Below are 144,179 nucleotides of genomic sequence, written 5' to 3'. Positions count from 1 at the left end.
GGGACGGCCCTCGACACGCCGACCTCTCAGTTATTCCAACCAAAGAGAAAAAATGTTTGTTGGCAGAAGGGATCAGAGTCCCTGTGATGTGTCATCCTTGCTCAGAAGCTACATACAAAGATCGCTGGTGGCATCTGACAGCCCATTCCTAACTCGTGCTGGTGCAACCAGTTGGAAGTTGGCTGGAGGTCTCCTTGGGAGAAGAGGGTCTTTTTCCTCTTAACCCAAGTAATGTCCCAGCCTGCCCTATGGGGCTACTTGGATCTCCAGTAGCTGTTTAGCTGGCAAGAAGTCCAAGCGGCCTGGTGTAGGGCTGCCTGGCCTGGGAAGTGGGTTAAGAGATGGTGGAGGAGGCCTCCGCTGATCCTGCCCCCTTCTGGGCCTGTCCCACCCCTGATCTGTCCTCTCCCTGCTCGGCATCCTACTTGCCTGCGCTAGTGGCCAAGGGCTCCAAATGCAGGGCTCCACCAGCACTGCTTACTCGCATGGTGTCATGAGACCTGCTTTACAGCATGTTCGGGACACCGTTTACTGCCTCAGGGAGCACTGCGCCACCCGCACTGCACCAAATTCCTGTTTGGATTGTGCTCTGAATTGGGTTCTGAACTGTGAATTGGGCAAGTTTGAATTTTGCCATCACCATGAGCCTGCTTGGTGGCCTTGGGCAAGCCAGTGCCTCTCAGTCTTCTCCATCTGCAAAATGGGGATAATATTTACCACCTAGAGTTGTTGTACGGATTTTGGGTATTCAAAAAACACTCTTTCCTGGGAGTAAGAACCATTGAATGCAATGGGTTTACTTCTGAGTAGACAGGCTTAGGCTTGCACTCAAGACCAATTGTTTGGCATGTTTATTCATAAGTCCTATTGTAATCAATGAAGCTTACTCCCAGGTAAGTGTGGATAGGATTGCAGGTTGAGTTCATTATCTACGGTATTGAGGCCATAACATGGCTTTCCTCTTAAAGCTTAAACATGTGGACCCAGACCTATGTGCCAAGGGCCGAATTACGTGAAATATGAGATGTGCAGTGAATTACTCTTAAGATGCTAAATGAATGGGATAACCACAAAAGATAATGGACATCCGCAATGATTATGACATATAACTGAAGTAATCCCATGTTTGCTCTGGTTACCTTTCACTCCATCGACAATAGGATATGCTGCCTATGCTCTTTCTGCCTCCCTTGTGTCAATATCTACATTGTAAGGTCCTTGGGGCAGAGGTTTTCTGCTCTTTATTACCATTTTAAAAAATCCTATCCCTCCATTCTCTTTGGGGGGGGGGGCTCAAGGCAGCTGAGGATATCAATGAAAACCACAATTTTTTAAAAAGTATAATATCAGTGCAGTTGCAGCATGTTTCAAGCTTGCAACGGGATGTGCAATTCCCCAGGAGCAAGTCCCATTGACTATAGTGGGACTTACTTCTGAGTAGACAGGTATAGGCTTGCTCTGTGAATTTGTTTTCTAAAGGAAAAGAGGAGCCTTGCAGTGCTGTGTGACAGGGAACCTCCTTCGGGCTCCCCACTGATGAAAAAGGTCCAAGGGTTTCATTTTGGAATGGATTAAATGGGAACCACGTTGGTTTCATTTGGTCCAGTGCCCCCCCAGGTGTTGCGAAATGAAAAGCATGCCTCTGATATGCAAGCACACATGCACAAATGCAGCAAAGATGAGGAAATTCTTGTTGGGGGGCACAGGTTACCTTTTGAACACAGGTGTACTTGCAGAGGTGAAAAGTGAGCAAGGGGGGAAATCTGGTTCTTTGGTGGGGATGAAGATAGAACTCTTGCTCCAGGGAGATGGTGCTGCTTTTCCTACAGTGAGCTTTTCCAATCTGGTGGTTTTGTTTGGTGTCCTTGCCTCAGACATGCCTGCTAACATGACGATGCTTCTCTTCCCCCACCCCGCATAAGCAGCAAGGCCTTGGGAGAACAATGCAGCTAGCAAGAACAGGCTAGGGAGCACAATGCATTTGCACAAGGCCGGCACAAACAATTGCAGATTAGTTTCTGGAACAATCCAGAACAATTAGTGTTCCCGGAACAATCCCAGTTCTGGTGGGAGGCCTTTGACCAGCACTGTCCTAACAAGGAGAGCTGTCACTGTTGTTAATTGGTCCTCGTTTCTGTGCTTTTGACAGCTCTCTCTCTCTCTCTCTCTCTCTCTCTCTCTCTCTCTCTCTCTCTCTCTCTGTCACACACACACACACACACACACACACACACACACACACACACACACACACACACACACACCTCTTTCAGTGATATAGTGCAAAATTTTGAGATACAGGATCTCTTTCTGATGTCCTGCAGTCCTTCCCCACCAAATAATAGTCCCCCCACTAACAGCCAACTTTGAATTACTGTATTTCCAGCCTGAAACCCAGGAGCGCTGCTGCCAGCCAGTGCTTGACAATGCTGAACAATATAGCCTAAGGGTCCAACATGGTATGGCAGGATCATATGTTCATTATGTACCTGAAACTCCCAAGCCAGAAAACCAAAGGCAGTTAACCTTCGCTTAAATGTAGCTGAAGCTCAAGACTTTGGCCTTGTCCCCCCAACTGTACAGGACATCTGGGTCATAACATACGCAGAAGTGGGCCCCAAGGAAGTCCAAGGGTGAAGTAAACAGTAAACAATCTAATCATTGCAGAACAAGCTTTGAGTAAAGCCCCCCATAGGACAAGCCCAATGTTGCAACTGTCCCTCTCACCCCCTCCCCTATTGAAACTGGTCTATAAAGATGTAACTGATTCTAAGGATCTTGGCTCACTTGCCCAGTGGGCTGAGCCTGTGTGGACATATAAGAAAGCTTTCGGAAGTCCTCTGATTCTCCTATGTGTGTTGCTCTCCTGTCCCTTCGGAAACAATTACGAGCAAGCAAAGGTCACTGGCCAAGGCCCTGTTTTCAAAGCAGGTCCCTCACCCTGGAAGCATCTCCAGCCAGGTCTGGGAATGCACCTTGTCTGAAACCCTGACAGTGCTGAGTTTTAGAGACCATTGGCCAGACTCAGTCAAAAGCTGCCATGCGCTTCTGACTTGCTGCACTCTTTATGACGCCATAATGTCTCATAAGAAGAGCCCTGCTGGATCAGGTCAGAGGCCCATCTAGTCCAGCTTCCTGTTATCTCTCAGTGGCACACCAGAAGCCTCAGGTACCCAGAGACAGAATGGGGTCTTTGTCCTTAGTGCCCTCCCTTTAAGTCCTCCCACCAACCTGCTTCCATCAACATAACCTCACCCCAGTCCTGTCCTCTGGGTCATGCCAAGAGAGTGATGGAATGTTGGGCACTGTCTCTTTGAGACACATTGCTCTTAAATAGCCATGGAAATGAAGTGGTGGGTTGGCGCATCTCCGCTCGGAGTTACCTTGGCAGCAGCAATCAGAATTGTCCTCTCCTTCTCCTCCTTTTGCCGGACAAAGGAAAGCTGTTGTGTTTGCCACTTCTGAAGCTCTCACGCATTCCGAGCAGTAATCAATTAACACTAAATTAGGTTCATTTGTCAAATTCAAATAAAGCTTCCCCCCAACCCTTCCTTTCTCTCTCTCCCCTCCAACGCCTCCCTCTCCACAGCCTTGCTCTCTCTAGGACATCTTCCCTTGGCTGCCGCTCTTTTGTCAGACCTCTTTGGAAGCAATTTCATGTCTCACAGTAGAGAGCCCTTGTTTTGGTGCTGGAACATTTATTCTGGGGGAGAGCGAGAATCCTGCCCGGCCTCTGTGGCTTAAATGTCACATTTGCTAAGCAGCAGGGCTGTAATTCGAAGAGGCGAGACATTTGTTTTTCTTCCATGCACAAAAGGAATTGGAGGCTCCACTGTGCAGGTCTGGCTGTGTGGACCTAGCTGGGCGGACTCAACATTGGGTTACAAACAGGATTTGGCAGCAGGACGGCTCAAATTCTGTGCCAAGGAAAGCTGGATTCTGTGAGGAGCATAAGTTATGCAAATAGAGCACCTTTGGTCAACAGAAAAGCACAACAGGCCATCAATCAGATTTTAGTCAAGCCATTGGGGTTCCATTCCTTTTAGGTACCTCAGTACCTTTTGGATCAGTTCTCTTTGATTCAGGTTCTGGATCAGACCTGACCTTTAAAAAGTTGTTCAAGAACACAGGCCTACAAAACTGAGGGTCAGAAAAGTTTTTCCCAAACTTTATGGTGGTTTGGTATGAATTTGGGATGCCGACTCCAAAAATGGCATCCGTTTTGCCCTAGCTTGTCTAGTTTTGGAGATACAGTATAGCCTCATTAGTGAATGGTTCAAGCAGCTTCCTCATGAGGAAGCTGCTTGAACCACTCACTAAAGAGGTGCAGCCTACAGAAACAAAACAGTCCAGCAAGGCTACAATCCTCTGCACACTTTCCTGGGAGTAAGCCCCATTGACTAGAATAGGACTGAGTAGAAACGCATAGGACTGGACTCTTAAAAGCTCAGCATCCCACCTGTGAAAGAAGCAGGGACAGCTGGCAACAGGGAGGGCTGAGGGAGGAGGGGAGGGGATTGATAACAGCTGCCTTCATTTCCTTCCATCCGGAAGTGTCAGGCTGAAGCATATTTGCGTAACTCTATGGAATTTAGCACAACGCGTTTTTTGTTAATCGCGCCAAGTCACGGAACGGAACTAATGCGGATAAATAGGCTCCACCTTTATTTAAAAAATGAACACACACACACAACAATAAACTTCTCACCACTCAGAGAAGTGGGACACAAGTGTGTGACATTCATCTTATACCTGATTCTTTTTTGCTTGCGGTGCACCCTGTACAAAGGAATCCAGCAACAGCTATTTCACTGGAGAAAGAAAATGTTTAGTATTTATTTGTTTTAAAGACCTGCTTATTACTGAAGGCTGAAAAGACATATAACCGGATTACAAAAATAAAGAAAGGAAGAATAACTCCAAACCAGGAAATAACATATCCATCACAGCCCTGCCAACAGAATGTTTGGTTATTATTTTTTAAATATTTATTAATTTTTTGCAGCAGCAGTAGCACATGCCTGATCTTGTCTGATCCTGGAAGCTAAGCAGGGTCAGGCCTGGTTAGTACTTGGATGGGAGACTGCCTGGGAATACTGGGTGCTGTAGGCTTATACCAGAGTCTTTCAAGACTGAAGGTTGCCAACCAACCAACCACCCACTAATTTGTTGGGTGAGCTGGACTGTTCTATATTAAAATAAAGTGAATAGGGGTGACACCAACCCTAGTGATGCCACTGCATTGAGGTTGTGTGTATACTGTAATTTATTTTGTATGGTCTGGTATGGGAGGAAGTCCATGAGCTCTGGCACTGAGGGATACAAACCCTAGTGAAACCTCTGATCCAGGGAATCCACGTTTAATTTGTCTTGAAGCAGGAAGTTTGAAGTTGGAAAGACCTCCTGGCCATTTCTGCCCCCTCGATCCATGTGCAGCCCAAGTTGATAGAAGAGGAGCTTCAGGTGGAAAGGGGAGGGGTGAAAAGGGTGATGGAGAAAGAGATATGGGGAGGTGATGAGCTCAAAAGAGTCTGTCTGCTCAGAGATGAAAGCTGGGCTGTGTGGGGAGGGGGACCTTTGCAGCCTCTGGAAGCTGAGCCTTGGGGGGGCTGCTTCTTTGAAGGGATTTGTGATTGATTAAACTAATAGCTTGCTAATGGTCCTCTTCTGATGGCTGAAGCAAGAGGATGGGTGAGGGAAAGATGGGGACCCTTCCAAGGAAGAACTTCACATCCTGACCATGAAGTGGAGAGGGGGGAAGGTTCTTCCATTGTGCTTAACTGATATGAAGAAATAGTGCCTGCTATCAGTATGATAGTTTTGGTTCCTAGAGTATCTTCAGTGTATGTGGAACCTCCATGGACAGGCAGCGTAGCTCTGAATATTGGATGTTGTGGACAAACAGTGCAGGAAAGGCTGGTCACCTTCATGCTTCATTTGCAAAGTGCTTGACTGACTGTGAACATTTTTCTTCCCCAAGGACTTAAAAATAAAAAAAAACAGCTGACAAGCCCAGCATTTCCTCCTTCTGCTGGGGACAAAAGCTTCCCCCTCCAGAATGGAATAAGATTCTATAGTTGTTTATATTGTTTTAAGATGCTTCCCATTTAATAATCCTTCCAGTAGCACAGATCAGCCCTTTTACCCCCCCCCCTCCCATTGCAGTTGGAAGATTAAGGGCACAATCCTAACCATGTCTACTCAGAAGTAAATCCCATAATGTTCAATAGGACTCCCAGGAAAGTGTGCATAGGATTATAGCCTTACAGTGCAATCCTATCCATGTTTACCCAGAAGTAAGGACCATGATGCTCAGTTGGGCTTACTCCCAGGCAAGTGCGCATAGGATTGGAGTCTTAGGGAATGGCTGGCTGGCCACCCAGTGATCTCATAGTCAAAAATAGGATGCTGCTGCCACCTGAGTCAGGCTCTTGGTCTACATAGCTCAGCAGTGTCAGGCACCAACTGGCAGCAGCTCTCCAGGCTACAAGCAGGCATCATTTCACAGTCCCACTTGAGCGATGCCGGGGATTAAACCCTGGGACCTTCTGCACACAAAGCAGGCCTGAAGACAATCTGTGCCAGCTAGAGAAGGGGATGGCAAGCTTTCTTGGGCAAGATGCAGAGACATTTGGGGCTCATCTTCTCCTGTTCCCGGAGACCTGTGAAACAGGAGAGCTGATTCCACCTGACTCTTAGCTCAATGGCTGCATAGAAGCTTGTCCTTGTCCTCTCATTCCTGTTGAGCACTTTGTCTGAGCAAAAAAATACAGCTCTGTTCCATTTTTGCTCCCGAGTTCTGTTTGCCGGCTACCTGCCCCTTTCTGCGCTCCAGCTGGAGATTCTGTTACTTATCTTCAAATGTATTCATTCTCTCGCTCCTGCTTATCGCTCACCTCTGGTTTCTCTATATTCTCCTCCCGGATCTTTGAGGTCTCTGGCTTCTTCTCCGCTGCTTGTTAAACCTCACTTCGTTTCCTCTGCTTGAAATCTTGATGCATTTCGTCCTTATCTAGAAACGCTTTTCTGACTGATATTCATTCGCTTGATTTTCCCTCCCCCCAAAAAAAAAGACTCCTAAAGACTCATTTATTTCAGTTGGCCTTTGTTGAATTGATTTTGGACTCCTTGACCAGATTTCCAGTTTATCGTTTCTTTATCTCCCATGAACTGAATGTCTAAATTAGATGGGAAGCCCAACAAGGCAGGGTCCATCTCGTGTTTGTGTTTGAGGCACAACCTAAGGATTTTCAGGCCTGCACAAAATAAAAACTTTTAAAACAATTTTCTTTCTTGATTGGAAAGATTTTACATCACACCTTTCCACCAAAGGTGGAATTAATTATAGTGAATTACAGAGGTAAAATAACTCACGAACAGAAACCACCAGACAAACACAACTGGAGACAAAAGGGACTGTAGCTCTGGGTTCAAGTTCTGGCTTTTCCTGTGGGGCTTTCCACAGGAATGAGCAAGAAGACATCTTGACTGCCATCTCTCTCTCTCTCTCTCTCTCTCTCTCTCTCTCACACACACACACACACACACACACACACACCTTCAAGGCAGCTTGAGATGCCAAATGCCACTCCCCTTTACCCAGCACCAGCTGCACCAGCCCATCAGTCTTTCTCTGTGTCCTTTCCTGCAACTTTTATACTATCCTTTTTCAAAAAGCAGGTTGACAAGAATGGTGCCTGTTTTGATGGGTATGCCCTTCCCAGGCAGAGTTGTGGGTCCAACACAAAGGTGTGTCTGTCCCCCTCCCCCTGGGGCAGTGGAATCTCCTAACAGATCCAAGGAGAGACAGGAGTCTGGGCGTGCACAGGTTTGGACAGGAGGTCAGCACTTTGGAGAGCTCCAAGGAGCAATCCGGAAAATGAGGCTGGCTGAAGAGCTCAGACCTTGTTCCAATGAGAGGTCATATACAGCCTCACCCGGAGGTCATATGCTGGCTGCAGCTAACTCCATCTGCTTCCCGCAGGGAAGGCATAAATGATCTCAAGAGCTTTTATTTGGTTCTGCAGGTAATGGCTCCAACATTGCAGAGATTCAGCTCCATTTTGGGTCCACAAGGGGGTCTTTGGAGTCAGAGAAGATGGACAGAGCCAAGTCTTCAGTTCATGGAGGGGTTTAGGTGGAATAGGGTTTCTGGGGCAGGTTGCAAGTGGATCCCTTTTCCACAGCCAGCCTGTCTTGTTCTCAGAGCCATCCCCGTTTCAATCAAATATTTTGGAATCACTGTTTATTTGCACAGAGTTACGTTCTTTATGCCTCAGCAAGTAATGCACAAGGCAGGCCACCAGCACCCTTCCTGAGTGCCACCCATCCCTGCCCAAGAAGTCTTTCCTCTTCCTGCTCAAGTCTTTTTTTTTCCCCACTCCCTGCCATCTTACAGATGAAAGGCAAAGCCATCCAAAGGAAAGGCAAGCTGCTGTCTTTGAAGCGCTCTCTCTAGAGGCTTCCCCCAGAGCAGCCTATCAAAGAACTCTGGGCACGCTTCATGCCACAGTTGTCTGGAATTGTGTTCCAGACAAGCCAGAGGATGGGAACAGAGTCAAACGGCCGGTTCCTGCAGGAAAACCTGTTCCGCCAGTCTCTTTCCCTCTTCCCAGTGCATGGCTTTGGGAGAGGAGAAGTTGCATGGCAAGGGATGGGCACACAAATAAAGAAACCCAGATTTCTTTGGCTCATTTGAAGAATTTGCAGCCTGCCATCTTTCCCCAGCCTCCAGGCCCCGGACAATCAATATTTTAAACAATCGTGGAAATGCGTGCAGCAGAATGAGATCCAGACAAAATGAAGCAGATTAAAAAGAAGAATCAACCTGATAACACAGCCTAAAAACTTGAAAATATGTAACCCATTTTAAAAGGGGAGAGAGACACCCATTTTAAAAGGGGAGAGAGATAACACAAAAGCAATCAAATTATTCATCGCATTTCTTGCCCTCCTTCCTCCAAGGAGCTCAGGGCAGTGAACCAAACTTTCCCACTCATTTCACCTTCACAGTAAGCTTCTGAGATGCGCTGGGCTGAGAGAGAGGGACAGGGACTGATTAGAGGTCACCCAGAGCCAACCACTGAGGACTCTACATGCCCCACACATCCCAGAGAGCTATGCTCAGCTCTTGAGCATCTGAAGGCAGGGAAAGGCTATTGCTGTGCAGTTCTCATGGCTTTGGCAGCCATCAGACCAAGTCAGAAATCAGGGCAGAGGAATCAAAACAGAGTTGAGCCCTGAGAAGGAAGCCCAGAGCCCAGGATCAGCCCTGGAGTCAACCAGGAGTCACAGACTGCAGAGTCAGGCATCAAAATCTATGTTGCCCAAGCAAGGCCCCAGCCCAGACAGGGGCTTTATAGTCCTTTATAGTTCCTTCATGTTCCAGAAGGTTCTAGATCTTGGGGTGGGGGGTGGGACCTGTGAGCCTTTCCTATTCCTGGGATAATGTTCCAGGCTGGTGTTATTTTTTCTAGCGGATCACTACAAGGTAGTGACGGGGTGGGTACAAAGTACTAAGTTTTGCAGGGATCCTCCATGTAAGTGGCCCCTTCCCCTTTGGAGCCAGGCGTATGCCTTCATTTTGCTCCCACTACCTGGAATGGCTCTGAAGGCGAGAGGCATGCTGCGGTGAGGATCCCTGCAAAACTTAGTGCTTTGCACCCCCTCTAGCTATGCCACTGCTACAAGGAGGTTTTCTGGGCTAGTGATCTTTTTGCAGTGTCTTGACACAGGTTCAAACTCCTGTTGCAGGCTGGAGTCCAGACATACAGTCACAGCCCCAACTGGAGAGACCAGGGACGGCAGCATAGCCTATGTGATGCCGTTGAGCTGCGACCCCATTCCCAAGACTATCACAGGATGTGAGATCATGTATGCCCCCCAAATTGCCCTCTAGGTGGAAAATGAAGTGCAAAAAGATGGCCTGGACCTTCTTATGTGGTTGTGAATAGCAGCTAGGAGAGGTGACATCATGCTGTGGAAAGCCCCTCCCCCTATGGATCATCAGCCCGGATGGGTCTGAGAAATAGCCCTCATGTCCAAATTGACTTATGATCATCATTACACAAGGAAAAGACTCTGCAAAAAGCTGGATCCTGTTTATTAGTTATTGGCACAACAAGCCTTGAGACAATTTTTGTCAATAGTCTTTGTTTTCCTGCCTGTAGATCTCATTTTGGAATCCCATTTTTCACCCAGGCAGGCATTGTCACTGGTACCCACATCTTTGTGACCCTCCAAAGAGATTACTACAATGCGCTTTAGCAGGGGCTGCCCATAAAGGACCCCCCAAAAAACTTCATTTGCTTTTTAGCAGGGCTGCAGTTCTATATGCAGGGAATATGTCTAACTGACCTCAAAGGGGGCCTACCTCTTTGTAGATATGTGTAGGATTGAGCTGTAGATATGTATAGGATTGAGCATTGTCTCCTGGACAGCTGTGTTCCAGTCAAACACATCCTGGCACTGAACAGTTGTGTCCCTTTTTTGTATGTGCCCTAGATATTTGTATCACAATAAACGTGTATTTTATATTAGATGTGCTTTTTTTAAGGGTTAGCATATATAACAAAGGGTTTATTGTCCAGTTCTAGTTTGCTTGTTGCCCAGTTATAGTGGGATGCAAATGACCAGGACTCAAAAAAATAAACAGACACGGATGTCCAGGGACATCAATAATCAAGATGCATTTGACCAGGACACAATTGGCCAGGATGCAAATTACTACTAGCTCAGGATCCATCTCCTTGTGCCCAGAAGGACACTTGCACAGTGTTGAATCTGAATTCCAGGGGCAACCTTCAACAAAGCTTCCCTTTGCCTCTCGCACCTCCAGATCCTCTCCCTAGTGGAGAATGGCCAGCAAAAGGGCCAACCTCCCACCCTACCTGGCAGCTTGACACCCATAATTCACTGCATCCCGATTAGGTGGCCAGACCACGCTGTAAAAGCAAGAGATGGGAAAGTATTGATTGGCCATGGCTGATCCTGCGCCAAGTCCTCCCACTGCAAATCTGCCTCCTCCTCTGCGGCATCTTCTCCCAAGGATGGGCATCCCACTCAGGCCTGAAGAAGCCAGAGCTCCATAGCTATGAAAACAGGCCCTGCTGAGGCTGGCTCGCCTCACAAGGAGGAGGCTGCCAAGACGTTGCAGCACTTGTGCTTCAGAGCACAAACATATGCATGGCCATTGGGCCATCTGGCTCAGCATTGTCAAGCACTGACTGGCAGCATCTAGCCAAGTGTTGTTGGGCACTGACTGGCAGCATCTAGGCAGGATTTCAGGCAGTGGTCTTTCTCATCTATGATAGTAATCCTATGCATACTTACACGAAAGTAAGTCCCATTGAACACAACCCTGTTCCTATTGCTCCAATCACAACAATATAGTGGTGGTCCCCCTGCTTTTTCCTCCAACGCCCCCCCACCCCACCATGACTGAGTGGCCATGCTGGAAGAAACAGTGGGTCACCTTCTGTTCCACTTCTCCATGGTTCTCCTCAGAGGCATCACTAGGGTTTATGTCACCCAGTGCAAGAGCTCATTGCAACACCCCATGATGAACCTCCTCCTGTACTAAACCATACAGAATAAATTGCAATATCATGCACACAACCTAAATGCACTTTATTTTAATATAAAACTGCAGAGGACACCCAACAAATCAGTAACCATCAAAAAGCCAGTGGCCAACTTGATGACACACATACAACTGAATAAAAGTTCTATTATACATGGAAATGACTGCAGAACTCATACTAACTCCTGATTGGTTCCCTGCTGTGTCATCATCACACCTCATTGGCTCTTGGAACAATCAGTCTCATTGGTCAGTTTTGAGCAGAGGAAATCCACTTTTTGTTACATCAGGCAGTTGTGTTTTCCTTTTCTGGTTATTTGGTTATAGCTTTTGAAATAATAGAGATATTTCAACACTTTTTCCATTGCATTCTGCTTTAAATCATCCCTTGAATGTTATATGAATGATACAATTATTCAAAAATATCAAGTTTTGTACCATTTTGGCCATTAGTGGTGTCATCCCCTCCCCAACGGTGTCACCCAGTTCATATGCACCTCGCACCCCCTAGTGACACCACTGGTTCTCCTTTCAGCAGAGCAAGTGAGAAGAGGATCGAGGACCAGCAGTGTGAAACTGGGGTGCAGAAATGGCAAGGCCTGGACCAGCTGCCCCGATTCACCATAGCCTAGAGATGGCTCTCAATATGGGGACAATAATACTTCCTTCCCTTGTAAGGTACAAGATACCTCCTCAAGGCAATGCAAGTGCTCTTTTCTCAGTAAGTGTTAGACAAATGCTGAAATATTTCTTATTAGGACAGACGTTGGGAATGGAAGGAGGGGAAAGGCTTTCATTTCCAATCTGCTTTATTGCCCAGCTCCATTCCCATCCTTTTTCCCCCTCGTACATAAACCTGCTCTTTCTAAATAAATCTCCTTTGATTTAGCACAACCGGTCTTGAAGAATTGCTGGCGAAGGGGGCATTAGGACCAGACTGAGCTGGTTAGGTTCCGGGGAGATTGATTTGGATATGCCGCTCTCTCAGCAGAGAATGGGAGCCCCGTGAGATTGTGGGGGGGCTGTTATTGCCAAGTGGATGGAAGTCTTGGTGCTGTGTGTGCCCACATAGAACCACCAGGTCCCATTCTTCAAAAGGAGTGCTGGGGGGCATGGATAACATGTGGTGCAGTTCTGTCATCCCCCTGCTGTGGAGGCCCACCCAGGGAATGTTTATCGCTGACAGCCACCCAGACTGGGATGGAGGGAAAATTAAAAACCGTTTCCATCAAAACCACCTGCAGGGTGTGATCAGTCCTCCCCCCCCCCCCACTGGGCTTCCCTAACTGGGCTTCCTGCCAGCAATCCCTCCCCCCCACCCCACAACGTCCCTGGCACCAGTTTCTAAGCAACAATATTTGAGATACAGCTATGAACACGTGGTGATTATTTTATTATATGTTTCTCTCTGCACATCACCAAGAGATCCCCAACGAGAAATTTGCCAAGTTAAAAGCTAAGGAAAGAAATACACCAGGGGGTGGGGGAAGGAGAGTCTTATAGGTCTGGGGGCCTACGTATCACGACTAGCCAGAAACAGAGTAGAGAACACAGACTTTACTTGTCATAAGGATCCAAGAAGAGCCCTGCTGGATCAGGCCAAAGGCCCATCTAGTACAACTTCCTGTATCTCATAGTTCTCCACCAGATGCCTCCGGAATCACACAAGACCACAAGATACCTGCATCCAGTTGCCACTCCCTTGCAGCCTACTTCTAAAATCAGGAGGTTGCACTTACTCATCATGGCTTGTAACTTGTGATGGACTTTTCCTCCATCAATCTGTCCAACCCCCTTTTAGGTGCTATCACCATATCCTAGAGTAAGGAGTTCCACAGATTAATCACATATGTCTCAGGCCTTTAAAGGCAGAAGAAGAGAAGGGGGTCAGTGGTCATCTGGCACAGGGATCCAGCACACCCCTCAGTAGTCCAATCTGACAGATAGAGAGTATGCCATGAGCTACCCCAAGGATAATCAAATCATAGAATATTAAAGTCTGGAGGAGTCTTGGTGGTCATTGTCGCAAACTTAGGGGGGTTTGGGGTGCTCAGAGTTCTTGGTTCTTGAACCCTAAAGCCCTCAAAGCCCCCTTGTCCAGTAGTACTGCCACCACCCTGTATGTGCCAGTGCCTCAGTCCAGGGACACTGAAACCCTCTAAGGCTTAATTCTATCCCTTGCAGGCACTGAGCACTTTCTCCAATTAAAGCTTCAGACCTCAAGTTACTAGACCTCAATGAGCACTTGGTAGCTTGCTGAATTCTTGGTAGCTTCAAGGATTCTGAACCTTGGTCCCCAATAGACAATGAAACAACTTGGTAAAAGAGATTTTAGTTTATTAAGTACATAAGGTTACATAAGGCAGCAAATGCTAGAGGTAAGAACATAAGAACAGCCCCACTGGATCAGGCCATAGGCCCATCTAGTCCAGCTTCCTGTATCTCACAGTGGCCCACCAAATGCCCCAGGGAGCACACCAGATAACAAAAGACCTCATCCTGGTGCCCTCCCCTGCATCTGGCATTCTGACATAACCCATTTCTAAAATCAGGAGGTTGCGCATACACATCATGGCTTGTACCCCATAATGGATTTTTCCTCCAGAAACTCGTCCAATCCCCTTTTAAAGGCATCTAGGCTAGACGCCAGCACCACATCCTGTGGCAAGGAGTTCCACAGACCGACCACACGCTGAGTAAAGAAATATTTTCTTTTGTCTGTCCTAACCCGCCCAACACTCAATTTTAGTGGATGTCCCCTGGTTCTGGTATTATGTGAGAGTGTAAAGAGCATCTCCCTATCCACTCTGTCTATTCCCTGCATAATTTTGTATGTCTCAATCATGTCCCCCCTCAAGCGTCTCTTTTCTAGGCTGAAGAGGCCCAAACGCTGTAGCCTTTCCACATAAGGAAGGTGCCCCAGCCTTCCTTATGTGGAATCATCTTAGTCGCTCTTATGTGGAATCATCTTAGTCGCTCTCTTTTACACCTTTTCCATTTCCACTATGTCTTTTTTGAGATGCGGCAACCAGAACTGGACACAATACTCCAGGTGTGGCCTTACCATAGATTTGTACAACGGCATTATAATACTAGCTGTTTTGTTCTCAATACCCTTCCTAATGATCCCAAGCATAGAATTGGCCTTCTTCACTGCCGCCGCACATTGGGTCGACACTTTCATCGACCTGTCCACCACCACCCCAAGATCTCTCTCCTGATCTGTCACAGACAGCTCAGAACCCATCAGCCTATATCTAAAGTTTTGATTTTTTGCCCCAATGTGCATGACTTTACACTTACTGACATTGAAGCGCATCTGCCATTTTGCTGCCCATTCTGCCAGTCTGGAGAGATCCTTCTGGAGCTCCTCACAATCACTTCTGGTCTTTACCACTCGGAAAAGTTTGGTGTCGTCTGCAAACTTAGCCACTTCACTGCTCAACCCTGTCTCCAGGTCATTTATGAAGAGGTTGAAAAGCACCGGTCCCAGGACAGATCCTTGGGGCACACCGCTTTTCACCTCTCTCCATTATGAAAATTGCCCATTGACACCACTCTCTGCTTCCTGGCCTCCAACTAGTTCTCAATCCACGAGAGGACCTGTCCTCTAATTCCCTGACTGTGGAGTTTTTTCAGTAGTCTTTGGTAAGGGACCGTGTCAAACACCTTCTGAAAGTCCAGATATATAATGTCCACGGGTTCTCCCGCATCCACATGCCTGTTGACCTTTTCAAAGAATTCTATAAGGTTTGTGAGGCAAGACTTACCCTTACAGAAGCCATGCTGACTTTCCCTCAGCAAGGCCTGTTCGTCTATGTGTTTTGAGATCCTATCTTTGATGAGGCATTCCACCATCTTACCCAGTATGGATGTTAGGCTGACCGGCCTATAGTTTCCCGGGTCCCCCCTCTTTCCCTTTTTAAAAATAGTCGTGACATTTGCTATCCTCCAATCTTCTGGCACCGTGGCCGTTTTTGAGGGACAAGTTGCATACCTTAGTCAAGAGATCTGCAACTTCATTCTTCAATTCCTTAATAACCCTTGGGTGGATGCCATCAGGGCCCGGTGACTTATTGATCTTTAATTTATCAATGAGGTCTGAAACATCTTCTCTTTTAACCTCTATCTGACTTAACTCAAATAAACATCTAGGAAACATCAGCAATAAAATAATAAAGCTAGCTGGCTATCTCTATTAATCCCTAACTCTTACCTGGGTCAGCTTCTCCTGTAGATCTTTTAGCTTCAGGCTACCTGTGAGACCAGATACCCATGGTGGACAATGGAGCTCACCGCGTGCAAGATGTTGCACCCCAAAAACTCTGCCCAAGAAGTATGGGACACACCCCTTGGGGCACTCATTATTATACTTCTTATGCTAATAGTACTGAGGTGACTTCATACTTATTTAGACTGTCCAATCAGAAACTTTTGAGGACAGAACCTTCTCTGTCTGGTTGTGAGTCTGGTTGCCAGCCCTCCTAGTTCTTACCCCTCCCAACTGGAGATCCATAGCTGCATTCCATTCCGGTGCCCCTCAGCCTACTGAGGTGTTAAACATTCCAATGGGTTGTAATTCTTGTTGTCTGTCCTTTCTGGCCAGCAAAGGAGAGACAACAATCTTTTTGTTTGTTTACTCACATTCTTGCAGCTGGGAACTGTGAGCCACTACTCCGTTACTGACTTAGTTTGGTTCAGGCTTCACATGCTAACCAAGACCTAACATGTACATATCCATGACAGTCATCTAGTCCAATTCCCTACTACAGCATCCCTGACAGGGGGCCGTCCAACCTCTGCTTGAAAACCTTCAAGGGAAAGCTCACAACTGCATAAGATGGACTGTTCCAGTGCAGGACAGATCAAACCCCTGGGCACTTCTTCATGTCTAACTATAGATTCAACCCATTGGTTTCTAGACCTCCCCACCCCAATCAAGTCCTCCCCTTCTTCTGCCTGACAGCCCTTCAGATACTTGAAGGTGGCTCTCCTATCTCCCCTTAGTCTGCTTTTCTCCAGGTGAAACCTTTCTTCCTAGGACTAGGTTTCCTGAGCCACAGAAGGTGGACATGTCCCTGGAAGCTTCCAAAAAGGATACTGAAGGCACACTTATAGCATCCACAGCCAGAATCCAAATCAGAGGAAAACTTCACTGTGGGATCCAGCATGAACCTGGATGAGGGCAAACAGGGCATGCAGAAGAGACTGTATCCCAGACAATAAGCCCACCCAGGAATCGGAGGATGCAGAGTGCACAGACTGGACTCACCCCCCCAAAAACAGGACTCATTTAAAGTCATCTTGTTTTAAGTTGTTTTGCACCCTTTCTAAAATAAAATAAAAATCCCTGGACCCCACAGGACAGCTGGTGTCCTTTTCCTGTGAAACTGAGAAAATAAACAATGGCAAAGAGCAACGATGAATTCAGCCACACTTTCAAAAGCATTTATATTTTATTAATCACAGCTGCATTTGAAAAACAGCAGTACATGTATGTACAAGATGTATTTATTCAGCCTATAGCTGGTCTGCATGCTTATTTATTATACCGAGTCATTTCATGAGCTGGTTGGTCTTGTTCTGCAACTTGGGAGACGGGAATCCTGGTGTAAGCGATGAAAGTGTCAGTTTGAGATCCAGCTTGTTCCGGCATTTCAATTTTGATGCAACAGGTGCAGGAACTCAGAGGGAAATGACTTTGTGTGCATATGGATTGAAGAACCCCTTGCAAGAACTTCCAGGGCTCCATCACCCACAGACAGGGTCTCTCACAGACAGCACAGACTTTGCTGACCTTCCTGGACAGCTCCTTCTGTGATGCCTGGAAAACTGGAAATGGGATCCTACTTGCCAAAACCAGGATTCTGATCCTTAAATTTCAGCTGCCCGTTAGTAAGAGGACAGACCTCGGGTAGGCAGACAGAGATGAGCACCCTCCACAAATCCACTGCCTGAGGCGATGGCTTCAGTTGGCCTCATGGGTGGGCTGGCCCTGGGATACCAACTGTAGGGGCTGGGAAGCAGCCTAGAACAAACCCCACAATCCCTGAGATCATTTCTACAGATTTCAAGTGGTGGTGACATAACAATTCTTTTGGGGCCCACCCAAGCGAGGGGCCCCATGGGGAGGGCATCAACCCACCTGAAAACCTGAAGACAGCCTTCCTCCAAAGACGCAGTGAGGGCTTCTGTCTGCCCCGCAATCTTGCTGAGCCTCCTACACAACTCTCATTTGTTGAAAGAATGCCACTTATGTCCACTGAGTGAACAGTCAGCTCCCTGCCCCGATGGGCTTACAATCTAGATAACTGACACAATGGAGGAGAAGGGGAACAAAGGTAGAGTTGGTGTGGTTTTATATGTGATTATTTCCATTACTAGTTTGGGCAAAAGCAGGGATGGCTTTATCCCATTTTTCTATCAGTTGAATATTGGAGATTACTGGCCTCTGAAGCTCGGTTGTTTCCCTCCACTGCTGAGGGTGCCTGACTAGCTTATTCCTTCTAAGCCTGATTTCACGGCCTACTTTCCCTGAAGGACTGATCTTTGCTCTCGCATCTCACATGTGTTGCTGCCTGTAGCCACAGGGAACAGGAGAGGAGGAGAAAGGGTGTGGAGCACCCACTCGATCCCTCCCTCTAGGAAGACTAATTATCCCTCTAATCACCCTCTTGTACTTCCAATCTGCAGTTAAAGGGTGGATTACCTGCGGACAACGTGGGGGACTTTTAATCCGCCTTAGCGACTGTTTTCAAGGAACCAGGGGTGGGACGTTCGTTATCCTGGATTAGCCAGGCCTAGAAAGGCAATTCCAAATTCCTCAGCAGTAGAGTGTCCTGGTGAATTGAAATATAGGTTAATGTGGGAATTGCCAATGTAACAACTGTTACCTTGCACATCCCTGATCTTGTCTGATTTAAGCAGGATCTGAAGCTAAGCAGGATCAGGCCTGGTTAGTACTTGGATGGGAGACCAGCTGGGAATACCTGGTGCTGTAGGCTTGTACCATAGTCTTTCGAGACTGAAGGTTGCCAACCATCAAGTGAAATGCGACAAGGAGAGAAGCCTTCCCCCCCATCTTTTTAGCTGATTAATCATCTGCCATTTAAATGGTGGATGACTGTAATTAATTGATTAAATGTAAATAAATGTGTATTTTGCCAAAACCTCAATAGATATGCTTATAGGGGGTGGGATATTGAAGGCCATGGAAGAAAATTTGCATGGAGTATGCAAATGCGGCATAAATAGATAACTTCTGTGACTGGGGACACCACTAATTTTTGTCACTTGAAAAGCCATTGTGGAAGAACTGCAAATGGGGTGTCTGCAGGCTGAACTCTGGACCTTGAAGTCAGTGCCTCAACTCCTTTTGAAAGTCTTGATGTGAAAACTTGTTGTTGCATTCAATTTCACAGCTGCCACTTTGCTCCACCCTCTCTTTTTCCAGTCTTTCCAGGCCAATGAGAAGTGGGGCCCTGGAAACCCCCCAAGACTGACCCAGAACCCAGAATCAGCATCAAATTTCAGAAGCCTTCTGAAAGCAACCAGGAAAGGTTTCAACATGGTCTCCAGGAATTTCAACATTGCATCATGTTGGTAAACAGAAATCTCTGAGACATGCACCTATCAGGCCAGAGGCAAAGACTAAAGTCTGAATGGAAGAGAAGGAGGGAGAGGCAATGGAAGTGGCCCTCCACAACTTAAGTCTTAGGCCTACCAAGTCTTGTTCTGAAAACATGAGAGCTGCCAATCCTAATGCTGCTGTAAGGGCTAAACTTCCTCCTGGTCCATGCTGCAGGTTGATCTAAATTTTGGATCCAAATTTGATCCAAATTTCCCCCCCCCCCGCTTCTTTGCGCATGTTCTTAAAAGTTTGTGTAGTGCAACAATTTTCAAACTTTTGCATCTTATGGTACACTGACAAGGCACTAACATTGTCAAGGCACACCACCATTTTTTGACAACTATAAGGCAGCACCAATAAGGCTGCTGATGGGGGGGCTCAAACCCTGAATGGCCCCTACTAATAAATGTCCCTCCTCAAACTCCTGCAGCACACCTGTAGACCATTCACGGCACAACAGTGTGACACAGCGCAGTGGTTGAAAATCGCTGGTGTAATGTATAGTTTAACCCGAAGATGAAAGGGCACCTTCCCTACAAGGAAAGGCTAAATCAGGGGTATCAAACCCACTTCATGCAATGGGCCGAATAGGATTCACGATGCCTTTGAGGGTTGGAAGTGATGTCATTAAGCAGGAAGTCATGTCATTAAGCAGGTCATGACCAGAAATAAGCAGTTTTTTCTCACTTAACTCATTAGCTGCAAATGACAGAAAATAAAATATGCAAATCTCAATCATATTTTCAAGATATGGAAGAGCCCACTCTTTTGACACCTCAGAACAGCTCAGCAACTGAGAGCAATTGATGGTGGTGTTGGGAGAGCCCAAGGGCCAGACAAAGAACTTCTGCACTGCATCCAGCCATCAAGCCTTATGTTTGACACCCTTGGGCTAAATCATGTGGAGAAAAGCAAGTAGATCAATGTTTGCTGGGGGTAGCGCAGTGTAGCAGTTACTGTGTTGTTCTTGCACCAGGAAGACCCTAGTTCAAATCCATACTCAGCCATGAAGACTATTAGGTCAGCCACCAACTGACCTCACAGGGTTGTTGTGAAGATAAAAGGAAGGACTTATTAAGCTGAATTCCTTGGAGGGAAATATGAATAATAATGAATAAAGATAGTAGCAATTTATAGGCTTATGAAAACTTGCAGGATTTGTGATGGCAAAAGATGGTGAGACTGGCAACAAGCCTGGAAGTAGACAATAAAACGAATTAGGGAAAGTCACAGAGGCCAGGTCAGCCAATAGTATAGATGGCATCTCCTTGTCCAGGGCAGTCTACCTGTGCACACCAGTTGCTTGGGACAAACAGGGCGATTGACATCAGGGCTTGCTTGTGAGAGCTTCCTGCTGACAACGAGACTAACCATAGAATACTAACCTAGATGGGCCTTTAAGATAGTTGGATTCCTCTTATTTTGCATTCCCATGTTTCTGCCCTGTCCTTCCTCCAAGGAGGTGTAGATGGGCTCCTCCCCTTCCTGTGTGGTGAGGACACCACAGCCCTGTGAAGTAGGTTGGGTGGAGAGAACAAGATTGGGCAGCCCAGGGATACCAAGTCAGCTTGACGGCTAATCATATATTTGAGCTAAGATGGATGCTATCCTTGATGTCCAGCACTCTAATCCAGGGCTGTCAAACAGAGGCCCTTGGGCCGGATGCGGCTGCTGGAAGCAGTTTATCAAACCTGTTATAATTGAGCTCTCTCATATCTTGAAATTATGAACAAGATTTGAAGATTTTGTCTTCTGTCATTTGCAGTCGATGATTTGATATGTGAAAACACAGTCCTTATTTCTGGTCATCATCTGCTTAATGATGTCACTTCCAGTCCTCAGCAGTCACCATGAATGCTATTTAGCCCACTATATTAAATGAGTTTGACACCCCCTGCTCTAACCCCTACACCACACTTCCTCTCCTTGCATTCCTAGACATTCATATTGTGTTAGATGTGCAGGTGTGCCTGCAGGCTGGTTGGCCACCTTGGGAAACAGAATCCTGGACTGATGGACTCTCGATCCAATGATTACTCAGGCCAATGTTACTCAATGTTTGAACAGATTTGGCAGAACCAAATGGCATCAGTTCTGCCCAATTGTCTCTAGTGACATAGAGACATAGCCATATTGGGTACGCATAGCCAATTTATATGCTAGTTCAAGCAGCTTCCTTGGGAGGAAGCCATGGTGTCGGTTTCCTTACAAGGAAGCTGCTTGAATCTGTATATCAGGTGGCTACACCGTACCCCCCAAACGAGAGCCAATTGGGCAAAACCGATGCCATTTTGGCATTCAGCACCCTAAATATACCCAAGAATACTAAGCGTGCTGCCCCTGGAACTGGAGGGTCTCTTTTACAATTCAATATCCATTTTGCTGGGCCCTGATTCCCTGCTACCCTCCCTCCAGCTGAACCCTGCCTTTGTTCTCTGGAGCCCCCTGCAGGCCTTCTGACCTTGGGGATAAATCTCTCCTTTACCCAGGGCTCTGCACAAATTCCATAAAAGTGGGGTTTTGAGGGGGAACAAGAAAAGGGCCAGCTGTGTGGTCTGCTTGAAAAAGTGGGCTTAGCTGAAGTCTTGCCTTTGACCTCTCTCTTTGGGGTCCCAAAATCCCCCCCTGAAATCATCCTCCAGAGAACCCCACCCAGTTGTGCTTGACAATTTGCCCCCCCCCCCCTGCGCTGTGATCCACTCCTGTTATGACTCACAGTTTTAGCTAGATCTGCTCCTTGTAGATTTGGCTTCTTCTGCACAAAAGTTCCAGGCCAGCCTCTGCTCTGGAGTTAATGCATTCACATATTTCTTGTCGCCTGGGGTGTGCCCCAAGGAAAGCCTTGTCGTAGCCTTTGGTTTGGGGACTGAGAATGTACTGGAGTGTGTGTGCCTCTGTGTGTGTGTTCTGGAAGATCTCCTGCTATTTTCTGTTTGTGTTCCCCTCGCTTTCCACCTCTCCCACAGCTCCCAGATGCTCCAGGGCTGAATCACGGGGGTTTGTTGCAGTCAGATCAGCCTTCAACCGACTGCTGGGCTGAAGGGCTGCAGCGTCTTCTCCCTCCCTCCTTCATTCCCCCTCCTTCTGCTGCCTGTGTGTATTGGTGTGAATTTTGAGGTGCGGTTACAACCATGGCAGCTGAAATGCAGATGGGGGGGAGAAATAATCTCTTTTTCTTCAGGCCTAGAAAAGGAGGCAAAGAGAAGCAGAAGGAAAAAAACAGCCAAACTTGGTCAGGTGGGTGATCAGGTGAGAAATTAGGGTTTGCAAACTGCCCCCCTCCAATTTGGGGACGAGGCAAACCAGCTTTTTGCTCCCCATGAAATTCTTCCAGTGATTTGCTCAAAGAAGGAAAAGGGGGGGGAGAATGACGACACACATGGTAGCAGTTGATGCATAGTGTAGAGAAAGGCAAAACAGAGACTTAAAAAAAAATTTAATCTTCCTTCTTCCTGATGCTGGATCTGTTTGGACTCTCCCACGAAATGGATGGACAAATGAAACAAAGGCCTCCGTTTTCCAATGCACAAATAACCTACGGAACCCACTGCTGCAAGATGCTGGCTTCAGGTGGCTTTCAAAAAGGATCGGACAGTTTTTCTGCAGGCTGGGTCAGGCAGTGGCTATTGGCCCTGAGGGCCAAATAGAACCTCCACAGGCAGGGCCTGTCTACCCCTGAACACTTGCCACTTGGGACAAGCCACAGGAAAGAGTTGTTGCCATTGCGCCCTACTCATTGTGAATTCCTGGAAACATTTGGCTGAGCAGTGACGAAACAGGGTAACTGAGTCGGTAGGACTTCTTGGTCTGATCCAGTAGGCCTTTATGCACAGAAGGAAGATGTAGGTCTGTTTGTAGATGCAGTTGCTGAATGGAGCCTCCATGTTCAGGAGCAGACTTTCTCTGCATACCAGCTGCTTGGGTGCCAACAAGGGGAAAAGAAGGAAGCTGCTGCTTCCAGGTCTTGTGGAGGTATCTGATGGAGAAGACCACTGTAGACAGATCTGTCCACAGCATTTGTGACAGGGAGCATCTGGAAGGCTAGGCTGGGGGTTCTTGTGGGGCCAGCCCCGGATCCTAGCCCGGATCCCTGACCATGCCCGGACTAGAGTGTCAGACTCCGGCTAAGGGTCCCAAGTTCAAGTCCTTGATGACCCATGAAGCTTACTGGGATATCTTGGTTGCTTGCCCTCAGCCTAATTTACCTGCAGTGTTGGCGTGAGGTTCAAAAAGGAGGAGCCACATATAGTTTTCAGAGTGGGATGGTGAGAGAGAAAAAATCTGATCTGTAGGCCAAAGGTCTCTGGAGAGCGGCCACAGCTACATGGTACAGCCTCTGCAGAAGGTCCCTTGGTTCAGTCTTCTGGACTCTCCATGCTGCCTCCCAAATTCCAGATGTCCCATCAAATCCCTGGCAGGGGAGGATCAAATGCTGCTAAAAAGCATGGATATGCACCTGGACCACACATTGTTCCCCAAGCTGCCAGGGCGCAACTCCCGGCCTCCTGTGAATCCTCAGGGGTATGTGCTGAGGCTCCGCAAAGGGGCTGCCCCCCTCAGAGGTCAGCAGGCTGGTGGCAGATGCAATGGCAGAGGGAGAGAACCCCAAGCCCATCTCTGATGCACAAGGAGGACACGTGGATCTTTCTCACAGGATGGGGAGCTCTCCACACTGGGGCAGTGCTGCTCCTTTAACCATGGGGCAAAGCCAGATTAAGCAAGTGGTGGTGGTGGGGGGAATAGCTCAGGAAGGGGAGGGCCCAGAGGAAGGACAGAAGGCACTTAGGGTTGATAATAAGGTAGTCCTTGGACAGGCTCAATAGTTGCTCTTTCTAGTTGCAGACTAGGCCAAGCTCAAGCCAGAAGACTGATGAAAGAGGGTGAGGCAGCCCTCACCACTGAACTCTGAGGCCTGCTTTGGTCCCAGTTGCTCACCTACTCACCCCTTTCTCCAACCCCCTGGGGCCAATGGGGACCCATCTCCCTCTTGTGATGACCCTGTCTGGAGGCAGAGGGAATAGGAGCCCACAACTTGCTCTCTTGGAAAGGGCTGGGAAAGACCCCCTCCACGAAATCTTGCGCAGCTATTGTTTTTCTAAACCACACCGAGCTGGAGAAGGACCTGGCTTCTCTTGAAAGAAGCCCCCCTCCCTTCCCACGGTGGCCCAAGCAGCTGGTATACTAGAGTAGACCACGCCTGGAACTGGAGGCTCTCTTCCACCAGGAATTCCATTTTGCTGGGCACGAGTTTCCTGCTGACCCAGCAGCGGAACGCGGCTTCGTTCTCTGATGCCCCTGCAGGTTTTCTGACGGGGGGGGCAAATCTCCCCTTTGACCCAGGGCTCTGCACACACACCCCTTCTCCCTTCGATTGGCACTCTGGTCACATCCACACACCTTTCTGGAGAACACCTGGCGCTGCCCCCTCCGAAGAATAAATATTTACCGGCCGGATCCCCCTTCTGCCCCCGCCCCCGGTGCTGATCCAAGCCAGGGAGACCAGGCACCGGCTACAGCATCCACTCCCTCGGGGACCAGCGCCGTCTGGATGGCACCAAGCCGCCTCTGGAAGGGGGGTGCTTGCTGGGGGTCCCCAGCTGGACTTGTGCAGAGCCGAGTGAGGGGCCGGGGAGGCCCTGCGGGGCACTGCCTCGCCCCTCCCTCCTCCGCCCAACTCCGTTGCAACCAGCCCTGCAGGGTTGGCAGGCGGGCAGCCGGGGGGGCGAGGGCTGGCGGGCCCCCTCCCCCTCGCCTGCCGCTCTCCCCTCCTCCGCCAGGCGAATGGTCTCTCCCCGGTGCTCTATTTAATCCCGGCTACTGCAGCATCTCCAGCTCCGCTCGCGCATCTCCGGCCGGCCGCCCCGCGCTGCCTGCCACTGCGGCGCCGAAGCCCGTTCGCCGCGACTCCTCTGCCGCCCTGGTGCCCAGTGGGGAGGGGGGAGGACCGAGCCTGCGAGCCGGGAGGAAGACCGCCCTCCCCCCCTTCCAGAGGCAGCCGAGGACCCCGCGCCCTGCCGAGATGCTCCCCCGGGCGGGCTCTGCCTGGCTGCTGCTGGCCTCCCTCCTGGTCGCCTCCAGCCGAGGAAACGTGGCCCACGACAGTGAGTCTGAGGAGATGCGCATCGCGGGGGGCGCAGTGGGGGCCAGGACACCTGGGGCTGGGAGGCGGGCGGGGCCGGGGAAAGGGGGTCCAGGTGGAAGCAGCTGGGGGGTTCGGGGACTGCTTTCAGGGTGGGCTGCCCGGCGGGGGTCCCTGGAAGTGCCCTGCTGGGGCTCCGCGATGGTGCGCCGGAGCGAGGAGGGGGACGCGCTTCGAGGACTGGGGAAGGAATCCCCCCGAGCGAGACTGGGGGGCGCGTCGCCAAGCCCCAAACCCCTGAGCTGCTGCTGGCAGGAGCATCTCCCCCCCCCCCCGCTGTTCCAGTAAGAGGAAAGCCGGTGGATGGGCTGGGAGGGGAAGGGGCACCTGTCCCTGGGAAATCCCCCCGCAGGCGGGGGTCCCTGCCGGCTTCCTTGGCTCTGGGCAAGGGGCTTGTTGTGTTCGTGTGTCTTGGGCGGGGTGGCGGGGCTGGCAGGCTGCGGGGCTGCTGCCAGGCTTAATGTATGCAAACACTCCCACCTTGGGAGACGGGAGGGGAGGGGGCGGCTGGCGGAGGGGGAGGCCTGGTGGGTACTTTTCCTCGCTGGCAAGATCAACAAGCTGGCTGGCTGGCTGGGCAGGGACGCTGCAGCAGCAACACAGACGCAAGCCTGGCACGGAAGGGGCAGAGGGCGGTGGCCCCGGTGCGGGCTCCGCTTGGCAAAGGCAGTCCTGCCGCTCGGGGGCACGTTTCCAGCTTTGTTTGGGTGGCAGAGAGGATTCTGTGCTGGTCCGAGGGGGGAGAGCCTCCCCCCACCTGGCTGCAGTGCCATTCTTGGGGGTGTCGTGGTAGCAGGTGGCGCAAAGGAGGGAGGGGGAAGGAGCCGGCTGGGGAGTGGCGAGCAAAGAATAAATAGGAGCGCATGTTTTCTGACCCCCCCCCCCCGCATGGGGTGCTCACCCGCCTGTGCCTGGGCGCAAGGGGCTGCCTGCTTCTGAGAGCCCAGCCTGCTGCCTGCCAAGGGCCCTGGTGGCTTCTATTGTCCTTTGGTGCTGTGGTCGCTGGCGGGCTGGGTTGCTGCGCCACCCGAATGCCCTACTTCATCCTCCTCCTCCTCCTCCTGGAACAAAGGGACTCTCCCTAGATGTGCAGGCCCCGGTGATGTTCTCTGGTTCTTGTGTGTATTGGGGGGGGGGGGAGTATTGGCATTGGCCCAGCCAAGAAGAGGAGGACTGGAAGATGGAGAGGGCTGGAAGAGGAAGGGAGAGCCTAACTGAGGAAGGGGCTGCACTGCTGTGCCCCGCAGACAGGTGTTTTGCCAGCACCTTCTAGGCAGTGTGGGCTGGCGGGGAAGGCACGAGAGGCAGAAGGGTATGAGATAGAGGCTGCTGCTGGTGATGATGGACCTTGGAAGAGGCTGCCAGCTGGAAACCCTCCCCCCAAACTGGGAGGAGAGAAGTGGGCTCTGTCCATAACGTCAGATGTGTTGCACGGAGGGTGTATGGCTAAGTAGGTCAGAGGGGGAGGGTTGTGCTGTGAGTACATTCTTAATAGCTCCCTGCTGGATTGGGCTGGGCTGGGGGTCGCTTGCTGGAGGCTGGAGCATCTGGCCGACTCCATAGGAGGAATGCAGAAGAGAGCAGCTGTGCCTGCCTTTGGGTGATGGCAGGCGGCCTGCTGGGTGCCAAATTTGTCCTTCCTTTCCTGGCGGGGTGAGGCCATATCAAAGTCCCTGCTGCGCGCGGTGCCAAAAACACTTTTTAGTGGGGTGACTGGCAGTGGGGGCTTCAGCTTCCAGTCCATCTTCTTCAAGATAGGGGCCAAGATGTTCTTGCCAGATGGCCTCAAAAGGGGAGAGTCTTTCTCCCCCCCCATAAACTCATTGGCCAGAGGGAAGTGGGTATCTCCACCTGTCATGGGTGACAGGTGCGGCCCACGGCAAGCCTCTATCCAGCCCACAGCCAGCCTCTTGTCCCCTGAAAGCCTCTGGCCCACTCTGGCCCACATGACCAGAGCTGTGCTCTGGTTGTGTCTGGAGGGTGTTCTGAGAGCCAGAGAATTTGAATGAATGAACCCATCCATTCATTTATTCACTCATCTAAGTACCATCTCTAGTTTATTTATTTAAATTTTATATTTAAATTTTCTTTCCGGTCCTCAACACCACACTAGATATTTGATGCGGCCCTCTGGCCAAAAATTTGGAGACCCCTGTCTTAGACCATGAGCAGAGAGGGATTGGTGGAAATGAATTATTGGAACAAGGCAATGGTCCACCCAAGTGCCACCCAGTTAAGGAAACTGTACTTTTTGTTGCATAAGAGTTGCATTTTTGTTTTCAGGGTTTTTGGCCATAACTTTTGATAGAATGGAGTTATTTCACTCTGGTTTGTTTCATTGCATTCTGCTGTAAATTATGCACTGAAAGGTATAGAATGATGGTATTATTCCTAACAACCACGATTTTAGTGAGTCTGCTCCTTAGTGGTATCACCTCCTAAGGGTGGCACTTGGTGGCACTTGGGTGGACCATTGCCTTGTTCCAATAATTCATTTCCACCAACTCAGAATGGACCAATGAGACCGATTGTTCAAAGAGCCAATGAGATGCTATTATGACACAGCATGGACCCAATAAGGTCACATCCTGGGGGTCACACCAGGATGTGAATCCAGTGTTTGTGGGAGGCATGAGCACTACCTAACTTCAGAGCCCAGGTCAACCAGGCAGGTAGACCTGGATTTCTTGTTGATATTTGGTTTCTGTGGTCAGGGTTTGCTGGGTGGGTATACCTGGACTCCCATCTGGACTTGGTCTACCTGGACTTCCATTCCAATGGCACTTTGGAGCCCTCTTCTAGGCAGGTAGACCTGCCCTGTCTGGACTTGGAGCCTTGCTAGGTTGACCTGGGCTCCCATTTCATCTGGTGTCTGATTTTGCTCCCCATCCTGGTGGGCACCCTTATCTGCTGACAAATTAATTTTGTCATATGAGGTTGACAAAAATGTACGGGCCTCAGGTGTCAGATGACCTGGCTACGCCACTGGAACAAGGCCTAGATTTTGGTTTCCTAAACATAATATAATTATCCGTTTGAGCATGTTGAATGTTCTATAGGCTTGACACAATAGCATTTTGTAGAGTGTGATTTTGGAGGGGGCTGAGTGGGTATCAAGAACATATTGCTGGGGGGGATATGACAAGTCCTTGTGAAACAGAATCATGAGGACCAGTTGGCAGGTGGGCTTCAGGTTTTAATGATGTCATCTTAAATTAACTGTTTGAAGCCCCCAAGTGCCTGTCAGTCATCTCTGTGCCTTTCTATTCGTTGTTCAAAGTACTGGAAGATACAGGCAGGTGTATCTCTTACCTGTTTGGTGCATACTGCCAGTCCTTGAAAGATACTACATTTTCTTTCCAAGCAGGCTCTTGCACCTCTAACAATAGAATTTAAGCAGGCAGTACTTTCCCTGCAGTGGAACAACAGCAGTGCTTAACCTGTTGATTTTTTTTTCTACCTGTGGATTTTATACCCATTATAAAGTCTGGGAAAACTGAGGCCAAAAGACTGTGGCCTGTCACCTAGCAGTCATGGTGACTTCACAGGACTTGTCCAATGAATCTGTAACTGCGCCTTCACTTGAACCCACTACCAGGTCCAACAACCTAAGAACATAAAAAAAGCCTGGATGGATCAGGCCAATGGCCTTCTCATTCAGTATTCACTTTCTTCCAGTGACCCACCAGCTGCCCCTTGGTCAACTTCCCAAAAGACTACTTATAACAAAGGTTGTGTTCACGATCACACTTGCCCAACCCAGCATTGTGAGAATCTCAATTTTTGTATTTTTATTTTATGTTTTTAAAGTCAGTTTCTAATTCTTAAGACTTGCCTTGAAACTATATAAGCAGTGAGTAATGAAAGAAGCAAGTGGTGGGAGTTGAACAACTTTTCCAAGAATCAGGGTGCAAGCTCCAGTACCCCTCTCTCTTTACCAGACCTTTCAAAGTGTGATGTGGTGGTGTGTTTTTTTCAATCAGATCATTGAAAATAGGCTTTGTTTGTGAGCTGCTGATACAAGAAAAAAGGTGTGTGGGGTTTTTTTTGATACAGTATTTTGATTGTTTTTCCCCCCTCCTGATGCAATCTGACTTGCACATATTGTAACAGGGGAAGGAGGGGAGATGTCATTCTGATAGATAAATAAATGCAAAATGTATTCAAAGCAAGACAATCTTGGCAATTTGGCTGGGATTTGCATTGATAGTATTTTCTAAGTGTGTATAATTTTGCCTCTGACTTGATTGTCTTTGTTCCTTTGTCGTCAATTGGTGTTTCTCCAATATTTGGGTGCAAGGAAGAGGAGGTAGTGGGGAGAGCAGGTTAAATTCCTCCTGGAGAATTTGAGGCCTAAAGCCCTAAGGGCACAATCCTAACCGGCAGTTTACATGTGCCGACGCGCAGAGGCAGGCAGAAGCCTCTGCTGCAGCTCCCACGCTGCCGCACTTGCACCAACACAAGAGGCAAAGTTAGTTGTGGGGGCGGGGAGGGGGCATTTCTGGGTGGGGGAGAGCGGGCGATGGGCGGCCCCAGGGGCGGGCGCGTGGGGAGCCAGGGGCGGGGCTGGGACCGGGTGGGGCTGGGCGGTTATGCCGGATCCCAACCCCCGTCGCCAGAGAGAACGGAGCGGCTTCCAGCTGCTCCACTCTCCTCAGACTTGCGCCACCTCCAGAGGTGGCTCAGGTCCGAAGAGTCCCATTGGGGCACACAGCCCTTACCCGGTCCCTTGCCCGTGGCTGAGCCACTGCACTCAATGAACCTGCACTGGATGCAGCGAAAGCCTCCTGGCTTGCCTGCTCCAGCACAGATTTGGATTGCGCCCTAAATCTACTACATGCTCATTGGCATGGGGTATCACCCCTTAGCCAATTCTCCTGAGCAAGCCTCACTGAAATGACTGGGGATGCTCATATCAAGAGCGGTGTCTGCTCATTTCCATAATAGTAATTATTTTTGGAGTATTCTTCCCTGTCTTTCTCAGCTAATATAAAGGTCTGTGTGCATATCTAAGTACTAAATAGCAAGAAGTCTGGTCTATGCCCTCCAAGGATTCCCTGTCTAAAGGAGACTATAGACCAGTGGTTCTCACACATTTAGCACTGGGACACACTTTATTAGAATGAGAATCTGTCAGGACCCACTGAAAGTGATGTCATGACAGAAAGCAGGAACATTTTTAACAATCCAAGGCTCAATCTTACCCACACTTACCCAGGAGTAAGTCCCATTGACTATCATTGTTAAAAGAATATACATAGTGCCTTGTTAAAAGTACAGGTCTGTCACACTTCCCCAAATGCAGTCACATACCATGGTAGCATCAAGTCTAAGATATTAAAAATAAAATATTGGAATAAATGGGGACCCGCCTGAAATGGACTTGTGACCCACCTAGTGGGTCCCGACCCACAGTTTGAGAAACACGGCTATAGAGTATCCTTTAGACAGGGAATCCTTGGGGGGGCACAGACCAGACTTCTTGCTATTTTGTACTTAGCTATGCACATATACTATTAGCTGTTACATAATACATACATAATACATACTTGCATATGTATTAGCTGTTTGAAGAACACAGATGTAGTGCTTTCTAAGCTATGGGTAAAGCCTTTGCTCTTGATATTCTCCTGCAAGCTGATTGAGTATTATTATCCCCATACTGCAGATGGGGAAGACTGAGGCCAAGTGAGGCTGGCCTAAGGCTACCTCATGCTTTCGTGGCAGGAGGTTAAATTTGAACCAGGAAAGGCTTGATTGGCAACTCAGTCTCTTGGCTGTTAACAGTCCTCAAACAGTCATTCACTTTCCTCTCTGTAGAGTGTCAGCTGTGTGGATGGCACTGTATTGATGAAACCAAGTATTTCTTTGGCACTTTTGCTGGTTTATGCCATAAGAACATCAGAAGAGCCCTGCTGGATCAGGCCAAAGGCCCATCTAGTCCAGCTTCCTGGATCTCACAGTGGCCCTTCAGATGCCTCGGAAAGTACACAATGAGACATCCATATTCTGGTGCCACTCCCTTGCATCCTGTGGCAAGGAGTTCCACAGATTGATTACATGCTGGGTAAATACTGTTAAATATTTTCTTTTGTCTGTTTTAACTCTCCCAACACTATATCCATCCCATGCATAATTTTATAGGTCTCAATCATGTTTCCCGCCTCAGGTGCCTTTTTTTCTAGACTGAAGTGCCCCAAACACTGTAGCCTTTCCTAATAAGGGAGTTGCTCCAACCCAGTCATTATTTTAGTCCTTCTTCACCTTGTCCAGTTCCACTTTAACCGTTTGGAGATGTGGTGACCAGAAATGTTTGTAGGATCTGTCTACTTAATGGCCCCCCAGGTGTGCTTCAGGGTTTGCGTCTCCTGTTGTATATCCCTGCTCTTTCCAACATCCAAGCAGACCACTGGTCTCCAGGCCAGAAGGAAAGTTCCCATTGCTCCAGTGCAAACATTCCTCTCTCCCCCCTCCCTGCCCCGCTCCCCACAACAGTTCCATTGCACTTCTGTGCCGTGGAATGTTCCAGAAGTTAGCCCGCCTGGGCACATCTCCAAAAGCTTCTTTTCAAAACAAAGCAAAATGAAAAAAAAGACCAAAGCGGTTCTGAAGAGCTCTTGTCCCTTCTGTGCACAGAGAGAGCGAGGTCATGTTTGGAGAGGTCTCTCTATTGAGCCGGGGATATAAGGAGCCAAACGGGTGCAGAAGATGACAGCCAAGTGGGCTCTCTTCCAGGATAGGTTCAGGGATTGAGGGCAATTGCACAGGTGATGAGTCCAAGGTCAGTTGGGCTCCAGACTCTCTGCATGTGAGGCTTTCCACTCCCCATAGTGGCACCTGTATTTTAGGATGTTTTAGAAGCCATCAGTATGCCTCCTCTTTTGTATACCAATGTGATATTGCCCTTAGTGTAGAGGTGGCCAAAATCCAGACTTGGGGTCTGGATTAATTCTGCAAGAGGTTCCAATCTGGCCACCTCTCTGCTCTCCATCCATTGCCTAATACTATTGACATATCTGGGGAGTGGTCAAGAGGGGCAAATTCCCCTCTTTGAGAGGGGATGCCACACCTGGTATGACACAGCCATCCATGCTGCTTCACATCCATGCTTCATCCACACCCCCAGTGCTGCTGCATTCCTTTGCTGCCTTCCAGAGACCTTCTGAGGGGTTGGGAGGCTGCCCTGAATTCCTTGGAGGAAAGGTGGGGGAAACCGGCCCTCCTCAGAACAGCAGTGTCCTTCCCAGTGGCTTCGGCTGGTGTCCTTTTGCATCTTTTAGATTATGAGCCCTCTTGGGACAGGGAGCCATCAGTTATTTGATCTTCTCTGTAAACAGCTTTGTGAACTTTTAATTGAAAAGCGGTATGTAAATACTGTTAATACTAATACTAATAATAAATTCATCACCTAGTTTGCTTGTTAATTGGCCACCACCTTTGTCTCATTTTCTTTCCTTCTCCCTGGGCATCTGATCCCAGCCTATCAGGGATCACGCAGCAATCATGATGATGTCATCAATTCACATAGTCAATCAGACTTGGCAATGTGGTGATATAACAAAGTCAACAGAGTGAGGGTCAAGCTCCCTAGATAGGTGTTCCGATCGCTCCATGCGTGAAACGATTTTGCCCCATTTCACAATAATTCAGAATATTTTCAGAATAAGTTTTGCCAAAAAGTGAGTGGGGCATCTATCACAGCTTCTGAATGTTTTTTTTCCCCCACATGAAAAGCACCCTCCTTGTTTGGTTCTTGGCCCAGTTGTCATGTGACAAGTCTGGAAAGGATGTGATTGGACTTCATGATGGAAGGAATATTTTACAAACCCCCCCTTTAACTTTGTAGGGCTTGTTATCAGTCTAAAAATCTCTGCATATTTCTCTTCCAGTCTCTATCGCTCCATTTGTCTCTCTCGTCCTCTTTCTCTCTCAATCCATCTGCCTTTCCCTTTAAGTCAGTACAGAGAGTGCCTCAATTAAGGCAACCTATCAAAGTTCCTGGAGAAGCAGCAGAAGGTGGTAGAAAGAGCACAGAGGAAGAAGCAATTAAAAAAAAAATACTCTTTCCCCATAAAAGCCAACACACTTAATGATTAGTCCCAGAAAAATCTAGGTCCCCTCCAGAATATTCAACTTCTATTAAAGGGGGGAGGGAATCTGTCTTTTTTCACTTATCAAGATTTAAAAATGGAGAAAAGGTGGTGAATAAACCGACAACAATGAAAAGCAGGCCTAATGTGTTTAATTCATTAAACTTATGTTTAATTCATGAATTTATATCCCCATCCCCATTTTACTCCACAACTGTGGATGGTAAAGGTGGCTTATGGAGATAAAAGAACATAAATGCTTATAAAGGGTGCAAGTCGTCCCTGCACTGAGTCCTGAGTTACAGGCAACTGTGTCTGTGTTTACCCCACCTGATACTACTTCCCAATTGACTTTCTTGTGGGCCCTGTCTGTGTCTTTCGTGTTCCCTGAGACCCGTCAACATTTCTGCTTAGGAGCTTTAGCCACGCTCAGTCCCTGGGGGCTGGGGATAAGAATAGGCCCTCAGTTTGGCTGTACTTGTCGTAAGAGGCGACTAAACAGCCACCGGGTAGATGGGACTCGATAGCCTGGGAAGGCAGCTCATCTGAGAGAACGAAAACTCTGATCCCAAACCTCCACTGCCTTGTGGCTACATCCAGTTATGGAAAAGGCTTCAGGAGTCAACCTCGAGGCAAAATCCGGAGCCGGAGTCCCTGAGGCAGTTCATGGCTGAACACAGTCACGTTCTGGCAACTCCTGCGACGCCGCTGGAACCAACTGTATTGGCTTCTGCCTTTCCATTGGACCATTTCAGTGACATGGAGAGGGACATAAACAGCCTATCCTCCATACCTACTTTACCCAGGCTTCGCACACTGGAGAGGACACTGTTCCAGAACCACCATTCAGAGCTCGATATCAGAGTCTTCCGAGACTAAAGGATGCCAAAGCAAAAAAAAAGTCCCTGCCCCAGGTCAGCAGATCTGCAAGAGATTGCCTATGCTGGCCCCGTCTTCCAGAGACTTGCCTGTGCAGTGGTCTAGTTCAGTGGTTCCCAAACCTTTTAGCATCAGGACCCACTTTTTAGAATGACAGTCTGTTGGGACCCAACAGAAGTGATGTCATTAACCCGGAAGTGATGTCATAGCCAGAAGTGACATCATCAAGCAGAAACATTTTTGACAACCCCCCATACTTAATTGATTAGATTTTGTTGTAAGTAAATTAAAAGTTTATAATAAATATAAGCTTAAAAATTTAAAAGAAACAAGAACCTTCCTAACCCTCCCTCCCACAGTTGCCCATCTGTGTTTTAAAAATTCCCTAAATATCCCAAAGGCTTAAATCCTATCCACACTCACCATTGTCCCATTGACTCTCATTGTTAAAAGCACAGATCTGTCACATTTCCCCAAACACAGTCACATACCATGGGAGGTTAAAATGGCTCAGGGCAGCTTCCCTGGCATGACAGACAAGCTCTGTAGTTCTGTTGGCATCCACCACAAGCTCTCGCAGACTTCGTATCTGAGCCAGGACACGGTAGCAAGCTCCAGGTGATGGCTTCCAGGTTCCAGGAGCAAACACAAATAATGAACCACTAACGTAGAGCCTGTTTACCTCCTGACTGCTCATTCCGGTGATGTGAAGGCTTCAAATGCAGGCAAAACATGCCAGGGAATGTGCCCAGTCCACAAAGAACTGCCCTTTGAACCCAGGAGGCAAAAATTCTCAAGGTGAACAGGCAGGAGATGAAATGCAGATTGGATGTCATGCTTGCCCATCTCTGTGCCATCTGTACAACGCTGCCAAAAAGTGTACACTGGATAGAGCACAAGTGCATGGGATGGCGCTGTTGGTGGACTGTCCCTCGCGTTGGGTGGTAGATCCATTCAGACTCTCCAGGTGAATTCTTGGAAGTGACACCAGAGAGGGAGACCTGCAGAAAGGGACAGTCCTCAAAAGGACCCGCCCACCCCTGGAACTCAGGGACCCTAGCATGGAATCGGCCTTGGACAACCCCTTTGCACAAATATTTATCTGCCAGCTGCATTAAGCACTCCCATCAGAACTGCTTTTATGCTCCCCCCAATGAAAAGTGTTGTTCCATCCTCCTGAGCTGGGGGGTAGCAAAAAACCCTTAAACCCCACTGGGGTGGTGCAGGAAGGGGTGTGAATCACACAGTTGCTCGTGGGAACCATGATTCCTCCAGCACTCTGAGGCCAATTTCATTTGATGGGCTTGGATCTCTGTCCTTTCTCCCCTCCTTCAGTACCACAGTCCCAACTCTTGTCATGGTTGGATTTATGGGTCTCAGGCCCCCCAGCTTTCACCCATATTCCCTGTCTCGTTCCCCCCTCCCACTTCCCCATTGCTTTTCCTGGCTTATAAGTGCCTCTTTGAACACTCTTTGATCCACTTTGAACAGAATCTGGACCCTACATGGTGTTAGTCAGGGCTCAGTGTTTAAATGGGGGCTAGTATCTACCCCACAGTGTGATTGTGGGTTCTCCCACCAAACCATATACCACATAGCATCTGGCTGCAAACAGGGAGTATACTGGCCCTTGGTCTGGCTTTTTCAGCTCTGTCCTTGAAGGGCTGGACAATCTGGACATTGACATTTGATCTAGTCTAATTGACATGTGTCCATGTATTATATGCCATATGATTGATTGATTGATTGATTGATTGATTGATTGATTGATTGATTACATGCCTCTGGCTTGGACAAAAGAGAGACCATGTTTCCCCCCTCCTCGGAGGACATTGGTGATCACTGGTGGGCAGTTATCACTTGGGTGTAGGGCACTGCCTCCCCCCCACCATGACTGGTGTTTGGAAACAGGATGCTGGGTTAAGATGGAGCATTTGATAAAAGCAACAAAGCAGTCTTATCACGTCTTTTGAATCCATTCAGAAGCAAACCCCTTCTTGCCTTGCCTGGATGTCAGGCCAATGAGCGCAGAGATATAACCAATTTTTATTCTGCCTTTCTTATTCCAAAATGGCTCAGGGCAGCTTCCCTGGTATGACAGGCTCTGTAGTTCTGTTGGCATCCACCACAAGCTCTCGCAGACTTCAAAGAAAAGTTCATAAGAGCATAAGAGCAGCCCCACTGGATCAGGCCATAGGCCCATCCAGTCCAGCTTCCTGTATCTCACAGCGGCCCACCAAATGCCCCAGGGAGCACACCAGATAACAAGAGACTTCATCCTGGTGCCCTCCCTTGCATCTGACATAGCCAATTCGGGAGTGACAGTCCCTTCCACACCGGGAGCAAGTGCAGTCTGTCCCTGGTCTGTCTCCCTGGCTATGGGCCGTCCTTCTTTGCCTCAGTCTGTTGGCCAAGTGTCTCTTCAAACTGGGAAAGGCCATGCTGTACAGCCTGCATCCAAGCGGGCCGCTCAGAGGCCAGGGTTTCCCACCTGTTGAGGTCCACTCCTAAGGCCTTCAGAGCCCTCTTGCAGATGTCCTTGTATCACAGCTGTGGTCTACCTGTAGGGCGCTTTCCTTGCACGAGTTCACCATAGAGGAGATCCTTTGGGATCCGGCCATCATCCATTCTCACAACATGACCGAGCCAACGTAGGTATCTCTGTTTCAGCAGTACATACATGCTAGGGATTCCAGCTCGTTCCAGGCATCGTTGTTTGGAACTTTGTCCTGCCAGGTGATGCCGAGGATGCATCAGAGGCAGCGCATGTGGAAAGCGTTCAGTTTCCTCTCCTGTTGTGAGCGAAGAGTCCATGACTCGCTGCAGTACAGAAGTGTACTCAGGACACACTAAAAGCACACACTGAAAGCATAAAAAGAGGCTGCTGGTTCAGATCCCAGGTCTGTCTAGTCCGGAACCCTGTTCCACACAGTGGCCCAAGCGGATGCTCCTGGGAAGCCCACAGACTAACTTTCTTTTGCCATTGCTCCTGTGTAATTGACATTCTGAGCTAGACTGCCTCTGAACCTGGAGGCTTCACATATGCCTCATGACTAGTACCCGGTCCTCATGACTTCATCCAACTGCCGTCTCTTAAAGGCATTATGCTAGTGGACATTGCCACATCCTTGCGGCAGTGAATTCCCTGGATTAATTAGTTCCCTGGATTAATCACTCCCTAGCAGTGAGTTCGCTGGCAGTGAGTTCCCCTCCTCACCCATCCTGGGTCTCCTACTTATCTGTTTTGTTGGATGATCTTTGGTTCTAGTGTTGTGAGAGAGGGAGGAACACTTCTCTCAATCTGTTTCCTTCACACAAATGATATATCATTTAGGAGATACAATGAGTTAAGTAGGAGACCCAGGATGGATGAGGAGGGGAACTCATCCAGGGAACCCACTGCCAGGGAGTGATTGAAGGTGACTCCTACCATTATGATATTGGCTGGTGTATTCTGACTTTTAATGGAATATTTTTAAAGTTCTCTTATTGTTGTTGATTTTTAAAGCAGATTTTAATGTTTATATTGCTTTTAGTGTTGCTCCCTTTGGAGATAAATTTGTAAGTATACAGTGGGTCCTCCTAAATTGTGGGTTCGGAACCCACGGATTTGACCCAACATGGGTATGAAACCCACGTTGGGAGGTCCCACAGAGGTTCTCCTGGATGTGACTGAAGGTTGCATCTGGGAGGTCTTCTGTGCTTGTCAAAAGGCTGAGGCAGGCATTCTGAGGTGCAAGGAAGTTTCATGCAACCTCCCCACACCTCCGAACACAGGTCAGACTGTGGATTTCATTATTCCCTAATACTCCCCAGCATGGACACTGGAATCAGGCCTCCCCATTGTACCCATAAGCTCAGCCCATTTCCTAATTGCTGTCCTGAGCCTTGGTGGCTAACACTCAATGCTAGATCTCCCCACGTTTGTGAGCCATAGAATCCCCTCTTAACCCTATCCAAGCCAGCAGGCCATTCCCACACTTTGGGACAGCCAAAGCCGTACATGAATTATGCCACTGTGTAACGTAGCGCAATCCTTTTAGCCACTTCTCCCCGCCAGAGTTTCCCGTGTCGAGGCCTGAGCGCTGCCCTCTGAACACAGCTTGGATTTGTACATCTTGTAGTGGCCAAATTGCTCGTAAATTCCAGTGCGCCAGGCTCAATAGTCAGAATAGCTGAACATGGAGGGGGGGTTGGGCAAATGCCGGGCTGCTCCATTATCCACTTAACCCTCCAGACAGGGAGGTGTCTTCCAGTGACACACAACAACGTCAGGCGTCATATCTCACAATAAGCCAACCTCTAATGAAACTCTGCAAAAGCAAATATCATCAGGATCAAGGAATCTTCTGTGGCAGCCCTCTGTTTTTCAATGCCAAGCTAGCAAAATTGCCACCCGGCCACAATCATCACGCTCGGGGATTGCCAGATGAACCGTCCATAGGCTGGTTCTGCTATTATGTGAGGGCCTGGGGTTGGTGCAGTTTCTCAGGGCTGTGGGGCAGTCTGAGGACTGGACTCCCTTCCAAGCTACTGGGAGGATGAGTACAAATGACAGATTTTGTCTCTGCTTTTGCTGGTGATGCAATCCCAGAGCAACATAGGAATCTGTGTGTGTGTGTGTGTGTGTGTGTGTGTGTGTGTGTGTGTGTGTGTGTGTAAGTATGCATAGCACTGTTTTACACAGAATGCAGGAACATTCTGCCCCAAGGGGCTTACAGTCTGAATCAGAGGTGCCCAAACTCTGGCCCAGGGGCCATTTGCAGCCTTCAGGGACCCCCAATCTGGCCCACAGGGAGCTCCCAGTCTCCAATGAGTCTTTGGCCCACTGGACACTTGGTGGAGCCCATGCTGACCCATGCTTTCAGCATGAGGGCAACTGTTCGACTTCTCACAGGAAGGCTCCCTCCACTGCTTGCTGTTTCATGTCAGAATCAGCAGCGACCTCACTGTTGGTAGGATGTGAAACTGACAAACTGATAGCTATGTACAAGATGTACAAACTGAGAAGGAAAATGTATGGAGCCCTATGGAAAGTGAAACGGGGCTGCACGTGTGCATTTACTCATGAGTAGGCAAACATGCCTCTGACCACTTTGAAGGGCAGGCTTCACCAGAATGGTCCCAATCCGATGAACGCAGGCCCCAGAAAAGCACTTAAGAAGGAAATCCCCATCCCTTTAAGCCAGGGGTGTCCAAAGTTTTTGGCAGGAGGGCCACATCATCTCTCTGACTCTGTATCGGGGGCCGGGGGGGGGAGAATTAATTTACATTTAAAATTTGAATAAATTTACATACGTTTACATAAATGAATATATTACAGATGAACTTATATGAATGAATGAAGGTCTTGCAATAGCTCAAGGCTTACAAAAGGCCTTGCACAAAGCAAGGCTGGCCTTTCCTTTGCTGCCGCTACTGCATCACAGATGTGAAACAAGCAGTGAAGGGAACCCTCATCCACAGCTCACGCGAGAGGTCAAACAGTCACACTCTCGCTGAGAGCAGTTGTGTCGGGCCAGTGTGGGCTCCAACAAATCTCCGGAGGGCCAGAGGCTCATTGGAGACTGGGGGCTCCCTGAAGGCCACATTGTGGCCCCAGGGCCGGGGTTTAGGCACCCCTGCTTTAAGCCATTGGTTTTCAAACTAGGGTGTCGCAATACCCCAGCCTGAAGGCCCTGGCCTCTGCCCCCTTAAGGGCAGGGGCAGTGAGGAGGCAGTGAGGCACCCCAGGACAGTCCCCTGGCAGTCCCCACACCCCAGGGCAGCTGCTGCTGGGACTACTGAGTGCATGTCCCAGAATCGCATCGCTGTCTCCCTCCCATCCCCACCAAGACTTACTGTGGTTCAAACTCTCCCTGAGATTTTGAAACCACTGCCTTTAAGCTGACAATTGAGGCCTATGGAAAGCAAAACTGAGGCACGCGTGCACCTTTATTTGTGAGTAGGTGACTGTGCCTCAGTATCTATCACAGGCCAGTCGAAGTGGAATGCAAGACCACCAGAATGGTCCTGATCTGATGAACATGGAGCTCAACAAACATTCCAGAAGGGCTCCCCCACCATAGTACAAAGGATAAAAACTGGGTTTGAGTGGTAAGGTGGAACTGTTTTTTGTTTTTTAATTATTAGTCTCCTAAAGCTAGGTGAATCCCAATGTATCGTTTTAAAAAGTGGGTCCCAGTGCTAAAAAGTTTGGGAACCACTGGGCTACTACTGGGAACCACTAGTGAAACAAGGAAGACAGCAGAGGAGGGAATGGGAAATGGGATCTCGGCTAAGCAGAATCTATGATTATTTAACTAACCAGGTTTAACATATATTAAGCCCTGCTGCTTAAGAGGAAAATTGCTGATTTCTGGCCAACAGGTGTCTCCAGAAAGCTGGCGAGCAGAACAGGAAAAAACCAGCCTTCCACTGCTGCTGGTTACTCGGGTGTGCTGCTCTGGCATATGGCATATTGAGGAGCTATCCGGGGATTTGACTACCCCCTCTTGAAAGCTCTTTGAGCTCAAAAACTGTTACTGCATCTTGTGGCGGAGGGTTCCATAGCTTAGTGAAGTTTTGTGTGCAGAAGTCTTGTCTTCCATCGTGTGCTTCTGTGCTCTTGCTAGATCTGCAGTGCGATCCTAGACGTGTTTACTCAGAAGTAAGTCCCACTATGTTCAACAGGGCTTGCTCTCAGAAAATAGGGCGGAGTCCTTGCTTCCACCATGAATGTGTTTTAGTCCCTTTATAAAGTAGTCTGAGGCCTGGTTAACACCTACAGTATAAACTTTTGTCTGTAGCATGACAAGGACCTCTTTGACTTTCATGTGCTCATTTTGGGTCAACCACCTGTATGTCAACCAGTTGCAGCTGTTGTGTGCAGAATGGCCTTCCGTCCTCCTCCCAGGGCCTAGGATGGGGGGGCAAAGGGGGTAATTTGTACCCGGGCCCAGGGTCAGAAAGGGGGCCCAGGAGCCACAGGAGAGTGTCCAGAAAGTTCCTGGGATCTGACATTTTCTTATCTCACCTGAACCCACTGCCAGCTCATGATGCTGGGGCACAACCACGTGCATGAGTGTTAACTGCTGCCACAAGCCTTACACACCAGGCCCAGTAAAGCATCCATGACCCTCCTTAACACAGTGTTAATCTGCGAGGAACCTGGCCTGCTACAGTAGCTCTTTGGCTTGTGGATCCCATAAACATGAAGGTGTGTATAGAAGAAGCTCAGAGACCCGGCTGTGGGGCTACAGCTGCTGCAGAAGTTCATTTTGTTTCATTCTAGTGTGAGCCTAAATACGATGATGCTAATTTTCTGCAATTGATTTTCTATATTTCAAAGATTTTAGAGAGCAGTGTGTTTGCTTTTCCATATTACTTTATCTAGCTGCACATGCCACATGTCAGGTAGACCTGGGCCTAATAGACCTGGGCTTCAAAGACTATTGTGGCTGTCAGCACCCTCCCCCGCCCTATTTTGCCCCCCTTTCTGCTGCCCCTATTGTGCCCCCTTTGGGAAGGGGCCCAGAAGAAACTTTGTACCCCCTGATAAAATTCCTCTCATCGGCCCTGCCTCCTCCTAAAGGGAAACCATTTCAATAACTCCTTTTAAAGGCAACTTAGAATTCATTACTATCCTGCAGACGAAGGGCAACAGATAAATAAAGAGCTTTGAGTTCCCAGGTGACCGGCTTGCTGGTTAACGCATTTTTCAGGTGCCAATGGTATTAAACTGTCAGCTCTGCAAACTGGAATGGGCAGAGGAGATGAGGGGAGTGGATGGGCAGTGCCCTGCCTGCCCTTAGCACTGGCGAGACTGTGAGGAAGAGCTGGGCGCCATATGGCTGCATACCTGTGGGGTTTGTGCTTCCTGAACATCTTTGTGTTCAGGATTTTCACAGCCCTGATACTTGTGCTTTAAGGATTTGGGGGTAGGGGGAAGATCACTTGCACTGATCACTCTGAATGTTGTTTTGGCCTCACAACAACGCTGGGATGTAGTTCAGTGTAGAGAGTGTTGTCCGATCTTGTAAGGGAGAATCGCATTCAGAGCTTGATTTCAGCACACTTAGCCAAATGCTCAAGGGCCGCTGGACAGGTCATTTGCAGGGCAATCCTCACTGAAGCCTCGCCTGACCACTTGAAGTATGGCAGAGGGTGTTCATCCCTATTCAAAGCAGCTGGTGGCTGTTTGTGGGTGTATGTGCAATGCAAACTTGATTGGGGCCACTGATTTCTCCAAGGATACCAGGGGAGCTTCGAGCAGAGTCAATATTTAACCCCAGGTTTCCTGCAGGCAAATGCACCAAGGTAGCCACTACAACACAGCAACTGAGATGTGTTTCTTTTCTGCGGTGCTTGGAACCTTGGAACTTAGATGTTCTTCAAAGATGTTCTTCTGCCATCAGAAAATTTTGCTATTCTGGCTGGCTCCTGATTTCTGTGAGTGACCTCTTTGTTTTTCTCCTGGTTTAATTCTTCTGTATTATTGTGCTCTGTTTTTACAGTTTTTCTTTACATTGGCTTTTCTTAGTATGAGACTATTGGATTGGTATTTTCTGTTAAGCCAGTGGTTCTCAAACCTTTTAGCTCTGGGACCCACTTTTTAGAATGACAATCTGTCGGGACCCACCAGAAGTGATATCATTAACCTGGACGTGATGTCATGGTCAAAGTGATATCATCAAGCAGGAATTTTTTTAACACCCTCCATATGACAAAATCAAATCAAATTAATTAACAGTGCAATCCTAACTTGCGCTGGAACAGACAGGCCAACGTGCCTATGCTGTATCCAGCGCAAGGTTCAGGTGCTTGGTGACTCAGCCTGGTTCCAGAGGAATCACTTCCCCTTACCCCAGGGAGAACCACTGTAAGCCCCAATGGGGCTACTCAGATCTGTGCCACCTCCAGAGGTAGTGCAAATCTGAGCAGCCCAGAACTGACCCAGGCTGCCCGAGAATGGGGTCAGGATCTGGCATAACATCAGGATCCTGACCCTGCCTCCCGCTCCCTGCCCGTCCTCCCCCTGCCCTGGAACGCCTCCCTTCCACCTCCTCACTGCCTCCTCCTCGCCCTCCCCAGACCCTGCACTTGGGCAGTGAAAACTCACCTTTCCCAGGTCCCGCAACAACACGGGGAGGCCAGAACAAGTCCCTAACTACCTCCAGAGTAGCACAAAAGTGTTTTTCAGCACTTTCACAACACTCCTGAGCTGGTGCAGGGGACTTGTGCCAGCCTAACGTGATGTTAGAATTGAGCCCTAAGTAAATTAAAAGTTTACCATGTTTAAAAATTTATTTAAAATAAAGAACCCGTCTAAGCAGTTGCTGATCTGTTTAAAAAAATTTTCCAAACATCACAAAGGTTGCAGTTCTCACCACACTTACCTAGGAGTAAGTCCCATTGACTATCATTGTTAAAAGCATAAACACAGTAGCCTGTTCAAAGTACAGATCTGTCACATTTCTCCAAGTGCAGCTGCAGACCATGGTAGCTTCAAGTCTAATCTATAAAAAATAAAATACACATTGAAATGAATGGGGACCCACCTGAAATTGGTTTGTGACCCACCTAGTGGGTCCCCACCCACACAATGTGTTAAGCATTTTAAGCACCTTTTCTTGGGGGAGGGAAGACTAATGATTTTTTAAACTAGAGTTTAAAATCCTTCCCACTCTGCACATCTACTTGGAGAAATCTGTGCTGCTCAGCCTGCAGCCTTTTGGGTTATGAGCCACTTCCCTTCACCATGAGCTCTAGCAGCTTAAAAAAAAAGAAGAGAAAGATGAACATGTTATACACCAGACGACCATTTCTCCATATTTTCTTGGACCCAACCCAGCCTCAAAAAGAACTCTCAGAAAGGAGCATGAAAAACATGCACGTCTCTCATGATCTTGGCTCAGTAGATTATGTACAATTTCTTTCTCTCTCTCTCTTTTTTTTTCTCCTCAGTAGTCGCAAATCTGTATCTGGCTGGCTGGCAGCCACCGTGGGGTGCCTTGACATGCCGTTAGCTGCTCTTATGAGACTTTGGAGAGGGCTGGTTCTCCATCAACAGCACAGCAGTGTGGTAGATCTCTGGAAGAAGGATGGATAAATGTTTCTAAGCACTTCTTGCTGGAATGAGAGGCCTCTGGGGTGCTGATGTGTGGGAGTTGAAATTGTGCATTCTCTTTGCTTGGGCATGTCACGGGGCAAGTACAGTTGTCACTCCTCCAGGATTTGACCCAGACTTCCCAAGCAGCATTGATCCTCCAGGTGACTATAGAAAGTAATCTGGGAGACTTTCAGCAGGGCTATTTCAGGGATTCCCAGCGTGACACTGTGTTGGGAAAGCACATTTCTTGGAATGTCTTCAGCCTTGTCTTCCTTGGCGTCCTTAGTTGGAAGTTGTTCCTCCCTCAGTCCAGAAATTAGGGCAAGTTGAAGGTTGGCCCATCCATGAGGCCAAGTGAGGCAGTTGCCTCAGGCAGCAGAGACGCTCTCCCGCCTCCACTGATCCTCCTCCTCCCACTCCTTGGGTTGGAAAGAGGACAAAGCAGAAGTCTGGGGGGAAGGAGAGTGGGGAGGAGGGGCTGGTACATCAACCAGGTAAGGGTGGCAGCATTTGGCATGCTGTCTCAGGCACTAAGAGGCCTTGTGCCAGCCCTGGACAAGGCATCCTCTTGCTAACAGTTAAGAAAATGGGAGATGCGCCTGACAGCTGGTGAATCTCTTTCTGCCTCTGCCGGTTCCCTGCCTCTGTAACTTGAAACTTGCTAATTCTTCCCAAGGCAAAGGAGATGCATTTCAGGTGTTGCGTTCAGCTGAAAGTCAATTGACGGTTGTCAAATGGATTATTTCTTTGGTTTCTTTGGTTGGTCCTGCCCAAAGCTTCCCATATATTGTCTTTTTTTTAATTTAAAAAAATGGTTGATGTAATTAGCAAAAGAAGACATTCACAATCTACCAAAAGAAATCAAATGACAACTATTGGCCCAAAACTCAACTGATATCTATAACCCAAAGTGCTTATACACATGACCAATATGACCCAATAATGGCAACATTAATCATCACCTCCCTAGACCCTTTGGACTTGTGGGTAATTTCAATGGCATCGTCACACTCTGGATTCCAAAATGGGAACTTTCAGGAAGGGGTGTTTGGTCTGGCACTGCCACCCCATTGCACTTGCTTCTTATGGGAGGGTTTGATAGGCTGCCCCCACTCATCTGTTGACCATTTGTATTTTTTCTGCATTTAAATAATTGGGGAGAGGCTGTGCCTAGTGGTTAGTGGAAGACCCTCCATTTAATTCCTGACAGCACCTCCAGGTAGGAAAGCACAAGATGTCAATCAGGAAAAGCACTGCTTCCTAAATCGTCTTGGTCATTTGCACCCCAAGCCAGCTCTTTTGAGAACAGCTATACTGCAGCCTGTGTGTATACTGTGTGTCCAAGACCTCCTGAGGCAGTGTGCCCGGCCTTACCAGATGATGTGCCAGCCTCTGCTCCTCTCACCACAGACAAGTGGAAAGGGACAGAGGTGGGTGCCCTCTGCCAGTATGCTACCTGAGACAACTGCCTCAGTGGGCTTCATAGATGGGCTGGGCCTGGTGGACCACTCTCTCTCTCTTTTGGAGAGAGGCACATGCCCAAATTCAGTAGAAACAAGATGGGTTGTAAAAGAGGGAAGGGCAGACTGTGCCCCCCCCAAACACATGATCTCTACTGCAGTGGGGTGAGAAATGTTGCAGTTCCTCACTAGAAAAGCAAGGACTGGCTGGACAACCTTGATGCCCATTCTGGATTTTTCCGTAGGGGGTGCAACTGACATCCTTTCCCTGTCCATTCTAGTTTTAATCTGCAGTTCCATGACTGGCTTGTGGAATGCCCTCTGGCTGTCCGAAAACCCAGTCCAGGTTCTGTGAGGTCAACAGCACCAAGTGCCAATGTCATCAGTCCCTGCAGTGAAAGACAGTCATTCTGTGGGCAGGACATTATTTGCATGCAGGAGGTCCTGGGTTTGCTCCCTCCAGACAGCGCAGGAAATTTGTGATCATCAGGAAGGTTCAGAAGTGGAATAGTTTGCTGGGTGGTGGACTGTTCCTCACTGGAGATCTTCCAGCAGAGGTTCGACAGGCTCCTGCTGGAGATGCTTTGGGAGGATTTCCCGCTACAGGCAGGGGGTGGACTAGATGGCCTTGTGGATCCCTTCCAACTCACTGATTCTGTGAAACTGCCAAACCAGGAAAGCTGAAGTACTTCTACCAGGCAGTGCAGATCAGGGATGCTTCTCCGAAGCAGAGTAGTATGTCCAGAATGAGCAGAGCTCTGGGGAGAGAAAGACCGCATGGAGAGGTACTTCAGATGGGCCAGGGGCTGTAGGTGATTGTGTCCCATGTCCCTTTGCCCTGTGTTGAGCTCACAATGGCATGCAAGCCATCCATGTTCAAGGACAATGGGCAGAAAGGGAGCAGAGAGACTCTTTGCTAAATAGCAGACTGAAAGGTGCTTGAAAGTAACCAGTCAGCTGTCTGCCAAATCTCATTAACGTCACTGCAATTTAAGAAAGAAAACAATTTCTTCTGTTCTCATTCTTGGGATGTGTCTGTCTTCCACAAGGGGCCGCACACTGCTATGACAGGAGAAATCGGATACCACAGAGGCAGAGTAGCCTTGGTTGGGGCGGTTGGTGGCAGGGATCGTATTTGCTGGGTTCTAAAATGAGATTTCTAATAGGTGCCTCATCTGATAACCCTCATGGTCTTATCGGTGGACAGAGCATGTAGCCATTTTCCTGATTGGCACAGCGGAGCCCCCGTCTCCCACCTGTAGTCTTAAAAATGGGTGCTGAGAAACAAAATGGGTTGATTTTAATATACACATGGTTGGCAACCTTCAGTCTCAAAAGACTATGGTATAAGCCTACAGCACCCAGTATTCCCAGGTGGTCTTCCATCCAAGAACTAACCAGGCCTGACGCTGCTTAGCTTCCAGGATCAGACAAGATTAGGTACGTGCAGGGCAACAGTTGCTGCTGGTTTTAATAGATCTCAGAGGAACAGAGCCCTACTGCATCAGGCTGAAGGCCCATCTAGTCCAACCTCTTGTATCTCACAGCAGCCCACCAGATACCTCAGGGAGCACACAAGACAAGAGACCTGCATCCTGGTGCCCTCCCCTGCATCTGGCATTCTGAGGTAGCCTGCTTCTAAAATCAGGAGGTTGCACATACACATCATGGCTTGTAACCTGTAATTAATTTTTCCTCCAGAAATTTCTTCAATCCCCTTTTCATGGCATCCAGTCCAGGCACCATCACCACTTCCAGTGACAATGAGTTCCACAGATTAATCACATGCTGCGTAAAGAAATATTCAGTTTTGTCTGTCCTAAAAGTGTTGGGAGAACCCAACACTCAATTTTAGTGGATGATTCCTGGTTCTGGTATTGTGCAAGAGTGAAAAGTCCATCCCTCTCTCCACTCTATCCATCCTGTGCATAATTTTGTAATTTATTTCATTAAATCTTTTCAAATCTCCCCTTGCCTTGCATCTGCATATTGCTGGTGCTTTTCTAGCATGGTCTGCAGCACAACAGGAGGCCCTCGTCTTTTACTCCGGAATGATGAAGGGAGGAAAAATCTGGCTTCCCATTGACTGTTAGCCCGGAAAATACAGCACACAGGACAAGGTCCTGGCTTGGCACCAGAGACAGAGCTTGGCCAGCAGGCATGGTGGGTGCTGATGCCAGAATCCTGGTGCTAATGGATTGGGACCCATCTTTGAACTCAGATGGCACTGTGCAAATAAATTTTTAAAAAGCATTTGTATGTAGTATTTTCTGAGTACTCAAAGCACTTCATGCCTTGACGGAATCCTCGCACCAACCCTGGAAGGTCAGCAAGTAGTATAGTGCCCATATTGCAGATTAGGAAAACTGAGGCTGAGGAGGGACTTTGTCTAAGGCCACTCACTGTGTGAGAGGTAAGATCTGAACCAGAAAAGGCTTGATTCAGAGCTCTTTTAGCTGCTATGCCACACCAGCACAAACATGAGTGTAAAGGAACACCTTGGGGTTGAAGGCAGTCACACATCCCCTCCTTCTCCAACACCGCTTGTTTCGAGTGAAGGAGCAATTTGCCTGGCTTCGCGGGGGTGGGGGTGGAGAGATGGGATGCGACTTGGTCCCTTCACTTAGAGTAATGGCAATCCGCGGAGATCTTTTCCCACAGTTTCTCTGGAGTCAACAGTTTCCCAGCAGAACTCGTTTGCGAGAGGGAATGAGTTTCATAACCATGGGACCCACACGCTCTTGCCATTCATTGCTCTTGCTGACGTTGACAATCTGCAGATGGATAGGTGGCTGGATGTGACAGCTGCTTTTATTTCCAGCGCAGAGGGAAAAAAATTCCCCTCCACGGTTGGGCGATTGTAGCAAAAGGCCTTTTCCAATCTTTTTTGGTAGGGTGAGTTGAGCGATGCTTGTAGCTGATCTTGGAGGCCTTGTTCACAGGGCTGGTCCAAGATTCTGTGCCTGAGCTACAGTGGGTGTGAGCCCTTGGCTAGCACCCCACCCTTTGCCAACCCCTCTGCCAACTCTGCCAGTGGCTGCAACATTGGGTCAGCTGGCATTTTATAAAATGTATGTTGCCGGCCCAAGACCACCAGTCAGAGACTAGAGAGAGATAAGAGGGTGTTTTCCCCCAGTGTATGATGGAGGCATTTTGATATTCTTCAGTTAAACTGGGCAGGTTCTTGAAAGCACCACCCACACCTGTGACACTGACTTGGCCAGAGATGATAGCAGGATAATGGAGCCGGTGTGATGTAGCCAGTTGGTGCCAACTCAGAATGAGTTAATTATTATGGAATCCCCTATTAAGTGAGCTCATGGCTGCTATGAGATTCAAACCAAGTTCATAGCTCATAATATCACCTCTTATAATTCAACAGTTCGTGCAGGAAGAGGGAGGAGGCTTTTAGCATTTGCTACAACATGTTTATATGGTATAACAGTTAAAATGGTAGAGGAGAACCATTGCCTTCCTTTTGGGTGTGCCTTCCAAAACAATCTACCCACTGTTGGAAAACAGGAGAGTGGGCTAGCTGGGCCTTTGATTGGATCCAGGGGGACTTCTTATATTCTCACCTATGGCTGGTAAATGGATCAAAACCCTCAACAGCACAACTCTGTCCATACAAGACAGCATTAAGGGCTAGCTAGAAAATGCGATGGGTGCAGCAAGAATGACGGAGGAGACACGTCAGCAGAGGGAGCGGGGCCTGGAACAAATTGCAAATTGCATTTTGATTCCAGAAAATGATGGGACAGGCGGGATTAGATTAATTAACTAATCCTGACAGACGCACAGAGGGAAGCCAAGACCCTGAGGCTTTTTTCGGGAGGGCTGGGGATGATGACAAAATGACTGGATCCATCCCTGGTTGCATGATAAGGAGGAGCAAATGCTTCCAAAATTGTGTGTGTGGGTTTGTGGTAGGTGTGTGTCTTTTAGTCAATAGGGGCTGTGAGGGCTGCAGAGAGCCTGCCGCGGGTTTTCTAGTCCTGGCTCAATTTCAGCCGCGCGAAATGGATGAGGGTGCTACGTCTGGTTTGCAGTAATGGGAGTCACAATCTAGCACTTATCTGGGGGAGTGTCAGCAGAATCAGATTAAGATGATGCATGACATGCAGGCAGCTCTTCCTCACCGCAGCGGCCCTGATGCTGTTACATCTTTGGCACTGGCCGGTGGACGCTTTTGAGGTTCCCCTTAATGCTTCCCCTGGCTCAGCACCCCCTGCCATCTAACTGCGCAATCCTATGCATGGCTGCTCAAGAGGCAAGTCCCCACTGCGCTTGGTGGGACTGGTTCCCAGATCAGTGTGTGCTGGACTGTAGCTGAAACCTGATTTATGAATCCTGGACCACGATGGCTGCCATTTTAGACTGTCTCCTTATGCTAGAAATATCCCTGATGCCGACGACTAATCATTTTATCATTATCATTTCAATATTATTATTATTTATATTACTAAAAGTGTTTATAAAATGGAACATTTGTCCAGTGCTTTTTGAGTGCGCAGTGGAGGGGAAGTGCTTTGCCCTAGTTCTGGAAAGGGAGGGATGCCCTTTATCCCCCATACTGCAAATGGAGAAGATTCTGCTGTGTGCCTGGAGGCTTCAAGGGGTGCAAAGCTGGAGGGTACTTCATATGCTGCAGCCTGGGCACGGATCCTGGCTGGAGCGTCTTGCCACAAGCGCTGCTGGCTTCCAGATGGGCTGCTTGCTGCTTCTTCCCTCCCTCCCTCCTTCCACTGCCACTGCTGGCTTCCCTTGGATTCACTTGCAGCCACTGCTGTGTCTTGTTCTGCTAATTGGTGTAAAAGGAGTGTAAACACGGCAGGGACTTGGAGCCAGCAGGCGGCTCTGCCAAGCCTCTGGCACAAGGTGCTGCTGATGAGGAGAAACACAGAGCCCTTCTCATCCCTCTCCACCACATGCAGGCACCAGTGCCCAAATCTGGGTCTTTGCAGGCAGGGTGGGGGGATCCTGTACAAAAGCTGCCCACAGATCAGGTTGCACATCTAGCACAGTACCGTCAACCTGGACTGGAAGCTGCTCTCCAGGGTTGTAGGTTTTCCCCATCACCTGCCATGTGATTATTTTTGTTGGAGAACATGGGAGCCTGGGACCTTTTAAATATTTCTTCATCCAGTATGTTAATCAGTCTGTGGAACTCCTTGCCACAGGGCAGGATGTGGTGATGGCACCTGGTTTAGATGCCTTTCAAAGCGGATTGGACAATTTGATGGAGGAAAAATCCATCACAGGTTACAAGCCATGATGGCTACATGCAACCTCCTGGTTTTCAGAAGTAGGCCACCTCTGAATGCTAGGTGCAAGGCAGTGGCAACACAGTGCAGGTATCTTGTTGTGTGCTCCTTGAGGCATCTGATGGTCCATAATAGGAGGTGGACTAGAGAGGCCTTTGACCTGATCCAGCAGGGCCCATGTTCTTATATGCAAGACAGGCACTTGTTCAGTGAGCTACAGATGCCATTGGAAGATGCTGCCTCTTCCACTGCACTGGCTGGCAGCATCTCCTTCCACAGTTTCAGACAATCCATCCCAGCCCTCCAAGGTTCAGTCTTGGGAGCTTCTGCAATGAAAACAACTGCTATGCTATGGAAGAACCTGTGAAATGGGCTTGTGCTGAGCCAGACCACTGGTTCATCTAGCTTAGAATCTGTCCGCACAGACTGGCAGCAGCTCTTTAAGGTCTTTCACATCAGTCTTACTTGAGATCTGTGGCATCACTAGAGGGGGCGCATGCCATACAGAGTGATACACTAGCAGAGGCAACATCACAATTGGCCAAAATTCTGGTATTTTTGGATAACCCCATCCATCCCATACATCATTTGATGTATCCGTGCAGAATCCAATGAAACAAATCATATTGAAATATGCGTGTTCTATCAAAAGTTATGGCTAAATAACCAGAAAAGGAAAACACAACTGCCTTATGTAACAAAGTGCCTTATATCACTGCCTTATGATTTGCCTTACTCAGCACTGACCAATGAGAAGCCAATGAATTCTAACCTGCCCAAAAGAGATTGAGGGAGGAGGGCGTGTCTGGAGGACAGACAAAAGAAAATATTTCTTTACTCAGCGTGTGGTCAGTCTGTGGAACTCCTTGCCACAGGATGTGGTGATGGCGTCTAGCCTAGACGCCTTTAAAAGGGGATTGGACAAGTTTCTGGAGCAAAAATCCATTACGGGGTACAAGCCATGATGTGTATGCGCAACCTCCTGATTTTAGAAATGGGTTATGTCAGAATGCCAGATGCAAGACCACCAGGATGAGGTCTCTTGTTATCTGGTGTGCTCCCTGGGGCATTTGGTGGGCCGCTGTGAGATACAGGAAGCTGGACTAGATGGGCCCATCTATCCAGTGGGGCTGTTCTTATGTTCTTATGTTCTTATGAATTGTTATTATGACACAGCAGGGAACCGATAAGGTGTTAGTATGAATCAGCACTCTTGCCCATGTATTAGAACTCTTATTCAGTTGTGTGAGTGTCATCAAGTTGGCCACTAGTTTTCTGTTGGTTTCTGATTTATTGGGTGACCTCAACTGTAATAAATAAAGTGAATGGGGATGACACCAACCCTAGTGAAGCCACTGCATTTAGGCTGTGTGCAGGATATTGCAATTTATTCTGTATGTTCTGGTATGGGAAGGGGTCCATCACGGGGGTGATATAATGAGCTCTCACACTGGGTGATACAAACCCTTGTGACTGAGATGCTGGAGATGTCAGGGGACTTTGAGATCTGGGTCTTTGTGCCTGCAAAATGTGTGCCCTGCAACAGAGCTACAGCCCCTCCCATTCCTGGGCCAGGCCATCTCTCCACCTGTCTCAGCAATGACAAACACTGACTGGCAACAACTCCCCAGGGTTTCAGGCTAGGTCTCTCCCAGGCTTTCTTGGAAATGCTGCCACCCAAGAATGTCGGCATGCAGAATTGAGTGGCCTCCCAGTGACTGGCATGCAATGGTAGACTGCCTCTGAACATGAGGCTTCACTTAGCCCTTGTGACCAACAGCCAGCTCTTGACAAACCTGGTGTTTGTGCTCCTTGTGTTTGTCTTACCCCTTGCAGTCATCTTAGCCAGTGACCATCGCTTTTGGTTGCTATTCCAAAAACGAGTCTGTATAATATATAATTGTATATAATTTATATATTTTATATATATTATTATATATAATAATATATCTATGGTAGCATCAGTCTCCAACAAAATCACTAAGTAAGGAGCACAGTTCTGGGAATGATGCCGGGCCTCTCTCCTGCAGCTCCGCCTAGCACCTACAATCTTTCTGTTCTGTTAATTGCCTATCGATTGCTAATTACTCACCATTTTCTAATCATTTAGTTCTTGTTAGGCGTGGCAGGAGCCCTGACAGCTTGAGCAGCCTCCTGGAACATGTTCCCTCCTGTGTGGCAGTCCAGATTGCTGGAAATGCCTGTGGGGGGCTGTGTGCCTTGGCTGCGATTCACCCAGGGGACTGTCCACAAGACTGTGCCTTGCAGACATTTGGCTGTTAAACACTTGCCTGCCTTGTGATGCAGGGGATGTCTTCCTCTCTGAGAGACACTGTCATTTAATACATACATAATACTCAATATATTTATATATATTTAATTGCATTTTTTCAAACCTTCTGCCTTGGGATCAGAAATGTCCTGCTTCTTTCAAAATGGTGAAGCCCAGGACCTACTCTACCTGCGTTGGCGTTGGCTCGGTCATGTCGTGAGAATGGGCGATGGCCGGATCCCAAAGGATCTCCTCTATGGAGAACTCGTGCAAGGAAAGCGCCCTACAGGTAGACCACAGCTGCGATACAAGGACATCTGCAAGAGGGATCTGAAGGCCTTAGGAGTGGACCTCAACAAGTGGGAAACCCTGGCCTCTGAGCGGCCCGCTTGGAGGCAGGCTGTGCAGCATGGCCTCTCCCAGTTTGAAGAGACACTTGGCCAACAGACTGAGGCAAAGAGGCAAAGAAGGAAGGCCCATAGCCAGGGAGACAGGCCAGGGTCAGACTGCACTTGCTCCTGGTGTGGAAGGGATTGTCACTCCCGAATCGGCCTTTTCAGCCACACTAGATGCTGTTCCAGAACCACCTTTCAGAGCGCGATACCATAGTCTTTCGAGACTGAAGGTTGCCAACAACTCTACCTAAAATATTTCTATATGTAGTTGTCATCCATAAGCCATTTAGGTGGACTTGAAGGGCATGCTGGATTGGAAGGGGCAAAGTTGGGTGATAAGACAGGGAAGAGATGGAGATGGGACAAAGGAGAGACAGAGGAGGAAGAAGGCAGGGCTGGATTTGGGAGCTGCAGGGCTCCAGGTTTCATAGCCAGAATCTTAGAGAGATAAATAAAATTTATTATAGACTTTAGGGTAGAAGGAAAAGTAATCAAAATGTGTGCTTAACAAGTGCATGTGAGTTAATGGACCAAATGGATCTAAGCACATTTTAATATAAAATGGCATGCATCTTTAAAAAAATAAATTCAAAATATATGCAGTAGAGGCATGCCCTGGTATCTGCGGGGAGTTCCTTTTCAGAACCCTCTACGATTAACAGCTAATGCCTCCCCCACCCACCAGAGGGTTCTCTGAGCCCAGCAGAGGCCATGGACAGAACTTCAGAGCTTCCTCAGGACTCCTAAAGCCATATAAGGCCAGCCCTGCAAGCAGGGACACAGCAGAGCTACAAAGATTGAGCAAGGTAGGGATGGTGGAGGCACGAGAGAAGGTGGAGAGAAGGGAAGGAGTGAAGGAGAGGAGTGAGAGCAGGAACTGCTCCAACTGCTCCTGCCCTCTGCAAGTGAACAAGACTTGGACCTCCCCAACAAGGAGGGCCCACAAATACAATCTCCCCACACTGCTGTCTTGATGATCTGCTCATGGGCTTCCCAGAGGCACCTGCCTCAGGTGAGGATCCTAAACTAGGGGGACTATCTGGCTGATTCATCAGGGCTGTTTCCATCTCAGAAATATGCCTGAAATGAGGCACCCACAAATCTGCTGGTTGGCAAACCAGGGCTGGGTGCCACCAGTCCTCTGGCGAGCAAAGTGTCCAACTGATTTCTCTGTAGCGGTCTCGTTTCCTCTGCCATTGTTGGGAAGGAAAGGAACAGTAGTCCTTTCTGGGCACTGAGGAAGGCTCTTGCTGTTTCCTCCCATCAGGGCCGGCTCATCTGTGAGGCTGTGTGAGATGGCTGCATCAGGCAGCAGATGGGGTACGCCCGTCTCTCTTTGTCCATCCACCTCCACCCACTCTCTGGGCTGGAAAAGGAGGGGGGCGGTGTGGAAAGAGAAGCATGGGGACCATGCAGAGAGGAGGGAGCCTGGCTAGTGTAGGGGAGACAAACCCATTTCACACCGTGGGCCATTTAGCACTCACAGTTACAGTCCTGGCCCCTGTGGCACCCTGGGACACAGGTCCTCAATCACAGTGCCCCACTGCCTGGATACTTACCAAGCTGCACAGAGCCTCATGCAGCATTTGGGACCACACCAAAAGCCTTCTGAGGCTTCCAACATGGACTTAAACAGTACTTCTGGTTTCCTAGAAGTACTGCTTAAGTCTGTGTTGGAAGCCTCAGTGCAGTCCCGAATGCTGCGTGGGACTTCGTGCAGCTAGGTAAGTATTCGGGCGGAGGGGCAGTGTGATTGTGGACCTGCGTCCCAGGGTGCCACAGCAGCCAGGTCTGTAACTGTGAATATTATGTGGGCACTTGGGACATTTGACCCCCTGGCCTCCCCAAAGCTGGCTACTGAGGATTCATGTTGCCCGCTGAGTGTGAAAGTGATGTCATTAAGCAGGAAGTGATGTCATTAAGTAGCTCAGTAGCAAGAGTTTCTGCATGCCTTATCTGGCCCCAGGACCTGGCCCAGGTATGTTTGATACAGCCCACCACTTTCCTCCATGTTTCCTCTTTTGTTCTATCTCCCTCTGCCTGTTCCAGTTCAGGGAATAAGAGGAGCAGAGGCTGTCACATCACCAAGTAAGAATGGGCCACATCTGGCAGGCTCCAGGAAATCTTATAGAATCATAGAGTTGGGAGGGCTCCACAAGGTAATCTAGTCCAACCTGTCTAGTCTAGTCTAGGAAATCCTCCTAGACTCTAGGACCTAGAGCAGCTCCAGCAGGTACCTGTCAAGTCTCCATCTGAAGATCTCCAGAGAGAGAGAATCTGCCCAGAAATCTGTTCCACTGCAAACTGCCCCGACTGTCACAAATTTCCCCCCAATGTCCAACCAGAATCTCATCTCTTGCAAATGCATCCATTAGATCTCGTTTGACTCTCAGGCAGCTGAGAGTAAATTTGCTCAGGACAACTGAAGTTATCTTTGTTGGTCCTGTTTACGGGGGGGGGGGTGAGAAGGAGAAAAGACAACCACAAAAAATGGCTGGCTACCAACAGTCCAATCCTATGCCTGTCTGCTCAGAAGTAAATCCCATTGGAGTCAGTGGGGTAAGTGGGGATAGAATTGGGCTGCAAATCCAGCCAACATTTGTGGATGTCTGGAAACAACACGTGGAAACAACACGTCTCATACACATTCAGCCTCCTTTGCACAATGTTCCCTTCCCTTTTCCCCTCCTTCCTGGCAGCATCTGATATTCCTTCCCCAAGTCCGAATAAAGGGGATGCCAGAAAAAAAAGAAAGCAAACACTGGACGGCAGTGAGCACTGTGAATATCGCTGAACCACAAAATGGCTGAGACTGCAGTGTTCTGGACTGAGCAGCCCAGCCTGGCTTGGCTCAGTTTCCCTGCCTCGGTCATCACACACAGCACACTTGGCAATGGACTCGTTCACGATCTGACAGTGGATTGCCAAGCCCATAATTTTAAGGCGCTACCCCAGTGGTTCCCAAACGTTTTAACATTAGAACCCACTTTTTAAAAATGACACACTTAACGGGGCCCACCCAGGTTTACGAGACTTTAAGAAAAGATGTAGAGAAAAATAATTTTATGTATTTATTTTTTTGCAAATAAATAAAGAAATGTATAAAATATTATTTGTAATATTTTGTTTATTTACTTGCAAAAAACTTGATCCATTTTTTCATCATGAAGCAGTCCTAATGAACTTTAATGAATGCTCCCCTTTCTTTCCTTTCTTTCTTTCCTGGGGGCTGGGGATAAGAATAGGCCCTCAGTTTGGCTGTACTTGTCGTAAGAGGCGACTAAACAGCCACCGGGTAGATGGGACTCGATAGCCTGGGAAGGCAGCTCATCTGAGAGAAGGAAAACTCTGATCCCAAACCTCCACTGCCTTGTGGCTACATCCAGCTATGGAAGAGGCTTCAGGAGTCAACCTCGAGGCAAAATCCCTGAGGCAGTTCATGATGGAACAGTCACGTTCTGGCAACTCCTGCGACGCCGCTGGAACCAACCGTATTGGCTTCTGCCTTTCCATTGGACCATTTCAGTAATGTGGAAAGGGGGGATTTGCTGCATGGGAAACAGTCTATCCTCCATATCTACTTTACCCAGGCTTTGCGCACTGGAGAGGACACTCTGTTCCAGAACACGATACCAGTAGATACTCAGAGCTCGTGCTCTGATAGAGTATCGTTACCATAGTCTTCAGAGACTGAAGGATGAATTCAGTTCAGGAGCTGAATTGTTTGCAGGGTAATTAGCAGCTATCTGATTTTTGAATAGACTCAGGACTTGAGGTAATTAATTATCTGATCTTGCCAGCACCTGTGTTTACATTGGAGGCTCTGACCAGCCCTTCGTGACCCACCAAAAATAGGACAAGACCCACAGCTTGGGAACCACTGCACTACACTGAAGATCTCAGAAGTTGTCTGCTTAAGAGAGAGGACTGTGGCCAGCTTTCCTCACCTTTTCCTGCCACCTTTTGAGGTGGGACTTCTAAGGATTGAATTCAACAAATGGCACGATCCTTGCAGCCAGTGGAACCTTCTGGAACACGTGATATACCGACCCTGACTGAGAAATGTCTCCCCTTGCAAATTCTCAGACGTCCCTTCTTGGAAGGAGGGCTGACATTTGCTTCCTGATCTCATTTTCTGCAAAAAGTCTAAAAGAAATCTCTTGCTTCTGTTATCCCTTCCCCTCTTCAAGATGCCTGCTAATGCTCACATAGTAGATAAAGGAGGATTTCTTTGAGGATCATTTACACAGGATAAGGGTGATAGAGATCTTGAAAAATCCTTCCTGGGCCTGATAATTTGATACAAAGATTTATATAGTGCTTTCTGAGCATGGAAGGCACTTCTCATATATTATCTTGAAGCTGTCCTGACCACAGCTCTACAAATTACAGGAGGTTTTTAAACTCCATTTCACAGATGGGGAAGATGGAGGCCCAGAGGGAGTGGCTTAGGGGTCTTGCCCTGTGGGAATTCATAGCAGAGGTGAGATTTGAACCAGTGAAGTCCTGATTCATGGTCATGCTTTATACCTGTTAAGTGTTTTGGTTAGGAATGAATACATGTGTTTAATTCCCCCCCCCCAGCTTTTGGTTCAAATGTGCCCATCTATGTGCCAAGATTTGTTTAATTTGGGCAGTGCTCTTCTCCAGCTGCTTTAGAGCCAAGCAGGTGGGATCATCGTGCTATGATGTGGCTGGAAAAAGTACCTGTCAGCTCTGCTTGGATAAGCAGCCAGTGAATCAAAGTGGAGCGTGTGTGTGTTGTGTGTGTGTGTGCAAAGAAGATTTTGTGATCCTGTGGCAAAACGCATGTGTGACCGCTCAGTGCAGGTCCCCGGGTGCCTGATGTTACGTAACCTGCTTGCATCCGGGTGCCGTGGGCCTGCTAAACTGCTGCGTGGCATTAAAATGAATGTGACACTGAATAAGGCTCACCAGCACTGTGTGGGAGGCAGCTCCTGTTGGGGGTGTCTGTTTGCAAAAGGTGAGAAGTGCTTCGTTCTCACCACACTTGGCATCCTCCCTGGAGGAACTGCACCTTGGAAAGGCAGAGGAGCTGCCACTGGGCTCTGAGGATGGAGTTTGTTTGCATGTGTAGCTGGATATATGCTGTAAAGGGGGGGGATATTGAATGAATATGGCATGGCATCATCTGGCAGGACAAAGTTCCAAACAACACAGTCCTGGAATGTGCTGGAATCCCTAGCATGTATGCACTGCTGAAACAGAGACGCCTGCGTTGGCTCGGTCATGTCCTGAGAATGGATGATGGCCGAATCCCAAAGGATCTCCTCTATGGAGAACTCGTGCAAGGAAAGCACCCTACAGGTAGACCACAGCTGCGATACAAGGACATCTGCAAGAGGGATCTGAAGGCCTTAGGAGTGGACCTCAACAAGTGGGAAACCCTGGCCTCTGAGCGGCCCGCTTGGAGGCAGGCTGTGCAGCATGGCCTTTCCCAGTTTGAAGAGACACTTGGCCAACAGTCTGAGGCAAAGAAGGAAGGCCCATAGCCAGGGAGACAGACCAGGGACAGACTGTACTTGCTCCCGGTGTGGAAGGGATTGTCACTCCCGAATTGGCCTTTTCAGCCACACTAGACGCTGTTCCAGAACCACCTTTCGGAGCGCGATACCATAGTCTTTCAAGACTGAAGGTTGCCAACAAGTGGCTTCCAACGGACCTTGGCTTTTATGCTTGTACAAAAAGCATGCTTCTTAGGAGGCTGCGCCTGAGGGCATTAGGGTTCTATGAAATAAGAGTCACCTACTCCACCATTCCATCCCCAGAAGTGGCCAACTAGATGTCTTCTGCAATCTGTAGGGAAAGCAAATCGGTGTTCCAGTGGTCTCTTCTAGCCCCAAACTGGCAGCAGCCTAGCGTAAGGGTGCTTGGAAACCCCCTTGAGACACATTCATTTGAAATATCTGTGCCATGCCTACACACGCATACCAATGGCTCAGAAAAGTTTAGTAAACAGCAGGGTGAATCAACCCTCGAACTCAATGACAACTTTCCCAGTTCTCATTTGACAGTCATCTCGTCCACTGTGCCCAATAAGCACTTCACCAGTAAAACGTAGCACTTGACAGGAGGGGAGCATCTTCTCCACTGGGCCAAAGATCTGCATAGATCTACAAGCCAGAGGCGTCACTAGGGTTTGTGGCATCCAGTATGAGAGCGAACCATGTTGCTCCTCCCGTACTGGACCATACAGAACAAATTACAATATCATACATACAGCCTAAATGCAGTGGCATCACTAGGGTTGATGTCACCCCCAATGTCTTTACATATTTTAATATAGGACAGTACAGTTCACCCAACAAATCACTTACAGACAAAAAACCAGTGGCCAGCTTGAGATAACTGTTGGCCTCCCTGATCTCTTCAGGGGCCTGGGGAATCCTAGGCTCAGGCACCCTTTTCCGTGAGTCATAAATCGCTTTTTGGGAGATGGCGTAAATGCATCGACTCAGAGCAGCGCAGGTCCCTTCACTCCAACTGGTTCCTTCATAAATATTCAAAGAGCAAAGGGAACACTGTGAACACTGCACAAGGTTTAATTAAAAAAATATTGATTCTCTCCCCCCCCCCCCTTTTTCATTTTGGAATATGTGAATTTGCATGTGTGCATTAATTTGTCTATTCAGTGGCTGCCACCACTGTTTCAGCAGATACTGTTTCAGCCATGCAGGAGGATGGATGACTGGAGTGGAACACTGGATAGCAGCAGCACCTCAAGGGGATTAGCAGTCTCCATTGAGGCAGCACCTTCTCCGGAAGAGAAGGGACAAGTAGACCTGCATGTTACTTTCTTGCTGGCATTTTTTCATGAAGGATTGGTGAGGTTTGAGATTCCTGTTAGTTTTGGCTCAGAGATGGAGATAGCTGGTTGTGTGGCATGTCCGAGATGTGGACAAAGAGCTCTTTTCCCCTCCCTGTCCCATCACGCCTTGTGGACACACGATTGTGGACACACGATTGAGACTTATGAAATAATGCCTGGTGTTTGTGAGTGGGGGGGGGGAGAGATGTTCATGTCCCAAGACTAGAAGCAATCTGGGTCATCCAATGAAATTGTTTCATCATTAGTCTAGAACTCTCTGCCACAAGGGGGGGTAGCAATTGGTTTTAAAAGAGGACTGGATACATTCACTAAGGGCAAGTCGGTGGCTACTAGTCATGGTGACACAGTGAGATAGTCCTTGCTTTTGAGTGCAGAAGGCTCCAGGTTTCAAAGCCTTGGCATTGGCAAGCAATGCTGAGGGGAAAAAGTCATGCCTGAAACCTTGGCGAGCCACTTCCAGTCGGTGCCAGCAGAACTGAGCTGGATGGTTTAACATGCGCTGCACAACAGAATTGTTCCAGTGATGCCACGTTGACAAGGTAACTAACGCTGGCTGGGTGGCATTAGGCATGGTCTCTGCACAGCCAGATCCTTTTCAGCCAATAACCAAGATCTTGCTGGCACTTCCTATGTTGTCTTTCTTGTCTGCTGCACCTGTGAATCTCCTTATGCACCAATTCCCCTGCTGCCTGGTCAACTGAACCGCGGGACTTCCCCTGGGCCTGTGCGCATGAGAGTCTTACAGAACAGGGACAACAGTGAGCAACAGACTGAAATAATCCAGTGAGCAGCTGCGGAGTTTTGCAGCTGCCCTCGCCAAGACTTCTGGTGCAGATTTATCTTACCGCATTCTCCCTTTGCCAGTTGCAGTGGGGCTGGATTGGGTCAGGTCAGGAATGAAGGCTGTATGTATTCTGTGCTAAGGTGAAAGGGTGGTAGCTCACTGCCGTGGCCCTTAGGTCAGGAAGGGTGTGGAAAAGACCTCTCTGGGAATTCTTAAAGCAGTGATTCTCAAACTGTGGGTTGGGACCCACTAGGTGAGTCATGAGTCAATTTCAGGTGGGTAAATATACCCAGAATATATTCATTTCAATGGGTAAATATAACCAGAATATACCAAGAATACTTAGACTGGATGGTATCCTGCTATGTGACTGCATTTGAGGACATGTTACAAATCTGTACTTTTAGCAGGCTACTATGTAATGATAGTCAATGGGGCTTACTCCCGGGTAAGTGTGGATAGGATTGCAGCCTTTGGGATGTTGGGGGGAATGTTTTTTAAACAGATCAGCAACTGCTTAGGACAGCGGTTTTCAAACTCTCAGGGAGAGTTTGAACCGCAGTAAGTCTTGGTGGAGGTGGGGGGAGGCAGCAATGTGATCCCCAGGATCATGTCACTCAGGGGGGCTGCAGGGATGCACTCACCAGTCCCTGCAGCAGCCTTCCTGGGTTGCGGGGAGCCCTGCGCTAGCATCTGCAGGGCTCCCTATGTCTTCAAAAGTGAAAGCAGAGAGATGGCAAAAAACGGAAGTGGAGTGCGATCGCTCTGCTTTCACTTTTAGAAGGCCGGGGAGCCCTGCAGACATTCATGCAGGGCTCCCTGCACCCCAGGAAGGCTGCTGCAGGGACTGGCTGCCTCCTCCCTGCCTCCTCGCTGCCCCTGCCCCTTAAGGAGGCAGAGGCCAGGGCCTTCAAGTTGGGGCATCGCAAAGCCCTTTATTTTAGAGGTGGGGGTGTAGCTCAACAGATAAGCCCCCTGCTGTGCCATCCAGCCTTCTAGCAAACATTAAACTGATACTTAATTTTCTATATTTTCTGTTACTAAATAAAAGCTTAGATACCAAAATCCCAATGAATAACCACATAGGTTGAGCTCACTCTTTACAATGACTGTGTAGGCTGGGACGACCTCAGCCCACATTGCACTCCATCCCTGACAGTGAAAGCAAAACGTCCACTGAAGATGGTGGGATTCTTCAGCCATTTTTTTGTTGAAGCAGAAACATCACAACAGTGGCATAGCTATATGGGCTGCAAAGCACTAAGTTTTGCAGGGAGCCTCACCATGGCATGAAAGTGGCTCCTCTCCTTTGTTGCCTCCATTTTGCTGTCATGGAGAGCAATGGCTCCAAAGGAGGGGTAAGGGGACAAAGGAGGGGTAAGTTGCACACCATAGTGAGGCTACCTCACTATGACAAAGACAAAGGCAGAGTAACAAATAACAAGACAAAGGCAGAGTAGGAGAAGAAATTGGGAAAGGTAGCATGATGGGATGTGATAGACGGTTTGGCACAATGAGAGGATGCGGGGACAAAGGAGCAAATAAGCAGCCCATCCTGGGGCATTCCGTGTACAAATGCTTTTATGCGAATGCCCGAAGTCTACGAGCAAAGGTGGGAGAACTGGAATGTCTGGTGACAAGGGAAAATATTGACATAGTGGGCATAACGGAAACCTGGTGGAATGCGGAGAATCAGTGGGATACCGCAATCCCGGGCTATAAACTCTACAGGAGGGACAGGCAGGGGCGTGTTGGAGGTGGGGTGGCCCTTTATGTTAAGGAAGGGATAGAATCCAGCAAAGTAGAGATTGAAGGTGGGTCCGACTCCACCGTAGAATCTCTGTGGATTAAATTACCAGGCTTGTGTAGCGATGTAATACTGGGGGCGTGCTATCGTCCTCCAGAGCAGAAATCGGATGGGGACCTTGAAATGAGGAAACAGATCAGGGAGGTGACAAGGAGGGACAGGGTTGTAATCATCGGGGACTTCAATTATCCTCATATTGACTGGGTCAATTTGTGTTCTGGTCACGATAAGGAAACCGGATTTCTTGACGTGCTAAATGACTGTGGCTTAGAGCAGCTAGTCGGTGGAGTCACCACCAGGTGACTCTGGATTTAATATTGTGCGGTACGCAGGACCTGGTTAGAGATGTAAATGTTACTGAGCCATTGGGGAACAGTGATCATGCTGCGATCCGTTTTGACATGCACATTGGGGAAAGAATACCAGGCAAATCTCTAACAAAAACCCTTGACTTCCGACGGGCGGACTTCCCTCAAATGAGGAGGCTGGTTAGAAGGAGGTTGAAAGGAAGGGTAAAAAGAGTCCAATCTCTCCAGAGTGCATGGAGGCTGCTTAAAACAACAGTAATAGAGGCCCAGCAGAGGTGTATACCGCAAAGAAAGAAGGGTTCCACTAAATCCAGGAGGGTGCCCGCATGGCTAATGAGCCAAGTTAGAGAGGCTGTGAAGGGCAAGGAAGCTTCCTTCCGTAAATGGAAGTCTTGCCCTAATGAGGAGAATAAAAAGGAACATAAACTTTGGCAAAAGAAATGTAAGAAGATGATATGGGAGGCCAAGCGAGACTATGAGGAACGCATGGCCAGCAACATTAAGGGGAATGATAAAAGCTTCTTCAAATATGTTAGAAGCAGGAAACCTGCCAGAGAAGCGGTTGGCCCTCTGGATGGTGAGGGAGGGAAAGGGGAGATAAAAGGAGACTTAGAGATGGCAGAGAAATTCTTTGCATTTTGTCTTTCTTTGCATCTGTCTTCATGGCAGAAGACCTTGGGCAGATACCGCTGCCCGAACGGCCCCTCCTAACCGAGGAGTTAAGTCAGATAGAGGTTAAAAGAGAAGATGTTTCAGACCTCATTGATAAATTAAAGATCAATAAGTCACCGGGCCCTGATGGCATCCACCCAAGAGTTATTAAGGAATTGAAGAATGAAGTTGCAGATCTCTTGACTAAGGTATGCAACTTGTCCCTCAAAACGGCCACGGTGCCAGAAGATTGGAGGATAGCAAATGTCACGCCTATCTTTAAAAAGGGAAAGAGGGGGGACCCGGGAAACTATAGGCCGGTCAGCCTAACATCCATACCGGGTAAGATGGTGGAATGCCTCATCAAAGATAGGATCTCAAAACACATAGATGAACAGTCCTTGCTGAGGGAGAGTCAGCATGGCTTCTGTAAGGGTAAGTCTTGCCTCACAAACCTTATAGAATTCTTTGAAAAGGTCAACAGGCATGTGGATGCAGGAGAACCCGTGGACTTGATATATCTGGACTTTCAGAAGCGTTTGACACGGTCCCTCACCAAAGGCTACTGAAAAATCTCCACAGTCAGGGAATTAGAGGACAGTTCCTCTCATGGATTGAGAACTGGTTGGAGGCCAGGAAGCAGAGAGTGGGTGTCAATGGGCAATTTTCACAATGGAGAGAGGTGAAAAGCGGTGTGCCCCAAGGATCTGTCCTGGGACCGGTGCTTTTCAACCTCTTCATAAATGACCTGGAGACAGGGTTGAGCAGTGAAGTGGCTAAGTTTGCAGACGACACCAAACTTTTCCGAGTGGTGAAGACCAGAAGTGATTGTGAGGAGCTCCAGAAAGATCTCTCCAGACTGGCAGAATGGGCAGCAAAATTGCAGATGCGCTTCAATGTCAGTAAGTGTAAAGTCATGCACATTGGGGCAAAAAATCAAAACTTTAGATATAGGCTGATGGGTTCTGAGCTGTCTGTGACAGATCAGGAGAGAGATCTTGGGGTGGTGGTGGACAGGTCGATGAAAGTGTCGACCCAATGTGCGGCGGCAGTGAAGAAGGCCAATTCTATGCTTGGGATCATTAGGAAGGGTATTGAGAACAAAACAGTTAGTATTATAATGCCGTTGTACAAATCGATGGTAAGGCCTGGAGTATTGTGTCCAGTTCTGGTCGCCGCATCTCAAAAAAGACATAGTGGAAATGGAAAAAGTGCAAAAGAGAGCAACTAAGATGATTACGGGGCTGGGGCACCTTCCTTATGAGGAAAGGCTACGGCGTTTGGGCCTCTTCAGCCTAGAAAAGAGACGCCTGAGGGGGGACATGATTGAGACATACAAAATTATGCAGGGGATGGACAGAGTGGATAGGGAGATGCTCTTTACACTCTCACATAATACCAGAACCAGGGGACATCCACTAAAATTGAGTGTTGGGCGGGTTAGGACAGACAAAAGAAAATATTTCTTTACTCAGCGCGTGGTTGGTCTGTGGAACTCCTTGCCACAGGATGTGGTGCTGGCTTCTAGCCTAGACGCCTTTAAAAGGGGATTGGACGAGTTTCTGGAGGAAAAATCCATTATGGGGTACAAGCCATGATGTGTATGCGCAACCTCCTGATTTTAGGAATGGGTTATGTCAGAATGCCAGATGTAGGGGAGGGCACCAGGATGAGGTCTCTTGTTATCTGGTGTGCTCCCTGGGGCATTTGGTGGGCCGCTGTGAGATACAAGAAACTGGATGGGCCTATGGCCTGATCCAGTGGGGCTGTTCTTATGTTCTTATGTGTATGCGCAACCTCCTGATTTTAGAAATGGGTTATGTCAGAATGCCAGATGCAAGGGAGGGCACCAGGATGAGGTCTCTTGTTATCTGGTGTGCTCCCTGGGGCATTTGGTGGGCCGCTGTGAGATACAAGAAACTGGATGGGCCTATGGCCTGATCCAGTGGGGCTGTTCTTATGTTCTTATGTACCTGCAAAACTTGGGGCTTTGCTCCCACTTTAGTGACGCCATCACATTGAAATTCTGTTACATTTCCTTCACCTCCTCAATCTTAGGCCACCGCTAAGCTCCATCGCCGTGTGAGGTCTCCGGTGGTGATGGGGAAGACATGACAGCAACACTGTTCAAAAATAATAGATGTTGGTTGTGCCTGGAGACGTTCCTGTGACAGGAATCAAATGTGTCAGAAAAGAGGCATCACAACGAGAATAAAAAGCGTGGGCTTCCTCACTGGCTCTTTTTCTCAAAATTTGAAGCTGGTGCTCCAAGGGCTGCTGTGACTCTGTCAAAAAGAGGGCTGGTGTCATATAGGGGCCAAATAGAGGCTTTTCGCTGTCCGCATCTGGCTCCCAGGTTGGGGTTTGGAGACCCCTGCTTTAGAGCAGTATTTCCCAAACAGTGGGTTGGGACCCACTAGTGGGTCATGACCTGATTTTTGGTGGGCCATGAAATTGATCCACACATGTGCATGTACTCATAGGTAAGCAAATGTGCCTTGTGTAGATTTCAGTGGTAGTTCAAAGGTCAGGTGAAGGGCAACAGAAGGCCACCAGAATGGTTCAACAAATGTCCCAGAAGGTGCCCCCAAGAGTAAGAAGGATAAAACCAGAGACATGAGCTGGTAAGGTGATTTTTTTTTTAGTCTAGTAAAGTTAGGTGGGTCCTGATAGTGCAGCATTTCTCAAACTGCAGGTCGGGAACCACTAGGTGGGTTGCGAGCCAATTTCATGTGGGTCACGTAGCACCCAGCTCAGCAGCCTTTGAAAATACAGAGCTGGAAATACAAGATGCAGAGCTGCTGGGCAGGGTGGGAGAGAGGCCAGGTGCTTTGCCCTGAATAGGTGGGAAGATGGGATGCTGGAAAGCAGGGAGGGCTGTGTGGTTGCAGAAGGATCCAGGCTGCCTTCTGCTTTGACTTCCAAGCTGGAATGTTTGAATTCCAGGCTATGCAAAAGACCAGCACAAGCATACTGTGTAATGGGACCTTTGACTGATCACAGCTTAGATTTGAAGCTTAAACTGATGATGTCATTTACAGCCATGACATCACTTCCAGGTTAATAACATCACTTATGGTGGGTCCCAACAGATTGTCATTCTAAAAAGTGGGTCCCAATGCTAGAAATCACTGTGATAAGTTTTAAAAAGTGGGTCCCGGTACTACAAGGTTTGGGAACCACTTTAGAGAATTGTTGAAGAAAATGATATACAACTATGAACCCATTTTTGCCTGGCCCACATTTGATCCCTGTTGCAAGTATGCAACATTGGGCAGAAGTGGTTTTAAGTACTGCACTCACATTCTTTCCCAAAGACATGGAAAAGACATGCTCCAGACATGGACCTCTCAACTCACGGGTACTTTTGCAAACTGAAGTGGGATGCATTCAGGTTTTTGCCCTGACACAATCTGCAAACCCAACATGGGCCAGGTACTGTGCACAGCCTGCCGTTCATCTGTGACTTTCCCCTGGTCTAGGCCTTTTTCTTCAGGGGAATTCCCCAGTTTGCTCTGAATTTTTGTTTGAGTTGACATTTGGTGGCCTTCATGGGCTTTGTGGGTCCAGAGTGGATCTGTTCATGGTGCTGAACCAGCCATAGGTGCTCCTTGCTGGAACACCTCCTTCCCCAACTCTCATCTTCCATCTTTATATTTTCCTGCCCTCTCCTTCGCTCTGCTGTTGATCGTGAAATGGCATGTCATGTTTGCCAGAGGTGCTGTTAGAGGCCGCTCATTGGAAAGCTAATGGAGCCGTTTTTCACCTTCCCATCCTTTCACTTTTGTTTCTCGGCGTTGACAGCTCTGAGCTGTCACCTCTGTCGGTCGATGACCTTCTTCCTCTGTTGGACACCTGATGGTGAAGAACATAAGATGTGCCGTGTTGGGTCAGACCAATGGTCCGTCTTAGCTTTGCATTCCATCTTTCAGTGAGGGCCTGCCAGGTGCCCTGGGGAAATATCCCAGTGAGAAATGATGGCATGCCTGCAACAAGGGAATGAGATCAGTGGTATATAAGGAAAGAGATCATTATATTAGCAGAGAAGGAGCCAGGTCAGGGGTATCAGTGCATAAGCCCTGCGGAGGCTGCAGAATCGTAGAGTTGGAAGGTACCCACAAGGTCATCTAGTCCAACCCCCTGCCTGTAGCAGGAAATCCTCCCAAAACATCTCCAGTAGGTACCTCTACTTGAAGATCTCCACCTCCCTTGCAATCTGTTCCACTGCCAAACCACTCTGACCATCAGGAATTTCTTCCTGGTGTCCAACCTCTACAGGGTGGAGCCAGAGAGCCAAGGTGGTGTAGTGGTTTGGGTGGTGGACTTAGACCTGGAAGATCCAGGTTCAAAACCCCCTTGGCCATGAAGCTTCCTGGGTGACCTTGGGCCAGTCACTTTCTCTCAGCCTCACCTACCTCACAGGGTTGTTATGAGAACAAAAAGGAGAGTAACAGCTATGTACACTGCCCTGTGCTCTTTGGAGGAAGGGCAGTATAAAAATGTGAAAAATAAACAAACAACCCTTGCCTCACTTTGTGTGGGATCTTGTGCGCAGGTCATTTCCTGGGAAGTGGGGAGCTTCCTTTCCTGTCCTGAGCTTGAGCTGTCCTTTCCTGTCCTGAGAGTCTGCCTGGTGGACTCTGCACTTACCCAGTTGACAGACTTCCCGAATAGGTAAGGACTACCCCAAAGGTACCCAGGCCCCATAAACCATGGAGTTGGTTAGGAGTACTTTAACAACTCCTTACAAAAATAATTCACTTTCCAAAACTCTGGGGCCAAAATGAAATTGAAGGCCGTTTTTCAACTGATTAGACTGCTAATTAAGGGCCCAATCCTATCCAATTTTCCAGCACTAGTGCAGCTGCAATACAACAATTGTTCCCATACCATAAGGGGGCCTCTGTGACCACAAGATGCAATGCATGACCCATTGGCACAGCTACACTGGCACTGGAAAATTGGATAGGATTGGGCCCTAATTGATTGATTGAGCATGTTTGTGGCAGCTTTTACTCAAAATTGCAGTGGTGGGGGGAGTGCAGGTTTCACAAAACTGCTTCTGTTCCTCTTTTCACTGCCTATGACTGTTTCTTCATGGTCCATGTTGTGGCAGCAGCCACATTCCTGGGAGCTGTGGTTGCTGGTAGATGTCATTCTTCCTCCTTTTGTAAAAGCTCCTGAGTGGGGGTAGGAAACTTGACCCTTGCTCTGAATTGGCTTCATAGTAAAGAAATTACATCTTGCTTCCTGTTTTCATGATGCAGTCTTGGGGGGGGAGAATAAAAATTATGTTTCACAGTTGTTTCCACTGTTCAGTTTTCCCTGTTCTTGCCCCCAATGTCACAGAAAGACCTTTTCAACTTCACAGCCTGTGAACAGGATGATGAAGTTGAGGGAGGATTTTGGTTCAGTTCAGTTCTAGTCCCCCAGTTCTGGGGCAGGAGGTCTGGTCTAGAGGGTAGAGCCTTCGTTAGCCCGAAATAACATCAGAAGGTCACCAGTTTGAGGACACTGGCAGCTCCCTGAATGGCTGAGAATGGCAAGAATGACAAGCCCAGCTGCTCTTGGTGTGAGCAAGAAGCGTCTTGGCTGCCCTCCATGTGAGGAGCTGCTTGTCAGCCTGCATGGGAGAACTGGAGGCCAGAAGTGGGACCAAACCAGGAAGATCCATTCTGAAATGTTGTTGGTTCTTGAAAGAGATAACCTTTATGATTGTAAAAATGCCCTTGAGGGCAATGAGCACGTTTCCTACTGTTTCCTACACACACCTGATATTCAGAGGTAGACTGCTTTTTAATATGGAGGTTCCATGACTAATAGTCATAAGAACATAAGCCCCACTGGTTCAGGCCAAAGGCCCATCTATAGTCCAGCTTTCCTGCATTTCACCAGGTGAAACTGGTGTTTCATCAGGTGTCTCTGGGAGCACACAAGGCAACAAAAGACCTGCATCCTGGTGTCCTCCCCTGCATCCGGCATTCTGAGGTAGCCTACTTCTAAAACTCATAGGTTTTACTTCTCATAACCTCTACTTACTCATAGCCTACTTCTAAAACTCATACCCATCATAGCTTGTAACCTGTGATGGACCTTTCCTCCAGAAATCTGTCCAATCCCCTTTGAAAGGCATCTAGGCCAGACACCATCACCACATCCTGTGGCAAGGAGTTCCACAGACCAATAGTCATTGATAGAATCATATGCATGCTTTAAAAAAAACCAAAACCTGATTTTGTTTTCATAAGCTGCCATCCTTCACACAGTGTCAAAAGCAGTGTATAGTTGAGATGGGGTGGGGAAAGCAGTGCAGTGCTGGGGGCTTCTCTTACAGCAGGACCAATGATGTCGCCCACAAAAGAGCTCAGGGTCCACCTTTGAACCTTTTCAAGGAACCTGTGCTGAGATGAAACATCCAGTTCAATAGGAGGCAAACTGAGAAATTTGCCTAGGGGCTTAAGCAGCGGTCTGCACTGTCCCTAATGCAGATGAATGATGTGGACAGGTGGATAGGTAGGAGAAGAGGCAGGTAGGGGACATGAGAAGCCTGGACCAGGAAGGGAAACAGAGGCTTGTTTACTTCATTTCATTAGATGAGGAGTACTAGGAGACGTATCTGGTGGGAGTGCGAATTACTTCTAGGTAGAGTAAGATAGGTTCCAAGTGAGATAGAAGAGTAAGACTTCTAAGTGAGTAAGATAGGTTTACAGCCTAAGAGTGCAATCCTAACCCACTTTCCAGCACCAACATAAGAGCAATGCAGCTCTTCCCTTACTTTGAGGAGGCCTCCATGAGTGTCGCCCAACTGCAGGACGCCAGTGCTATGCCAGTGCTGGAATGTTGGTTAGGATTTGGGCCTAAGTCTTACTGAACACAATGGACTTACTTCTGAGTAAAATAAATAACTGTTTCCAAACACCTCTACTTGTGAGGTAGGACTGCAGGCCAACTTACCTTTCATATTTATCTGAGATTTCTTTTTCCCAATCTTCCCAGTGTTGTTTTAAGTACTATAGCCTGCTCTCTGACTTTGGGGTGAAATAATTTCATTGAAAGAGGTCACTCGCTACATTTCACAGCAGAGAGGAGTAGAAGGGAACACTACAGTCTCCTGTGGACATTTAAAGCTGATAATTTTAAAATTCTACTGTCTTAGTGGGATGTATCATGAGGAAGGGTCAAAATGAATCATTAGGCTACCGGCCTTAAGTTCTGTCCCAAGAGATGCTGGACACTAAGCAAGCAACCCAGTCAGCTTGCTCAGATGGTCTTCCCACAATTGAGCACACACAGGGAAGTCTGTGCTTTGGCAAAAGTCTGTGTTCTTCGTTCCCTGTCACTTACAGGCCGTGAACTGACAGCTCTGCCTGCTGAATATTATGTAGAGATTCTCATTTTCATCTCTCACATCGAAGAAGGAACTGCTTTGCCTAATGATGTCAGACAAGCTGTCGTTGGTGGGGCACCTGGGCACACAGTCTGCAAGTGACTGGAGACGGACAAGCTGTTCGGAGAATACGTGCTGGTTGGCGGCTGTCACTCAGTTGCATGTGGAACAACTAGTGTGGTGAGGTGGTACAGCGCTGGCATGGACCACAAAGACTCTGCTCAGCTGTGTAGCTGATCTTAGGGCCAGTTGCATGCTCTTACCTCACAGGGCTGTTGTGCGAATAAAAGGAGAGGGAAGAAGCCATGTAAGCTGCCTTGAAGGAGGGATAGGCTAGAAATTGAGCACTAGTAAATGAACAGTGTAGAACAGTGCTCTCCAACCAGTGGGTTGCAACCCCACTGGGGTTGTGAAACCTCATGGGGGGGGGGTTACAGCATTCTTTCAAAGCCTGTACAAAAGAGGGCTTGGGTCCAATCCAGTCATGGCACTACCTCATCAAAACCGAATTCTTGGTACGATCCTGCACAGCCTCTTCCAGCTGTCTTGCCCAGCAGCTTCTACGGCCAGCCTTGCTCAAGCTGCTACCTCACAGGGTTGTTGTGAAGACTCAAGAGGTGGGGGAAACAAAGTGGATTTGATTTTTGGGAAGGGGTGGTATTGGGAAGGGGTCCCCAGTCTCATTATTTATTGGGGTCATGGCCACCAAAATTTTGAAGACCTCTGGTGTAGAAGATCCTGGGGTCAACTCCTGTTGTTTCCATTTGCTGTTGCAAAATGTCGTAGACTGTGTGCAAATGGTGCACACAAATTTTGTGACAACCCCTTGGGTGACTTCTGCAAGAGCGATGAACTGGAGGAGACAGAGGTGGGACTCGTGGACTTCACCAGGGGCCTGCAGATTTCCTTCCATAATTCAAGCACCGGCTAACAGAACTGAGCAAGATCCAACTATTGGGATATTTGTATGTATGACACTGAGGGGATGATAGTCCATTGCTTGGTGGAAGAGGACACCTTTTGCATGCTGAAGGACCAGCTCAATCTCTGCTATGACAATTGTAGCCAGGGAGAGAGTCTTTAGACTTCAGACTGCTGTGAAATGTCAGACCATGGGGGTTATGAGTCAGCACAACCAGGACGGAACGTTGTCTTCAGTGGATGAGTCAGCCAAGGTGCCTACAAAGACTGGAGGCCAAGATACTGTCATCATCAAAGCCTGTCCCAGCCCCAGCATCAGAGGAAAGCAGCTGCAGATTCTCTTCAATAATGCGCTCTTCAAGCAGATTGTTCCCCAGATTCTTCAGCGGTCGTCCCCCCCCCCCCCCGCCTAGGACACAGAGAGCTCCTGAGCTGCTTTTCACACCAGGACTCAATCCCCTGAGAAATGGCTGTGACTTTTAATAACCACTTTTAAGCCTGCAGCATTGACATTACAACACAGGGAGCCGCCACCTGCTGAGTCAGGCTCTTGGTCTATATCACTCAGTGTTGTCAAGCACTGACTGGCAGCCATTCTCCATTAATCTTTCCCTGTCCTACGCTGAAGTTGCTGCCAGGGATGGGCACTTAGGTTGGATGCGCTGAGCCAGCTTGCTACCTCTCAGCTCTAGCATGTTTCTCACTCTGCCTCTCAGTCAGCGAAGCACCGTCACAAATGGTTGAAACCTTTCTTGCTACAGAAGGTGATGGATGATGCCTCCCCACTCCTTTGGCTGCCCCACTCCAGGCCCACAGTCCATTCTGGCAAGGGCTGCCTGACAGCAGGTGCCACCAGCCTGTAACTGCCAACAGTTGCTGGCATGGGGATTGTGGCCGTTTCTATGTGGTTTTATTCTGAATGCACTTCTCTAAAGCTCCCAAAGAGCCATGCCAAAGAGGACACCAAAAAAGAGCTGAAAAGTCACATCACTGTCTGTTTTATGTATCTGATGCCTCGTGGGAAATTTGTTCTGCCCTTATATCCATCTCCTCCAAAATGCTGATGTAATTAGGAGAATTTCTTTAATTTTTTTTTTTAATCTATAAATTGTAAGCTGCCTTGGGCATCGGCTTCAGCAGAGGAAAGGCAGGGTAGAAATGTTTTAAATAAATAATTCTAGAACATGATCATTTGCCATTAACCACAGCATCTGTTCTGTCCCACCTATGCATTGATACAAATGGGTCTTGATGCAATCGTACATATTATTGCATTAGTGTGCTCTTTGTGTCTCATCTTGTGCATTGGTGAAACACCACTCTAAAACAGTGATTTTCAACCTTTCTTGTCTCATGGCACACTAAGGTACTAAAACTATCGGCACAGCATCAGTTTTTGGACAATTGACAAGGCACACCTTGCTGTTGGTGGGGGGCTCATATCCCCAATGATTAATAAATGACCCTTCACCAAGCTCCCACGGCACACCTGGGAACCATTCACAGCACACCAGTTTGCCACAGCACAGTGGTTGAAAATGGCTGCTCTAAAAGAATCTTGATACAATCCTGGATGTGCTCACATCCAGATTGCTTTTGTGAAATGTTTTATCAAAGTGCATGTGCAGTACATATCTGTATAGTGTGTGTGTGTGTGTGTGTGAGTGAGTGAGTGAGTGAGTGAGTGAGAGAGAGAGAGAGAGAGAGAGAGAGAGGAGGGTACCACAATGCAGGTCTCCTGTTGTCTTGTGTCTGAGGTATCTGGTGGACTAGATGGACCTTTTGTTACAAAAAAGGGCTGTTCTGTTTAGGGGAATTAGTACATTAGCCCTTTGGAAACTCTTAGGATCTCAGGCTGGATAACAAGACAGTGTAAAGCAAAGAACTCCCTTGTTTAGCTTAAAGAGGAGACTGGGAGAAAGGTAACTTTCAATCAAAGGATTATATTTTTATTGCAAAAACACACAAAGGTAAACATAATACACATGGAGAATTGATAAGTATAGATTTCTAGTACTTGTGTCTAGTGTACCTAGCTTGTGGTGGCTGCATGTGCTATGTATTTGGGTGCATCCGAAAAGGAATCAGAAATGGTTAGGTTGTAGGGAAGTATTTTAGGGGTTCCTTAATCTGCTAAACCCAGTTTGCTAACTAAAGATGGGGGAAGAAGGGAGGAATAGATAGGGAAAAAGGGAGGGAGTTTTAGACGCAAGATATATTTACCTGTCCTGGGAGCAGTTGGATGGGAAAAAGTCCTAGGAAGGACCACTCCCGTGGGAAGGCAGCCAGAGAGAGAGCATGTGCTCGGAGCCTTCTCTTAAGGGGTTGTGTCCGACCTAGAATGACCCGGATGTGTCATAGATGCGCATGCTCAGTATACACACAGGTACACGTGGAGTATGTAAAACAAAGGGTAGAAGGGTCCAGAAATCAGCTATCAGCAAAGCCTGACTCTGGGGGAGGGGGGAGTAGCTTGCTTCCTGTTGCTACTGGATTTTGGAGTCTGGAGGTAGCTTAATGGCTGTGATTTAGTTAACAATAGGTGATAGACTTTGCTGCCAAAGTCCTCCTCCTTTAAGGTGTTTGCATATTCAGTGATTGACTTAAACAATAAAGACATTTCCAGTGTCTCTAGAGAAAATGAGTCTTCCCAGACTGAAGGTGGCCAACAACATGAGAAATGAGTGAGCTTATGATTTGACTCCTTTTGTGGCCTGTAAGAGAAGTTTTAGGCCTGCATTTTAGTCCAAAATACATAACCAGATATAAAAACACAACTTGGAAGGGAAAAGGGGATTTTCACGAAACACTCTGGCCTGACCCTGCAGGGCTCTTCTTATGAGTAAACCAAAAGAACTGAACACTCTTACCAGTATCGCATGCAGGGTGCTCAGGACAACATTTGTAAATTAAAAAAAAAAGAACAGAAGATTCCAATGCACTTTCCCATTTTGAATATAAGCAAGTGGCTGGCTCCCTTGGCCTGATCCAACAGGGTCCTACTTAAGTTCTTAGGCTTCCATCCCATTTGCTCCTTTCTCATTTCTTCTCTCTGTTTCCTCACTGGCTACATTCCTCTGGCGTGAGGCTTGCCTGGTTATTAAGACGAGAGGTCTGTGATCAGATTGCTTGCAGTTCTTCAAAAACTAGAATATCAGCTACAGGTGCATATTAGAGATTTGTTAGCATTGCAAGTATGTCTAAGTAACTCTTGAGGCAAGTAACTCTTGGGCAGAAAGAGATTTTCACTGGTAATATCGTGTGTGTGGAGGGAAGGGTCAGTCCTGTCCCATCCCCATTTCTTTCTGCAGGCACTTCAGGTGGAATTTTTTGTCCTTGTTGGTGAGTAGGAACATAGGATATTGCCTTATATTGAGTCTATAAGCCCTTGGTCTATATAGTTAGCCTTGTCAAACACTGACTAGCAGCAGCTCTCCAGGGTTTCAGGCAAGGGGTCTTTCACAACCCTACCTGGAGATGCAGCCAGGGATTGAACCAGGCACCTTCTACATGCTGAGCAGGGGCTTGTCCACTAAACTATGCCTTTGTCCCTCTCAAACAGCTTTCTATAGATTCTTAAACAATCTATCTCATTATTGTCAGGCGCAGGCTGGCAGCAACTTTCCATGGTTTCAGAGGAAGGTCTTTTCCCAGACCTTGCTGGAGATGCTGCTAGGGGCATATAATCCATTGGTGGACTTTGCCACCACAAGTCATAACTTGTGTTGGCACTGGCTTAGATGGGTTTAGAAGGCATTAGACAAGTCCATGGAGGACAGTGGTCTGTCAATGGCTACATGTCAATGGCTAATGCTGGGTTTGCACTACCTTCAGGATATTGATTGCAGGAGAGCAACAGTGAGGGAGGGGGACACCTCATGCTTGTGGGCTTCTCAGAGGCTTCTAAACTTTTCGGGGGCATGTGGTACAGTGGCACTGTGTGGAGGAGTGCGAAGTGCACCAGGTGACACCACTATTGGTCAAAATTGTGAAAACATACGTTTTCTTGAATAACACCATCATGTTATATATCATTCAATGGGTAATTTCATACAGAATGCAATAAAAAAAACCACATTGAAATATCTGTATTCTATCAAATGTTATAGCCAAATAACCAAAAAAGGGAAACACAACTGCCTTATGGAACAAAAAATGGGTTTCTGGAACTCAAAACTGACCAATGAGACTGATTGTTCTAAGAGCCAATGAGGTGTTATTATGACACAGCATTTATCAGAGCCAATACTAGACCTCTTATTCAGTTGTTTGAGTATCATCAAGTTTGCCACTGGCTTTTTGTTGATTATGGATTTGTTGGATGACCTGGATGATGATATATTAAAAAAAATAAAGTGAGTGGAGGTGACACCAACACTGTTGATGCCACCACATTGAGGCTGTGCCTATGATATTGTTATTTATTCTGTATGATCTGATTCAGGACGAGGTCCATCATGGGGCTGAAACAGTGAAGCAAACCATAGTGATGCCTCTGTGATGGGTAACAGGATGCTGGATTTGCATCCATATGTGCCAAGCGAATTTCCCCCCATCTTGCTGCAACATTGGGGGAATGCATTTTGCAGGGGGTGAAACTTATTGTGAAGCAGTTCAAGCTTCCACCAGCAGAACCTGTGGCACTGCAGAGGTTTTCTTGTCAGTCTCTTCCAGTCCTCCCTGCCCCATTCCCATTGCCTCTTTCATCAGGGCTGGAGCCTGGCTATACAGGAGAAGCACTGCAGCCCCCCCCCCGGTGGCCGTGACCCCATTCTGTCAAGGGCCAGTGGGTTACAGGTGGGGCGCTCTTTTAATTAAATCTAGCTGGCAGTGTGGAGAAGGCAGTGGCAAGGCTCCCATCTGTAAGTTAAAACTGTCAGCCTTGTGAGTTGCACAAGGAATTTAGGTCATGCCTGAGGGTGGCAAGCAGTTGGGCACACTCCAGCAGCCCAGGATCCATCCTAGGAGAGCGCATGGACACCTTTCCCTGATTGGCAAGGAAGCCTCACAAGCTTCCTACTCTGGAGAGAGCAGCTGAAATACATCTGCTTCCTCAAAGTCTCTTAAGACTCCTTCTCTGCCCATGTTGACTGGAGAACTGGATATTTCTCCAGTCACTTCAATATTTTGTTTGTGTTTTTGGTAGAAATGTGGAGAGGAGCCAGTTTGGCAAAGGACTCCATCAGAAATGGATGAATTCTTCTGATTTTTCAGGGAGCTAGTCCATATTTAGCATGATCCCTGATTGGCTAGGATAACCCCTGTGACAGGTATAGGAACCTTTGTTCTCACTCCAATGGACTTTGTTTCCCCTCTGTAACATTGGCACAATTTGACGGGTTCCATGGCATTTTGTTTGCAGGTATTGCTGAAATTCTCCCAGATCAGGTCTGAAAATGAATTTAGGGAGTTCTAAATCACCCCATAAATAATAGTCCCCTGCTTTTTTTCCAGTAATCTTTAACATGAGGCACATACTGACTCTTGGGCACTGGGAAACATACCCTGCATGACAAAATTTGAACAATTTTGTAATTATCTGAATATTTCAGTGTTTCTTGATTTCAGAATTTTGGTATAAGGAATTCAAAAATGCCACTCTTTTTGGCACAGCATCAATAGTTTAGCCACAATTTCCACGATGCAGTTGTATAATATATCACAATGCATTAGGCAATAGGATGTATAAAATACACAAAATTTAAAATAACTAAAAAAGTTTTGATAGTACAAAAAATTAGAATTCAGCACCTCTGAATTGTATAAGAAACATTAAAAATTCAACATAAACAATGTTTGTGTTACACAGTATAATGACCTACACATAGGCCCCTAGGCAAATTTCTCAATGTGCTTCCTACTGAGCCTGATGCTTCTTCTTCTCTAAGGTGCTTTGGAAAAAAAGTTCCAAAGGCAGCACCTGCTGGTGACATTTTGCTCCTGCAAAATCAAAAAATATTTTCTTTTGTCTGAGTGTTGGGAGAGTTATAACAGACAAAAGAAAATATTTCTTTACCCAGCGAGCAATTAGTCTGTGGAACTCCTTGCCACAGGAGGTGGGTAACAGCATCTCGCCTAGATATCTTTAAGAGGGGGTTGAACAAATTTCTGGAGGAAAAGTCCATTATGGGTTACAACTCATGACACGTATGTGCAAGCTCCTGATTTTAGAAGTAAGCTAACTCACAATGCCAGATGCAGGGGAGAACACCAGGACACAGGTTGTGTCTGTTGTCTTGTGTGCTCCCTGAAGCATTTGGTGGGCCACTATGAGATACAGGAAGAGAGCGACTAAGATGATTACTGGGCTGGGGCACCTTCCTTATGAGGAAAGGCTACGGCGTTTGGGCCTCTTCAGCCTAGAAAAGAGGCGCCTGAGGGGGGACATGATTGAGACATACAAAATTATGCAGGGGATGGACAGAGTGGATGGAGAGATGCTCTTTACACTCTCACATAACACCAGAACCAGGGGACATCCACTACAATTGAGTGTTGGGAGAGTTAGAACAGACAAAAGAAAATATTTTGTTACTCAGCGTGTGGTTGGTCTGTGGAACTCCTTGCCACAGGATGTGGTGATGGCGTCTGGCCTGGATGCCTGTAAAAGGGGATTGGACAAGTTTCTGGAGGAAAAATCCATTACAGGTTACAAGCCATGATGCAACCTCCTGATTTTAGAAATGTGCAACCTCCTGATTTTAGAAACCTCCTGATTTTAGAAATGGGCTATGTCAGAATGCCAGATGGAGGGCACCAGAATGATTTCTCTTGATATCTGGTGTGCTCCCTGGGGCATTTGGTGGGCCACTGTGAGATACAGGAAGCTGGACTAGATGGGCCTTTGGCCTGATCCAGTGGGGCTTTTTCTTATGTTCTTATGACCTTTGACCTGATCTGCAGGGCTCTTCTTATGTTAGGAGTTATCTACACCCCTACTAGTGCTATTTAGTAATTCTCAGGTGCTCCAACACAGCAAGACAACAGTGGCCTGCTACTGGCATGGCTATCCCTTAATTGCTACCCCATGAATGACAAGCCCTCACTACCTTGGAGGTTGGTCAAGCACAGGTGTGGCCATAAGGATCTAGCACATGTCTCACCTGTGGAGTCATCCCTGCCAGCTTAACAGAGGAAGAAGCCAACCCAGTAGCAGTTTCCCCTCCTGGGCCAGCTTGGAAGATCATTTTTGTTGTGCAAGGAGTTAACTTTCCATCCATGTTCTGTTCCTGATTCAGACCCACCCAGCAGCTGATCTTTATTTTTTTTTAAGGCAATGCAAGCTACAAGCCTAGCAGAACCTGATGTGGGGATCACGTCATACTTCCACCTCCTGCAATGGCCTCAACCACTCAAATTGAGTGTAGAGAGAATTATTCCTCTACCCAGTGTGTAATTAGTCTGTGGAACTCCTTGCCACAGGGTGTGGTGATGGCATCTGGCCTGGATGCCTTGAAAAGGGGATTGGACAGATTTCTAGAAGAAAGGTCCATCGCAAGTTGCAAGCCACGATGGGTCTGTGCAACCTCCTGGTTTTCAGAAGTAGGCCATCTTTGAATGGCAGGTATAAAGGGAGGGCACCAGGATGCAGGTCTCCTGTTGTCTTGTGTGCTCCCTGAGGCATCTGGTGGGCCCTGTGAGATACAGGAAGCTGGACAAGATGGGCCTTTGGCAAATTCAATAGAACTTGGTCATGCTTTCCCTCCTGCTCAGCCTCTGTGCTGAGCTTTTGGGCTGGGGCAGCCTTCCCCCTGCTCTGCCTCACCCCTGCATCTCCTACTGCTGTGTGAATGAATTATCTGGGCGTCCTTTGTCTGGTTTTCCCAAACAGTCAAACCCTTTTGGAACAGCTGCCTCCCAGGGACTGTGAAAGAGCCCTGTGACTCAGCCAAGTTGGAGGTAACAGGCTGGATAATATCAGGGGAGGAGAGACCTTGGTCAGGAAGTGATGATCTCATGAGGATTAGCTTTGAAGCTTTTAAGGGAGGCTAAGAGCCCTTGGGGTGCTGTGCTTGTGAATGCCTGCTCTTGGAACTGTCAGAAAAGCTCCGCAGCGGGAGACCAAGATTGGGGCTGCCTACCCTAGAGCAGGAGGGTCTAGAGCAGTCTTTTTCTTTGTGGGAAACACTTTGCCCCAGTAATGACAATAGGCATCAAAGCAGGTTCAAAAGAGGTCACTATTTTGCTGAGCCACACATCAAAATCTGCAGCAGGTTCCAGCTCTCAAATTCAGCCTGATTTGCTCCTGAGTCAGTGTGTATAGGATTGAGGCTGACCATGAGACTCAGTAAAGGAAGAGAACCAGCTTATGGTGCCACCACTGGAGAAGGTTCTGCCTTTGTACCCACCAATCAAATTGCTGTTAAGGGCCAGAAAGTAGTTCACATAGGAGAGGGAGGGGGACTTTACGGTAACTGGCACTGATCCATTGTCTTTAGCATGCATTTTAACTGATTTTGCTTCTCTGTGTGGGGAAGAAGAGAAAGCATTTTGCTCTCATGTGTGTGGGTGAGGAAGGGAGACAAAGTAACATGGTCAAGCATGCCTTAGGCAGCATGCAGTGTGCTTCCAGCTCTGCCTTTTCACATTCTTTTTCTCCCCATTATGTCTCCACCACCTCGCAAGCTGAGGTGGCCATTCCAGTATTGCATGTCTATTAAATATTTCTTCACCCAGCATATAATTAACCTGTGGAACTCCTTGCCACAGGATGTTTTGGTGGCACCTCTTCTTAAATGCCTTTAAAAGGGGAGTGGACAAATGTATGGAAGGAAAAGTCCATCTCAGGTTCCAAGTCATGATTACAGTATGCAGCATTTGGGTTTTACTGGTAGCCTATCTCTGAATGCCAGGGAACAGCAACACGATGCAGATATCTTTTTGGCTTCAGTGCTCCTGAAGACATCTGGTGGGCCACTGTGAGATACAGGAAGCTGGACTAGATGGGCACTGGGCCTGATCCAGCAGGACTCTTTATTTTTTTTTAATTCTGCTTTGAACAAGGCATTTTGGGAAAAGAAGAACGAACAGCCACAATTTCAACAGAGCTTCAAGGGCTCAGTTTTGAAGCTGGGCGTACTGGCTGGTGACATGTGGCCTCCAGGTTCAAAAGCTGTATGCCTCTGAAGACCAGTTCGAGGGCGTAATGGCAGGGGAGATGTATCCCTCCCTTCTTGCTGTGCTTCCCGTGGCCTCTACTGCTGTGAAATGTGATGCTGGACTAGATGAGCCTTTGGCCTGATCCAGCAGGGCTGATGTCAGTTAATAAATGGAGCCTCCTTGCACAGGGGCAGTCTAGCTCAGAGTTCCAGCTGCCAAGGGCGTATAATGAGAGAGGGATATTGCCTTCATTCTCCTGCTTGTGGACTTCTTTGGGTGGTACTGCAAGAACACAGGACGCTGGACTTAGATGGGCATTTGGACCAATTCAGCATGGCTTTTGTTAACATGCTCTCATTATGTTGGCATGAAGCCCTTGGAACCCTCAGCGCATTATGTTGATGTTCTTGTTGATGACAAAAACTGCACCAGCCACAACCACCAAAATTTTGACCTAGGACATTCCTCCATGAAGCTGAGAAGAACCTTCTTTGCCCTTTGCATGCCTGATGTATGTTGCTTCCCTCCCATTCTCTCTGGGAAGCAACTCCTGTTCCCCCACCCCCCAATGACGCATGCCCGCCCTGGAGGGGAATCTCATATGCAAACATCACTCTGCAGATCTTTACACAAGCCGCCCACCAGGGATCACACACAGCAGCTCATCTCCAGTTCCTTGAATAACAATGCTGTGTAGCCCTGGATCTCCCCCTGAGGGGCAGCAGGAGAACTCTTTCAGCATCACCTATTGCCCACTGTTCCAAAGGAATGCCTTTTCTTCTTTTGTACTCATTTATTCATTCAGTAATAAATAGAGGGATGTTCTTTTTCCTCTTGCACAACACCAGAACCAGGGGACAGCCACTCAAATTGAGGACAGACAAAAGGAAATATTTGTTTACCCAGTGTGTGATTAATCTGTGGAACTCCTTATCACAGAATGTGGCCATGACACCTGGCCTTGACAAAGGGAACTGGACAGATTTCTAGAGGAAAGGTCTGTCACAGGTGACTAGCCATGATGGGTGTGTGCAACCTCCTGGTTTTAGAAGCAGGCTACCTCAGAAGGCCAGGTACAAGGGAAGGCACCAGGATGCAGGTATCTTGTTGTCCTGAGTGCTTCCTGAGGCAGCTGGTGGACCATGGTGAGATGCAGGAAGTTGGGCTAGATGGGCCTTTGGTTACATCTCATGTGCTTGCTTACATCACTTCCTATTTTGCCAGATTCCCAGTCCAAGCTCTGCCTGGAGAATCTATGCCCACTTTTAGCTAATTAGCTCCCCTTTTTAACCCAACAATGACTCTAGTTCTGCCTTGCAGTCCTGCTGGACCCCGCCACTGGGGTAGCTTGTCTGTTCAATCTGCAGAGGTCCTCTCTCCTGCCAGCAGCCTCCCGCATTGGCCCCTTGGTCCACCACAGGTCTTAGGCTCGGCAGTCAAACACCAATCTTAGTGTCTCCAGCGGTTTCTGCTCCAGCAGTCTCCAAAGTCCATTCATACATCAGTCGTTCCATTAATCCCGTCTCCCCCTTGCTCAAGCTTTCCTTGTTCTGCTACTCACACCAACTCTCTCTTCATCAGGTGCTTTTATGCCTGAGGACCCTATTGCCTTCAAGTGGCTGCAGCTTGCAGCACACCCCCTGCTGAAAGCCCAGCCTTACCCTTAAAGGGACACCAAATCCTACCTCCTCCCCAGATTTTCGGTGATTCCAATACACTCCCACAGGATGTACCCTAGCATTTTGGAGCACATGAAACTGCTGCTTACCAAGTCAACCCCTTGGCTGATCTGCCTCAGTATTTTTGGACTGGCATTTTTGCCGGTTGACCGGCAGCAGTGGTAGGTGGGATCCGCAGGGTTGAGATGGCAGATTTTCCTAACGCTATTTGAAGATGCCTAGGATTGAATCCGGGATATTTTACATGCAAAACAAGTTCTCTACAACTGATCCCTGCTCTTATATTTCAGTGTAGACTTCTGTAGACTGAGGACCCAGTCCTATCCAACTTTCCAGCGCCGATGCAGCCACAATGCAGCTCTGAGGTAAGAGAAGTTATCTTACCCTGAGGAGGCCTCCTTGACTGCCCCACCACTGCAGGATGCAGCACACACCACATTGGAATGGCTGCATTGGCACTGGAAAGTTAGATCGGACTGGGCCCTGAGTCTGGCTGAGTGTTGTCAAGCACTGACTGGCAGCAGCTCCTCAATGTTTCAGAGAAGGGGTGCTTTCCACCCCACCTGCTGGCAGGGATTGAACCTGCACATCCAAAGTACCTCACATGTATTATTTTGATCCTTACAATACCTCTGTAAGATAATTATCTCCATTGTGCATATAGGGAAGACTGAGGCTGGAAGGCCATTTAGCAAGTTCATCTCAGAGAACAGATTGGCACCCAGCATGTCCTGATTTGGAACTCAATCACTTAGTCCAGTGGTTTCCAACCTGTGAACGCAGTGTTCTTGGGGAGCTGTGAAAACCAACTGGAGAGCTGTGGAATCCTCGCAATAAAACCTATGCAATGTATAGGGTTGCAGCCCTAATGGGGAGCCACAGCCAATGAACCAGCAGGTCAAGGGAGACACCATGCAAAAAAGTTTGGGAACTACTGCCTGTCCCATTTTCCTGCACTGACATAAGGGCACTGCTACTAAAGTAAAGGAACAAACATTGCCTTACCTTGCTGGAAAGTTGGTTAGGGTTGTGCCCTTAGGCTCTCTCAGTGCAGTATCTGATCATATCTGGCTGACCACCTGATATAATCTGGATTTGAAGTTTATAGTAACTGTTATCCTGCATGTGCCTGATCTCATCTGATCTCAGAAGCTAAGCAGGATCAGGCCTGGTTAGTACTTGGATGGGAGACCAGCTGGGAATACCTGGTGCTGTAGGTTTATGCCATAGTCTTTCCAGACTGAAGGTTGCCAACCAACCATTTTCTTCCCCCCACCCCAATTCTTTTTTCCCCTGACTCCAGCCCTGCAAAAATACCCCACCCCAACCACATTCTCCCACACTGGGACCCATAATAAGCTGAGGAGCATAAAAGGAGTGGGATCTTGGGATGTTAAAATGTCAACTTTTTGTTTTGTTGTTGATGCCTGCTTACAAACCCAAAAACAGAAGATGAAAGGGATGCGGCAAAGCACCAGCTCACTCAGGTTCTGAGCAGCGCATTCTCCTGATTGGGCCTGTCAGATGCCCAATGCTTATAATTAGTTCAAATTGGCTGGGATATGGGAGCCATCATATCCGCTGCAAACTGGCTGCAGGGCTATCAAAAACTGGGGGAGGGACAGTAAACAGCAGTCTATGTGGGAGTGCTTTCGTGTTCGCAGGAGTGGAAGATGTCTTGTAAAGACTGTGGGGATTGGCGGCAAAGCTCTCTTTTAATGTTGTGCTTTTTTCCCTAACAAGCTGGCAGAAGAACAGTTTGTGGGATGGGTGTGTGTGTGAGGGAGAGAGAGTGAAATTGGCTACATTATGATTGCCTGGCTAGGAAAGGCATCTTTTTAACACATCTGTTGCTGGATGAGCTGGTTCAGAAGCCACAAGGAGGCTTGTAGATGGTCCAGTTTCCTAAGCTGACTTTTTGACCTTTGTTAAAAAACAAAAAACAAATTTCTAGTCCTTCTGATGAGAAAGATATCAGAGGTGGGATACATAGACGTCAGGAAGAAATTCTGGATGTCCAGGGTGGTTCGGCAGTGGAACTGATTGACAAAGGAGGTGGTGAATTCTCCCTCACTGGTATTCTCCCTCATCTTCAAGCAGAGACTTGGGATGTCAAACATAAGGCTTGTGGGCCAAATGTGGCCCCAGGAAATAATTTATCCAGCCCCCATTATAATTGACATTTTCTTTTCTTTCATTTGCAGCTAATGAGTTTCTATGAAAGAACAAAATGCTTATTTCTGGCAATCATCTGCATAATGATGTCACTTCCACTCTCAGCAGGCACCATGAATACTATTTGGCCTTCTGTATGAAATGAGATTAACATCCCTGTGCTCAGAGGATTTCCTGCTACAGACTAGATGACCTTGTGGAATCCCTTCCAACTCTCAGATTCTATGAACATTCTATCCAGTTGTTCAGCAGGATGCTCACTTTGGGACTGGGACTGTAACCCAATGGCAGGACACAGTTGGTTCAGGCCAGAGACTCCTGCACAGACCTTCTGACAGATTCAGACCCTTTAAGCAGTTTCTCCCCAACATTGCATATACACAACAGGGACTAAATATGTGCACCTGTGGGCCGGGCAAAAATGGGTTCTTAGGGCCCAATCCTAAGGAGAACACACCAGCTCACTGTGGGTGCACACTGTCACAAACGTGCCATAAGGCATGTTTGCGGGCCCTGACAGTGGTGGAGCACCATTACCAGTAGCATGGACCATCAGGCAGCGCAGAGGTAGGTGGGGACATGGGGAGAGGAGGTGGGGGTGAGGGTGGGGGAGGCAGAGGGAAGGTGGGGAGGATGCACACCAGGGGAGGGAGTGGGGTGGGAGGGAGCAAAGCTCCACCAGATCCTGAGCCTCTGACTCAAGCTGGCTGCCCGACATGGAGGCTTTCCATTCTACGCCAGGGGTGTCCAAACTTTTTGGCAGGAGGACCACATCATCTCTCTGATGATGTGTTATGGGGCTAGGAAAAAATAATTAATTTACATAAATTTGAATAAATTCACATAAATGAATACATTATCTCTAATATATTAGAGATGGAACTTATATGAAGGAAATGAAGGTCTCACAATAGCTCAAGGCTTATTAAAGGCCTTGTACAAAGCAAGACTGGCCTGTTCTTTGCTGCCACTGCTGCTTCACAGACATGAAACAGCAAGCGGTGGAGGGAGCCCTTGGCCCGCAGCTCGTGTGAGAGGTCAAACAGTCGCCCTAACGCTAAGAGTAGTCATGTCGGGCCAGTGCAGGCAACAACAAGTCTCTGGAGGGCCAGAAGCTCATTCCAATAAGCCTGTGGGCTCCCTGTGGGCCAGATTGGGTTGTCCCTGAGGGCCACAAATGGCCCCCAGTCTGGGGTTTGGGCACCCCTGTTCTAGCTGGGGAATCATAGAATTGAGTAGCCCCATTGCGGGGTTACTTACTTTACCCAGGGGAAGGGAATGAAAGTCTCCTTCTCCTGAGGAGCTGTCTGGGGTACACTGGATGCTGCAGCAGCCATTTTCAGCGCCGCTGCAGCCCTGCACACTGTGCAACTCAGGATTGGGCTTCCCATTACTGTTTTGTGCTCCTACTCTTTAGAGTAGTCATTGGAGGCAAACAGGAGCCTAACACCATCTTTGCTTAGTTTACAGATATGCAGGTTTGAGCCTTCAGATGGTGTTGGGCACTGCAAACTGGGTCAGCTGCACATGTGTTCCAAGCATCTCTGCAGCCTCCAACCACCAGCTCTTCCCCTTGGCTTCTGTCATTGGCTCTGCAAGATCAAAGTGTGCCTGTGACTGCCTCTCCCAGAATCTCCAGCTCTCACTAGCCCAGAGAAGAAGAGGGGAGGAATCAGCTGACCCCTCCTTTCAGGGGAGACATATTTGAGGGGCCCAGGCAGTCCTGATGGAGGCTCCCATTTGAGGCTGTTTCCTGGTCCATTAACAGCTAAATCTCTTTTGTCCTCCTGGAAACTGGTTAATTATCGCTGAGGTGCCCTGCTCATTCACAACATCAAATCCCATTCTTATAAAATTAGGCTCACACCAGCGATCAGCTTTCAGGTGTGCTTCTCTCCTGGCACCTGGGAGAGCAGGCACCAAAGGCTACTCCAATGTTTCTGCCTTTGCTCCTCCTTAGATTGGAAAAAAGAGGAGGCAGAACAGAACAGGAAGTGTGCAGGAGAGGCTGACTGTCTAACTTCACTCCCTTCTTCTTTTTCCAATCCAGCAAGGAGGTGGAAGAGGAATAATGGAAGCAACTGGACAGACAGACACAGTTGTCCTCCCCCGGGCCCACGAAAGGGGGGCTCAGGGTTACATAGTACCTGGGGTCAAAAAGGGGACCTGGGAGCCAAAGGAGGGGAGCCAGAAATTTCCTGGGATCTTAGAAAACATTTGCAGATATTGTTTGAAGATTAGCATTTTGTGTAAGCCTGCATTCTATGCTTGGGATCATTAGAAAAGGAATAAAACAGCTAATATTATAATGCCATTGTACAAATCGATGATAAGGCCATACCTGGAGTATTGTGTCCAGTTCTGGTCGCCGCATCTCAAAAAAGACATGGTGGAAATGGAAAAGGTGCAAAAGAGAGTGACGAAGATGATTACGGGGCTGGGGCACCTTCCTTTCAAGGAAAGGCTACGGTGTTTGGGCCTCTTCAGCCTAGAAAAGAGACGCCTGAGGGGGGACATGATTGAGACCTACAAAATAATGCATGGGAAGGATAAAGTCGATCGAGAGATGCTCTTTACACTCTCACAACACCAGAACCAGGGGACATCCACTAAAATTGAGTGTTGGGAGGGTTAGGACAGACCAAAGAAAATATTTCTTTACTCAGCATGTAGTCGGTCTGTGGAATTCCTTGCCACAGGATGTGGTGATGGCATCTGGCCTGGATGCCTTTAAAAGGGGATTGGACAAGTTTCTGGAGGAAAAATCCATTACGGGTTACAAGCCATGATGTGCAACCTCCTGATTTTAGAAATGGGCTATGTCAGAAGGCCAAAGCAAGGGAGGGCACCAGGATGCAGGTCTCTTGTTATCTGGTGTGCTCCCTGGGGCATTTGGTGGGCTGCTGTGAGATACAGGAAGCTGAACTAGATGGGCCTATGGCCTGATCCAGCGGCCCCATTCTTATGTTCTTATTGTTTGATCTATCATAATTTGTAGACATTCTGATCCAATGGGAGAAGGGAAGGGAAACTTTGTATCCCCTGATAAAATTTCTCTTGGAGGCCCAGCCTCCCGGTGTCAGCTATCTGAGGTGGCTACTTCAGTTGGCCTTATGGATAGAGCTCATGTCATTCAGCCTCTTAAAATCCAGAGTTTTTACTTCCATTGAACCAGGACCAACTCTCAGTGCTGCGTCTTTAGGGCCTATGGAGGCCTGTGCTTCTGTGAGCTGCATCTGGCCTGCGGATGGGGATTCCTGGGGAGACAATGGAAATAAACTGACCTACATGTGCAAATGGAAGGCCTGGGGAATAAAGAGGACAGATTAAGGTCATGGCTTTGCAGGCTCTCTGTGTCTTTCTTTCACTAGAGCAGGGGTTGGCAACCTTAAACATTCAAAGAGCAATTTGGACCCGTTTTCCAGAGAAAAGAAAACCTCGGGAGCCACAAAACCCTTTTGACATCTAAAATGAAGATAACACTGCATATATAGTTTTTTTTACCTTTATGATCTGCTGCAAGCTCCCCTTCCTGTGCTAACCAGACAATATACTTATTGTCAAGATAGATATATCTTGACTGAGGGCCCAATCCTATCTAACTTTCCAGCACTGATGCATCCTAGACATAAGGAAGCAAATGTTCCCATACCTTGAGGAGGCCTCTGTGACTGACTCCCCACTACAAGATGCAGTGCATGCCCCATTAGAATGACTGCACCGACACTGTAAAACTGGATAGGATTGGGCCCTGAGACGGCACTCTGAGGCACACACAGGGTGACCAGATGTCATAACAATAAAAGAGGACAAGTCACCCCAAAATGTAGGATACTGAAGAAAAATGTAGGACCACAAAATAAAAGCTTAAAACACTCATCTATATTGATTATATATTGATCAATATATAGATTATATATTTATTATATATTGTATTTTTGATCTCATGTGCCTAATTTAAAATTACTTATTATTGAATTTAAAACTGTATTACATATAATTTATTAATTACAAGAGGGGATGCGTTGCCCGCTCACAGGGAAAAGCAGGCATTTAACTTCTTTTCCAGGACATGGGGCAAAAAAATAGGACATGTCCTGGAAAAAGAGGACCTCTGGTCACAAACTGGGACGGTGCATGCTAAGATGGCACCCTTGAATTTTCATTTTCCCCAGGTCAACCCCCATCTTTCTTGCTCCTGAAAGAGCACCCCTTTCTAAGGCTCCCACAGCCCAATCTCTGCCCTCCTGCTCCCCATGGCACCCCAGAAAAGCAAGGTAAAGATGGAGTTACACAGGCAGCCCTTCCACAGCCTCCCTCTTCCCCACCCATCCACCCTTGCAAAGTCAACACTCCCCCCCTCTCCCACTGCTCTGCCTCACCTATTGCCCTACAAGACAAAAGTGAGGTCATCCCCATTGCCTCACTGTGCCAAACCCCACCCCACAGCTGTGTGCACAGGTGATGCCCACAAGGGGACTGCAGGTGCCTTCTGCCCTCTCCTGGGAGCTGCCCCTTCCTCCCCCCACCCAGGCAGCCCTGCCTTGGCTCCCCCTCCTGCCTCTGCACCCCCCACCGACCCCCCCACTGGAAGCTCACCCGCCTGGCGCCCCCACCCCTTGCCAGCCACACTCAGGGTGGCAGGAAGCCAGGAGGGGAGCCTGGCTGCTGTCAGCCACACTCACCATATACACGACGTAGAGGGCACACAGCGCATTATGGGAGCAGGCGAAGCCCCAGCACACCATTTTCCCAGGCAGGAGTAGCCAAGCCCCCTTTCCCTCCCCCGCAGCACAAGACAATCTCCCCCTCCGCCCAAGGGGAAAGCGGCAGCCGCCCATCTTCCCCTTTAAATCCCAGCCTGCAGGAGCCAGAGCAGATGGCTGAAAGAGCCGCATGCGACTCTAAAAACACAGGTTGCCATCCCAGCACTAGAGGCTTATCAGGGCAATCAGTTTAATGCTTGATGCATTAAACACACCCCCACTTCTGAGTCAAATGTAGCTTCTGGGACCATCTGGCCAGGTCCTCTCTTCTCCAGGCAGAGATTTTTCTGATTTTGTCCCAGACTTTTGTAGTGGGGTGCAATAGTTTAAACCTGATGTCTAAAACTTGGGTGGGGGGAATTAAGAAGTATAGCCTCTGCATGTTGACTCAGAATAAAGTCCCACTGAGAAGGGGCCCTTAGGCAAACTTCTTGGTTTGCCTCCTGCTGAGCCTGGTACTCCTTGACTCTGACCATTTGGAGGAAAGTTTCACAAGTGCCCCTGAGTGCTCCCACTGTCCTTCATGCTCAGGTGGAACAAGAAGAACTTGGAGGGGAACTGCCCCCCCCATGCTACAGTTCTCGCCTGTGCTCTGAGAATAAAAGGCTAAGATGGAGCATTTTGCTTGGGGTCCCCTTATGGAAAAGCCAAAGAAACATTTGAGATGCGTGAGGCAGGAGATGGGGAAGAAGGGCTCCAGAAATATTACAATGCCATTATGTAAATCAGCAGATTGCCCTTATCTAAGGCTGCACTGTGCTCAGTGCCTGTCATGCCATCTCTCTCTCCCTCTAAAAAAACCCTGCTAATTGACAAATTGGAGTGGGTTCAGGGTGCGGCAGCAGGAGAGATTAAAGCAGTCTGGAGAAACACCCAGACAATCATATTATTTACCATTTCAGTAACGGCTTTCTGAGCAGCTACAAGACAAACAGTCTATTCCCATTCATTTATTTTTTCACGTTTTCAGATTCGGGGAAGCCAATTTACATTTCTTTCTTTGCTTCCTCGGCACATTCGCAGGTTTCAAATAATGCTTGAAATCCGAAAGGCTGTGCCTCTGGTTCTCTGTCTGAGGCAGGCTTCCAGTTTGGAGGGGGCCTCCCAACTCACAGAACTGGCACCAGGACAAGAATTGTTGCTGGGAGGCCCAGAGCTGCATCAAAAGCTTCTCTCAAAAGCTGTTGCAGCAAAATTTGAAGGCGCAGAGGGATTGTGGGACAACAGTAGGGTAGTTTTGAGTCTCCAGGGCAGCAGGGAGAGAAAAGCTTGCAATTCCTACAATTAAAATTATAGTCAGTTCTCTTAATATGCAGATTCACTATCCAGGAAGTCACTTATCCATGAGGGGCAGAATTACCTTCTACCTCTCCTTATGTGTTCTCATTACCTGTGAATACTGTGCCAGTGCCCCATCAAACGGGCCTTGGTCTTGGCCTGTGGACACACATCGGACTTGCCCCACCATCTTGGGCACCATCTCAGGGACTCCAGCTGTGAACCTTAATAATCCTGGCAACAATGAGAGGCCAATGATGAGAGGTCTCTGGAAGGTTGCCTGACAGGATGCCCTTCAGGGAAGGGACAAGTCAAGGGAAGGGATCAAGAGACAAGCAGAGGACAGGTGAAGCTGAGCTCTGAGGCCTCGTTGTTGGGCCAGCAACCTCCAGTGAGTCAAGGGATAGCCAGTGTGGAGAAATAGTCATCACTGCAACCTTCAGTGGAAGCACAGAGATATCCAGCACAGAGATGTAGATGAGCCCTCACTATCACCCAGTCCCATATACTTCAAGTTAAGATTCAGGTTCATAAAGTTCAGAGAGGGTCCCCTGGAACCTAACCCCATTCTCCCCATAGGCTCAAGGATTCAGTATCCACTAATTTGGTATCCACTAGGTTTTCCAGGAACTTAACCCTAGCAGATAAAACTTCAGTTCCTAATGTTTCACCCACATCTTTGGTGGACATTCTCAAAGAGAGCACAAAAACACTCAAAACCCTCTCTCAGGCCGAAGAAGATTTGATATATGTTGGTAAGACACTGGCTTGTCTGGTAAACCAACTTGTTACCAAGATAAGTCAGACCTCCTCCTTTCCTGAGAGAAGGATGGTTTTGAGTGTTTTTGTGCTCTCCAAACCTTTGAGAATGCCCACCAAATGTGGAATGCCCAAAGATGTGGGCGAAATGTTAGATACTCAACTTTTGACTAGACCTGCAGCCATTAAACCCATATAGGAATAAGATAACTACAAGAGCCTCAGAATGTATGTTAAAGATTGCAATGTTTCGTGTAAAGAAGAGGTATCAAACTAATTTGATACAGAAGGCCAAATAGCACTCATTGAGCCTACTGAAGGCTAGAAGTGACATCATTAAGCAGGAAGTGATTTCCCTCCTCCTCCAATTTCCAAACGTCTCTCTCTGGGTCTCCCCAGTCATTCTCCATCCCTACTCTTTCCACTCTCTACTCTCCCTTTTATGCCTCCCAACTCTTCCTTTGGTATGATCTGGTGGCCACCATCTTTGGTCTCCCAAGATCTTGCAAGATCCTCTAAATCTTGGGTTGTGAAGTCTTATGAGACATTGGAACAGAGGCCTCCAGATTTTTTCCTGCAGATATGTCATGAAGAGTTTCCATGGGCTGGATCTGGCCTGAGGGCCTTATGTTTGACACTTCTGGTGTGAAGCTTTGAGAAATCTGGTTAGCTTTCTTGGTCAGTCATTGTGGATGGTGCCCAGGAGAGCTAACCAGGATCGGGGCAGTGGACAGCTGAGCACGCACCTTCATGTTCCTGCTGTGGCTGCCGGTGTGAAGAAGGATTTTCATTCAACAGCTGCCTGGTTCATGGACACCATGGGGGTATCATGGAGGTATCTCACGTATTAACGCACTTCCCAAACTACAGAGGAGCATCCCGTTTGGGGGTCTTTGCTGAAGCCATCATTGATTCGGATAAGAAGACTGGCAAACCTTAAAGCTGTGATTTTCAGTCTTTTTCATCTCACAGCACACTGACAAGATACTAAAATTGTCAAGGCACCAAGTGATTTTGAGTTTGACAATTGATAAGGCACACCATGCTGTTAGTGGGGGGCTCACACACCCCCAGTGACTCTACTAATAAATGACCCACCCCAAACTCCTACGGCACACCTGCAGACCGTTTGTGGCACACCAATGTGCCACAGCACAGTGGTTGAAAATGACTGCCTTAAAGGATTGTTGCCGTAAGGATAACTGCAGGAGTATATCCAGGGATCATATATACATGCCAATTATTACAATTACTGAGACAAAGAGTATTCAATAGACCTAAGTTTACTGTATTGTTTCCATTTAGATTCCACTTTTCAGCCACAGTGCCCCCCTCCCCCCCAAAGGCAGCTCGCATCAGTTCCAAAAAGTAACAGAAAACAAATCCCAAACCATCATCCTCCTAAACTTAACAATGAGAGAGGAGATGAAAGGAGTTTTAACAAGGGTCCGAAACTGTTAATTGGGAGTGATTGAGCCCGTGATAGAATCAGTATTTGAAAACTGCAGAGTATTAACTCAGATGTGATGGAAACTGACCACCCTCCGAAAAGCGCCTTGGAACTGATGGCACCGTGTCCACCCTCCCCCCACCCCCCAAAGACTAATGAGTTTGTCAGCATTAATTAGTCAAGGAAAGCTGTCATCCTAGATACCATCACCTATACCCAGACACTGTGTAATATTAGTTAATTAATTAATTTGATAAAACAGAGGCTTAAAGAGATGGGGGGGTGGAGAAATCCTGGCATTGATTGGCAGCTCAAAGAAATGCTTCAGCTGGATTTCCTACAAAGCCTCATTTTGATGGGTGGCACCCTAACGTCATTGTTCTGAATTGAAAATATATTTAAAAGTGTGGCCAGTGTAAAGTAGAAATGTCAAGCCCCCCATTCTGTACAAGCCAGAGTGGCAGTTCTGGAACCTGAAGCTAAGAGGAGCCTTAATGGCTCCAAACCAAAGTCCCCCTTGCCCAGTATTCTGTTTCCAAGAGTGGTCAGTCCAGATATAAATGGGAGATTTCTAGGCCAGGCAACTGCCGTCCCTTGTCATTTATCATCAGCAGAGTTGGCTCAAGACTTCCTGGTGCTTGAGGCAGCATTGCAGATTCTGCTCCCCTTAACTTGGTAATGTGCCAGACTCTGCTCGCCCCCCCCCAACTCCCTGAATTGGAAAGGGAAGAGGGTGGTGGACCGGAAGAGGACGTGTCGAGGAGGACAGAGTGGTTAAATACCCCATCATTCTCCTCTCCGTGCTTCCACCCCCTTCCTTTTCCAGTTGACATTGCAAGAAAAGGAGCAGTGAGGTGAGTGGGTAGACAGAAGTGGGCAGCCCCATCAAGCTGCTGTCTGGGGCAATAGTCTCAGTTGGCTTCCTGGAGGAGCCTGGTTGCCAACACCCAGTAATCAAAGATCTGCTTCCAAACATAGAGCAATCTCAGCTAATATAGCCCTCCTTCCCACATTCACCTAACCCTGTTTTAGAGCTTTCCAACCTTCTTCTAGTCTGTCCAGTTCAACTTATTTGGAGCCGGGGCCCTCCCCAGCCCACAACTTGCAATGTGAGAATCACCTTTAAGAGCCCTGTAGATAAGAGGGGTGGAGAAGTGGCCATTTTTTATCCTAGCACCAGTCCGGAGTGTGTGCTCTTTTCTGGAAAGGGAATTCTTACTAATGTGGAAGGGAATGTTGATGAAGGAAGCCTACAAATCTGAGAAACAGAGATCAACTGGAGTGACTTTTTGACTGAGCTTTACTGCCTGCTAAGACTTTGGCCCTGCTCCCTCTTCACTGATCCTCTCAGCACTTGCCCAAGTTCTTACTTTCTGGTTGCCCTCCCCTAGCCCTGCTTTCTTGAATCTTGCAAAGATCCACTGATGAGCCTTTTCTAAAAAGACAAATCAGCCAAGTTTTTAAAAAGCATACACTTCCGGAAAGCTGAGTGGCATTGATTGATTTGCTCGATCATGTCCCTACAATTCCCCATCCCACAAAAAAATTACTTCCTGCTGGCCTATCCAAATATCCTGATTTCTTTACTTGTGCATTGCCATTGACATGGTGAATTGCAGAGATTTGATCAGCAAAGGAATGGCAGGTCTCTGCCTGCAAGAGAGTTGCTGTCTGAACACTGACAACAAGGGAAAAAACAACAAAGAGATGGGAGGGGTAGGCAAGACAGTGCAAGCAAATGTAGCCTCATTTACTTTATCCATGTGTGAGTTGCTTCTCTACTGTGAATCCAGGAGGACAATAAGAAAAATCATACTGTAAAAGTCTTATGAGGAAAAACTGCCAATAAATGGACACATACTGCAAAAAGATTTTTTTTAAAAAAGGAAGATGCAATTTTCTTGTCTTTTGTAACAAAGGGGAAAACTGTAACTAGAGGAAATCAAGAGTCCTGCTGGATTGGACCATCTGATATTTCAAGATATGGTGTATCTGATGATGGAGGTTCTATGATTAATGGCTCCTGACAGGTTTCTCTTGAGATTCTCTAAAGAATATAATAATTATTTGTATGGTGCTTTCTGAGTGTGCAAAGTGCTTGACATGCATCTCTTCTCAAAGCCCTGAAACCCTGATATGATTATCCCCATGTTGCAGGCAGGAAAGACTGAGGCTGAGAGGAAGTCACTTGCCTAAGGCCTCCTCATTTTAGAGAGTCAAACATAAGGCCTGCAGGCCAGATGTGGCCTCCATTGTAATGGAGCTCTCCTAGAGCCACCCTTTTGACAGCACTGCTTCTGCTGAGGCTCTGGAAGGGAGAGATGGAAGGAGGCCTCAGGAGGCAAGGAATGTTATGGGTACAGGGCAGACCAAGAGGATGGGGCTGCAATCTTATGCAGACTTTTCTGGGAGTAAGTCCTACTGAATGCAATGAGACTTACTTCTGAGTAGACATGGATAGGATTGTGCCCTAAGAGAGGGAAACACTAAGATCTGAGAGCCCAATCCTGTGCTCAGTGGCACAGTTCCGTACCGCCAAACACTGTCGCTGTCACCGGGCTCCCGCCCATGCTAGCCCAGCACTGGCCGAGGGCGGGGTGGAGGCATTCCGGGGAGGGGGAAGGCCAGCGGGGGGCCGGGAGAGGGCGGGGGAAGGCACGACACGGAGGCGTGAGGCGGGGAGGGGGTCAGGTGGGCAGTGTGCTGGGAGAGGGAGGGAGGTGGGTCCACGGAGCTCCGCACCATATACGAGCGCCCTTACCTTACCACTGACGGTAAACTGAGTAGCCCCATTGCGGGGCTGCTTACCTTACCCGGGAGAAGGGGATGAAAGTCCCTGAGGCACCTCCCATGATAGCCTGGGGTGTGCAGGATCCGGCGGCAGTGAGGATTGGGCTGCGAGGGAGCACAGCCCTTTCAGCAGTGCCACTTCTGCCAAGGTGTCACTTTGCAGACCACCCTCTCAGCTGCTGCTGTGTGCTAATTGGCTCTCCCAAATCTTAAAATACGATCAAGATATGCAAATCTTTTCTGTCATGTGTAGCAGGCAAGAACAAATTGCTTCTTTCTGGCCATCATCTGCTTCATGACATCACTTCCTCCTTAATGATGTCATTTCCAACCCTCAGAAGGTGCCATGAATGCTCTTCGGCCCACTATACAAAATGGGTTTGACACCCTGTTCTAGTGAGTTCGCAGCAGAGCCAAGATTCAAACCGGGAGAGTCTTGAATTTGCTGAACTGCAAATTAAGCCTCTTTAAATATTTTTAGAAAGAACTTTTGTTGGATCACATCACAGGCTGATGCAGTCCAGTATCCCCTTAGCCATGGCAACCTGTTTCTCTAGTTCTAGATAGAGGTATAAAGATTTTGGAGGGGAATATCATTGACAAATACATTTTCTTCCAAGGAGCTCAGGGCTGTGCATGTGGCTCCATCCCCTCCTTCTACCATCACTACAACCCTGAGAGGTAGGTTAGGCTGGGAGAGAGCTATATGACTGAGCAGGCATTTGAACTGAGGGTCTCCGAGTTCGAATCCCACACACTAACACTTTCACTACATCTGTGTGTGTTTTGTTATGGCTGAATATTGAGCTCCATTTGGCCCAATTAAGCAGAATGGCAATAAGTTTAGCACAGACAAAAGGAAGCATTTTGTTGCACAATGCCTAGTTAAACTTACAGATTTCACTGTTACAGAACAGCCACAACTTAGGCTGCTTAAAAGAAAAAAATTAGAGAGAAAAAATCATGAATTAGGTTTAAAAGTGGCTGTTAGCCATGAGAGCTAGAGGGGGTTTCTATCTTCAGAGAGAGTCTGTCATTTTGTGTATGAGACACTGATGGTAAACAGGTAGGTTTTTCTAGAGCAGGGGCGCCCAAACCCTGGCCCTGGGGCCACTTGTGGCCCTTGAGGAGTCCTAATCCAGCCCACAGGAAGCCCCCAAGGCCCTCCAGAGACTTGCTGTAGCCTTTGCTGGCCCAACACCAACTGATCTTAGCATGACGGCCAAACTGTCGACCTCTCACATGAGCACATGGAACTAGAGCTCCCTCCACTGCTTGTTGTTTCAGGTCTGTGATGCAGTAGCGGCAGCAAAGGAAAGGCCAGCCTTGCTTTGTGGAAGACCTTTTATGGGCCTTGAGCTATTGCAAGCTATATTCATTCATATAAGTTCCATCTCTAATATAGTCATTTATGTAAATTTATGCAAATTTGAAATGTAAATTCTTTTTTCCCAGCCCTCGACACAGTGTCAGAGTGATGATGCCAAAAATTTGGACACCCCTGTTCTAGAGAATGAGGCCCAAATGATAATTGTTTTTCTCTGCTTGTGAAATTGGTGGCACATCTGTTTGAGTCAGCATGATGGAACTTTTCTTCCTATGCTGTATAAATCAATTGTAAGGCCTTTGGGTGCAGGGACCTGACTCTTGGTAAAGCCCCACAGGCACATGATGGTGCTCTATGGATTAAAAGCAATAATTTTTGTTTTTATGGATCTCTCAGCGAGTGCAGCAAATATTAGGGTATGCATGGGCACCCTTGTCAGAGAAGAGAAAAGATGATATGAATGGTTTTAATTAAGAAAAACACTGGGGACAAACGGCTCCTGGGCGTGAAGTCTCTGAAGTGTATTTTCTTCATGGACCTCTAGCTCTTTGTACTTGACTTATTTCTTGGAATAATTCAATGTGAGAGCACTACCCATCTGTCCTTTCAGCAGCTGTGCAAAGATCTCAAACTTTCATAACAACTGCCAATGGCAGTTAAGCTTCAGTTTGAGGATGGCTGGCAACTCATAATGATCCAGCAGTAAAGCCTCCATGTGCAGGGGCACTCTACCTCTGAATCCCAAATGCTGGGGTTTGAAGGTACCAAATTCCAACTAGGGGGTGTACATCACTTTCATGCTTTCATGTCTTACACTTGAGCTACCCAAAGGTGCCTGGCTGGCTGCTCTTCCTGCTGGCTTTGGGTGCTGGGAGTTTGGGTGCTCCCCAGACCCACTCCCCCACATAGCTCAGCTGGGCACTGGATATTTTTTCAAATTGTTCTTATCATTAAAAGGGCATTCAACAAATCTTTAAAAGACAAACATATCAGTGATGGCTGGATGCTAGGGAAACACAGCTAGAAAGGGTTGTTCCCCTTTTGCCCTGCTTCTGGACTTAACCCTTGGAAACAGGACACTGGGCTAGATCATGGGTGTCAAGGCCTGTGGGCCAAATGTGACCTGCAGAAGCTTTTTATCCAGCCCTTGGTCTCTCCCAGCACCACTTTCAGGTGTTCTTAGCTGCTGAGATGTCACTGTTGAAAGGGCAGCCCACATGATAATTGGACTCTCCCATATCTTGAAAATATGATCAAGATTTGCATATTTTTCTCTTCTGACATTTTCAGCTAAGGTGTTTCTAAGTAAGGGAGAAAAGTACTTATTTCTGATTATGACCTTTCTCGTCTGGTTTGATCTGTTCATGATCATGTCATTTCTGGTCTGGCCCTCAGCAATGACATCACTTAATGACATCACTTCTGGTCTGGCCCTCAGCAAGCATCATGATTGCTGTTCTTCCCACTATACATTTAAGTGTCTGCTTTGGGCTGTATTGGTGCTTGGAGAAATTCTGAACATTTGAACCCATTCGTTCATTTGTTCATTTATCTAAGTTCCATCTCTAATGTATTTATTTTAATTTTATATTTAATTTTTTTTCCAGCCCTCGACACAGTGCCAGATATTTTATGGCCAAAAAGTTTAGAGACCCCTGGGCTAGATGGAGCTTTGGTCTGATCCAGCAAGGCCACTTGCAAGTTCTCCAGACAAGATCTCTCAATGGCTAGAAATGTTAGCTCAATAAATACAATCACCAGGTTGTATGTGCCTCAAAATTATCTAATATTGAGGGGAAACACTAGGGAATAAAACTAATGCCTCCATTCATTGTTTGTAGGCTTCCAGAGACATCTGCTTGGCCACTGCTGGGGTCAGGAAACTGAGCTAGATGCATCCTCAATCAGCCAGTTGGGCTTTAGGGCACAATCCTACCCTGTGCTGGAACAGGCAAGCCAATGGCGTTGCACTGTATCCAGCACAGGATAGGGACCCAAGATGGCTCAGCTAGAGGCAAGGGGAAACTTTTCCCCTTATCCCGGGGAAAGGCCTTCCCCTTACCCCTTACCCCGGAAAAGCCTTCCCCTTACCCCGGGGAAGGCCCCAATGGGTCTTCTTGAACTTGCACCACCTCCTGAGGTTGCAGAAGACAGTGAAGTGTGGAGCAGTTTGAAGTCGCTCCGATCTCCCTGGGAATAGGGGTTGGGATCTGACATAACTGCCAAATCCCAGCCCTGCCTCCCGCTCCCTACCTGCCCACCCCCGGGGCTGCCCACTGCCCACCCTCCACCCACCCAGGAACGCCTCTCTCCCACCTCCCTTCTGCCCACCCCAGAGCCTTGCGTCGGCCCAGCTGGGCCAATGCAAGCCTAGCTGAGGAAGCTGGCATGGAGGCTTGTGTCATCCTTCACAGGCCAGTGCACCTCCGAGTGCTGGCCCAGCTTCCTCCCGAGGAAGGGACTTGCGCCTGCCCATGGGCAGCTCAGGATTGTGCCCTCACTTGTATTCTTTAGACAACCAGATACTGCCCCTGTAATCAGGGTTCATTGAAACTCTTGAACAGATGCTTTTACAATGCCCCATATAAGATGAAATCAGAGCAAAATACTTGAACCTGATCTTAGCAGATAAGAAGGAACATCATGATGCTGTTAAAATACAGTATCTACAGAATAATGTTTCTAGTGCTATAACCAAGAGGGTGGTGGTTTATCTACGAGTGGCAAGTAGAATCAAGAGATGATATTTAACTGTTAGTATGATTTATATCCTTGATTTATCCTTGATAAAGGTAAATATCCTTGATTTATCTGCTTGTCTTGTGACAAGCAGTGACATCCCTGGCAGCTCCTAGCCTGAGGGGGTGGCCTTGTTTACGTTCCTACCCTTGGGGACTGTGTATGAAGCTGCTCCAACACACCCTGCTTAGATTCCTTCTTGGGGGCAACTGTTATCTCAGATGTGCAGGTCCTGGCGGCTGTCGTCTCGGGTGAGATTCTGCTCCGGGCCTCATCAGTATCTAATGCCAAATGCTTTGTGATCCATCTCCTGGCTCTCTTTTGATGCCCTCTCAGTGCCCCCAGCTCCAGAGAAATGCAGCATTCACAGGCCCAGTTGGGATCTCTGTATACAATTACAACAGGGAGAGCTGCTGGTTGTCTGCTTTCAAGTAACAATCCCTATAGCCCCCAGCACAAGGAAGCACAATCCTTGGCCCCCAGCACAAGGAAGAAAGGCACTGGGCAGAGTTTTGGGAAAACTGTGCATGCACCAAGAGAAGGAAAGATGTTGGAAAAATAATAGAGAGCAAAGCATAAAGATTGTTTAAGATGGAATTAAGGGTGTCACCCGAACTATGAGTTTTAATCAATTAAATACAATAGCACAGCAATAAAAATGCTGAGAGAGGGATAGCATGGGATTTTGTTGCCTGTCAAAGCATTCAAATTATGGAAGAAGAGGTAGGAGGTCCTTCATGAAACCCATAAGCTCATCCCTCGTGTTTTCCCCAGTTTTAGACCACTCACACACACACTTCCCCCTCTAATCCCCTGATATTCAAGCACTGGTGTGTCCTGTGTGCTCAGAAGAAGTGAGGAATGCCTCTTCCAAAATGGTGTTGGAAAAGGCAAGACCTCCTGTGTGGACGAGTGGAGGGGGAATGGCTCTTCTAAGATAGTTCTGAAAGAGGCATTCTCTCCTATGTGCAAGAAAAAAGGGGGGGTGCCTTTTCTGAGATGGTGCTGAGAAAGACATGACCTCCTGTGTGCAAGAGACAAGGGGGATGCCTCTTCTGGAGAATACATTTGCCATTTGCAAGTTTGTTTTTTTTAAGTTTGTTGTTAATAATAATGATTAATGCCTTTTTAAAATCTGGTGTCCAATTAATCAGAGGCAATCAATTAAACAACTTTGTATTTTAAAAAAACACACACACACACACAAAGGTACACATCAGGTTAGGTTCCAGGAATATAGGGAAGGAATAAGACTTGAAATTCTCTTGGAAGCTATATATTTTGGAATATATCGGGACAGATATATTAAACCAGAAAGCTCTGACAGCAACATTATCCTTCTGAATGGCATTTCTGTTGTTCAGAGCTTTCTTGTCTTTAATAACACAGAAGAATGATTGAAAGAATATTATGGGTTATTAATCTGTCTTTTTTTCTTCATATTTCCAGCATTGTGTCTAATTTAATTTACAAGTGACAATCTGGGTGATTATAGTTGCATAACATGATGGGAAGAAACCATAAATAAATAAATATATACATACATTAAGGAGATGTATCAGTGCACATTTAAAGCATGTTGTGTGGGAGCTCACCCGCCTCCTTCCACTGCCATAGTGATGCTGTTTAGCTTGAGGTGTGGAAGGACGCCATTTCAGATATCATGGGGAGGTCAAGATTCTTTTTGCAGTCCTAGAACACATTTCATGATTATATTTGCAGGTATTCGTTCTGGCTTCCATTATCCCAATGATGGATGGGCTCTCTTCTCCCCATGCAAGCCTCCCCATGCAAGTTCAGAACATCTGTAGCACAGAGCTGGTGGCTGTGCTGTAGTTGTTGCCTGCAGAGGGCCCTGGGTTCAAATTCCTGGCTGCTTCACTGGGAAAGACCCCCTGTTTGAAATCTGGGACAGCTACTGCCAGTCAGTGCTGGGTAATGCTGAGAGATAGAGACCAAGGGTCTGACTCAGTTGGCAGCAGCTGCATATTTTCTTCACATCTGCCTTTATGCGACCATAAGGGTGAACTTTTAGACCTTTAGAAAGGGGTTGTAGCTCAGTGAACAAGAGTCTGATTTGCATCTAGAAGGTCCAAGAAAATCTGGAGGAAAGCCCAGGTAAGGACCTATAAGAGATGTTCCCCAGGACCATGGGGTGAATCTCCCCTCCAATAATTGTCCCCTGCACTTGTGTTCAAAGGTAGACCCCTTTTATCCAGGGAAGCTTCACTGATTTATATGGTTTATATGAAACAATCAGGAAGCGTCAGTCCCAATGCTTCTATTTAATAGACACCTCCCTGGCCCAGAGGAACATGCCATGCCCATCTTTGCCAGGATGTGATTTCAAACTTGTCTCCAGCATCCTGCTATTTTGGGTGTGCCAGTTTTATGCCTCCATCCATGCTTGGCTGCTTTATGTCAGCTGAGCAAAGAATCACAGCAATATACAAGAGTATTTGCTGTTGTTTCAGCCCATCAACCACCAGGGCTTTCTGACTGCCTTTTCCTTTAATTGCCATTGTTTTTTTCTCTCTGTTTTCACATGTGATGAGTTCTCCCCCCTCCTCCTTCATGGCTTCCCCTTCTCCCTCTGGGGGTATTTTTCTGCCTTCCCTAGCAAGGGCACCCAGTGGTATAGATTTGCACCTCCCTCCTTGCATTGACTGTGTCTCCTCCCCCCCAACTTCGCTCCTCCTTGCTTACATTATTCTCTCCTCCCCTCTCTCCAGCACCTTGTCTTTTTTTCCCTCTATGTCAGCATCACTGTGAATCCCAAACCGCAGAGCTTCAGCTTGCAACTGAAGCACTGATTCCCACCCACCAGCTTTTCAAAACCTCCAGAGAGACACACACAGAGATCTGTCTGTTTCAGTTTCATCCACATTTCCTTTGGAGTCACATTGATCAATGAAGGGTAGGGCAGAACAAGGGATGAGAGGTTTGCGCACATTCAGAGGCAGCCCTCTGTGTGCAAGATGCCTTATGGAGCTCTCTTCTACAGCATATGTTCACTGTTCCATTTCACTCTGTATCGCCTATGCTGATTCACCAGTGTTTCAGTTGTGGGTTTTCCCAACCCCACCTGGAGATGCTACCAACAACTGAACACAGAACCTTCTTGCAGCAGCCTCAGAATTGTTCCCTTCCACACCAGTTCTCTTTGACAATTGCATGTGATGGATACAGCAGATAGAGGGATGCTCTTTTCCCTTTCATACAACATCAGAACCAAGGGACAGCCACTCAAACTGAGTGTTGGGAGACTCAGGACAGACAAAATAAAATATTTCTTTCCCCACTGCCACAGGATGGCCTCTGGCCTAGATGCTTTTTAAAAGGGACTGGACAGATTTCTAGAAGAAAAATCCATCACAGGTAACAAGCCATGATGCAACCTCCTGGTTTTAGAAGTAGGCTGACTCTGAAGGCCAGGGGCAAGGGAATGGCAACAGGATGCAAGTACCTTGTGTGCTCCCTGAATGAGCCACTGTGAGAGGAAGGAAGCTGAACTACTTGTAGATGGGCTTCCAGCCTGATCCAGCAGGGTGGTATGTTCTTATGCATCTTCAACTGCTCTCCTCCCAGTGTTCTGTGGTCCTCTCTTAAGGACCATTGGGAAAGCTGAGATGGGTCAGGCCAAAAGGGACTCACCTAGACCAGCACTTTTTTCTCACAGTGCCCCACCACTCTAAAGCAAGTCCAAAAGCAGGAGAATGTGACACCCTTCTCTCCTACCTTTGCTCTCTCACGACTGGCAATTCAGGCATACCATACTGGATCTGGTATGGCTACTGGATCTGGACCTGACCATTGTGACTAGTAGCCATGGACAGACCAGTCTTCCTTCCCTAAATTTCTCCAATCCCCTTTGAAAGCCACCCAAGTTGACAGCCATCATCACCATGGCATTGTCTGACCTGTGATCCACTTGACACAGCACCCTCTACACCAGCAATCTTTCAACCTTTTTTATCTTGCGGCTGACCAGGCCCTAATGCACAACAGGTCAATGCACACGCCATCAGTTTTTGGACCATTGGCAAGGCACACCGCACTGCCTGTGGGGGTCTCATACTTGCAAATGACCCTCCCCCAAACTCCTGCAGCATACTTGCAAATCCATCATGTCACACTAATGTGCTGTGGTACACTGGTTGAAAATTGCTGCTCTACAGTGACAGTGTAGAAGTGACAGTTGAAGGCCTTTCCAAGCCCCACCTGGCAGTTCCAAGCCAGGAACTGAATGTGGGCATTCAGTGGGCCTGTGGGAATGTGGGACTGAGCAGATATTCTTCCATCAAGCCACAACTCCATCCTTGACCATTCTGATCCATATGGAAGGTTTTCTGGGCAGTTCATCTACATGTGTAGAGGGGTCATTCATCCAAACACTTGAGAACCTTGAGTACCAATTGCCGGAAAGCTATGGGATGCCCCTGTCTGCCAGAGGATGCCCCTGTCTGCGTTTGGGGGTAGTTTCTTGTGTTCATGCACAAGATCATCAGTGCCTTGATTGGCCAGCTTGCTGGGAGCAGGTGTCTACCTTGTGAGGCCATCACTTGGTGGCTGAATGCATGCTTTTTCCTGCAGAATGCCCCAATTCAAAGGACCCAGGTAAATGGAGACTCCCAGCTTGAGTCTCCATTTAAAAGCAATAAGTGCAGAGAGACATCCCTCCCTGAGATCCGGAAATTCTGTCCTCTTGAACAGATACCACAGCAACACTGCAGAGCAGGTCAGCATTTCTCAAAGCATGTTCCTAGGAGCCCCAGGGCTCCCTGACATCCCTTCAGAGGCTCCACAAGCACACCCTAAGTGGCCACTGTCTGTCCCCTGCCCATTTTGCTCATTCATGGCTCTCCTTCCCCTCCTGTTCTGGCTCTTTGCCTGTACTCAACATGCTCGTGCTCTGGGGCTTGCCAAGACTCCATGCATGCACTGGCACAGAGACTCTGTTTAGGTGTCTATGCCTGCAGTTCTCAAACTGTTCAGTCTCCAGAGGCCTTTACGTGCTTAAATGGAGCCTCCACGCCAGTGCATGCTTGGAGTCTCAGGGAGCCCCAAGAACGCATGAACAACACAATCCCATTCAGAAGATAGTCCCATAAGTGTACTTCCAGGATAGTGTGTCTAGGACTGCAGTCAAAGAACTGTGAAGTGGTTTGTGACCCTCTTTTGCATGATTGGCAGACACTAGACAAATGCCAGGTACTATTTAATATTATTTTACACTTTTCTCTCCCTCCTCCAAAAGTGAACTCAGGATGGCTAATCAAACGTTGGACAACAAAGAATGAAAAAATACAGGTTTTTTTTAAAGAAGCTGGCAACATAAAGAACAAGAATTTATATTGGAGAAACTTTCAAAATGCCAAAAATATGCTGAACCTTTTACTATTTCCTTCTTCACTCAACAATTTTCTTGGCAGTTTGACAAATTTCCCTGCTATTCCATTGTACCTTTTGGCAGTCATAACTGTGAAGTATTATCTGTGGAGTATAACTGTGGAGTATTTATTAACTATATACCGCTTTTGAGTGTCAGAAAAGTGGTTTATAAATCTTTTAAATAAATGAATGTTAAGAAAGGGGGACTCCAATATTTAGTATGTCAGTATACATTTTTTGATGTCAATATTCTTTTGTTCAGTCTTTTATCTCTGCACAGAAGACAAAGTAATTCAGATATGTTATCTCAGTACAGCAGTCCCTTGCACTTTCATCTAATTAGGGACTAGAGCAGTGGTGTCAAACATAAGACCCATGGGCTGAACCCCCCCCCCCAAAGTAATTTATCTGGCCCCTTTTATAATTGGGCTCTCACAGTGTGATAATGTGGCTCTCTCATATCTTGAAAATATGGACAAGATTTGCACATTTTCTCTTCTGTTATTTCAGCTACTGACTTTCTATGTGAGAATAAAGTGCTCATTTCTGGCCATCGTCTACACTTCCTACTTAATGATGTCATTTGCGACCCTCAGCAGACACCATGAAGGAATGGCAGACATTGCCTTCTGTATAAAATGTGTTTGACATCCCTGGACTATAACATGAGTGAAAGTAGAAAATGGATGACCCTGAAAAAGCAGAGCCTGATTTAGCATGCAAATTTATTTTGCCTGGCCAAAAAAAACTATATAACACATATGAATGTGTGCAAAACCTAAATTAAATTAAAAAAAATAAACATAAGAATGTTGACGATCATCATGGAAGGTTAGGTGAGATCAAACAAAAGAGGAAAGCAGATGGACAAAATTTGAAATGAGGTTTCATAATCACATTTCAAATTTTGTCCACCTGCTTTCCTCTTTAAAAATGGCTGAAAGAGGAAAATGACTAAAGTCAAGGTATTTCTGTAGTCCTTTCAGCCCAGTAAGGCAAGGAAAGTTTATTATGCCCATGCTGCAGTTGGGGAAGACAGAGGCAGAGAAAGAGTGGCTTGCCCTGAGGTCACCAAGTGAGCCAATTGCAGAGACGGTATTTCAATCCAGGGATGTGCCGATTCCCGGCTCAGGCTCTCTGCTTGTTTGTGCTAATGCCAGCTCTCAAAGTGAGGTTCGTGAATTGGCTGTAATTGAGACACGTGTCTGGTTTTATTACATCAGCTGCAGATTTAGCATTTGCATTCTGAGATCATACCTGAGTGTGTTGCACAGTTAATGACCTGGTTTTCAGGCATGTGTGTTTGAAGCTTTGCCTTGTGCCTTTCCTTCCACCTATACTCTTGGACATAAACATCGATACCCAAACCATCCCTGCCTTTCATCTCGTTCATGTCTGAGTGGCCAGTTCCTTCCCACCTACACAAGGGCATCTCTCTTCCCTCCCCTTCACTTGGGGAGGGGGCAGCAAGCTTCTGTTTATTGTCTTCATTAGGAAAAATATTGAAGGCTGTCAAGAGCACCGGCGGGCAAGAGAGTGCGTCAAGACGTGAGTGGTTTCAGCAAGGAGGTGCTCATTACGGGGTGCCTTGCCACCACCTCTTGCCAGGTGCCACATGCAGACAAAGGGGTTTTTTGTCTGGGCTGCCTAATGGCTGCTGTCACACTGAGTGGGGTGCAAGTGTTGGACTCGGATGTGGTTAGGGTGGTCAGGGTGAGGAGTGCTTTTATGTGAGGTTGGGTTTCAACCCTGTTCTTCCACAATGTGGCAGGTGGTGCTACGCCCCACTCCCAAGTGGTGCTTGGCTGCACCCCCAGCAGTCCTGCTGCTGGGAGTGGAGGTACACCAGTGGGCAAGATGTGACTGGGCAGTCTGCCCCTCCAGAAGAGACACGGGTTTAAGGAAGGAAAGAGCAAAGACTCAACTGGAGATGGCCAGCTGATCTCAGGCTTGGCTGATGGTCGTTGGTGGTTTGCAAACCAAAACAAACAAAAATAGAAAGCCCTGGTTTGGGCAGGACTCTCAGAGCCTCATACCAGCTGCTGGCACAGGGATGGAGAGCGACTGCCATCCTGCCTTGCTTTGGGGGCCTTCCCAGAGGCCACCAGCTGTCCCCCCCTTGGAAACAGGTTGTTGGGTCAAATCTAGTAGTCAAATCAAATCTAGTAGCCTTATGGGGAGGGCCCAGGTTTAAATCCCTCCCAAAGTCACTGGATGGACTCTTTTCTCTGCCTGGCCTACGTGGTGAAGTAATTATGAGGCTAAACGAGAGGAAAACCCCAAAGGAGTAGTTTGTGTTTTTATTAAACACTTCCTCACACCTTGGGAATTTCCTCTTTTGTTCTGTACTGTCCTCCCACCTGTCAGTTACAATGTAAGTTACATTTCGTTCCAGTTCCAAAGCTGAGTCCCCAAAAGCTAACAAGGTAGAGGTGTGCTCCTGAGCATACACAGAAGGCAGTTCCTTCCCCAGCAATTAATTTTTCTTTTCTTTTTTTTGTGGAAAGTATTTTGGAACTACTTTTAAAAAGTAGACTGAGCGGTGAGCCAGAGGTCAAACAGGTCACTGCAGTTTTGCTTCCCCTTGCTCCAAAGCTTTTCTTGGCCAAGAAAAAAGCTTTTCTTGGCCAGGGTTGGCAGTACCCCTGTACGAGGTGGCAGTACCCCTGTACGAGTACCCCAGTATGAGGGCGTTTTCCAGCATCACTGCTGTAAGCCAACAAGCAAGCAACAGTGGCTTTGGAAGGAAGTTAGCAAGGGGCAGCTGCTATTCTGTCCTCATCTCTCCCCTTCCAGGCCAGAAGTCTTCTTCCACACCCAGCCTGCTCTGTTTTGAACAAATTTCTGGGCTGGAAGCAAGGAAGGAGCAATGGGGAGATAAGGGGTACAGGGAGTTTGGGGATCCCTCTGTCACCTCCTTTCCCACCCAACCTCTTCCTCAAACTGGGTGGAGCATGCCCAGTACAAAAAAAGGGGGATGGAAAATTGGGGCACTGCTTTGGGCACCTGAAACTGATGATTGAATCCTAGAGATGAAAAGCATGGTTCTTATAGAAGACATTCCCTGGACTCCCTGGATTTAGCCACTGCCTCTTCTGGTCTGATTCAATTTGCCTTGGTTGATGGATTTTGCTACTGTTGCCTTTGATTTGATTTTATTAAACAGCAATGGTCATTGTGGTTTTAATGCAGGATTCCCCAAACTGTAGGTCATGACTCACCAGTGGGTCCTACTCTGATTTTTGGTGGGTCGTGAAACTGACAGGCTGGTAGCAGACAACGAAAACGTATTTCCTAGGGAAAGTGAACCTGAGCCGCACAAGTGTGTTTACTTGCAAGTAGGCAAACGTGTCTCAACCTACTTTGAAGGGGGAATGCAATGCCACCAGAATGGTCCTGATCCAGAACAAAGGCCCCAAACAACACTCAAGAAGGAAGTCTCCCCTGCATCCAAGCTGACAAGGAAAATGTTTTGAGCCATTTGGAAAATTAAACTGAGCCACATGTATGGTATATGTTTACTTGTGAGTTCCTCAATTAGGGATGAAATTTGCTCCAAATTTGTGAGTAGTCAAATTTGCTCTAGTGAAGGCCAGACAAAGGTGATCACAAGACCACCAGAATGGTCCCAATCCTTCAATTAAGGATAAAAACAAAGGCTTGAGCAACTGGTAAGGTAAAACTGACTTTTTTTTAGCCTAGGTGGGTCCTAGCTTTAAAGAGTGGGTCCCAGTGCAAAAAAGTTTGGAAACCATTGTTTTAATTATTTTTGTCATAAGCCACAAAAAGCTAGAGAAAGAGGGGCATTTTGGGCAAACTGGCAACCTCACCTGGCACACCCCATCATGGCCTGTCCGAGAGTTTGGCCAAGGTCTGACAAGGTACCACGGAGAATACAACTTTTGTGCTTCCTCTGGGCAGCCTCTGACATCCCAGCATTCTCTTCTCATGTCATCCTAGTGACGTGCATTTTCAGGTGGGTCCCCCAGGTTCAGCCAGAACATGCCCTGTTCCTTTGCACTCTCCAAATAAAAATGGCAGTATTTCCCCCACAATGCACCCAGGGTCCTGGACCCATTTTCACAGAACAGTTCCATTCTGTCCCTTTTCAACTTGGCGTTGAGAAGATTGACAGCCAAGGGGGCACTGAATGCTGGTCAAGAGTCTTGCAAGAGGGTCGGCTTGGCAGCAAAGGAGGTATTGAGATCAATCCTTTTCCAAAGCAACTGAGGGGTGGATACAAAAGAGTGAGGTTTGACAGGAACTGGCATTGGGTTTGGGTAGGTATGAAAAAGGGGACTGTAGAGAGTTTGCTAGGCTGGTAGATGAGATTTATAGAACCTCATGCAATCTGTTTTTAAAGATCTGGGACTCTTATCTTGGTTATTCTTCCTGTCACTGTAGTTCTAATAGCCCATCCTTCCTCAAGCATGCATGAGGATCTTGCCTCACAACAGCCATGTTGCAAGGCTAAGGCCCGGTGACTGGCTCAAGGTCATCCGTGACCTTGAGACAAGGGAGACAGCAAACTAAAGGGAAAGAAATTTGGAGGCTAAGGTGAAGAAGGGGAGCACATGAAATATCTCAGTGGCCCTTACTTTGGCTTGGTTGCAGGAGGGAATGGGAATTATGGCAAGGTGCCCAAGGCTTAATGGAGAAGATGGGTCATGGAAATGGGACATGGAGGAAGGGCCCTGCAGATGTTCCAGGGGGAAATGCAAGCGTAGGGAGGGAAGGTGGAGACGTTTGAAGGAGCAGGACTTTTGGTTAGCTGGGGTTGGTTCCAGATATAAGGGGCAAAAAGGACGACGGGAAGAATGGTCCTCCTGTCGTTGTCTCCCAAGCACCAGGGATATCTGATGTGTCCTGCTTCTGAACATGGAGGGGCCATATCTTCATCATTTCTGCTGACAGACCTAGGCTGCAATCCTAACTATGCTTTCCTGAGAGTAAGCCCCATTGAATAAAATAGGACTTACTTCTGAGTAGACCTGGTTAGGATTGTACCCTTTGTCCTCTCCACCAATTTATCTAATCTCCTTTTAAAGCATTTCTCAAACTGTGGGTCAGGCCCCACTTAGTGGGCCCCACTTAGTGGGCCATTCTGGTGTGTCCCACAGACCCTCCAAGGAAGGTGATGGCAAGATCAGATTACTAATGATCCCAAGCCCTGAGGCTATTCAAAAATCAGATAGCTGCTCACTGCCCTTGCAAGGAGCTTTGCAAACTTATATAAATTAAAACAGAGATAAATGTTTGAGTAGCTTTTTTTCTGGTGTGCTTTTTTCCAAGTCCTTCAATGACAGGGAGTGGAGGCAGGTGAAGGCTGGGTCACAGAACTCAGCCCCCTCAAACCTTGGGCTGTTCACTAGGCTTGTTCACCTCATCATGAGAAATTGATAGAGTTTTTTTGCAAATAAAATGTTACTTCTAAACAAAAATATTATTTATTTCTAGATCACCTTTTTTAAGCTTGTAAAGCTAGGTGGGTCCTGATAGACTGTCATTTTTAAAAATAGGCTAAAATGTTTGGGAACCCTGGTCTAAACTATTGGCCATTGTTTTGTCTGTGTCACGATTGCTATCTGTGCTCTTCCTTCAGTTGACTTGGAAGTCTTGAAGCAAGATCAGCAATGGATCAGAACAGAAAAAAGGGGATTTCTTCATGGCCTTTGGAACTGTCTGCTTGCAAGGCATGTGATGGCCACTGGCTTGGAGGGATTTCAAATGGAACTGAGAGCCCAGTCCTAGGCATTACTCAGAAGTAAGTCCCATTATAGTCAATGGGGCTTACTCCCAGGAAAGTGTGGAGGATTGTAACCTGAGTAAATTATGTGGAGGGGAAAAGGCAGATCAGTGTTTATTAGCAGTGATAATTAAATGGACCCTCCATAATCAGGGGCAGGAAATATCTGGCACAAGGAAGAAGAGGGCTATTGCCTTCATGCTTTGCTGAACAGAATACTGAACAGTCTGCTGAACAGAATACTGGGCTTTAGGGCTACTTGCTCTGATAGATAAGAAGGCAACCTACCTCTAAGTACTGGGGTGCTGAGAAGCAATGGCAGAAAAGAGTGGTTTCCTTCATGGGTTATGGACTTCCCAGAGAAGGCACTGTAAGAAATAGGCTGCTGGATGAAATCATCTCTTCGGTTTGATCTTTCTTTCACTCTTAGGAATTGGGAAGGAACCAACTTGGGCACATTTCTTGGCCATTTCCCCTTGTACATGACATGGTTTTGTTGCCCTGGCCCGCAGCTGCTTGTTTGGGGCTGTCCACTGAAGCTGCCCACTGAATCTTGAAGGCCACTTGTGTGTTAAGGGGAGACATGTGGCTGAGACAAGGGACCGCTTGTTTGCTTGGCAGAGTGGGAGCGGAATAGGATGAAGCTCTGCATTCAGGATACCGGCCAAGAGCTCTCTCTTTCCCCAGCAGCTTCCTTCTCTCCTTGCATTGGCCACTTGGGCAGAGCAAAGGAGGGGAGGACCTCAAGGCCACTAACAAGGTGGGAAGGAATGTGCCCAGCGGAGATGCCCACTGTGTGAAGCGACGACAAAGCCCAGTGGCTGGAGAGGGGAGAGACCTCCAGAGCTGTAGGGGATTGCTGATTAAAGGGCATTTGTTGTTTGTTGCTGCTGAAAGCAGAATGGGTGACGTTAATTTGAACTACTGAGTGCATTTATATATAGTCTTAAAATGCTCTGTAGTTTTCTCTCCGATTGTGCCTACAGAAGACTGAGGAAGTGGTGTGTATTCCACCATGCAGTCACAGAACCTGGTGCTAGAGACAGAAGTCAGGTTTCTGGTCCTCAATATACTTCATATAAGCTTAAGCTTGTACATGGGTACATATAAGCTTAAGCTTGTACACAGTATCTGGGGAAACTACAGAGGTCAGACAGGGCGAGGACTGAATGGAATTTCCATTCCGGTTCCAACCAACTTTCTACCCAACCAACCAAGACCCCAAATTTTGACTGCCAACATTCTGTTGCCCCGGAGAGAAGCGGTGGGCTGAGCTAAGCACGGGACAAGCACATCCATGGTATTGTGACCAGTTCTGGTTGCCACATCTCAAAAAGATCATGGTGGAACTAGAAAAGGTGTAGAAAAGAGTGACCAAAATGATTACTGGATTGGAGCCCTTGTGAGGCAAGGCTACAGTGTTTGAGGTTCTTCTATCTAGAAAAGAGGCACCTGAGGAGGGACATGATTGAGACACAAAATGATGCATGGGATGCATAGAGTTAATCATTTTTCCCACTCACAAAACACCAGAACCAGGGGATATCCACTCAAACTGAGTGTCAGAAGAGACAGAGAAAAGGAAATATTTCTTTCCCTAGTGTGTGACTAGTCTGTGGAATTCCTTGCCACAGGATGTGGTGATGGTGTCTGGCCTAGATGCCGTGAAAGGAGATTGGACAGATTTCTAGAAGAAAAGTCCATCACAGATGACAAGCCATGATGCGTCTGTGCAACCTCCTGGTTTTAGAAGGAGGCTTACTCAGAATACCAGATGCAAGGAAGTGACACCAGGATGCAGGTCTCTTGGTGTCGTGTGTATTTCCTGAGGCATCTGTTGGGCCACTGTGAGACACAGGAAGCTGGACTAGACGGGCTTTGGGCCTGATCCCGCAGGGCTCTTCTGCAGTTCTTTTGACACAGAGCAGAGTCACCTGGACTTGCAGCAAGACTGGAAGCGTCTTGCAGAAAAAAGACTGGAAGCGTTCCACTCTGCTTCTGCGGAAGGTGCTGGCAGATAATGGAGGGCTCAGCCTTGTGCTGTTTTAGTGTGGGTTGGAGCAGCTGCATGGGCAAATGGGTGCGAGAGGCATTTTTCCACAGCCGCAACTATTGATGCTGCTCTGACACAGCCCACCCTCTTGGCCTCTGCTGAATAACATTCTGCAGCAGGATAGGGTTGCCAACTCTTATGGAAGCTGTTGCTAGAGATTTTTCTGTCTCACATGATGGAAATTCATATAGGCTACACTGGAAATCTCCAGGGGTGCTTTGAGCCCATTGGCTAGGGATTGATGCCATTTCTGGGCATTGCAGCTCAATCTGGGTAGAAGTTCAGAAACCCTCGTAGCAGTCTCCACATGGGAAAGACTCCTGTATATGAACCAGGGGGGTTCTGTCTCTCAACACATCACAGGTCCATATGAAATGTGTTTGTAGCATTCTCATAAGGGCTGGCCAACCAGAAGATCTCTACTAAAGGAAAGCCAATTTTATTATCCTTCAAGGCCCCCTTCATGTCCCTTATCTTGAGGAATGCTTGAGGAATGCCAACAGCAGAATGACAATTAGGCAGAACAAGCAAAGATATGCAAATGTCCTTAATTTGCATAATGCACAGAGCCTGCAGCATTTCATTGGCAGAGGATGTTTGGGTTTTGTAGTAGTGTTGGTTGTGTAGTTAAATGCAGATGATATATGGTTCTGGTGGGAGATCTGGAAGGTTGACTGAGCGGAAAATGCAAAGACCTTAGCCAGCCTCCTCCTCACTGTGTGTTCGTTAGTATAGTGTCCAAAATTTTTGGCAGGAGGGCCACATCATCTCTACTGCGTCGGGGGGCCGGGGAAAGAAATAATTAATTTACATTTAAAATTTGAATACATTTATATAAGTTTACATAAATGAATATATTAAAGATATGAATGAATGAAGGTCTTGCAATAGTTGAAGGCCTATAAAAGGCTGGCCTTTGCTGCCACTACTCAAGAAGGCCTATAAAATAGCTCAATGCCTATTATTATTATTATTATTATTATTATTATTATTATTATTATTATTATTATTATTATTATTATTAACAGTATTTATATACTGCTTTTCAACTAAAAGTTCACAAAGCGGTTTACAGAGAAAAATCAAATAACTAAATGGCTCCCTGTCCCAAAAGGGCTACCAATCTAAAAAGATGCAAATGAATACGAGCAGACAGCCACTTTAAAAGGCTGGCCTTTCCTTTGCTGCCGCTGCTGCATCACAGATGTGAAACAGCAAGCAGTGAAGGAAGCCCTCATCCCACAGCTTCACGCAAAGAGGTCAAACTGTTGCCTTCACGCTGAGAGCAGTTGTGTTGGGCCAGTACAGGCTGCAACAAATCTCTGGAGGGCCATAGGCTCATTGGAGGCTGAGGGCTCCCTGAGGGCCTCATTGAGAGGGCCCCAGGGCCAGGGTTTGGGCACCCTTGGTATAGAAGAAGCCACCACTACCCCATGCAATCTGAAGGTTGGTCTCTTCCATGAGACCCCTTGTGCCCTTATACTCTCTTGGAATGGGGGGGGGGGCTGATCTATTCAGGAAAGTCAAGTGCCATGTGAAACAGCACTACTGAATACATTGATAATCTAATAAGGGCCCAATCTATCCAATTTTCCATGGCTGGTGCTGTGGTACCAATGGGGATGTGCTGCATTTTTTGGTGGGATGGCAGTCACAGAGGCCTCCCTTACCTCCAACTTACCTTCCAACTGGTGTGGAAAGTTGGATAGGATTAGGAGCTGATTGGCCCAGAATGCTAGGGTAGTGGGTTGAAACTGTGGGTCCTGACTCACAGGTTGGGTTGCATAGCACCTAGCTCAGCCACCATTGAAAATACAGATCTGAAAATGCAGGTGCAGAGCTGCTGGGCAGGGCAGGGCAGGCTCCTGGTGGGCGAGAGGCCTGGTGCTTTGCCCTGAGTCAGTGGGGAGATGGGATGCTGGAAAGGGGGGAGAGTTGTGGGGTTGGAGAAGGATCCGCTTTGGCTTCTGAGCTGGAATGTTTGAATTCGGAGCTATTTAATAAAAAGTGCTCTGACTAATAAGACATTTGGCTGATTGTGGCTTAGGTTTGAAACCAAAATTGATGATGTCACTTCCAGATATGACATCACTTCTAGGTTAATGACCTTACAGATTCTCATTTTTAAAAGTGGGTCCTGTCTGGTGCTAAAAGTTTTGCGATCCACAAAAAGCACTGAAGGAAGCAGCAGTATATGTTCAAGTTTGGGTGACAAACGTCCCTGTGGATCTACCACAGCTGTAGACATTTCTGGATGGGACTTGAGGAGGTTGGGAGTGTGATTGACCCTGCAGTTTACAATAGCTCTAATGTCTAACTTCTTTCAGGGAGTCAACCGACAACATCAGATGAAACGGTGGTGGCAGGGTATAAGGTGGTCCTCCGTTGTTTGGTGGAAGATCCAGATGACTCCTCGCTCCAGTGGTCCAATCCTGCTCAGCAAACACTCTACTTTGGGGAGAAACGAGGTACAACCCTGATTCTGATTGCCTTAGGTTGAGCGAGGGGAACCCAGAGAATAGTCAATAAAAAGGAGCAGAAGTTTGGAGCCATCTTCAGTGATAGCTGCAGAACATATTTATCCTTATTAATTTATCATATTCTCTGTTGCTTTTCCACTCAAAGCATCCCCAAGTGGCATCTGGCATTAAAAATAGCTGATACGATCAATAAATGCATTACTTAGCGATGAGGAAACTCCTGCACTTTCCAGAGGCCCGGAGGAGAAAGATGCATCCTGAACACAGTTAATGGTGGCCATGCATCTTGGCAAAATGATCAACTCGGCATCCCCCAAATGCATAAATAGTCATGATGGTTTAGCAGGAGCAGAGATAAGAAAAATAAGGATTTGTCCCTCGGAAATAGGGTTAAATGGATCCTGAAAGATCGTGGTGGGCAATGGTATAACTAAGGGGGGAATAAGGGGGTCAATTGCTGTGGGTGCCACACAGGGGGGTGTCAGGGGGTGCCTTTCTAAGGCCTTCTGGAGGGGTTGTTAAAAAAATGTATGCCCCTGGGTTCTGGCTACTCCACTGGTGGTGGTATATAAGTTTTTGCCTGCAGCTCTCAGTGGATTGGGAGAGTGCTGACCCACCCCTGTCATGTGGTCAGGTGGTTGCATTCTTTCTTATTGGAGTTTCCACACAAAGGAAGTCCTCTGCAGCCACATTTCAAGTGTTCCAGTCTGGAAGTCAACAAAGCATGGGTGATGATGGCCATGTCCTTAATGCATTCCTTAATTCCGCTGTCACAACATGCCACTACAGAATGCACTTTTAATGCATTTTGTGACATGCTAGAGACCCCGCCCTGGCACACATTTTCAGTTCCTCTCATGTAATAAAACCTCACAAGGTGCCTCCATAGACACATTGCCTAGTGAGTAAAGTCATAAGAGGGTGCTCCATGTGGTTTGTGAGTTTCTGGTTTTTAGTGTCACTATGAGGTCTTTAGAAACCAGTTTTGCTGGTTTTTAGTGTTGTCATGAGACCTAGAAACTGCCATGTGCTAGTGTTGAGCGGGGGGGGGGGGGAGAGAATTCAGAAAGCTGAGATTCTCTGCCTAAGTTTCCCAAGTTTTTTGTGCTCGCATGTGCTTTGAAAGGGTATGCTTACCTTTTATGGATGCACTGGTTATGGAGTATCTCGTCCATCCCTTTCATAACTCAACCTTCTTCTCCATTCCTAGCACTGCGGGATCTTAGAATCCAGCTAGAGAATTCCACACCCAATGAGCTGACCATCAGCATCGATAATGCAACTCTGGCAGATGAGGGAGAGTATACCTGCTCCATCTTCACCATGCCTGTGCGGACTGCGAAGGCCATCGTCACAGTGCTGGGTGAGGCCAGGGAATGGGGCAGGAAGGACAAGAAGAGACTGTGGGGATCAGAGACAGCAGGCAACCTCTAGAGCAGGAGTGTTGAATTTGTTTCATACCGCAGGCCGAATAGCATCCATAGTGCCTATTGAGGGCTGAAAGTGATGTCACCAAGCAGGAAGTTATGTTGTTAAGCAGGTCATGGTCAAAGTAAGCATTTTTTCACTTAGGATCTCATTAGTTGCAAATAAGAGAAATACATAAATCTTGATCATATTTTCATGATATGGGAGAGCCCTTTCAACTGGGACTGCCAGCACAGATCAGCAACAGAGATGCTGGAGACACCCTCCATGTTTGACACCTCTGCTCTAGAGACTCTGGGTCAGCAATTCTGCTGGGAGAGGGTGGGCCTATCCATGAGGCCAACTGAGGCAGACTCCTCAAAGAGCAGATCGGCGGAGAGCCACCCATATTCATAAAGGGACAGAGGAGGAAGTACAGAGGAGAGGATAAAGGTGTGCTAGTATGTCAAGAAGGAAGAGGGAAGTTGATGTGAGGAGAAGAGGAGAGCTGGCTAGAATGGCCAAACTTTTTCTCTTCATTCCCCATTTGACTTTTTCTTGCTGCCACCTCCCACTCCTCCCCTCACTGGAGCCTACCAGCTCCACTACTTCTCCTCCTCCTTGGATTTAAGAAGGGAAAACTCTTCTTAAATCTTCTTAAAGGGTAGGCTCCAGTGAGGGGAGGAGTGGGAGGTGGCAGCAAGAAAAAGTCAAATGATTTAGACTGTCCATTTTGATAGTAATAAAGACAAGGAAGGAAGGGGCGCATTTTTCAATGAGTAGCACAATCTCTCCTCTCTCTCTCTCTCTGTGGGTGTGGATGTGTGTGGATGAACATCTATTTCTGCCCAGTCCCTTGCATCTCTGAGTAAAACTTCAAAGCCAGAGGATCAGAAGCTGCTTAGGAGTAACACAGCAGATGAAAGGAGCCCTTTCAGTTGAAACGTCCAGGATTTCCAATGTAACTGTGGATTAATTTAGCCACATCACTAGTCCTCATCGAGTATTTGCGTTTTTCTTTCCTTTCTCACAGGAATCCCGCAGAAGCCCCAGATCTCCGGCTACAAGGAGCCCCTTAGAGAAGGAGACATGGCCCGGCTAACGTGCGTCACCTCAGGCAGCAAGCCAGCTGCACAGCTCTGGTGGCAGAAGGGGGATATAAGGCTGACAAGTATGTGGCTAAAGATGTGATATTTCTTTCTGAACGACCTACATGCAAACAGCCCTGTAGTGTTGGACCAAAAGCCCTTCTAGTTCAGCATCCTGTTTCCAATAGTAGTAATCAGGAATCATCTGTGAAGCTCACAGGGAGGGTGCAAATGGCCCTTCCCTCTTGCTTGCCAGTAACATATTGAGCCAAGATATATAGTAGCTTCCAAATCAGACTTTATTGCTCCCATTAGTGAGGCTCATGGATGATTTTCATTTGCCTATCATTGCAAACTGCTTTTGACATAGGAAATGATCTTCGGTGAACTTGTCTCATCTTCCTTTTTAAACCATCACATCTTAATGTGTTCCATAAGTTATCCTCTCCTAATCAGCAGCATCACACTGGTTGACCTGATCACCTGTGGTGAGTTGCCTGTTGCTTCTAGGTGAACAGGCAGCAAATCATTGTGCCCAAGGGCACAATCTTGAGGTGCCCTTGGGCAGGCACAGGTCCCTTGCGATGAGGGAGGGCATGTGCCTTGTTTGCGCCTCCTCATGAGTTGGTTAGGCTGGCACACAGAGGCGCACCGGCCTGCAGAGACTGAATACGGCCTCTGCATTGAAGGAGGAACCAAGTTTTAGCTCGGCCAATGCAAGAATCTGGAGTAGGTGGGAGGGAGGCGTTGCAGGGAGGGGAGAGGGCAGGCAGTGAGTGGGAGGTGAGGCTGTAACCCAGCATTATGCTGGATCCCAACCCTGCTCCCTGAGCAGCACGAAGCAACTTCAAGCTGCTCCGCTCTACTCTGACTTGTGCCAGGAGGTGGCACAAGTCTAAGGAGACCCATAGGGGCTGCAGTTTACCCCAGGGCATAGGGTAAAGAGGTAAATTCCCTCTTTACCAGGAAGAGTTTCCCCTTCCCTTCAGGTGAGCCACTGAGGTGTCCTATTTGCACCAAGTTACTTGTACCAAGGCTTTGCAGCTCTGAGGTACGGAAACAAATATTCACTTTCACCATGACTCCCACCCAACTGGAAGTGAAGATTTGGTCCTTAGTACCCTGAATGAGGTTCATTTTCAGTCAGAGTCATGAGCTCATTTTTTCTTCATTCACAACATCCTGCACCTGAACTCCTCTTCTGTTGAAACATGCACAGAGTGCCTTTTTCCTGTGTCAAAAGAGCCGGCTTCACTCACCCTTTGCAGAGATTTCCCCGCAGAGATTTCTAAGCATTTCTTGCTCCATCTCCCCCAACAGGCAGAGACTCTGAAGTGTCAGAAGATCCCAACAGAAAGACTTTCACGGTGACCAGCCACGTTGAATTTATGGTTGATAAAGAAGACAATGGGGCAGAAGTCACCTGTACTGTGGATCATGCTTCTTTGCAGAACTCGGACAAGTCCACCTCCCAGAAGATCGAAGTCTTCTGTACGTTAGTGTGGGCAGTGCCGGGAGGAAGGGAAATAACATAGACACTATCTGGCCTTTTGTTTGTTTCCTCTTTTGTTGTTCCTCTTCAGAACAACTGCAGGTGTTTTTTCCTGCTGAGTGTCCTCAAAGCACTCAGCATCTTAGCAAATTAATGGCATGGGGGGGAGGCTAAATGACTCATAGGATGGTTACAAGGGTGCTGCAGAATCAGCTGGACTGGGTAAGAGCTCATTTGTAGCTGTGATGCTCTTAAAACTTTCTGGGTCTAAGGGTAGACCCAGCATAGCTCAGTGATAGAACACCAGGTCTGAGATCAAACCCCCCCAGGATCTCGTTGAAGTGCCTGTCTGAACTATCACCTTCAAGGGTGGCATCAAGGATAATTTGGATGCTAACTAGGCTTACACACCCAGTGTGTAATTGGTCTGTGGAACACCTTGCCAGAGGATGTGATGATGGTATCTGGCCTAGATACATTTTAAATATAAAGGGGGGGGGGTTGGTCAGATTTCTGAAAGAAAAGTCTATAAACCCTGATGCAAACCCTGATGCAACATCCTGATTTTAGGCTGTCTCCAATTCCCATATGCAAGGCAGCAGTGGCGTCGCTAGGGGGATGTGGGTGGTATGAGCCATACCTGGTGATACATAAGGGGAAATGCTGCACTAAAATCATGGTAGTTAGGTATGTTATATTATATATCCTATATTATTCCATCATGATATCATACTGTTGGATGTAGAATTTGCAACAGAATGCAATGAAAATACTTGGAGTGAAATATCTCCATGTTGTCAAAAGTTATGGGCAAAAAACGAAAAAATGCACGGAGCCCTATGGAAAGTGAAACTGAGCCATACTGTGTGTTTACTTGCAAGAAGGCAAATTTATCTTAGTCCATCAGAAAAGGCAGGCTGAGAGGAATTCACCGACACCTGATCCAATGAATGCAGCCTCCCCCAAAAATATCCAAGTAGGAGGTCCCTCCCTAGCAAATGCATTGTCCTTTGGAAAGCGAAACTAAGCCACAAGGTTGTGCTTAGTCTGACCACATGCCAAGTAAATGTGCCTTGGCATGTGGTCAGATCAGGCAAAGGGGACTGTGAGGCCATCAGAATGATCCTGATCTGATGCAACCGGAGCTCAACAAATGCTCCAGAAGGCAGCTCCCCCTATAAAAAGAATAAAACCAGCTTCAGCTGGTAAGGTGAACTTTTTTCTTTCTAAGACTTGCAAAGCCAGGTTGGTCCAGACAGTAGTGTGGTTTAAACAGAAGTTAAATTGGGCACTGGGTGGGGCTGAATACCTCACATTTTTTGGGAGGTGTTATTGCAGGCAGGCTACAGAGAAAATTCACTTGGTGGAACAGGGCTGGCTTCCACTTATTTAATTATTTGTTTTACTTTAATTTAATTATTAATATTTATTTTAATTTTTTATTATGTCACTTCCAGCCAAGACATCATTTCTGGAAAGACTGTCATTCTAAAAAGTGCATCCCAGTGCTAAAAGCTTGAGAACTGCTGCAATAAGGTGTTAGTAAGTTGACACCTGGGGGCATGTGACATCACTAGTGACCAAAATCAGTTTGTAAGAATAATATCATCATGTTATATATCAATCAATGTGTAATTTCTGAATGCAACGAAACAAACCACATTGAAATATCTTTATTTTATCAAAAGGTACAAACAAAAAACCAGTGGGGGTGGGGCAATGGTATATCACCACACCCACCACCTGGTGTGTTGCCCCGCATGGACTGCAAGGGAGTGGTCACAGCATTCAGCTCTTGTGTGATAATTGAGGCACCTGGTGTAAGTTACAGGCAGCTGGACCAGATGGCCTTTGACCTGATCCAGCAGGGCTCTGCTTACATCCTGAACCAGTGAGAGCACCCACTGTGCTCTGTGTTGGGCAGAGGCTCTGTGTGTGGGGGAGCACAGGGCTTTACTCCTTGACTGCTAGCACCCTGGATTTAGCACTGAATGAGCAGCCCAAGGACAGCAAGGGATGAACACCCTTTGCATGCCACTTGACTGACCATCTGTGGTTGGCTTGGAGGACCTTTTGCTCTCTGAGATACAGCTACTTAATCAGACTTTATTGCGGCTGACTGAAGGCTTTTATTTGTATAACTGTCTGCACAGTCCTAGCCCTTGCTGTCTCTCATCTCTGCTTTCTCATCACACTCTTCTTCATTTTTTCCCCTCTCCAATACTAACTTCTTTCTCATCTCTCGTGTGCAATTTCTAGTTCTTTCTCTTTATCTCACTGCTCCATGTGTCTGCCAGGCTCTCCTGTCATCGACCGAACAGGCTGTCCTTCGTTCTCTCTTCTTCATTAAGAAATCATTGAAAACTCATCTATTTTCATTTTTCCTTCATGGTGCTTCTTGCTTTTTTTTCTTTATTTGGTATCTGACATGATATTCCCTTTCCTTCTTTAACTCACTTTCCTCTTAGTTGCCTTTATTTCAGAGAGAGCACAAATTCCCCTCCCAAGTTCATGACCCCAATTGGCAGATTGTAATCCAATTTGTAGGAAGGGGGGAGATATTGTTTTCTTGTAACAAGTAAAGTAAAGAAACGTTTCTTTCTTTGCTACATGTAAAGTACTTTGCACATTTGATGGCACAATTAATAACAATAATTCTTATTCTCTGTCCCCAGACAAGCCAACAGCTAAAATCGAATCCTTTCCTAATTATCCACAAGAAGGGCAAAACCTGGAGCTCCGCTGTGCTGGACAAGGCAATCCAATGTAAGGCTGTGTTTGCACCTGCCCAGCCTACCTAATGCCAGATCACCTCTTACATTAATCAGAAAGGTAGATTTAGCTCCAAGCTCTGTACTGAGGAAATCTGAGCTCTGCCCTGGTATCTGTAGAATTCTGTAGAATTCTGCTACTGTAGAATTCTGCTACAGTATCTCAAGTTACCACTTTAAAAAGAAAAAATGAAATACCCCCTTTCTCCCTCTAGATTTTTGCTTATTTTCTCAGGCAGATAGGCAGCAAAACCTATGGTCAGGAGTCTTTTGGGCTGCAGCCAGGCTCCTTCCCTGTCTTGCTGGGAGTTGCCCCAGTACCAGATTTCCAAATTAGCCACCTATTTTTGGTGGTATCTCCAACCTGGCAAGCATCACTGTGTTATAATGGGGAAGGCTATAAAATTCCAGACAGAGATCCTCTCTATAGGATTTCTCTATACTGAACTAAACATCATAACTACGTAGACTAAACATAAACTAGAACATAAACTAGAAATATAAACATCAGTTTATAATTCAAATTCCCATACCATATATATATTCAAATTCCCATACCATATATATCTCCACCAGTGTTCCTCAGATGAGGACTAATCCCTTCCCCAGTTTTTTGTCACCAGGGTTCCCACCACAATCAGCAGTTGCTTATCATTCTTCCCAACGAGGAAAACCTTTTAGTTTCCCCAAGCAACAGGACCATGAATTTGAATTATCTGCTAAAACCTGATTTAGATAAAAAGAAGCAAGGAGCCACTGCAAATATCTGAGGTTATCATTTCTATCTCCAGTTAATTTAGGCAATCCTTCCAAAGCTTACTCCAGCTCTGCTAACCTCCTCAACTCTTCCATCCCTCTTAGTCCTCAAGAATTCACTTGGCAGAAGGAGGGCATGGATACCCTACTCTCAGAGACCCAAGACAACGTCCTCATCTTCCCCAACCTGAACAAGAGTGACAGTGGCGTCTACATCTGCCACGCCACAAATATTATTGGCACCACAGAAGCGAGGTACAACCTGGCTGTTAATGGTAAGCATTGCTTCATGACACCCTCTGCTGGGCAGAGGCCTTTTTGGTTTGTGTGTCTGAGTTTTTCTTCCCCAGTCAACAGCTACAAGTGCTAAGAAGATTCCTTTGATGGCCTTGGCCCACCTGAGCCAGGATTGTCCAGAATGCTTGGTTTCATCTCTCCAGGATTTCAGAGTTGGGGAGGGGTCTTTCCTTATCCCCCTGGAGACACCAAGGATCTTCTACACTGAGCTACACCCCCACCTCATGCAACTGACATGGCTGTTTCACCTGACAGGGAACATGCAACTCCCAGGATGTTTCACCTGCTCATCTTCTCTGAACATTTTGGGCAACTTCCAGGACTTAGAGATGACACAGTTGCTGTTCTGTACCCAAATTAATCTCTCCTTTGCTAGGAGTGTTTGCTTGTAGTGGTGATGGCATCTGGCCTGGATGCCTTTAAAAGCAGAGTGAACAAATTTCTGGAGTAAAGGTCCATCACAAGCTACAAGCCTCCTGTTTGTGAAACTTCCTTTTTAGAAGGAGGCTACCTCAGAATGCAATGAAGGGCACCAGGATGCAGGTGTCATGTGTGCTCCCTGCTGGCTGCATCTGGTGGGCTTCTGCGAGGTACAGGAAGATGGGCTAGATGGGCCTGATCCAGTGGGGCTCCTATCCATATCCGTATCTTATTGCTTATCCATATAAATGTTGAATTTGTCTTTAAACATGTATATGCAAATGCTTGACATTTGGCAGTTGAATGTTATCCTCTAATGTCAAGGGGGGAAAACATTCTTGATTCCATGTGGTGTTAGAGCCGTGATACATTTGCACTTGCAAGCCTCCACTTATTGCTACATCAAGGGTGGAAGCCTGCATGTCTGAACCAGCTTGCTTGCATGACCTAGTGTGTGGGGGAAACCTTGTGGTGTTTCTGTACATTGTTTCTTTAGCAAAACAAGTCTTAAAACCCAATCCAATGTATGTTAATCAGAAGTCCTGTTGAGTTCAGCAGGGCCTGAATGTATCAGATTGAAGCCTAGGTCATGAATCTTGCTAATTTTAATGGTTTGAATTTACGTATGAGACACCAGAAAGAGGGAAAAAAAACACATTTTCTTCCTATAAGAGTGCTTCCAAAATCCTCATCTGGATTTGCCTCCAATTTTGCTGTTCTAGATTATTTTTGGAGAAGGACCAATGTGAAGAGTCTCCCATTTTTAAAATGTTCTTTTTAAAATATCTACATTTCTGACTAAGGGCACAATCCAAACCTGAGCATCCAATGCAGTTTCATTGACAGCAAAGGCTCTGCCAGAGGCAAGGGGAAACTTCCCCTTACAATTGGGTAAGGGCTGCTGGCCCCAATGGGTCTCTTCGAACCTGCGCCACCTCTGGAGGTAGCACAAGTCAGAGGAGAGCGGAGCAGCTTGATGCCGCTCTGTTTTCTGCAGGGACAGGGTTAGGATCTGGTATAACTGCTGGGTCCCAGCCCTACCTCTGGCTCCCACACGCCCACCACCCGCCCATCACCTGCCTTCCCCCACCCAGAAACGACTCCTTCCCTCCTCCTCCCACACACCACACCTACCTTTGCTGCTTGTGCTGGCACAGGTGGCTGCAGGAGGCTCTTCCCTGCAAGGAGGCGCAAACGTGCCCAAAAGGGACTTCGGCCGGCATAAGGCGCACTTTGGATTGCGCCCTTAGTGACCAAAGCACAATGGACAAGCAGCATGCCACAGCTACCAGTTTCTCCCCTCCAGCATTATAGATGTGCCCAAAAGGTGCCTGAAAAGGGACAAGATCGAGACATGCAAAATTATGCAGGGCATGGATAGAAAGATGTTCTTTTCCCTCTTGCACAACTCCACAACCAGAGGACATTCACTAAAATTGAGCAGCTGGTGAGTTAGAACAGTCAAAAGGAAATACTTATTTCCCTAGAGGGTGAATAGTCCTTACGTGGTGATTGCATCTGGCCAAGATAAAGGGGATTGAACAGATTTCTAGAAGTCATGATGATACCCATCATCCTCCTGGTTTTAGAAGTGGCCTACCTCAGAATGCCAAATGCAAGAGAAGGGCAGAGGGCTCTTCTTATGTTTTTTATGTTAATCAAAGACAGCACTAAAGCAATCTTAATGAGATTATGTCACAGACATTCACTTGTGGTCTAGAATCCATGTTTATGTGTCAATTTTCTCCCCCTGGCCTCTTAAATTGTCAGTCAGACTCTTAATGACAGCCTCCGCCCAGGCAAATCTTCAGTTCTTTTTCATTCCAATGACATTGGCAGATGTGTGGCACTACCAAGTGTCAGAAGCTTTAAGGTGACCAGTCAAACCCCAGGCTTCCCTCCCTCCCAAATTCCACCCACTTCTGGTTTGAGTGCCCAGAAATGAGTTGCCAAGCTGCCAGTACCCCTCCCCACCTCCAACTAACCCAGGTGGGGTGCCATTGGAGCCGTAGTGGTGTCACTCCCAGTCTGTGAGAAAAGGTCACTTTTTTGGCCCCCCCCCCTTCTCACATTTCCTTTACATTTGGAGTGTGGGAGACAAGGAGGCTCCTGGGCATTGTTTCCATATAAGAAGAAGAAGCTTTCAATTTCCATCTCACTCTCTGTTTGATTTCTCCGCCCTCCTCCTCCATCAGTCCTCACAAAGTTCATTACCTCCCTAACCCATCCCGCTCATTCCTCCCCAGGTATTTTCATCACAGAAACACCACTCATCAGTACTCGAGGTATCGTGAACTTCTTTTCATGCCCACACACTCAGGTTTTCTCCTCTGGATCTGATGGTTGCTTGCTTGGCAGGAGTGGCAAGGAGGAGAAGGGTAGGGGGTGTCTTGTCAGGACCCACCTGTTGCGATGGTCTTAATGGAGCTTTGGATTAGCAGTTGCTTGGGCTGGCCAGTGAAGCTTTTTTTACCTGTACCTCATCTGATTGATCTTCCAGCTTCACATGAAAGCAATGACCTAGCTCTCAAAGCATGCTCACTGTGGTTCTAAATTCTTGGTTGCTGCTGCTGCTCTACTCTCTGCATACAAAATTCTATTTACTAGTCCTAAACTGAACCCTACCTTTGTCGTTGAAAAATAAAAAGTACATCTAATATAAATATATGTATATTGGGAGACAAATGTCCAGGACACAAAAATGGGATACAAATGTTCAATGCCAGGGCACAGTTGCAGTGATCCTGTCACTGTCACACCAACAAAATCTGAGCAGCTGTGTGTGAGTGGATGTCAGGGTACATGCCCAGGGTACATGGGTTCCCCCAATTCTGCAGTATTCCTAGGTAAAATATGATTCTGGGATATTATACCAAGATATTGTAAAACATTATATAAAATATTATCTGGGATATGATTGAGACATATACAATTATGCAGGATATGGAGTTGGTAGAGGGATGTTCTTTTCACTCTCACACAACATCAGAACCAGGGGACAGCCACTCAAATGGCTCCCAAATGGCTAGGGAGGACAGACAGAAGGAAGAATTTCTTTACTCAGCATGCTGTTGGTTGGAGGAACTCCTTGCCACAGGATGTAGTGATGGTGCCTGAACTTCACTGGACAATGGGTGTTTGTCCTGATCCAGAAGGGATCTGCTTATGTTCTTACTTCCTCTCCTCTGCCCTGGTCTAGTCTTAGTCTACTTAAGCCTAGCCCTACAGCAGAGTGGAAAATGATCTCATTAAAACTTTCAGTATAGGCTTTTGGGGGGGGGGAGGTGTTTGGAGGGCAAAGAGAGGGCCCACCCCTTTTGGCCACTGTGCTATCTCTCAGAATGCTGCCATGCAATCTTGTCTTTCCATGTCATTGACTCCTGCACTAAATATTTGTTTTCTTAAAGAATCTGATTACTCTGTCTTTCCAGCTTAAAAACTGCATGTACAAATACAACTTTTATTTCACTCTGTGCCTCTGCTCTGCTTCTTGTTGCTGATGTGGATGAGCTCTAAATGGGCTGCTGTGTTTCACTTGTTCACTGCTTTTGTTGTTGTACAGTGAAATGTGGGTTGTAAAGGTATTTAAAAAAGTTCCAAAGGGTGTTGTGGAACAAGGAAAATGGCAGCTAAGTCAGTCACGGGGGTGGGGGGAGAATGTGCTGGTACGTTTTGCCCTTGAAGATTTTTCACTTCTGAAAATCAGCCAAATTACATTCCACTACACACACTTTACAAACTGAATTTGGCTGCAAAATTTTTTTGGGGGAGGGGGGGTAGGGTGGATTTCTGCCAAGTCCCAGAATCAAGTTAAACAAAAGATCTTGAGTACTTTAGATCAGGTCCGAAGGTGACTTATTGCCACATCCTATACAACTTTCCAGCCCTGGTGTAGCCATGACAATGGGGTGTGTGACATGACAATACCCTGTAGTGAGTGGGTATACCTGCCTGCCCCCTTTCTTTCCCATTTGTTTCCTTGCCTCAGGGCTGCACCACTGCTGCACCAGTGCTGGAAAGTTGTATAGGATTGGGCCCTTAGATTGGGTGAGGGCACTAGATGAAAGACATCTTGGCTGCTGCTACTGCTTCTTCTTCTTCTTCGTTATTATTATTATTATTATTATTATTATTATTATTATTATTATTATTATTATTATTATTATTATTATTGTTGTTGTTGTTGTTGTTGTTGTTGTTGTTGTTGTTGTTGTTGCTGTTGTTGTTGGGTTTTAGCCAGTTTAGCTGCACCAGTTTAGCACTGGGTTTAGCTGCACCTTAGATTGGGTGAGGGCACTAGATGAAAGAAATCTTGGCTACTGCTGCAGCTGCTTCTTCTTCTTCATTATTATTATTATTATTATTATTATTATTATTATTATTATTATTATTATTATTATTATTATTATTATAGCTGGTTTTTTAGTTCATGAAGCATCCCATTCAAATGGACATAGAAGTTAAAAAGCAATTGTTCTGAAACAAAAAGCAGGTGCCTTTGTTTTCAGATGAATCAAGTATGAGCAGACCTTCTCCGATGGAGAAAGGTGTCCCTCTCTGGGTAAGGTAAGGAGGGAATGCCTCTTCCTCCCCACACATCCTCTTCTTCTGCTTCTTTCACCCTTTTTCTTTGCAAAATCCAAGCAGCAGAAGCTGGAAGAGTGGCAGAGAGAGGAGGGCAACAGGCTCCCTCCACCAGTCATTGACCTGAGGCCATAACCTCAGTTGGCCTCATGAATGGGCTGGCCTTGCATGAAAAGAATCCAGGAGGCTTACATGCTGGTCCCCCCCATACTTCGCATTCCTGGCTAGGCTACTGTGCAATGATGGAGAGGACAGACCTCTGTAGAAACTCAGGTTGTCATAGAGCTGTGGAATGATACAGGCCCTTTCCCCTGCAGCCAGATGAGGAAGGGCTTGATCCTTCTGGGCACATCACCTGCCTGCCCCCTTCTCTCTTTCTTTCTCATTCTTTCAATGTGATTTGGAAGCCTGGAAGATGCCCTTCCACCCTAATATCCACTGTGGAAATTCATAGATCTGTTCAGAAGCTTGTCAACTTTTCCGACTTTGTTCTTCTTCTGGACAGATGCCAGCCCTATGCAGCGCAATGGGAGCACATACCATGCTGTCATTGGGGGAGTGGTGGCCATTGTCGTCTTCTTGCTTCTCATCCTGCTCATTTTCCTGGGACACTACTTAATCCGGCACAAAGGTAGAGTCTTGGCAAATATCTGTGCACCTTTTCCCTGGAGATACTGGGAGGGGCCTAGCAATGAGCTTCAGAGAATTTAGCCCATTTTGACCATCCCACAGTTATACACATTCGTACATGGGTAGGGACAGAAATGGCTTAAAAGAGCTGGGACCATGCATGGGTTTTGCCACTGAGCAGCATGTGCTCCAGTTGCATCCCCCCTGTATCCATAGAGGATTTGTTCTCACCCAGCCCCTGAAGCTGAGGATAAAAGAAAACCCTACACTTATCTGTGGCACCAAGCACTCCAAACCCTTCCTTTACAGCCTGTTAATAGAATGGAGAGGTGGACACCTATGTTAGTAATTAGCCCATGTAGCTCAGTACTGTCTACTCTGACTGGTGGTGGCTGTCCAGGTTTTCAAGCAGCAGCCTTTTTCAGTTGTTCTCTTTGAAGCTGTTAGGAATCGAACCCAAGATCTTTTGTAAGCAAAGCACGCCCTGTCTCCATTAAGCCTGGTGCCTTTTCTTAAGAAGTGCACCTATTCTCCCATTTTCTGGTTGATGAGCAGAAAGGTACTGGGATGACTGAAGAGTATTTGAAGCAATATACCTTAGTCAGGTGGTTGGTGTCAATCTAGCCCAGTGCTTCACAACTTTTTCAATTGTGTACCCCTTGGCAACCTTTTCTATAAATTGTACCCCTCATATTAGCAGAATGTTTGCATTTAATATAGTTCTTTCATATTTATATGTTTTCGGCTACTGATCTATAGCTGATTATTGATGACCAGAAACTAGCAGTTGGTGGGGCTTTCACAGCCAGATAGCTGCCTTCCTTCCTGCCATGCCAGCCTTGCAAGGCTGCATATACAGACCTGCAAAAATACAGACTTGCATTTTTCCACCATTATTGAATTATTTTTCAAATACCCCTAAAGTCAGGTACTCCATTTTGGAAACAACTGATCTAGACCAGTCATTTGACTGATGGCATCTCTTCAGGGATCCTCCCAGCTGTGCCACCAGAGATCCCACTAAGCAGAAATGCCAGCTTTGAAACTAGTACTGTTCAGAGATGTGTCCACTGATCCCACATCTCCCCATATCCGCAGATCTTGTATCTGCTGTTTCAGTTATCCAGGTTACAATAGGAATGCAACAAGCAGCCTGCATGCTAGAGCACTATTTCTTGCTACTAAAAGTCTTCTACTGCTAGATGACTTTTAAGGTCCCTTTCAGGGGATACCAGTGATGGTTCAAAATCATCAGCTCTGTGCTGAGGGTTCTAAACTAGTAGGGTTGGAGTCCATAATGTAACATGTTTCCAGCATTCCTACAACCTTTATTTTTTTCTTCCTTTCTCATCTCTGCTCAGGTACCTATCTGACCCATGAGGCCAAAGGCTCAGACGATGCCCCAGATGCAGACACGGCCATCATCAACGCTGAAGGAGGTCAAACCGGCAGCGATGAGAAGAAGGAATATTTCATCTAAGCGGGGAGGGTGGGGTGTGCATCAGGGCAGCAGGGGGGGAAGTGGTCAATCAGAAACCCAACCTCAACTGAACGACAATGGAACCCACCCAAACCTTATACGTCAATGGCATTTCTCTCACGCCCAGAAAGGAACAGACAGACAGGAGGAGGGACGGTGGTGGGGACCGAGATCGGCGACGGCCAGAGAAAGAGAGAGAGATGGAAAAAGAAGATCAGCTTGGCTCACAATGCTTCTTTGAACTTGTATAAAACATTGTTACTAATCAAAGAAAAAAATACACACCTGAACATTAAGACCCCTCAATACCCCTGTTCCTGCTTGCTTGTCCCTTCGTATCTGCGGATGCCATTCTCGCACTAGACAAACAGAGTTGGAGAGTGAGTGATGACACCTTTGTTCCTTCCTTCCCTTCCTTTCTTTTGGCCCCTTTTGGAGGTTGTCATGTTTTTTCTTTTCCCTTTCAATGGTGTGTGCTGTCTTTGGGACAGTTTCTTTTTTTTCTTAAAGAAACAAACTTAGTTCTTGTTCCCTTCTGTTTGGAATGTCTTGTTGGGGGAGGGCGGTGAAGTTTCAGTGAGTTTGGTTGTTGTAGTTCTGCTTTCCTTTAGAGTTGTTCTGAAATTTTGCTTTCAAATGCAAGGATAAAATCAGTGTGTACAAAAAAGTGGGACATTCAGTGATGGGACAAGGCACCTTCCAGCTGGAGACAAATTTGTTGCATCCGTGGCGGGAGGGGAAGACAGGTGATGCAAAAATAAGGAGGGAAACTCATCATTAGATTATTTGCAAACAAAACTAGGAAGGGTGCCTTCAGCTAAAATTCAGCTAAAGGGTGCCATTTTTGTTCGAACATGTCAAAATTATATGATTATTATTACTGTCTCCAGTGAAGTGAAGACCCCCTAATCTGGAAAAGAGGAGGGAAGCAATGTGCCTCTAGCTTTGTGCAAATTGTAGCCACGTAGAGGCATGTTTTGGGCCTTTGGATGGTTTTGTGTAATGCTTCCTGGAGTTGGTTGTGGATTGTACTTTTGGCTTGAACCACTTGGTACCAGATGGCAAGGAGATGAGCTGCACAGGGGATGTTATGAAGTGCACTGATTTTATCCTTTCAGAAGATGGTTTTATTCCTCCAGTTGAGTCAATTTGTTTCAGAGGAGAATATTATTGTGCATTTCGTGTTGCCAAGGGGTGCCAGCTACCTAGGTTAAGTCCCTAACCAAACCCACTGTTGAAAAAAGGATAGGTTTGATGCCACGCCAGTGTTGCTTGTATTTCCCAGCTGCAAGGACGGGAAACCCAGGTGCTGGTCAGAGAGAAGTTCCATCATGTGAGATTCCTCTGTTTGTAGCCACAGTATCTCAGTGCAAAGGGTATGTACCCTCATCGTCTTCCTTGGGCTGGAGGTGGCCTTCCGAGGCCTTCTGAGGGTGCCAGGTGGAGTAGTTGTGCCAGGTATGAGGACAGGGTTCTCGGTTAATAGGCAATGGTGACCCCCACCTGAACTAACAGCTGGGTGCTCACAACTCTCAGATCCCGATTTGTTGCTGTTGACTAGGCCATGTGGGGAGCTCAACAGCTGCCAGCAATCAAGTCCCCACTCAGTTAATTCAAGAGGATGGTTACTGTTTTATCTTGCCCAGATCAAATGAAGTTGCTTTCTTCTACATTTCATTTTTGACCCACACTCCAGGCTTGTGGCAATTGCTTCCTATGATTCACTTGCTAGCAGAACAGCAGGTTCCCAGGAAGGAATATTGAGCACCCAGATGCAATCAAGAAGAGTTGTGTGAATGGATTCCAAGGACCATCAACCGTATGTGGTGGTCTACATTTAAAAACAAAACAGTCCCAGAGGGTGCTGGTTCTCCTTTTGCAATTTACCTCTTTTCACATAAGCCTTTTTTGCTATAAGGGGAGAAAAAGTTGTCATGGGCTTTTCTGAGTTTTTCTCAGAGGTCACAGTGGCCAGAAACACAGTGGTGGCATGTGATGAAAAGTGGAAGCCTTTTGCCTTCGTGCACTGATCTGTCATTTGTCAGAAGAGTATGAGGTAATGATCATTATTAAGAGAGTTTATATGCAGCTTTTCAACAAAATGTTGAAAACATTTGTATGAAACCCAGTGAGTGTTTGTTTTTCCTCATTGTTTGGTTGTACCATTGTATGGACGGGCTTGCTTTATCTCATATCCAATCTCTGAGCAAAATGCTGGGTTTCAAGTTGTGTAGGGTCTAGATGCTGTTCATCAAGATTCCTCACAGAGCAGAGATCATTCTTTTTGTTTTGCAAAGAAAGTGTGGCAAAGAAGAAGCAATTCTTAGCATCACTGGATTAAGTGGATGAGCAGCAGATTCAAGGAAGAGAAAAGACAGTGTTTATTTATGTGATACTTATCAAGCCTATGGAATTCTCTGCCTCACGTTGTTATGGTGTCCACTAGCTTAGATGGCTTCAGAAGCAGGGCAGATATCGAATGCACAGAGGAGAATGATTCTTGTAAAAGCTATTAGCCATGGAAACTAAATGGAAAAATTGAACCTTCAGAGGCAGTCTACCTCCAAATACTGATTGCTGGAGGCAAGCAACTATGGTTGCTGCCTATGTAAACTACTAGTTGCTTACTGGAATCGATTGTTGGAGATGAGCTGCCAGACTAAAGGAGTGTGTGGTTTGATGTCCTAAAATGGTAGCTAGCAAACATATTAGCCCTGGTCCTGCCATAGCTGAGGATCTCTTAAACCCAGATCAATCTCACTAGTATACTAACTGCCTTAACTGCCAAGGAGTGTCAGAGAGAAGGCATAGTCAATCAGAGACAGAAAGGAGCAGCACACCCAACTGGAGCCAAAATCCCCTGCAAGTATCATATGGATATGGATACAGCTTTGGAATTTGTTTCTGACCTAGCCAGACTTTGCACCAAGGGAGAGCTAAAGGAGTGACAGAGAAAGGGCATAACCAATCAGTGACAGCAAAGATCAAGGCACCCAAACCAGAAGCAAAGTCCTTTGCAAGCACCACATGGTGCCTCAGACCCCAAACCATGTGAGAGCCAAGTTAGTGAAGCTGGTTTCTGTTCACTTGGATCTTGAGTGGGTCTGGCCTTGCGCTTCTGAACTCCCCCTGTGACTCTGGAATTGCCCCTGCTTCCCTCATCCAGTGCTCAGACCCTACAGGGATATAGGACCAAGGCTTGGTACTCTCTTTCCTAACCCAGTCTTCATTTTCCTGCTGTGACTTCCCAGGAAGTCTGTGAGCAACAGCTGAAGGCCCTCATTATTTTGCCTCCTATATAACACCTAATAATTTAGAGCTAAACAACTTCTGACCATGGAGATTTAGGCAATCCCTTCTGCCTGTCATTGATAAACCTGTCTTCTCAGCCAAATTTCTATCTGAGGCCCCCAGGACCAGGTTCTGAATAATGATCGATTTATTTCTTGGAGTCACTGGCCACCTGGCTGCATGCATGGGAGGGGAGGGGGGCAACAGGCAGGCATCCAGGGAAGAATTTTCCACATTCCTGCATGTGCCTGACTCATAGAGCCCTGGTGTTGTACTAATTACAGTTGATCTTTGCAGCTCAGCAGGGGTTAACAATAGCTTAACCACTGGTGTGCCCGAATATTCTGCGGGAGGGTCATTGGAAGATGTGCCTTGTCAATTGGCAAAAATCTGACAATTTTAGCACCTTATCAGTGTGTGATGAGATGAAAAAGGATGAAAATCACTGCTCTAACCACTCCACAGCCCACTGTCCCCCTTATTACTTTCTCCAATGAACAAGTGCAGTGCCCAGTTTTCATCATGACAACCCTGCAAGGTTGCTTAGGTCTTAGGTCCTGCAAGATTGTGGGGAAGTCAGTTCTCAATCACGTCAAATGCTGTTACAATATACAGTCCCTGCCAGAAAAATAGTCCAATATTGTTTCAGTTTTGACGTATCATACAAACACAGGGACTTGATCATTCCCAAGAGGCAGGCTGTTAACTTGTAAACACACAAAGATTTATTGACCATTTTATTACTTGAGCGTATAGCAATTCAAACTTGGTAGTGTTTCTTGGCTTGTCATACAAACATAAAATAACTTTTGAAAACTATGCAGACATCAGTTTCCAAGTTCTAGGTTTGTGTGCAATGAGAGCTGAAATGAATTTGTTCCTCAGAGTTCGTGTGTCAAAGAACACCTTCAGAATATTACCCAAAATTCTGATAATTGCAATCCCATTGCAATTGGGATTTCCCAGCCTTGGTAAATGCTGCCCCCTTTTCCAGTATTGTCCTAGCTGTATGTTGTAGCTCCTCCTCTCACTCCCTAAATTGGGAAAGGACAATGATAATAGAAGAGGAAGGTGACTCTCCTCTACATTTCATCTTCTGCTTCATTCCCCCTCTTCCTTTTTGGATACTTCAAAGATAGGCGGTGAAGTCGCAGAGTCATTCCCTACCAATCTGCCATTCAACGCCACTACCTTGGCCCACCAGTATGTTCTTTGTCACTTTTATCTCCCATCTACCACACTTGGGAATCACATAAGAAGAGCCCCCCCCTGGACTGGGACAAAGGCCCATCTAGTCCAGCTTCCTGTGTCTTACAGTGACCCATCAGATGCCTCTGGGAGAACACAAGAAGTTACCTGTATCCTTGCATCTGGCATGTGGAGGTAGCCTGCTTCTAAAATCAGGAGATCGCCCATGTTCATTGTGATGGACTTTTCCTCCATTAATCTGTCCAATCCCCTCTTCAAAGCATCTAGGCCATGTTCCATCACCACAACCTGTGGCAATGAGTTCCACAGATTGACTTGAGCCACAGAGCCTCCATCAGCCTGTATTGCATGGTGGGAGCCATCAAATTTGCCTAGATTGTGGGTGCAAGGGGTGTAAACATCCCAAGCCTAGGAGGGCAGATTGTGCATTGGACAAGGAGTCAGTTAAGAATTTCTGAGTTAGGGTTATTTTTCCTTCCTCCAAAGAACTCAGAGTTGTGAACATAGTTCCTCCGTTCCTTTGTCATAAAAACAACCCTGTGAGCTAGGCAGGGTTAGAGAAGGCCAGTATCTCCACAGTTAATTTGCATGCCATGAGCCTGTCATTGGAATCCCCCAGATACCCTGTCTCAGCAGGGTGAATTAAATACCTTTGAATTCACATTACATTTCCATTTGAGGGGGTTTTCCTGAGTGGCTTTACTGAGGACACAGTTGCACCCTGCTTCCTGCTTCCTGAAGGTGTCACCTTGCAAGGAGAAGAAAGAAGGATTGAGGAAGAATGAGCAACCAGCATTTGCAAATTGCAAATTGAAAATTTGGGTGCAAATTGCAGGCTAGTGGCCAAACATGCTTCCTTGAATGCTTGTCTCAGGGTGGATCAGGCTTCCATGTGAGCCGGGTCACCCCATGTTAACTCTTCAAGTTTTCCAATGGCAGGGGTGTCAAAGTTTCATACCTTGTTCGTGCATGTGCATGAATGCAAAAGCTTGGGGCATTACTTCCCATTCTTCTTACTTGAACCATACTGCTGTGTCTTGCATGGCAGTTATCAAATTTATGGGCAACAGAGAGAGCAAAAGGCCTCAGACAGTGGTCTTCAATGTGAGAAATAGGTTTTGTGGACAATTGTGGAATACTAGTACACTCAGAGTGTCACTAGTTTTGCATCCCCCAATGTGACAGCCCCCATGATGGACCTCCTCCCATACCAGACCATACCAAATAAATTACAATATCATACATACAACCTCAATGTAGTGGCATCACTGGAGCTGTCACCCCATTCACTTTATTTATCTATTTTAACATACAGGTCACCCAACAAATCAGTAACCAACAAAAACCACTAGCCAACTTGATGACACTCATACAAGTTGACATTCATACAACTCAAACTGAATAAGCGTTCTAGATTTATACAGGGAAATGAGAACTGAATCCTACTCTGGTTCCCTGCTGTGTCATAATAACACCTCGTTGGCCATTGGAACAATCAGTCTCATTGGTCAGTTTTGAGTGAAGGAAATCCACTTTTTGTTACATAAGGGCAGGGGTGTAAAACTCGTTTCATATAGAGGGCTGAAATTAGCATTAAGGGCTCTAGCTGAGGGCTGGAAGTGATGTCATTAAGCAGAAAGTGACATCATTAAGCAGCTAATGGTCAGAAATCAGATCCAGTTCTTATTAACTGCAAATGACAGAAGAGAAAGTACGCAAATCTTGATCATATTTCAAGATTTGGGAAAGCCAATTTTCATGTGGGCTGCCACTTCAGCTGTTTATACCTCAGCAGCTGAAAGCCTGAGGGCCAGATAAAAAGCTTCAGAGGCCACATCTGCTCCCAGGCCTTATGTTTTGACACCCCTGCATAAATGAGTTGTTTCTTGTTATGGAAATTTGACTATAACATTTCAAAGAATACAGATATTTTCACACAATTTGTTTCATTGCATTATGTAAAAATTACACATCAAATGATAACAATATGACACATCAAATGATAATAATATGAATATTATTCAAAAATACCAAGATTTTCACAATTTTGGTATTTTTTCGCCACTAATGGTCACACACACCACACACACCACAAATGTCACACCACAAATGTCACACACACATCACACGTCACCTGGTGTGGCCCAAACCACACCCACTACTGATGCCACTTACACTAGTGAAATATGTTTGCTTCAAAAACTGTGTTCCCTTCCAGGCCTCCCATTTTCTTCTTTCCAACCCTCCTCTGTTCATTTTGGGGACCCCCTTTGAAGGATCCTCATTTCCCCTCCCCAATAAATGCTCATAATTTTAAAATTCTTTCAACGCCACACTGAGCCGCACTTTTTCTTTAGTCAGATCTGCTGTTATATCATAGCTGGGGAGATTTTCAAACCAGGGGCTGATATACTACCCTCTGGTTATAAAACTAGGGCAGGCGGTGGAATCAGAGCTGGTGACACTCCAATGGAGCGAGGCCTCTGCTTCATGGCTGATAGCCCCTAATATCAAGGAAGTGAGAATCTAGATGGGTTAGAAAGCACTTTCCAGTTCAGGTTTTACCAGTTCTCACCATTTTTATTCCTCCTCTTGTGATTTTTGGTTGTAAGGAGACTTTTTTCCCTCTGCCTGGATAGAGACAGAGAAAAGCTTAAAAGGGCACACATGCTTGGTGACTAGAAGACAAATGGAAAGAATTCAATCATGGGGATGATCTGTCAATCCCATGAATATGAATGCAATTTTCTGATTAAAAAAATTTTTCGGGGGAGTGGGGCATATCCTTTCTTTGTTGCCACTTTCCGATTAGTTTCATCTAAATAGTGTGGTGACATCAAAAAAGCCACAGGGGCAGAACTCATAAGAATTGCAGAACTTTTTTTGCCACATCAGGTATCCAATGTTCTGTTTCACATGCCAACTGACCCAAATGCTCTTGGGAAGCTCACGAGTATGGCACAGAAGTGATGTTGATAACCATCCATGTGACTTTTATATTTGGAAGGCATGCTGGATAGAAAATCTGTCCTTGATCCATGCATAACCATGGAGAATTCACAAGTCTCATGTGCACAAGATCAGGATGTTTCCAGACTGAGAATTGTCTCCACCCCAAATTCCTTTAGATTGTATCCTGTTGATGCTTTCTGAATTATACCGATTTAGAAATTGTCACTTTGGGGGGGTTTGGTTGCACATGCACAAATACCCATGTGCAAGGAATACCTGTGTGCATTTTTCAGTGGAACAGAAAGCATGCAACTGGGAACTCATTCTGAGCCCTGCCACAACAGCCCTCTGTTTTCAAGGTAACAATGGCTTCAGAATCCCTGCATTGGCCTTGGAGATTGAAAGGGTGTTAGCTGTTTTGTGCTATGCAATTTTGGCACCCACTCCCCATTCACACCTACTTTGGGATTCGCTAATTGTTTTTGATGGAGATGATTTTACAGAACGCTGATGAGAAATCCCTAAGAAGGAAGGTGGATACACCTAAGGTGGAGGTGTCACCAATGCAATGGGTGGCAATTTAGGGTTCTTTAAAGTGTTAGTGCAATGTTTGCATGGGAGGCAAAACCCATGGAGACCCTACTTCATAGCAATAGAGTAAGAAATCATCACTTTTTAACCCAGATACTGCCAGAAAGGTGACACCAAATGCTCACATAGTATCATTCGACACTTGAGGAAGGAAAAGGGACCACTAATTCCCCCATCATACAGGTGCAGTTACTCTCTTTTCAGCCAAACCCTTCCAAATTCAGCTGAATGCTGAAGGGTCTGAGAATGTATGGTCTATAGTAGTGCTAATGTTTACAATGCCCAAACAGTCCCTTGAATGAACATACAAAATCAGCAGTCATACAGGAGTTATACTGAATTGAATGGAAAGACTCACAGTTTGTTACAGCTTAGTGCAAAAACAAACCCTTCATTATGTAGTGGTGTGTGTATGTGTGTGAGAAGGATGGTTTGTACATTTCAAGCACTCCAGGGGAGAGGCAAAGCATCTCAAGACAGAAAGGCATATTGCACCCGAACCTCCCACTTGTGCAAAGGAAATGAATGGGATCCACTTGATCAGACAAAAGTATTTGTCACACCATTGGTTTGTGGGAGGGGCCCTACTCCCCACCCTAAAAACACACCCTAGTTTTATAGCTTCTACTTGCTCTGTTTCTTGGTCATGCTGCAATGTGACAAAAGAATCTGATTGATTTTATAAGCTATCAATCTGAATATCATACACACCTAGAATTTGGACACTGGTTCCAAGTGTAATGTTTTGGGGCATTGAGAAGCAAGTGCAAAATTTAATCATTTATTTCCATATCTTCTTTGAATTTTGCCCTATCTCTAAGGAAGGAGGAGGAATTATGCCAGATGGAACTGGCTGACCTCCCATCTTTGTCCTCCAGCCATGGCTGTTGGTGCCCCCTACTGGAATAGGTTCTATATGCTTCCTGGTTGGAGTTGGACATTGTGTACATGAAAGCCATATTCTAAACCAGCCACTGAACTAAAAGCCACTGAACTAAAATTGAAAAAGAAATGGTAACACACACACACACACTTCTTCTTTTAGGTGGTCAGTGGGGACAAGAGAAAATGGCAGTCTTGGATTGTCGTGCTGTGTTCTTGTATGTACATAAACTTCAAGGGTGTGTGGGGAGAAAGAATTACAATGTCAATGTTACTTTATAACCTTTCTAAATATCCTGTGCTAATCTCTGAAGATAAACCTATAAATATATCTGGATTATACATGTTACTTTACTGTTTTCTTTCTACTTTCCTGCCTTGAGGGGCAGAGGGGGGGGGGTATGGTGGGACATGGTTACTTTTAAATGCTCACCTCGCAGGGCATAAAGCCCAGGGGGGACCCCCTTTTCTGCCATTGATAGAGGCAAGGTGGATGGCATCCATCAACAGAACCGCTCCATGAGATCTGCTTTGGATAGCAGTTGGAGGAATGGTCTACAATCTTACCTGCCCCTGTTTTGATGCTTGAGGTTGAAAATATACGATTATTCTTTGTTCCTCTCCCCTCTAAAAAGAAAAAAATCTCAAAGGAACTTTTTTAAATGGAAGGAAAGACGTTTTCTGGTCTGAAAAACACAAGGAAGAAGATGTTCAGCAAGCACTGGGAGAGGTGCAAGGGGAGGCTTGCAGATATTTGTGGAACCAAGCTGGAGATGTCCCTCCCAAATGGAGGTCACACATTACTGCCACACATTCATTCAATGGGGTGAATGAATTGAATCACACATTCATTCAATGGCATGTTCAGCTTGCTTAAGCTCATCCTCTGTGTCAACTGCTTGGCTGCAAATCCCAACTTTGATCTGCAGTTAATGGGATGGCAGGGCAATACATCACCACCCTTCCCCAGATGATCCACCACTAACCCATGCTTAGCATATAACAACTTCAGAGGTTGTGAGGGGTAGCATGATGCAAAATATCCAAGGACACAGCATTTCAAAGCATTTCAAAGCAAGCCATGGTGGCCTCCAGTTTATAATTACTTCAGAGGGGAGAGAAAGCACACCCATTTTCAGAACAACTTTTCCTTAAGCCTTAAGAGAGAGCAGGCTTAGCCAGTTGTTACTTTCTCCCCCTTTTTCAAAATTGAATTTCTGGCTAGGGTGGAGGCTGGCTTGTGTGTGTGCGTGTGCATGCGTGTGTGTGTGTGTGTGTGTGTGTGTGTGTGTGTGTGTGTGTGTGTGTGTGTGTGTGTGTGTTTCCCGCCTGGACCTTGAGGAACCTATTTGCAACTGAAAAGGAGAAGTTGGGGTTCTCTATTAAACTCCCAACCTCTATCAATCTCCACAGTGCAGCATTAGCAGGTGGCGTGTTCCTGCTGCACAGCAGGCTCCGCTCCAATGCTCCGCATGAATTTCAATAGCACCCATAATAATATACTGGTTTGGAAGGCTGAGTCTGGCTGGGAGGGAGAGGAGATGAGCAGACAGCACCGAGGCAGGGAAGGGCAGCACTGGAAGAGGGCACAATAAACAGCAAAGGGGCAACAATTCCGTGCCCTCCATATGCCTCTTTTATGCCTCGACTCTGGAATAATTCAAGGACCATCATCGTGGCTGTCATCTGAGACAACATTTCTTGCAATTGCTTCTAAGTGTGGTTCATCCCCTCCCCCCAAAGTAGATAAGGACATCAGAAGAGCCCTGCTCGAATGGAGGCCATCTTGTCCCGCTTTCTGGATCTCACAGGGGATTAACAGATGCCTCTTGGGAGCACACAAGACAAGACACTTCTGTTGCCATTCACTCCCTCACACCTGGCCCTCAGAGATCATGCCAGATAATCCCCTCCCCCCCCCGGAGGAGGCAAAAGGTGCTGCGGCAAGAGGAGGAGGAGAGAGCAAGAGGGAGGAAGGAGCAAGCAAGCACAATGAAGATTGGGGGGGGGGACTTGGTCTGAGCATCCCCTGCCAATCTCTTAAGTGGAATTTCCTTCTTCTAGAACTCTGTCCCAGGCAGCTGTTCACAATATTTAGACCAGAGCCTGAAACTGAAGTGATGGAGGCCACACTGCTGCAGCTCTCTTGTTGGGTGACCAGATGTCATTGCTGCAAAAGACACTCCAAAATGTAGGACATTCCAAAAAAATGTAGGCCATAGAAAAATAAAAGTTATAAACATACAGTGATTTCATATGGTTAATTTAAACCCTGTAATGGGTAAAGGTAAATGGTGTTGTCCATAGACAATTTCCATGGTCACCTACTCACATTTTAACATGCTTTCAAAATTCTAGGTTGGCGGGAGTTCACCAAGCAACACAAATTGGCAACCGGAGTCAACAGGTTCATCAACTCAGTGGTTTAAAACCTTATATTCTTATTAAATTTAAAACATTTATTAATATTTAATTATTTATTACATATTAGAATTGGAGATCAGGGGTGTCAATGTGTGATGAGATGGGAGGAGGGGTTTAGATTAGTTAGGCACTGGGGAACGTTTTGGGAAAGCGGGGCCTGTACAAGAGGGATGGGCTTCACTTGAACCAGAATGGAACCAGACTGCTGGCGCATAACATCAAAAAGGTGGCAGAGTAGCTTTTAAACTGATCCCTGGGGGGAAGGCCGACAGGGCATCCAGTTCGGGACTCCTCATCCCTATGGGATGAGGTGGTTAGAGAACAACAAGATAAAGGCAGAGTAGGAGAAGAAATTGGGAAAGGTAGCATGATGGGATGTGATAGACGGTTTGGCACAGTGAGATGATGCGGGGACAAAGGAGCGAATAAGCCCATTCTGGGGCATTCCATGTACAAATGCTTTTATGTGAATGCCCAAAGTCTCCGAGCAAAGATGGGAGAACTGGAAATTGGAACTGCTGAATTAGGGAAAACATTGACCTAATGGGCATAACGGAAACCTGGTGGAATGTGGAGAATCAGTGGGATACCGCAATCCTGGGCTATAAACTCTTTAGGAGGGACAGGGAGGGATGTGTTGGTGGTGGGGGTGGCTGTTTACGTTGAGGAAAAGATAGAATCCAGCAAAGTAGAGATTGAGATTGGGTCCGACTCCACTGTAGAATCTCTGTGGGATAAATTACCAGGCCTGTGGAGCGATGTAATACTGAGGGCGTACTATTGTCCTCCAGACCAGAAATGGAAGGGGACCTTGAAATGAGGAAACAGATCAGGGAGGTGACAAGGAGGGACAGGGTTGTAATCATGGGGGATTTCAATTATATAGAATGGGTTAATTTGTGTTCTGGTCACGAAAAGGAGACCGGATTTCTTGATGTGCTAAATGACTGTGCCTTAGAGCAGCTAGTATTGGAGCCCACCAGAGGACAGGTGACTCTGGATTTATTGTTGTGCGGTACACAGGACCTGGTTAGAGAGGTAAGTGTTACGGAGCCATTGGGGAACAGTGATCATGCTGTGATCCGTTTCGACAAGCACGTCAGGGAAATAATACCGGGCAAATCTCGCACAAAAACCCTTGTTTTCCAACGGGCAGACTTCCCTCAAATGAGGAGGCAGGTTGGAAGGAGGTTGAAAGGGAAGATAAAAAGAGCAATCTCTCTAGAGTGCATGGAGGCTGCTTAAAACAACAGTAATAGAGGCCCAGCAGAGGTATATACCACAAAGAAAGAAGGGTCCCACTAAATCCAGGAGGGTGCACTAAATCCAGGAATGCTAATCAGAAAGCCTGTAAAGGGCAAGGAAGCTTCCTTCTGTAAATGGAAGCCTTGCCCTAATGAGAATAAAAAGGAACATAAACTGTGGCAAAATAACGTAAGAAGGTGATACGGGAGGCCAAGCGAGACTATGAGGAATGCATGGCCAGCAACATTAAGGGGAATAATAAAAGCTGCTTCAAATATGTTAGAAGCAGGAAACCTGCCAGAGAAGCGGTTGGCCCTCTGGATGGTGAGGGAGGGAAAGGGGAGATAAAAAGACATAAAAGGAGACATGGCAGAGAAATTAAATGTTCTTTGCATCTGTCTTCATGCTGCACAAATGGCC

The 144,179-nt window shown here is 47.2% G+C and overlaps 1 protein-coding gene and 1 pseudogene across 1 annotated transcript; both read left to right on the top strand.

Annotated features, from left to right (window-relative positions):
* The first annotated feature begins 29,942 nt into the window (after positions 1–29,942).
* Positions 29,943–131,165, top strand: CADM3 (cell adhesion molecule 3). The gene is made up of 9 exons (XM_066610383.1): positions 29,943–30,036; positions 116,088–116,228; positions 117,451–117,603; positions 118,681–118,818; positions 120,056–120,226; positions 122,903–122,993; positions 123,860–124,029; positions 129,561–129,686; positions 131,047–131,165. Exons 1-9 carry the CDS (start codon positions 29,943–29,945, stop codon positions 131,163–131,165), a joined length of 1,203 nt encoding a protein of 400 aa, XP_066466480.1.
* On the top strand, positions 84,387–84,506 carry LOC136635353 (5S ribosomal RNA; annotated as a pseudogene).
* Positions 131,166–144,179: the final 13,014 nt, after the last annotated feature.

The sequence above is a fragment of the Tiliqua scincoides genome, chromosome 15 (genome assembly GCF_035046505.1).
Source record: "Tiliqua scincoides isolate rTilSci1 chromosome 15, rTilSci1.hap2, whole genome shotgun sequence".
Classification (NCBI taxonomy): Eukaryota; Metazoa; Chordata; class Lepidosauria; order Squamata; family Scincidae; genus Tiliqua; species Tiliqua scincoides.
This window is presented reverse-complemented; position numbering and strand designations above follow the sequence as displayed.

Coding starts and splice junctions, on each gene's coding strand:
- CADM3 (XM_066610383.1), top strand. CDS start 29,943: ATGCCGGATCCCAACCCCCGTCGCCAGAGAGAACGGAGCGGCTTCCAG. Junction 120,227..122,902: donor CCAGAAGATCGAAGTCTTCT/GTACGTTAGTGT, acceptor CTCTGTCCCCAG/ACAAGCCAACAGCTAAAATC. Junction 122,994..123,859: donor GCTGGACAAGGCAATCCAAT/GTAAGGCTGTGT, acceptor CATCCCTCTTAG/TCCTCAAGAATTCACTTGGC.